Here is a 144,179-nt window from a genome sequence, read left to right as displayed (position 1 = left end):
GGAAATTACTTTTAAAAGTTGCCGCTACTCAAAATCTTTACTGGTTTTCGAGTTACGGCGAGTTAAACGAGCGTTCTCGCTTGGCAAGGAACTCAAGGCGACCTTTCGTCTGTTAAAAGGGAAGAAAAGATGGATTGTTATAGAAATTTTCGCGATGATTGCAAAACCACTTACAAAATATTTCCAGCACCTAAATTTTTCTAGTTAATCGTGAATTTTTAAAAATAATAATAAATTTGTGCTTGCGGTTGCAAATATTGTCGAAGAACTGATAGCTCTAGAGGAGGAAACAGACAGAAAAAAAAGTGTGGATGAGAAAGTAGAGTAGAAAAATAATAAATGATCGGAAAGAAGAAGTTGAAGGTATTTGAAAAGATGAATTACCTATAAAATGAATATCGTTAGAATCCTTCATAACATTATCATCCTAGCACATATAAATAATTGAAAATAGTGAAATTAAAATGAAAGAAGATCCTTTATCATTATTTTTTATTCTACTCAGAGAGATGACATTAGAAGATTCTCGGTCATTTAGCAATTTTCTAGGAATTCATGAGAATACGTTCAAGAAACTTCTAACACCATAAGCCCTATGAATCATGTTAATGCCGTAAAATCAATACATTCATATTTTGAAACAATCATTTTACTTTAATTGTCGGCATTTCTGTTATAATATAATGTAAAACGTCTAATTTCCCTCTCAGTAACATATTTTTTATGTGTAGGCTATAATTTCATCATTAGATACAAAAATAAAAACATACCGATTTTTATTAAACTTTCTAGCAAAATAATACTCCCTTGATTGTATAGTAGCTATATTCGCTTTAATGCGTTTTCAATGCAAACAGTAGTAAAATAGTATCGTAAAATTTTTACAGTAGACCTATTTGTAGTTACAAATATATGACCGTGCAAAAATAGTCCACAATACACATGTGTTAAGTGCGTAAAAGAATCTCGGAAACAGAAAATACTCTACTTCGTCTCGTCTTTTGTAACTCTTCTTCGATTTTGTTATAATGCGTTCTTCAAGAGAAGGAAAACAAGAGATGACGACGAGTCTGAAGTCGGAGAAGGTTTTGTCCCGCAAGTAGGGATATTAATGATAATCGTTCATAATAATTAACAAAATCATCTTGTTTATGTGTAAGTGTATTCTCTAACTGTGCATGGGCAAAGACAACTTGATGGAGCAGTGTCTGCTAGATGTAGATTTTTGTTAATTAATCCTATAATATTAGCTACATTTAAAATTTGAAAATTAATTGCAAGTCGATTATTTTAACAATAGCTACACAAATATCGCATAATAATATACAAATATTACGTCCAAAATATTGATTGTTAATTGAACAGTAATGACAGCACACTTGAGTACTAATGTTAGGAAGTGTTGTGCGATTTCGTTAAGGTTTAATGTAAACAATTAATAGACCTAATTATGTTTATTCGAACCACTTTTCTATACTAGCCAATATAAAAGTTCCTAGAGTATTTCATAGGAATAAAATATGAATGAGATTAGTTTTGACAAAAATTGCTTTAAATGTAGGCTTATACACTTTGTATTTACTTTTTAGAATTAAAACTTTCCTAAAAGAAGAAAATGATTAACTTTGAACTATTAAATCTTAGTAAGATGTTAAATGACACAAATTTCATATAAGGTAGATTCTCTAGTGACATTTCTGTACTAAACAGTGCTACGATATTCTGAAAGGCTGATAAAAAATACAACAAAGATGCGGATATGAAATTATTGTTTATAGACAGGCTGTATGTAGGCTAGAATTTTCTCTTAAGATACCGGTACGTTAAAGATGTGAATAACTTACCAGCTTCTTTTAATTCCAATTTGAATTGAATCCCAAATTGTCCTTTTTCCTTACGTACTTGTAATCCTTATAAAATCGTAAAAAACTGGATGTTTCCGTATATTTTAAATCAATTTCTCACAGAAAGCGGTCATCAAATTCGCGGCGGCAGCGAAAAAAACCGCGCAGGCGGCGAATCTCAATTTCAACGCTGCAGTTTCGCAGACGTCCGGCGAAAATTTCGCGCCGGTGTGGGCTTCATACAGTGAGCGGTATACACAACTGATCGGCATTATAAGCATTCGTTGCGCACGTGTTTAGCGGGAAGATCTGACCGTTCTCTCGCACGGGAGAAAAACGAATCGGCGGTGAATGGCGATGGTTTAGACCTATAGGCCTAATTCCATACAAATAATGCGCTGGTATGAGGTGTATAAGATATTTATTCATTCATTTATTGTTTTCTGCCCAAGGGCAGATCTTTCACTGCAACCTCAGCATTCTCCAATCTGCCTTCCTCTTTGTCTCCGCATACGATCCATATATCTTAATGTCGTCTTTCATCTGATATCTTCTTCTGTCCCGAACTCTTCTCCCGTTTACCATTCCTTCCAGTACATCCTTCAGTAGGCAGTTTTTTTCAGTCAGTGGCACAACCAATTCCTTTTCCTCTTCCTGATCCGTTTCGGCGTGTGCGATATATCAAGTCCTAAATCATTTCAAAAGAAAATATATTGTATCATATCGTATCATAAATACGAATGTAATATGAAGTATCAACCTTCAACATTGTCTTTAAAGATCATAATAGGCTTACTGTATTGCCAAGGAATTTAAGAACAAGAGAAACACTCAGAGAAAAACTAAATAAAATTCTATCTTCCGTTAATTTCTTTGTTTACATATGTAATTATCTTCTTCGTAGGTTCTTACACACTGCTGTAATTAACTTGAAATTAATCCTGAAATATAGTAATCGTTAGTGAAACAGGATGAAAGTCATGTAAGAATTTACAAACCACAGCGTTGTGACCACCTATTTCAGACAAGAATATGACTAAAAGTTTTATTCACAATTATAAAATCATACTGATGACAAGGACTTCGGTTTCCATACTCATCCGACTTGTATTATACTTAAGCCTAAGCTATATATCAATATCATATCATATTTACCAATGATACAAACTAATAGTTATATAAATCATTATTAATCCACCAGACGCATTAATGTATTAATACAATGCATTTCAATCAAACAAATTATAGTGACATGTTAGCTTTTATGTCTCTACAAGCATAATAAATGAGCTTTTACCAGGCTTCGAATCGTACGTAATTTATAACCTGATTGCTACTCGAGGTTAATTAAACGCTAAAGCTTTACAATTTCAAGTCGCTAGTGAAGTATTCGTTTTAAAAATTAGTTTTATTAGCATCAGATTCTAACATGAAAGGCATTATCAACGCTCCTGCCTACGACTGAGCCCCTTGCTAGCCGCGTCCATAATAACGTGGGGATTATCTATCGGTATAGTGGACATTGAAAAGATGGAGAACTTCATGGTTGTCTGGTTAGCTAATAAAGTATCTATTGAATAAAGGTAGACCTAGACATCCGTTTTCTGAAGTTAATTGTATTGTTTGTGAAGTAGGCCTAAGCTATGTCCATTACACTGAAACTGATCAGGAAGAGAAAATGGAATTGGTTGGGTCACTGGCTGCCTACTGAAGGATGCACTGGAAGGAATGGTGAATGGGAGAAGAGATCGAGACAAAGAAGGTATCAGATGATTGACGATATTAAGATTATGGATGATATGCGGAGACTAAGAGGACGGCAGAATATAGGAAAGATTGGAGAATGCTAGATTGTCAGTGAAAGATCTGCCATTTGGCAGAACTATGTATGTATGTATGTATGTATGTATGTATGTATGTATGCATGCATATATGTATGAATGAATGAATGTGTGTGTGCATGTATGTATGTATGCGTGTATGCGTGCATTTATGTATGTATGTACGTATGTAAGCATATTTTGCCATTTCGATAATAACTATTATTATTATTATTATTATTATTATTATTATTATTATTATTATTATTATTAACTTGTAGGGCTAATTAAGTCATGTTTTCTAATGAAGATGATTTCAAATATTATTTTCAATTTGTGCCCGACTATTCTACAGCTACAGATTCTGGTGCTGCTGCCATTGCCAAAGCCACCATTACAAGCACTACCATTACTGCGGCTGCTACTGCTACCACCACTACCTCCATTACTAAATACCACCACCACCACCACCGCTGTTACTGCTCATATTGCTGTCACTATTACTACTAGTACCACATCATCATAATTCTTAAATTCGAACATTCTGACTCATTGTGACCTCTGTAATAGTTTCATATCTTACTTGGTCTGCCAACATTTCGTTCCACTCTTGGTCTGTAAATTATTACTTCTTTTGGAAGTATTAAATTTGTTTTCACAATTATTTTTTTGGTAATTCTGCAAAAGAGCTAGATCAAAAGAAAGCACTATTTTTTTTTTTTTGCATGGACAGCTCTTTCGGAACTTGGCTCAATGTGTTGCGAAAGAAAGGGAAAATTAATTTTTAAGGACTTCCTCACTATACAAAAAATAAATACATAGTTGAACGGACAGAAAATCCTTTAACAGTTTAAGAAACGTTTTTTATAATAATTCCCATACATTGTTGACAACTGTTCAAAATAAACTTACTCTAACCTAACCATTAATTCAATTATATAGCCCTTAGAGTACTTAATTAGTTGAAGTGATATTTACCTCGTCGTAAGAAGACTGCATTTCGACCTTCAGTTTCGTTATTAATGCCTTCTCTCTTCGCCGATAATATGAGGGTGGGTATCAGAATGTTTAACTGCAAAGTGACTCTTAATGTTGTACGTTTTTGCCCATACATTGATATGACACATTAAACATTGAACATTGTTGTCGTCAGATTAGACAAGATACAAGCCCTCCCAAGAGCAAGCTTTGGTGGAGTACGCACGCGATTTACTGTCTGAGTAGTGAGTGTTTCAGTTTCATAAGTGACATATTGGATTTCAGTGACTTTTGTGAGAGTTATAAACTGTGATTATTTTATATATTATTTTAATGTACCGAAGTACATATGATATTTCCATGCAGATATTCTGCGTCATCATACGATGAAAGAGTAATGAAACGGAGAAAAATTCTCTCCGGCGCCGGGATTTGAACCCGGGTTTTCAGCTCTACGTGCTGAGTTGGAGCTTAATCTGAGACGATTCTAACCGGCGTCGGAGTTGTATCCGGTGTGGCTTAGTGGATAAAGCATCAGCACGTAGAGCTGAAAACCCGGGTTCAAATCCCGGCGCCGGAGAGAATTTTTCTCCGTTCCATTACTCTTTCATCGTATGTGATTATTTTTGTTAAGTGTTCCTGCACAAGTTTGCGTCTATATACGTTTGACTAAGTCTCCTGATATTTATTTGATAAGAATTATGATGATAGAAAGGAAACAAACGCTTGCGTTATCCTTCACCGAGCAAGATATTCCTCGACCAGAACCATATTTACTTCACGAATGGATTTATGAAGATCTCCGACTAATGGAAGAACAACTAGAGATGATTCAACTGAATGGAGTGACACGGCAAGTCTTCATTAAATGTACTTCCACTAACATTGTTGAAGAAATATTAGAAAGAACCAAAGGTGAGTTGTCGTTCACATTTTCTAATGGACAGAGAACCAAAGTGAAAATAGAGAAAGCAGTACCCGGCATTAAATCTGTCAAAATTTATAACCTTCCTCCGGAACTTTCTAATACTAATATAAGTACCGTTCTTGAAAAATACGGCACGGTTTATTCAGTTACTGATGATTCATGGGGACAGGCTTTTAGATATAAGATTAAGAATGGAGTGCGCACAGTTAAAATGGGTCTGAAAACGCACATCCCTTCATATATTGATGTTTGTGGATTTAAAGCCTTAGTAAGTTATGAAAATCAGCCTACTACTTGTTCATACTGTCATCAAACTGGCCATTTGCGAAATAATTGTCCTAACAAAAAAGACCTCGCGAATATGATTTCTCGTAATAAAAGTGATCAACCTTCTTGGTCTAAGTTGGTAGCTGGGACGCTGCCGGCGAGACGATCTGTGCTTCAGATGGATGTAAATAACCACGACTCTGCAGAAAGAGAGCATAATATTTCTCAACAACTGGAAGTGGATGTTAGCAAAAATAATATATCCAGCAATACGACGGAAACTAAAGCTACCGCTTCGACGTCATCAGTAAACAAAGAAGATGTATCTGAAGTTATGGATTTATCAGTTAACAGTTCAACCATAACAACAGAGACAACGTCAGACAAGATACCCGAGGATGGCACTCCCCCACATCCTAACACCGCTTCAGCGCAGAATATTCCTTCTACGCACGATGTCAATGTCAAGGTCAGTACACAAACTGCCTTACAAGACACGAAAGAAAGTATGCCTGTCGATCGTGTGAATGACCTTCCTATTTCTACGGTGAATCAAGAACACGGAACAAATGATTCTTATGATGCAATGTTTCCGGATACGCTGATGAAGAGTGAAACGACTGATTTAATAATTCGACAGTATTTAAAGAGGCAGGTTAATTCAAGAGATCCTCGTCTTGCTAAAATGAAACAAACCGTAACTTCCAAAGTCGAAGGGTAATAATATCATAATTAGTTGTATTATTATAAAATGCACTTTTGCCTGTGCATTTTATTTTTGATGGCACTCCCTTTAAATGTAGTGGCAACTCTCAATGTTAATCTTCTTCGCAGTAGATCTAAGCAACAGCAATTAACAAGATTTATTAATGACAATGATATCGATATTTTTTTGTTACAAGAAATAAATGTAGATAATATGCATTTTCTGGGTCCACTGTTTCATGCGATATGCAACCCTGGGGAAAATCAAAGAGGTACTGCTATTGTGTATCGTTCCAGTATTGAAATTAAACAATTCGAAATCCATCCAAGCGGCAGAATAACGACGCTGATAACAAATGATAATACGCTATATGTAAATGTTTACCTCCCGTCTGGTTCGAATAAAAGAGCAGAAAGAGAACACTTTATTACGTATGAATTACCTTATTATGTAAGACATAATTTTGATCATCTATTTTTTGGTGGAGATTTTAATTGTGTGCTCCATGCAAAAGACCAAACTGGAGAATATAATCCATCGTTAGCCTTAGACCGCAAGATCCTTCAACTCGGTTTATATGATGTGTGGGAAAAACTGCATGGCAACAACATTCGGTTTACGTATCATCACCTGAATGCAGCTTCTCGTATCGACAGAATTTACGTGAACGCAGATTCAACAGATAAACTTAAAACGGTCAATACGATGCCAGTTTCCTTTACTGACCATGACTGCGTAATGTTGAAAGTGGAAAAACTTCATCATGTGCCACAGATCGGGAAAAGTTATTGGAAACTGAACTCTCAGTTATTACGTGATGACAAAATTACCGAAGATTTTCAATTTCTTTGGGAGGCAGTGACTGATAGAGTGAGACGGTCTTCATCCAACATTCTTCATAAATGGACCTACATTGTTAAACCAGTTATTCAGCAGTTTTTTAAATCCCAAGGCATACAAAGGGCGCGTACTGCACGTAACAAGCTGCGCTATCATTATGAACTCCTGCAGAACATCTATCAACAACAATGTGGCGGTAAAGATGTTTTTAAACACATGCAAGCTGCTAAGAGGAGACTCAACTTACTTCAAGAGCGTGTATTGCAAGGTTCCTTAACACGAAGCACAAATAGTTCTATCATTGCTGAAGACAAAGCCGCGCTTTTTCATATTGCTACATAAAAAAATAAAGGTCAAACAAAGTTTATTCATCAGTTAAAAACACCAGATAACCAAAATATCACAGGTACCCCCTTAATATTGGAAGAAGCTTTCAAATATTTTCAGTCAATATTTCGCCATAGAGTACACTCTGAGCAAGATCAACATAACGTACTTCAATATTTGCAACGAGCCATTTCACTTGATGATCAACAGTTATTAGAACAACCCATTACTGAAGAGGAAATTAGAAGAGCGATAATTTCTGCAAGTTCCAAATCAGCTCCAGGACCAGATAGAATTACCTATACTTTTTATAAGGCTTATTGGGACTTCGTAAAAGAGCAACTCCTACAAGTGTTTAATGAAGTATTTAAGTGTCAAGTAGACTGTACGAGTTTTACGGGGGGCATTGTAATTCTTATTCCAAAAAAGCAATGTACCGGAATGATTAAAGACTATAGACCGATTACACTTATAAATACCGACTATAAAATTCTAATGAAGATTTTGGCAAATAGATTAAAAACTCTGCTTCCTCAAATTATAGATATAGGGCAAACGTGCGCAGTGCCAGGAAGAAAGATCACCAATATTCTCTCTATTATTAGGGATTTGTTATTGAAGAAAGGAGATAATGATATTGCTGGGTTACTGAACATAGATCTTGAGCAAGCCTTTGATAATATCAATCATTCCTATTTGTTTGCAGTGTTACATAAATTGAATATCCCTATAAAACTTATCAATACCTTCAAACAATTATATCGGAATGTATATTCACGTGTACAAATAAATGGGTATTTTACTAAACCAATCACCATACAAAGATCCGTTCGTCAGGGCTGTCCAATGTCAATGATATTATTTACATATGCATTAGAACCACTGCTGAGGATGCTGACCCTTTCCTTGTGCAATAACAGACAGATGGTGACTGTACCCCCGGTTTTTGCCTATGCCGACGATGTGATTATTTTATGCAAAGAAACAACCGATCCTACTCGTATTCAAGAAGTTCTACAAGTATTCGGGAATGCGTCGAACTCTGTCATTAATTTTACGAAAAGTACGTTCATGGCCCTAACTCCAAGAGGACAAACGATATCATCTCGATTTACTAATGTGAATAAAATGAAAATTTTATGAATACTATTTACACCCAATATCATGGATGTTATTGAGACAAATTGGAAAGATATTGTTAATAAAATCAGATATGGAATCCAAAGACACCTCAGTCGAAATTTGAATGTTATTCAAAAAGTGTGGCATATAAACACGTTTATTTTATCCAAAATATGGTACCTTGCCCAAGTTCTTCCGATACCCATTCATACAGCTCAACAAATTGAAAAGATTTTAGGATTCTATTTGTGGAAAGGTTTCGTATTTCGTATCGCACGACCTCAATGCAGATTGTCGACCAAGGAAGGAGGTTTACAGTTAATTAATGTAAAAACTAAATGTGATGCTCTATTTATAAAAGAGATAATACGCACTGATCACAATATAGACACTCTAGTGCGCATATCGAACTATGTTGCTTCAATGCATGCATCCAGTATGACTAGGTCTTTGACAAAACTTACCACTGACGCCAACAAATTTTTGGAAGCCACAAATATTGCAGCAGAACAAATAACAACTACACTGATCTACAGCTACTTCCAAGACCAAGTGAGGTGTTTACCGAGTGTACAATGTAAATTTCCTAATAACAACTGGAAGAAGATTTGGTCATATTTTAAAATACCACATATACCATCAAGTTGGAAATGGGAGACATATGCGCTAATTAATGGGATAATTATGACGGAAGAGAGAAAATACATGCACCACATTGTCCCAACTCCACAGTGTAATAAATATGGGACTATTGATACAATTAGCCACAGACTAACAAGATGTTCAGATCTTACAAGAGGTATTTGGCTATGGGTTCAGCAACAGCTAAATAATGTGCATAAGGCAACGAACCCGAACACAAATCTGCGGATCGTTTTTGACCTGGACGTACCACAGACTCCTCATTATTTTAGTATATTGTGGCTTGCCATGGGATTTATTTATTATATGTTGAAAAACAAAACAAAAACTTTACCTGACTTTATTAAAGAACTCAGAAGGGTATATCTACAAACTGATGTACATGTTAGGGAAAAACTTCAATCGTTAGACTTCCTTACGGAAGAATAGTTACTTCCTTTAATAATGTGAGAGTGTTCTTTGTCACGTGATAATTCTCAGTGCACCTGTGAGGTTTAGAAACCACGTGTCTTATAGCGGGCATGCAGGCATCGTGATGCCTGAGATGAGTTACAGTTATACGTTAAAGCCTGTTGGGATAACACCTTTAGTTTGTTGTAAGAATTAAATTCAGAATTTCTAATCTAATTGTTGAAAATGTTGTTTAAAATCCTAATCATTAGTGAGGTCAGTTTACTTTGAATGTTTGTTTAGTTTCACAGATTTTATGGATTAACGTTTAAATATGGGCAACTTACAAAGTATTAGCATAGTGGGGGGGGGAACCTTTAAACTGTGTTGTGTGATGATTGAAAGATATGAATTATTTTATTTATCTTTCGCGTGATGGGGACTGAAACACCTCACCACGTAATTTCTGATAGTACAGTTTAAAAAAAAAAAAAAAAGAGGGGTTAAATCCTGAACCGACTGTCGACGCACTTCTCATCATTCTTATTCAAAACAGTTAAGCACAAACGATAGTACACCATATGGATGAATGAATGACTGATGAAACGCATAATCCAGTTGCATACTACGAATACTGCAGAGTACTAAGTACGTGATTTTATTTCCGACACCAAATACTTTTCATAGAATAACCCAGAACTATTCATCTATTGAACACAGTAATGATATATCGCCGGCTTATGTCCTCATCACTGCACTAAGTACTTTCATGCTAGTGCCGTCCAGGCCCCCAAAGAGATGATATTTAAAGGTAGGCATTTATACCACAACATGACGATAGGTTAGTTGTGCTTAGACTATCGTTACGTCATGAATGACGTGAAATCTGAGGTATGGCCAGGTTGCAACTGAAATGTGTTTTGTATCGCAGAAATTGAATGGGGATATGTTTCTCGTGCGTACAACGAACACACTTTGCATACCTAACCTTATAATAATAATAATAATAATAATAATAATAATAATAATAATAATAATAATAATAATAATAATAATAATAATGATTTATTTAACCTGTCAGAGTTAAGGCCATACGGCCTTCTCTAACACTCAACCAGGAGTAAAAACTGCGTTACAAAAACACTACAAATTTACAAAGTACACTACAATTTTACACACAAAACTGAATAAGATAATAATAATAATAATAATAATAATAATAATAATAATAATAATAAAATGTAAACAATAAGTAAGAAGAAATCAGACATAATATGTAACATACAGAAAGAAAGAAAAAAGCATAATAAAATGTGAACAGCAGGTCAAAATAAATTAGGCATACAAAGTATAAAAAATAAGACACTTATTGATGATGATGATGATGATAATAATAATAATAATGATAAAAAATAAGAATAGTAATAATAATGATAATAATAATAATAATAATAATAATAATAATAATAATAATACTAATAGTAGTAATAAATTAGTGTAGTACAAAGCATACAATATTTTTCAGTACACACAGTAAGGAAAATTATGATTATATATAGCTCAACTTATCACATTAGAGATATACCATTATCGGAAAATATGAAAACAAAAATATAAAATAAGTTAAATATCACTAGAACATAAAAAATAAATGTGAATACGTGGAAACATGCAATACAACACTTGTCATAATAGTAAGTTAGTTTGGCAACTCGTCATAAGATAATTTTGTAACTTGGATTTGAAAGATTTCAATGTTCGGCAGCCCTTGACTTCAGGCGGCAGAGAGTTCCAGTGACGAGAGGTAGCAACAGTGAAAGATGAGGAATGCAGAGATGATGTGTGAAGTGGAATTTCTAGCGTGTTATCGCGTTGTGATCGAGTATTAATATTATAATAGCGAGAGAGAGAGAGAGAGAGAGAGAGTATGAAAACGAGCGAATAAATAATAGGGGGATGAAGTGTGCATAATTCGATGTAAGAGAGAAGGTGAGTGCAGATTTCTCCTCTCATGTAACCTAAGCCATGATAACTTCTCGAAAGAACTTGAGATATGATCATAGTATCGAACATTACAAATGAAGCGGACGCACGCGTTATGAACACGCTGTATTTTCTGAGCAGAATCAATCCTGAGATCACTGAACAAAACGTCGCAATAATCGAAGTGAGGTAGAATGAGTGTCTGTACCAGCGTCTGTTTTAATTTAGATGGATAATGATACAACCTTTTTAGTGAATGGAGAATAGAGAATGGCTTCTTACATGTATATTTAATATGTGTATCCCAATTGAGATTAGATTCGAAATGCACTCCGAGATTTTTTACGGTAGAGCTAAACGGGATGATTGTATTATTCAGTTTCACAGGTGGAATATTCAGGTCGTTGACTTCCGGAATTAATCTACGTAGTCTCTGTGTAAATTTCTAACTTTAGTAATATTATATCACACACCCATATTTCACCTCTGTTATGTCATTAATAAAGTAATTCATCTGCACCTATTGAGCAAACTTAAATGCCCACATTACATGTCTCATAGGTATAGGCCTACTGTATGCTTTGTTAGCTGAATGGCTAACGTTGCGGCACTAGTTCCAGACGACGCAAGATGCAGACTACCTCAGATAGGTAAATAATAAATATTTGACATTAAAATGTAGGTCTACTTTGTGATTTCAGGAATATTGCTGAGACACGCAGAAGATCAAAACAAACGGCAGAGAATTGGAGAAAAGACAGAAACAGAAGAAAGAAGTACAGAAGACACAGCCATCCAGTAATGAAATTTACATACACAGAACTTTTTTTACGTCTGGTGTGGACAATATGGCAGTGATACATCCTTTCAGTACTATTTACAAGAGATGAATATTTCTACGTAGTTCTGTGAAAATTATTGGGTGGCGCAAAGCAAAACCATAGGCCTATGTTTAGTATACTATAGTATTCGTAGTACGCAATTGTAAAAGAAAAATATGGTGCTTCTATGGTTTAATTCTTCTGTGGAATTACCATTTTTACTTTATGGAATATTGTCAACTACTGATTTAATTACGTAAGGCCAACATTTCTGTTCTTGCATATTTATTTTCAATTTTACTTGATTCTTTAAAAAAAAATACAAGAATTCCATCATTTTAATATTCTATGCCCAAAAGCATTATCAGTTTGAAAGCTGACAAATTTATGGGAAGACCAGTGTATATTTATGGCAATGAGGCATGGTGAATTAGGAAATTAGATGAACAACGTTTCACTTCAGTCGATATGAATTTTCTCGGAAAAAGCGCTAGTTACACATTGGTAAATCGGTATAGAAATTAAAATATTATTTACGCTGATAACAGACTGCATTAATTAGAACAATTCTAACTGGCATAGCAAATCAACATAACTGACACTGTCAGAATACCTAAAAGAATTCTGCGTTACGCACTCCTCTGGAAGACATCCAAAAATGAGGAAGGCCGCAACATTCTAATAAGTGGAATGAATAATATGAAGATTTGTTTAATTTGTTTAATTATAGTAGTGGAATTATAGGCTTATGTCGTATAATAATATTTATTTCATCTAATGTTCAGACATTTTGAAACACTGTCAGCAGCAGAGAGCGGATTTTTGGTCCCGACGCTCAACGTTAGGTGTACGTCAGTTGCAGGGAGAACATTGTTCTCAATGCTACGATCCCTCCATAAGCCAAAGTACGTGACGTCTTGTCTCTGTGTGGGTCCCGAAAATCCGCTGTCTGGTCATCAGGCTTAGAGCTTCCCAAACAGCAGTTCTTTAGGTCTGTTGCGGTGACTGAAGAGCTGTGCAGTCCCTGATGTGTTCCCAATTCATTATCACATTCATGTTGCGCAGCATGCCGTTTGGAGATGGGATGATGATGAAGCGAGCTAGATTTGCTGCCAAACAATCATGCTTCGTTATTATTATGCAGAATACAGGCACATTTTCACTTCTAGGAAGGTCTATCACATCCTTGTCGTTGATTAGGCTAGCCCACGATTTATCTTGACTTAACAGCCATTCCAGGCAAACTGGGAATTCCAATAAAAAGATTTTTTTTTTCAGAAATATTTGTAGCCTATATTCTTAGCGTAAGATATAGATAAGATTCTAAATTTAAATATTCTAGTGTTTTGTTTTCAAAAATAACTTTTTTACAAGTTTTATGGGCATTGAGTCTAAGTGGTCTTCACTAACAATGGGTTCTTTTTGGTTCCCTAAAGTCTGCAGCACTAACTCATAGAAAGATCAGGTGTTAATGTCTGTTTTTCAAGGAGCCAATGTTGAAGAAATATTTTGAGAGTTGGCAATGTTAATTCCTGAGCTCCAGGATGAAGGAACATTTTACTCTGCACTATATTCTTTCTGACAATTATTTTAAGTAGATTTGGTTAATAACAATTAGCAGTCTTACAGTTCAAGTGAATATTTTGACTTAGTAATGTCACAGTTGTTCTGCAACTGGAAAAATGAAGGACATTAACTCATCTGTAACATCCGTGACATGGAAGAAACAGCTGTAAAATATTTTCCTATTATGCTTTTGTGCCATGAGATTTGCATAGCTTTCACATGGACACTATGAGAATGAATCTCTTTTTGCTTGAGGCAGAGATTTGTGTTTTACACTTTTTGCTGATAAGCTGTAAAAGGAGTCCACAAATCTTGTAACATCCGTGACGGAAACTTTCCTTTATTTTCAGCAATAATAATAAAGTATAATATAATATAGGCCTAATGTCTATTTTGGTAATCATTCTAAATGACTTATCATAGTTTAAAAAAAAACATCAACATTTACAAATGTAAATATTCATTGAATGTTAATGACAAATTAATGTGCTAACGTTTTCGCCAGTGGGCATCTTCAGGCACGTGATCAAACAATATCGTATACATAAATTTACAATGTGATGGCTATAGAATATGTATATTAAACAATTTATATCTAACATACTTAAACATCATATGTACAAATCAAATCACTGAATAACGGTTTGAAATGATTATCATTATCTCTCAATCATTTGATTTGCACACATGATTTTAAATAGGCTATGTTAGATTTAAATTGTTATATATATATATATATATATATTCTATAGCCATCACATTGTAAATTTATGTATACGATATTGTTTGATCAAGTGCCTAAATATGCCCAATGGCTAAAACGTTAGCACATTAGTTTGTCATTAACAGTCAATGAATATTTTCATTTGTAAGTGTTGTTGATGTTTTTTAAACTATGATAAGTCGTTTAGACTGAATACCAAAATAAACATTATATTATATTACATTGTATATTGACTATCGGAAAATTGCTATTACCACAAATTAAATCCTGTCCAAATTCAACGTCGCAAATTTCCAGCGCAATAATTAATAATAGATCCCTTTTAGAAACAACAACCACCAAATTTCTTGGATTAAAAATCGATAATGTGTTAAATTGGAAAAATCATATTAAAGAAATTACCCCAAACTAAATTCAGCTTGTTTTGCTATTAGATCTATGCAAAAGATAGTAAAAGATGGTAAATATCAATACCTTAAAAACAATATACTTTGCATACTTCCACTCGGTAATGAGTTTTGGAATAATATTCTACGGAAATTCCACAGATAGTAACAATATATTTCTATTACAAAAAAAGAGTAATTAGAATAATAGTAGGTGCCAAATCTAGGGAATCGTGTAGGACTATTTTCAAAAAACTACAAATAATGCCCATGGCTTGTTAGTATATCCTTTCATTAATAATCTTCCTCGTATGTAATCGTGAAAACTGTGTAAGTAATTCAACAGTTCATAGCATAAATACACGTCAAAAACGACTTTCATACTCCATCGGCAAGTCTATCGTGCTATCAAAAAGGAGTGCGTTATATGGCAGCAAAAAAATTTAATAGCCTCCCTATCGATATAAAGAATGAAACTCAAAACATAAAATTATTTAGGGCCAAAAATTAAAGAAGTACCTAATTTCTCACGCCTTCTATTCTGTAGGTGAATTCATGATATTCAATAACACTTCATGATACTAAAACTTTGTGTTGTACTAGTAGACTTTATTGTAAATCTCGTCTGCATATATTTCATCTAGACTGTGACTATAAATTAAGATTTTATAATAGTATTAAGTTTTTTGACTTGTTCCATATTCTAGCTGTAAGCAATGTATGAATACCATGGAATATTAATAAATACAATACAATACTAAAATAACAATAAATTTTATTCAAACAACTCTTTTCTGTAAAATGATCCTGATCTTCATTTACGTAATCTAATAATAAAAGTTGACAAAAGACATTTCATTTTCAATATATAGAGTTTCAAAATAGTAAAAATGTAACATCCATGACAACTGGAATGGCTGTTAACTGTTGCAGGGTGTCGTATCTTTCAGTCTAGAAGTTTTATATATATATATATATATATATATATATATATATAATTTGAACTGGTAATAGAAATTACGGGAAAACGGCTGAACGGATTTAATGAGTGACCCCTCATTTTCATACCTGACATTCAAAGTTTTTCGGAAAAATAGTAGTTTTCAGTGAAATGTCAATTTTACTACATAATTTTCCTATTTTCCAAAATCCATCTGTTGTCAGTTTTGAGAACTAATTTTGTTGAATCACGGCCGACTTGATTGAATTTCACAACAAAACAAAACAACCACTACAATAAACAATAGGCTATTACACGAAGGCCATGACCTGCAGGATTGCCGACATATTTAGAGCTCAAATTCATTTTGTTATTAAAAATAATTTACAGGTCTAATTCTGCAGTGTATAATTTTGTGAGTACAGCTGTGTATTGGATATTCAAATGTACGAAACTTGAGGTGGTTTGATGACATTATTACCTCTTAGAAATTACATATTATTAAAAAAACATATTATTATGGTTAATGTCATGATGCGTCTATTTTTCATTAATTATATAATATTAATGCTATATTGATGACATGAAACTGAAACGTTTTGAGGTTATGTAAGTAAATGTAGAGAATATCTTAATTTAGATTTTCATTTCTATAATTTACTGAGTGGCGGCTATATATAACTACAAAACTTACGTAAGATAATAATATTGTTTTTAAAAATCAAATATTTTTATAGTTCTTAATCAAGTGGGGTTGGGTCTTTTTCATATACTTAATAGCGGTGTAGTGTAGATATTGATATGTGTCATTGTCTTCAGTATTGGCTCTAGAGAGCGCAAAAAATACAGTTCTAAGGAAAGACCAAAAGGTATTACTTGCTGATAAAATAAGAGGCCTAGAAAATTTTATAGTCTCCAGATCATTTCAGCATTATCTCTTAGTAGGATAAAATGATTTTACGCTCTACATTTCAAGTTCTACATGCAGAAAAATGCTATTGTTCGACAACTTAGCAAACCTGACATTTTTTGTAACTTTCGCCTACAATCCACAATGACCTGAAACAGCTATTGCTATCGTCCTGACATTGATACTTGCGTTTTCGCGTTGAAACTCAAAAACTGAAGGTGAATAGGTTCAAAAAGAGTATGTGGCCTAAAAAACCCATTAAGAGGGAGTATGTTTCATTATTACCGAAGCAAATAACTATCAAAATGTATTCTTCATTGAAAATAAATCTGAAAAATTTTTATTTGAACGTCTAACGAACTTAGTTTGCAGCAGCATTTGCTGCACAAGCCACTAGTTTAATTATAATTTCAGCTGAATGGAAAGATAGGAGCGTAGTCTTCAGACTTTATCTGGGAGTTCTTCTTTAGTCAGGAAGTCGGCCTTCTCATTTCCTCTAACTACAACATATGATGGAATCCATTGGAACACTGTTTCTTTACCTGCTGCATTTAGTTAAGTACTCAGTGCCCTAATTTAGAGCACTTTCGAAACCATTGGATAGTTTGATGTAACCAGAGTCTGGATAGCTGAGATGGAGTCACAAAAGATCACTCACTGCCTTCTGAAATGAATCTAGTCTGTAACTTAACTGTGAAAAAGCAATGTACAGTGCAATGCTTCTATCTCCCCGTTAAAGTTAGTTTTATATTTTCCAACAGAAGGATAGAACTTGCATCGTTTACAGCTAACTCCGGTATTAGAATTTCCTCCTTTTTCCAACACCGAACCATCTGGGGAAATGTGTAACTATTCCTCTTCTTGGTAGACGGTGTTCGTTATTCTAATGACTCGAGTCTTAAGATATCTATGTTAGTTTCTCCTTTCTTTACTGTTCTCTTCAGATCTATTTGATAATTTAGGTTTGTTAAGTCCTAGTGGGTATTCTAGAGACAGTATTTCTTCTAATTGAGTTTCTTGGATGTGATTAGGTGAGAGTCGGGTAGTATCGGACATCGGGTAATATCGGACAGTGAGTTTCTTTCATCTACCACTAGATGATAGTATCTGAATGACATGGTTACGTTTCTGTGTTGTCGCATACAGAAACGTAAACATGTTCCTACTACCATCTGGTGGTAGATGAAAGAAACGCACTGTCCGATATTACCTGATGTCCGATACTACCCAACTCTCCCCTACTTCCTATTTCACCTATGCATTTCAAGAAAAGCTTTCAGCATGTAGCCTGATTAATTTTCATGTTGAATAAGAGATATGTTTTTGATTTCAGAATTCAGAATCTGTGGTTAGATTATCTGTTGTCATTTCTACTGCTGCAATGGGAGCAGTCTTCACTGCTCCTGTAATAATCATCATCACCTAGTTTTGAACTACTCCTTTGTATTGGCAACTATTAAGGACTCTCATCCATATAGAATTACAGATTTAATATCAGATTTATAACCATTACTTAGCAAATAGTAACATTTCCAGCTACAAATTCAGCAGACGCCAGCTTCAATTATTATTATTATTATTATTATTATTATCATCATTATTATATATTATAGGATATGCCATTAGGAAAGTTCAGGATAACAGTGAGGGTTTGGAATTGAACGGGTTACATCAGCTTCTTGTCTATGCGGATGACGTGAATATGTTAGCAGAAAATCCACAAACGATTAGGGAAAGCGTGGAAATTCTACTTGAAGCAAGCGATAGTGTTGGAAGTAAATCCCGAAAAGACTAAGTATATGATTATGTCTCGTGACCAGAATATTGTACGAAATGGAACTATAAAAATAGGAGATTTATCCTTCGAAGAGGTGGAAAAATTCAAATACCTGGGAGCAACCGTAACAAATATAAATGACACTCGGGAAGAAATTAAATGCTGAATAAATATGGGAAATGCCTGTTATTATTCGGTTGAGAAGCTTTTGTCATCTAGTCTGCTGTCAAAAAATCTGAAAGTTAGAATTTATGAAACAGTTATATTACAGGTTGTTCTGTATGGTTGTGAAACTTGGACTCTCACTTTGAGAGAGGAACAGAGATTAAGGGTGTTTGAGAATAAGGTTCTTAGGAAAATATTTTGGGGCTAAGAGGGATGAAGTTACAGGAGAATGGAGAAAGTTACACAACGCAGAGCTGCACGCATTGTATTCTTCACCTGACATAATTAGGAACATTAAATCCAGACGTTTGAGATGGGCAGGGCATGTAGCACGTATGGGCGAATCCAGAAATGCATATAAAGTGTTAGTTGGGAGGCCGGCGGGAGAAAGACCTTTGGGGAGGCCGAGACGTATTAGGTGGGAAGATAATATTAAAAGGGATTTGAGGGAGGTGGGATATGATGGTAGAGACTGGATTAATCTTGCTCAGGATAGGGATCAATGGCGGGCATATGTGAGGGCGGCAATGAATCTCCGGGTTCCTTAAAAGCAAGCAAGTAAGTAAGTAAGTATTATTATTACTAGACATACCCATGCGCTTCGCTGCACTTGTTAGAAATAAATATAAAGTAATTAGGCCTACACAATTAAAAAAGGCCATTTGGCTCAGGGAACATCCGTATTTGGTAGGATAAATCGTTTAATATGTTACTTAATTGAAATTTTATTTAAATGATTAAAATACGATAATATTGGTCCAGTGAGCACTCATCTGGTGCAAGGATAATTCCTTTAACGTGTTTTTAATTGATATTATAAGAAAATAATTAAAATAAGGTCATTTGGTTCAGGGAACATCCGTTTTTGGTGCAAAGATAATTCGTTTAACATTTTTCTACATTGGTGTTGAATGCATACTAAATCACTCCAAATTAATGTCAATATAGAATGGATTGTGTACGAAGATAATTTTTTGGCCTCACTGTGCATCTCTTTTTCTCTTTGTTAAGTTTATTTATACATGCTTTAACATCTGTGGTCATGTAGCGTGTTTAGAATGTGTGGGCATACCAATAGGCCGTTTTTACTTTTGTTGAGTTCCTGTTTCTTTTGTGTGTTGTAGATGGCTTGTGTTCATGTAACTGATTATAGATTTTGATTTATGTTTATCGTATTGGTAATTGAGGCGGTGATGAATCATGGCATGTAAATTTCCAATATGGCATTTGCCTTTATGTCTAAGGGAAACCATGACAAACCCCAATCAGATTGATCGGCCACAGAGTTTGAATCCATGACCTCCAGAATGCGAGTCTTAAACGCTACCGCCTGAGCCAACTCGCTCGGTTGTACATCATTGTTTATGTAAATAAAAAATGAAAATCAAAGTGGTACATATAAATATTATTTTAAGAAGCACAGGAAACGAATATGGGTAAATTATGAGTACAGGAACGCTATTTTGTGACAATTTGTAAAATAACTCAACTCCAATGAGCTCAACGGTAAAATATTAACTTTTACTCCGTATGTGCTGCATTTTTGGTCCAGTGAAAATTCTCATCTTTACAACAAAACTCTTAAAAATACTGTTATGTTTCCATGGACAAAAAGAAACTGAAATGTATAAAGTTAGAGTATTTTATGTGGTCCAAATGAAGTTTAAAGTAATTAAAAAGATTTTATTTATAATTCCATAATTTCCATTTCTAGGCTTACATTTTTTGCCAACAGGGAGAATTTGATGCACTTTTTTATGTTTAACTATAGCATTCACTATGATTAGGCATATAATCAAACAAATTTTCAACAATATTGGTTGGTAGGCAACATAATAAAACGATATATCGATAATTTAATTGATCAAAAAGCTACTTGGATTGCTCTTTTTTTTGCGGCTTTGCATATTTTTATATTTAGTGTGGGCTCTATAATGCATCTGTTCCTAATAAATATTTTTTATACATTTATATATTCCCATCATAGAATATAATTATATCCGTATAAAAACAGTCTTAAATGAATAATATTCTTCGTTTGTTGTGTGCAAGGCTGTCTTAAATAGAGTCGTTTGTTTTTATTTCAATATAGCCTATTAGGCTGAGGCGGTGCTGATAAAAAGTATTATTTTAAAACTCGTGCTTATCTTGTTAAATATCAGTCCTATCAAAATTTTGCACAGAACAAAACTTATCGCAAACCGTTTTTAAAAGAAACGTTTGTTATGTAACTTTTTCAATAAAAATCAATAATAAGCCAGATATTTCGATTTATTTAATACAGGGCCCCTTACAACTCCCCTTTTAAATAAAGTATTTTCAATGCCATATAGCCTAAAATATAAGTTAGAGCGAACTTGATTTATATTCCAATTTTCACAGAAATCGGTTAAGCCATTGTCGCGTGAAAAGGTAACAAACAACCAGACAGACAGACAGACAGAGACAGACAGACAGACATACAAACTGAAATTTAAAAAATGTGATTTTTTGTTTCAGGATTGTTAATTATACATGTTAACACTAATTATTTTTGGAAACGCGAAAATTACCAAAAAATTTTGGTTACAGATTTATTATTAGTATGGATTATTATTCGCTGCGCTGTAACTGACAATTTAAGTTCAGATATCATACCGTATCGCTTTTAAAGTTTTCAGACGTGTGTGCTCATGAATGCCGTCACTTCTAGGTTATCTTATTTTCTTATTCCTATTGCTCGGCTTAATCCGTCCATTTCATTCAATCACAGCATTCACCGCAGGAGGGTAATGAAATACACATAGTCTGCCGTCCCTTCTTTTTTCATTAGGGGTGATATCCATTTATCAAAAACATAGAATAGTTAACCACCCTTTTAACCACTTTAAATTCGAGAGTAAAGGCCATCAACGCCGCTAGGCATCTCGCAACCAGCTCTGTTAACTTCATTTCGTGGGACGTTGGCCCTATTTTTAAGCACACATCCCATCACACAATATTGGCCGTAGGAGACTGAATTGCTCGTGCTGTCTGGGGCATTGTTCCGAGTAGAAAAGCTAAAGTATGCTTTCATTGTTAAAACTACCCGCCATCAACTCTTAATGTCAGCTCAACCCTAGGCTCCTTCGATCCAGAAAACCGACCTCAGTCTTTAAATAGGTTCGGGGAGACAAGCGTTTGGGCGTCCCGACGCCAGATCGCTCCTCCTTTCTGCAAATCTCTCCAGAATGTGTGTGAGGGACACGAGATAGAGAGATGGGAGCTCCAGGCCTTTCCAACTCGCGTGGAAAAGTAATTAAGGCTGCGGAGGGAGAACACTGGACCTATTCCCTCTTACTTTATCGCAGTGGGTTCGTTTATACCGAATTCCCCCGGCAGCATAATTTCATGAAAAGAGAAATGCGATATCCATGAGCATTAAACATAAGAAGAAATTCTTGAAACTCTCTTTGCACATTCCTCAAACCTTCTCGTGGTGATTTTAATTCAGTGTGAGATTTCCTATAAAGAAAGCAAGACATTCTCTTGTATAAAACTAAATACTTCATACTTATTTCATTTTCTATTAAAAACAGCACCATAAAGTTCTTTTCTAACTTTTTAGGTGAAAGTGTAAGAAATAGACATTGGAATTTTACCTTTGAAGAATTTCTTGGTATAGAAACTTTCTTATTGCTGTATAAAAATATTAGTTATAGCACTAGTTTTAAACTACAAATTTAGAAAACTCAGTTTCTACGTCTGCAGGAAAGAGATGTGTAAAATTGTGTTTGTTCTTTGATGTTTTAGGCACTGGTCAACGTCGTGCATACCACTTTGCAGAGAATTCCGCTAGTTTTATAGTTTACTCAGGAAAATGAAGACGAGCGGATCAAAGGTCTAATAAATTCCTTTAGCTAGGTTATTACAGGCTTAAGTTTATTATTACTATTATTATGTTAGCATATTAGTCATCTTGGCTGCTATTCATAGACATTTCGCTAGCCCGCGCTACGAGCGTGCTAAACTTGCCCCGACTATCAACTGATTACTTGTACAAGATTCATATCGTATCATATCGCTAACACTAGTTTATGAATACGGAAAACGTTAGTTCGCTGATCATCCTCCGGAAGCCCGCGCTAAGAATGTCTATGAATACGGCCCTAAATTTCCAATAGCCGTACTATTACTCGACCAAGGCGAGTGGAGACGCGGGCGTAATGTGAACTATCGCGATGCAGTATTACGAACGCAGGAGCAGTAGCGCCACTGCTCCGGGCTGCAGGACTCCACTGGCCTTGGTCGAGTAATACAATCAGACTTTGTTCAATACATTATTAGCCCATTATTATTATTATTATTATTATTATTATTATTATTATTATTATTATTATTATTATTATTATTATTACCATCATCGTCGGAATATTCTATTTTTTGTCACATCGGATCCGAGATTCGAGGGTTGAAACTACGTTCAGAACAACAAAATTTTTATTATGATCTCCTTTGGAAGGAAAATGTAACTGGGACCCTATGTAATATATTTACAACATATAAAAGAACTCTGTCCCCGACAGGAGACTCCGAGCACAATATATAGTCATTTATCGCCCATGTCGAAATTTGCAAAGAAAATGTTACAAAGCAAACAATATTATTGGAATTAAACCAATAACTTTTAAGATTTAAAGAAAGGCCGTCTTCGACGATGAGTGGGTACCGACTGCGCGAAAGGTTTAATTTTTTACCTGTAATGTAAATAGTTCAACTCCGCGCACACCTTTTCCAAGTAAACAAGCGAACTGCTCGCAAGGACACGAGAAATTTAATGTTAAGTCTATGTATGTGGCAACATAAAAATAAATAACTACCAATGCGTGTGGGACATTCCATTGGGCTTATGGACTGAATTCTAATGGTACACGTCCACATATATTGCTTTACTGACACTACCATTCAAAGGCAAACAAGTACCTAGTCCTGTATAGGCCTACATTAAAATTATTGATAGAAAAATATTTTCTAAATCAAATTTGAAGGGTTCAGAGCCATAGTGGGCCAAGCGCCATTTATTAAAAACGAAGAAAGCAAGGGTTAATGTTAAGTGAATACCATAGTTTAATGAAGATTAACATAAGTAATCATTTAGTTTTACTATGTGTGTACTTCATATTACTTGCTACATGTTACCAATGAATAATGGTAATAACTTCATTTTAACCCTTGTTTTCTACGGTTTTAGTAAATGGCGCTTCGCCCACTTTGGTTCTGAACCCTTCATTTAGTGAATGAATAGCGGTAGGCAATATATTCATTCATAGTCTTCTGCCCAAGGGAGGTATTTCACTGCAAACCCAGCATTTTCCAATTTTTTCTATTTTCCGCTGTCTCCGCATATGATCATGTAGCTTATCTCAATGTATGTCATCTGATATCTTCTTTCTACGTCTTTTCTTCCGTTCACCATTCCTTTCAGTATATCGTTCAGGAGGCAGTTTCTTCTTAGCCAGTGGCCCAGCCAATTTCTTCTTCTCTTCCTGAAAAGTTTCAGCATTATTCTTTCTTAATCCACTCTTTCTAGCTCAGCTTCATTTCTTATTCTGTCTGTCCATTTCACACGGTCTACTCTTCTCCATATTCAAGTGCTTCCAGTAGTTTCTCTTCACTTCATAGTTAATGTCCATGTTTCTGCCCCAAACAATGCGACACTCCTCACAAAACACATCACTAATCTAAGACGATTACGCTTATATGAGAAACAGTCGAGATAATTAAGGTAAGTGTACCAAAGGCTGACACTTTAAGGAACAAATTATGAATTTTCCTTCATTACAGGTAAATTAGTTATTTATATGAGTTGGTACAGGTATCAGAGGCAAGGTATTTATTTCTGTAAATTAAACAATCACACAAACAAAGGCTATATGAAGAGCAAATACATTTTTTTTTTTGTGTTTTTCAAATAAGCATGTTACTTGCACCAATAGCTGACACGTCAAAAATCGCTTTGTCCCAAAGCTGACACATATTATATGAGTAGTCTATATGATAACGTTTTGCAAATTGTGTTCTTTTGTTTTGTGTGTTTTTGGAAAATATAATTTCAATTAATGCTCCGCCATAAATGTTGTAACTAAAACCTTGTGCATCCCTCTGTTTATCGTACGGCTCGTCCTCCCCCCCCCCACACGTTACCTGCACTTTGTTTACGTTTTACTGTGCCTAAACGAGACGCTCTACTGTAGATACTATCTTCTGAATGGCTACACTTAGAGTAATGAAACTTTGCACAGATAGGCCTACTCACAATACGCCGGTGCATTAAATACTGCATCCATTTATGTACATACTGTATATGATTATCAGTAAGAAAGTTGTGATTCTTTTATGTCGGACAGTGCAGCTGAAAAGCCAAAAAGAATCAAATATTGAAAGTAATATTTTTACTAATGAAGTACATTGACCAGGGAAACACCATGCATCATTTTAGTAAAGGGATACTTAGTTTCATTTTAAACTTTTATGAAATTGGTTAGCTTCATGTAAGGCTCAGATAAATGTTTACTAAAAGTATAAATTATTTTCCAGTAAAAAAAAAAAGATATATATGAGCATAATTTTCAACATAAAAATTTTAGAAGAAAAATCAATATCTAACTGGTATAACTACAATTTTCAAAAAGATGATTATGAATCAACGTGTTTACACTTTTCATCAGACATATCGCCACTCAAGTGATTTCTTTTGCGAAAAGTTAAAGCAGGAGTATTAGTGAGCCTGGATATCGATTTTTTTACTGATTCATCTTTATTATGAACATCTGGATGTTTGTATGCCATAACTCTATTACAATGGGCCATGAATATTCTTGTTCAGTCGTCAGAAGCAGCATTTTGAGTTGTTGTTGTTGTTGTTGTTGAGTCAGCTGTTTAAAGACATGTATGAACCTCACAAGTGATACCAACAAGGCACCACTTATGAGGCAACTAGGCCAAGAGATAATGGGTAAGGATGGCCAATTCCTTTCCCCCTCCATAGCATACATCGCCGATTAACTACATATTTTTGTCCAAAAATTCCATTTTTCTCCGCCAGTATCGAATTCCAGTGTCTTGGGCTAAAAGACAAGCACTAATTGTGATTGTGCTCAAGCTAAAATTATACCTGATTTAAGTGGTCAACTGCGCTCAGTGGTCTGTTTGGTGATCATACAAATCGCGCGCAGAGATTAGCTTTTGTTTATTACTACTTGTTCGTTTTATTTTCAGAGACTTTGAAGGGTCATATGCCATTTACAGGTATGGTTAAAATGCAGAGGATTAAAATATTCATATTGGAAATCAGATACACGTTAATAAGTTAAAATGTTCATTCTCATAATGGGACAGTACACCCATTACAAAAAGAAATTCTATCCATGGCATGGAATCAGAAATATTATAAGGTAACTGCACCGAAAGCTGACACTGACCCAAAGCCTGACACTTTCAGTTTCAATGTGTCGTAATAAGATTACATGTAGTCAGAAACAGAATTTCTGAAGTTGTTCTAACTTCCTGTTATCTTGGCAACATCGCACAGTATTCTCCTGGAAATACACCCGAATTAAATATGATGGATGGTGCATAGAGTAGACTGCTGTATCATTTTGCATGGAATGGCCATTATTGTTAAGCAAAACGGTAAGCGTGCACATAAGTTACATATTTTAACAAACAAGCAATTGTAACGTTGAAATAATTCAATATAACAAATCAAATTTTGCTACCTTATATGACGTTGCTTTCAACCAAATTTTATGATCATGAATTTCATTCTCTGTATGACTAACCTAATATCACCCCGTCTTCTGTGGCCGAATTAACAAAACTACAGTATATCAATCTGAAGTGACAACACTACTTCCTAAACATAATTACAGTGTTAATTCGGCCACAGAAGACGGTGATATTATGTTAGTCATATAGAGAATGAAATTCATGACCGTAAAAAATGCTCTTGAAAACAACATCATATAAGTAGCAAAATTTGATTTGTTATATTGAATCATTTCAAAATTACAATGACTTGTTTGTTAAAATGTGTATATGATAAAGTTATGCAATTTGTGTCCTTTTGTTTTATGTGTTTTTGGAAAATATAATTCCAATTAGTGCTCCGCCATAAATGTTGTAACTAAAACCTTGTGCATCCCTCGTGTTTATCGTACGGCTCGTCCTCCCCCACACGTTACCTGCACTTTGCTTACGTTTTCACTGTGCCTAAACGAGACGCTCTACTGTATTTGGTAACGTGTACAAGTACAATGTCGAAACACCAGTCGTATTATTTGCATTCACTATTGACATCCTGTGCTGTTGAACGGTCGTTCTCAAAATATAAAAACTGTTTGAGTGATCGCCGCAGGACGTTTCAGTTCCCTAATCTGCGGATGTATTTTGTTGTTCATTGTAATGCCGGCAACGAAACCGAAGAAGACGGAACCTTGCATGTACAGGGACATCATTTTATTTTTACTAACATTTTTAATATTAACCTGTCTATACCTTTAGAGAACCGGAAACACCGCTTGCTCCCACCTCCAAGACTGGAGTTCGATGATACTGGCGTAAAACACACATCACTCTACTAGGCATAGGAAGGAAGAAAAATAGTTCACCCATTTACGTAAACAAGGAAATATCGCGATTTTGAGTTTGATAATTTTCATTAGGTTTTTCTTTAATCAAAGTACAGTACTGTATTAAGAATAAGTGTTTTTACTCACGAAGTGAGTTATCCATGCGAACGTATTCATTATGCAGTGTATATTATACTGTCTACAGCACATTAGCGTGCAATATAGAGAAAGAAGTTGAATTGAAAAATAATCATAATATGAATATTTAAACACAATTTTGAAAATGGTGGCCGTTCATTTCGATACAGGCTTCAGTTCTATTGTGCATATTATCGCACTATAGACTATTGCATCTAATTCCAATTGCCAGTTTCGTCCTTCGTACTAGTAACTCATGTTGAAATAATTCTGTACCTACTCTAAGTACTGTACATTCAATCTTCACTTCTGCCCGACCCGAAAATATAAAATTACTCAGACATGCTATCTACTGTCCGTCCAAGTGGTTATGCCGCAGGATTGTTGAAAGGGAGGAAATCACGTGACAGTTAATTACTTAACGAGGCCCTTTTATTTAAGTTAAATTAAACAGCTGTATAATATTACGTAAACGTCCAATTCCTAACAGAAATTAATGTTTTCAGAAAAGAGCTAAGACAGCCCAGCTTTTACAGAGGAGCGAGCAGAAGCAGGTGGGGGAAATCGGGATGCGACGTAGGCAAACGGACAGTACCTGTGCGAAAATATGATTCAACATTGAAAGCTCTTTCGTCACTGGAAAACGCGAACATATTTCTGGAACGTACTATACTCAGTAACTCAGTAGTGCTTACTATCTGCGGTCTTGGTTCTGTGTGGAGTTGGAACTTCATTAGTAGAAGGGGTGGGAGTGAAGTACATTAAAAAACTCAGGTACAATAAAAATTGAAGTAAAATAAAATGATGTCCCTGTATAAGGTATGTATTCATTTACTTTATTTTCAATCATAACCAGACTGTGCTATCTTTGTTTATGTCTGCAGTGTGCGCCCAGTACCGAGTGTGTAAAAGCTATAGTCAATGCTTGCGTACGTTGATTGCTAAAGTATCCTGGTTCAACCCTCTACTGATAATCATATACAGTATGTATATAAATGGATGCAGTATTTAATACACCGGTCTAATGTGAGTAGGCCTATACGTATGTGCAAAGTTTCATTACTCTAAGAGTAGCCATTCATGAGATAGTACCTATCTCATTTCTATTAAGTTAACATTTAAATACAGTACTCTGATTTGCGGTAAAATCACTGTAGCCTAAAGTTTTTAATATGCATTCTGAATATAGAATTTGTTTATGTGGAATAAATTTAATTTAGACTAAAGATATCGATATGAAATCTTCACTATAGTAATCCTGAAGAAAACGTAGATTTTAGCATCATATTTAAATATTGACGAAAATAACAAAAATTCAGTTCCGCGTCTCCTTAAAATTTGAACTGTGGTGCGAGGACTTCGACGCGAGTCGATTCATAGCTCTCGAACTACTCTATTATCTGAATGATGGAATCTAGTTAAAAAAGAGCTCAAGGGTTCAGAATGACAAGGTCCTATCTAGTGTTCAGTAAATTTTACAGGAGAGCATTTTAAAAGGTTGGTTGTTAATAAAATCAATGCAAACTAACTTTATCATGAACAATAATTATCAACATATAATTTATATGGTAGATAGCTATGAAGTAGCAGAATTCAATGCAACAAAAATCTCAATTTTGCTAAGAATGTCAGATAGAACCTTGTCATTCTGAGCCCGCGATGCTATCTAATAGTTTTCGTACTCTAGTTATGCACCTCAACTGCATTAATTTGAGAAACTGTCGCATAGTTAAGTTAACAATACGAAGGAGAGTAATTGAATTGTAGTTCACAAACAATGAAACGTTCCGCCAGGGATCATTGCAAGGATTGCTTATTTGCTCTTGCTGCAAGCCAGCTCCGTTGCTGCGGCGAAGTTGGGACGGATCAGCGTTTTTGTCGAGGCAATAAGTAATTGGAATGAACCGTGTGGACAAGGCGCAGGTAGTCGTGGAATAGAATGGGGCTGGGACCGGGTCTCAATTAACTCTATTCAAAGTAACGCCAATAGAGACGTCGTCGCGCCGATGCTTTGTGAAGGGACATGTGCTATAATGAGAACTCATTGACTGACTCGAGTTAGAAGTTAATTGCTTTAGTACTTTATTTCCTTTCTCTCCCCCCTACAGCCTTTTTTTTTTTGTTTACTTTAATTTCATGCAAAAGAGAACTCAGAAAAGGGATGAAAAGAAGTGATTTGCTAGCTATTAATCCTGATGAAAGAAGCTCAAAGAGGAATAATTATCCTTTAATGTAGTTTCAGTGCAAACAAAATAATACAGCTGGAGTAAAACGACCGGAAAAGCGTAAAATCTCTCCATTCCCCAGGTCTTTTCTTGACAAACAAATGTCACAATATGACTGTACCACATCCTAAGTACGAGGATGAAATTAAATTCAAGTTCTCTTGCAAATTATTTAACAAAGCGAAAGAATACAACTTCCAAAGCGTTTCCACCTCGTGGGATATAAATATCCATAGTTAACATAGGTTTATCTCAAGTTCAAATCTTCATTTTCTACAGAGACATCACTTTATTTTTACTTCAATTTTTATTGTACCTGAGTTTTTGAATGTACTTCACTCCCACCCCTTCTACTAACGAAGTTCAACCATCCTCCACACAGATCCAAGACCGCATATACAGTCATAGTAGCCTTACCGTCACAGTACGTTCCAAAAATATGTTCGCGTTTTCCAATGACGGAAGAGACAGCTCAGTTCGTGAGTAAAAACACTCATTGTTAATACTGTACTGTATTCTGATTAAACAAAAACCTAATGAAAATTATCAAACTCAAAAGCGTGATATTTCCTAGTTTAAGTAAATGGATGAACTACTTTTCTTCCCTTCTATACCTAGTAAAGTGATTTATTTATATATTACGTCATCGAACTCCAGTCGTGGAAGGGGGCAGCAACCGTTGATCCAAAGGTATAGCCAGGTTAATATCAGAAATGTTAGTAAAAACAAAATTATGTCCCTGTACTTTTTCGCAATGTTTACCATTTTGATTTTGGTATGACGTAATCACCGTAATAACGGGTGTACAATACACCTGGAAAATAACAGTCCGCTTAACAGTAATTCAGCCCGTCAGCTTCCGGCAATAAAATATAGCGACTTATGCATTACGATTCAATCTTGTCAAGGACACCGGCCTCTACGAGAGGGTTGTGGCGAGTGTGGCAATCATAGCAACTGTCTTCTGATGACGTTGTCTACGGTTCGGGTTCGATGTAGGCACAATCCTACCTATAAAAATAAACTGCTACGAAGTACGTCCTTGGAATACTTGCACATGATACGACATACGTACATTCAATGTATGATACCAGCCTATACATAAAGATCAGAACTACGTGTACAATATGTTCGTTCATATTTAAAATATAGATTCAAACAAACTGTTTAGTCGAAAATTAATATTAAACAAACTTATTGTAAAAAAAATATTTAAGTATTTAACTGCATTGTGTAAGATGATTTCTCCCCTCATATAATGAATAATGCATTCAAAATTATTAATAATTCCATTATAAATTTGAAGTATGAAAAATATGTTAATAAATATTTGCATTTTGAAATCACTGAAATACACTGATCTTGCAATTCAAATACTGAAATATACATGTTCATAAATATTGTACAGTACGAAATCGTACTTGAAAATTGCAAAAAAGACAAAAAAAAATCGGTATTAAAAATTACCAAAGTTTTACTTTTTGTTTCCACTGGATAAACTATACTATAATATTATAACAGCATAGTTTTATAAACTTTCAAATAAATAAATTTAAGCAATAGTAAAAATAAAACTTTGTCTCTTCTAAAACATAATAAAATGCAATGCAATTAAAAACACTAAATCATAAATGCATGTTCATTTCATCGCGGTTATGCTCTGTAAACGTTTGATCAATTTTTCTTGTTCGTCTTCACCAATATTTCCATAAGTTATTCTCCCTTACGCTTATTTTTGTAGCATTTCTGAATATTATTTTTTTCTATAATCACTTTTCTTATTTGAGCCTCTATGAAAACTCGTTCAGTGATTTTAGATTCACTCATCTGGGGGAATTGTTGCTATGCGTAGGAAAAAGTTCTTCCAGTCTTTGACTAGAGCTTTCACGAATGCTTTCATCAAACCAAGTTTGAGGAGAAGTGGGTGCAATAATAAAGGCCTAGGCCTATTCTTAGATTCAAATATGGGTGGGTGTGTAATATTAATTTTGTCTGGCATTTCGGCCATTCCCACTTCATGTAATGGTTAGCAGTATCGCAGCAGTCCCAGACAGAGAAACCAATAATAATATTTTGCGTAACCTCCCTGCTGACCAAGAAGTATAGTTACAATCTTAAGACCACTGCAGATATTCCATCTATGGTTCATGAAATTAATTCCTGTGAGAAGAATAGTCATTATGTCTCCTTCACTCCTACAGGTCTGCTCCAATTGAATATACGGCCATTTATTACCATTTATGTATAGCTTTCGAGCTGAATTTCAAAATGAATCCACAAAAGACGCCATTCTTTCGGTTTTGTAGGTGAATCCGATTTCATATGAAAGCCGTACGAGTTCTTAATAGGAGAGCATAATTTTCCATTGTAAAGGATTCCTCCAGAACCCTGCCGCGAATCCTGTGTATTGAAATTTTGGTGTCGGATGCAAATAAATTCCACTGCTGTAAATGGGACCCTAGGAATCGGACTGTATTTGGAATAATTTCAAGTCACGTATTCAATCATTAAGTTCATCCAGCTTAATGATAGATTGACTTTCCATTGTCAGGAATGTATTCGTTTGAGATATCGGATGAACGTTCCTCATTATTACATATATAGACCTACACGTCCACTATAGGAGCTAGTGCTCGCTAGGAACTGGAAGCTCCTCACTATGTATTGGCTTCAATGCGGAAGGCACATCAGCATATGAAAAGTCTAAAGTAAAAATCTCTAAAGTCCAAAATTATTGATTTTCTGTTTTCGATGTTATTTAATAGCTAACTAATTTTGAACAGAGGTGCATTAACTTTCGAGACGAGTAAATCCCCTTGAAATAGCATGATCATGTGACATGATGCAATATAATTAATTTTTAAGAAGAATTTCTCAAGGTTGTTGCCACATTAAACGGATGGGGAAGTCCTATGTCATACAAAACTAGTGTGTGTAGGAAAGAATGGTGATTTCGAATTATGTGCGAACCGTGTGATCAGCTGGGTTTTGAAAAGGCATATTCTGCAAGCGAAACAGAGTTCTTGGTGTTATGTTGTATTAATTTTGGTGTTATATGTCAAACACACAATTTAAATTTCAATGTCTGGAGTTCTGTTCAAATTTCTTTCAATTAATCAGTAAATCAATAGGCTTTTTGAAAATGCAAGACATATAGGCCCACTGAAAAATCAATAGGATTGCCAACACTGAATTGCAAGGCAGTCTACACTCTCAGTCTATAAATAAATGACGTCATACTCACTTTTATTCCCTCTTATCGTCAGCAAATGGAGCTGCATTCGCAAACAATAAATATACCAACTTCTGCTACTTAACGTCTATATTATTTTACGAGAAACAAGGTTTTTGTGTTTCGGTCTCCTTAAATAAGACAGGTGGGTCAACATTTCGAGCAATTGGCCGTAACTGTACAGTAGAAAATCAATAAACTAAAACATTAATATATATAACAATTAATTGTAAAATAGCAGATAACGAAACAAAATAAAAGCACCAACCTGACAATACACATAGCTGAGCCAGTATTTTGAGTCAACCCATGAAACAGGAGAGTCAGTGATGTATATAACTGGTAATGTTAGACCTGTGTCAAACAAACGAAGAGGATAAGATTCTTTCTCCCTCGCCGAACGCTACAGAGGAGATGATGATGTCATGGTCTAATGCGCATACCAATGTTTGGCTCAAGTCTTACCAAACACACGCTGTGGGGAAGTATTTTCTCCTTTCCTCCGGCCGCTACAGAGTTGATAATCATCATGGTCTATTGCGCATTTCAATGTTTGGCTGAAGTCTTACCTACCTAGCTGTAGGCATAATTACTGTGCTTCAGTTTTTCGAACACTTGCTTCATAACAATGTCTATCACAGACCATATTTTTCATGACACAGTGTTAACTGATAGGAATATTGCTTCAAGATGCTTAGGAACTGGTTGTCCCAAGACTGAAGAAACAATGTCCTTCGCTGCTCGCATAACTAATTCTTTCCCAATGGTTTGCGACTTTTCTGCCTGAAATATTTTGAGCTATCTTTAAATAATGCTTTTGCTGCCCTTTATTTAAACACGATAAGACCTTATTTTTCCCTTATTAAACGTTTAGTCACTTTCTTTCCACTGAAAACATTCCACTCTTGTTTTGTAAACTGTAGTGTTTTGTTTTGAAATGACGTTGAAGAGATTGGATAATGCTTAAAATAAATTACACACTGCGCAATAGGTTTATTTTCCTCACCCATGTTACTTACTTATTTACTGGCTTTTAAGGAACCCGCATGTTCATTGCCGCCCTCACATAAGCCCGCCATTGGTCCCTATCCTGAGCAAGATTAATCCAGTCTCTACCGTCATATCCCACCTCCTTCAAATCCATTTTAATATTATCCTCCCATCTACGTCTCGGCCTCCCAAAAGGTCTTTTCCCTCCGGCCTCCCACCTAACACTCTATATGCATTTCTGGATTCGCCCATACTTGCTACATGCCCTGCCCATTTCAAACGTCTGGATTTAATGTTCCTAATTACGTCAGGTGAAGAATACAATGCGTGCAGCCCTGCGTTGTGTAACTTTCTCCATTCTCCTGTAACTTCATCCCTCTTAGCCCCAAATATTTTCCTAAGAACCTTATTCTCAAACACCCTTACCCTCTGCTCCTCTCTCAAAGTGAGAGTCCAAGTTTCACAGCCATACAGAACTACCGGTAATATAACTGTTTTATAAACTCTAACTTTCAGATTTTTTGACAGCAGACTAGATGACAAAAGCTTCTCAACCGAATAATAACACGCATTTTCCATATTTATTCTGCATTTAATTTCCTTCCGAGTGTCATTTATATTTGTTACTGTTGCTCCAAGATATTTGAATTTTTCCACCTCTTCGAAGGATAAATCTCCAATTTTTATAGTTCCATTTCGTACAATATTCTGGTCACGAGACATAATCATATACTTAGTCTCTTCGGGATTTATTTCCAACCCTATCGCTTTACTTGCTTCAAGTAGAATTTCCGCGTTTTCCCTAATCGTTTGTGGATTTTCTCCTAACATGTTCACGTCATCCGCATAGACAAGAAGCTGATGTAACCCGTTCAATTCCAAACCCTCTGTGTTATCCTGAACTTTCCTAATGGCATATTCTAGAGCGAACCTCACCCATGTTAAGTAAATCCAAATGATAAATATGAGAAATCATATTCCCTTTATTTGATCCTGAGGTTGATCCACGTGTCTGAAGAATTGAACTCGTTTGGTCTTATAACTGGCATAGAATTGCATTTTTATGTTTCATTAGTATTGTCTATTCTTTGCCTTTCGGTAAGGGTACATAATGAATGATTAATGTAGGGCTATACATTACAAAACACAAATTCAGCACTTAAGCTCTCGTTATCCTGAGGAAGGACAGAAAACTGACTGGGAGAGAGGAGCTTGCTCAAATATTACAAGAGAAGGATTAAACAATCAGCTAAATGTTCCAGGTTTTTCTAAATGTGTCGAGGTTCTCATAGCACACAAAGCCGCCATAAGAAGGCGGACGCATAATAGGCCTACTCTATAATTTCCTAGAGCGTCTCACAGTTCAGAGAGCTATCGGAAGATGGCAAGGGTATGAACAATTTGGTGTAAGAAAACATGGAACAGATTCCGATTTCAGCATCATAGGGCTATTTCATTGATGGTACGCGTAGTACTGATTGAAAAACGCTTGTATAGCATATTAAAGATTTAATGAACACACAAGAAAAAACTACAGGGACATCATTTTATTTTTACTTCAATTTTTATTGTACCTGAGTTTTTGAATATACTTCACTCCCACCCCTTCTACTAATGAAGTTCAACCGTCCTCCACACAGATCCAAGACCGCATATACAGTCATAGTAGCCTTACGGTCATAGTAAACAGTACGTTCCAAAAATATGTTCGCTTTTTCCAGTGACGAAAGAGCTTTCAATATTGCATCGTTTTCCATTTGCCTACGTCGCATCCCGGTTTCCCCCACCTGCTTCTATTCGTCTCTCTGTAAATGCTAGTGGCTGGGCTGTCTTAGATCTTTTCTGAGAGCATTAATTTCTGTTAGGAATTGGACGTCTACGTAATATTATACTCATACAATTGTTTAAAATAACTTAAATAAAAGGGCCTCGTTAAGTAATTAAATGTCACGTGATTTCCTCTCTTTCTACGACGCTGCGACGTAACCACTTGGACGGACAGTAGATAGCATGCCTGAGTAATGTTATCTTTTCGGATCGGGCAGAGGTGAAGATTGAATTTACAGTACGTAAGGTACTCTTTTATAGAGTAAGTACAGAATTATTTCAACATGAGTTAGTGATACGAAGTACGAACCTGGTAATTGGAATTACGTACAATAGTCTATAGTGCGATAATATGTACATTAGAACTGAAGGCTGTATCGAAATGAACGGCCACCACTTAAAAAAATGTGTTTAAATATAAATATTATGATTATTTTTCAATTTAACTTCATTCTCTATAGTGTACGCTAATGTGTTGTAGACAGTATAATATACACTGCATAATGAATACGTCCACATGGACAGCTCAGTTCGTGAGTAAAAACACTTATTGTTAATACTATACTGTATTTTGATTAAACAAATCCTAATGAAAGTTATCAAACTCAATATCGCGATATTTGCTAGTTTACGTAAATGGATGAACGTCTTTTCTTTCCTCCTATACCTAGTAAAGTGATTTGTTTGTATATTACGCCAGTATCATCGAACTCCAGTCGTGGAAGGGGGTAAAAACCGGTGTTTCCGGTTCTTAATCGTTGATCCAAAGGTATAGTTAGGTTAATATTAGAAATGTTAGTAAAAATAAAATGATGTCCCTGTATAAGAAAATAGAAGAAAATGTCTATATAGAAGAACAAAACAAAAGCAGAAGTAATGAAAACAAAAGTGAAGAGATTTGCAATGCAACCGTAAGTCCAGACGCTCGCTGTTTAAAAGTTCCAGGAGCCAGCTATGTTGCTATCTTGGAAGAGATACGACTTTTAATAAGTTTGTCATTATGAATGAATGTACTCCTGGCTCGAGGAGTAGCTATATATAATTATCATACCAAAGAACTAAACCCGATAAGTTTAAATTTCTGAATTATAGCTTATTCGGAAGCAGTATTTCCCTGCCAGTTAATCTAATATAGCTTCAACGTGCAAATGAAAGAAAAACGTTCGCGAGACGAATCCCTCATAGCGCTCTGCCGGCTGCATGTAGAATATCCATTGGAGCTGATTAAAGGAACGAAGCCTGCTTTATCGTTCGCACTAACTCCTTGTCTTAATTCCGTCGCTTTTCTCTAACTTAATGATAATTTACTGTTTTAATTTGTCGATGTAAAATTCAGAAAAGAGATAACAAGGCCAAAGTAGAGAAAATTATTGCACAATATGTTGCTTTTTAAGGGAAGTTGAATTTTAATTTACAGTTAATTTTTATTTACGATGATCCCTTTATAGGCCTACATGCTGTAATATTTTAGCAGTAAGATATATTAGCAAGTTACCGGAAATATAATAATAAACTCCCAAGAAATACTAATTTATAAAACGTGCAAAAACATTACAGTATGCTGTTATTGTTGTATGTTATTGTTGTAATACTCATAATTTCGTTCTATTGTCCTATTGTTTATTCTCCCTTCCTCTTCTTTCTCATCATCATTTTCTCCACAACCATCACCAAAACTGCCAACTTCTATATATATAATTTGAACTGGTAATGGAAATTACGGGAAAATGGCTGAACGGATTTCAATGAGTGACCCCTCATTTTCATGCCTGGCATCCAAAGTTTTTCGGAAAAGTAGTAGTTTTCAGTGAAATGTTAATTTTCCTACATAATTTTCCTATTTTCCAAAATCCATCTTTTGTCAGTTTTGAGAACTAATTTTATTGAATCACGGCCGACTTGATTAAATTTCAGAACAAAACACACACTACAATAAGCAATATGCCATTACACGAAGGCCATGATCTGCAGGATTGCCGACATATTTAGAGCTCAATTCAATTTGTTATTAAAAACTGATTCTGCAGTGTATAATTTTCTGAGTACAGCTGTGTATTGGATATTCAAATCTACGAAACTTGAGGTGGTTTGATGACATTATTACCATTAGAAATTAAATATTATTATAGTTAATATCACGATGCATCTATTTTTCATTAATTGTACATAATATTGATGCTATATTGATGACATGAAAGTGAAACGTTTTGTGGTTATGTAAGTAAATGTAGAGAATATCTTAATTTAGATCTTCATTCCTATAATTTACAGAGTGGCTGCTATATATAACTACAAAACTTAAGTAAGATAATAATATTATTATTAAAAATCAAATATTTTTATATTTATTAAAGCAGTAGGGTTGGGTCTTTTTCATATACTTAATGGCGGTGTAGTGTAGACATTGATATGTGTCATTGTCTTCAGTATTGGCTCGAGAGAGCGCAAAAATTACAGTTCCTAAGGAAAGATCAAAAGGTATTATTTACTGATAAAATAAGAGGCCTAGAAAATCTTGTAGTCTTCAGATCATTTCAGCAAGATCTCTTAGTAGGATAAAATGATTTTACGCTCTACATTTCAAGTTCTACGTGCAGCAGCTACACGAAAATGCTATTGTTCGAAAGCTTAGCAAACCTGACATTTTTTTAACTTTTGCCTACAATCCACAATGACCTGAAATAGCTACTGCTATCGTCCTGACATTGATACTTGCGTTTTCACGTTGAAACTCAAAAACTGAATATGGATAGGTTCAAGAAAAAGTATTTGGCCTAAAAAAATCCATTCAGAGGGAGTATGTTTCATTATTATGGAAGCAAATAACTATCAAAATGTCAAGTATTCTTCATTGAAAATAAATCTGAAAAATTTTTAATTCAACGTCTAACGAACTTAGTTTGCAGCAGTATTTTCTGCACAAGCCACTAGTCATTATTATTTTTAAGAAACGGACTGTACAATTCCAATACCGTCTAAACCATCATTCCATCTCCACAGAGCAAACATTTTATTTTTCCACGCTCGCATGTGTGCAGCTGCGTACTGCTGCGTCCGTTCAACATCCGCGAGTGTGGAAAAATAAAATGTATGCACTATAGGCCTGTATAACAAAATTATTTGGCTTTCAGAAGTAGCTCATATTTGAGAAATAAAATAGAAATAAAAGGGAGAGTAATATAACAAGTTTCCTATTTAAACTATTTTGGTTTATGACTCGTAGCCTATCTAGATATTAATAATATGGGCAACAAAATGCAGAAACGCAATAATCAGGTACAATTAAAAGGACATTTCTGGTACAGAAGTACAATATTTAAATCTTACATGGCGATTTCAGTGCTAACCCATGGTTTAGAAATTTTGCCACTCACTAATATTGAAACTACCAGTACCACAAATATAGACAGAAGATGTGAGGTTATAGCCTACTGGCTGATTATATTCTTCAAGACAATCAAGGAAGAGGATATATCAGCCACAAACTGAAACACATAAATCATTCGAAAATTAATGGCAACATTTCAATTAATATCAAACATTTATTAACATCGACAACTCTAGAAGGGGAAGGATGCCAACTACAGCGTCACTTTACTCTAAGCTTCTAATTGACTGCTCCACAGCTGTCTTTTTCTAAAGCGTGCCCGTCTCAGTGGTTCTATCATTTTAGAGAGAAGGTTGTAGCTGCAGGAGCTCATATTCGGAGAATATGAAGGATGCTCTAGAATTTCTCTGTTCCAGCTGTTAAGTAAATTACCCATTTGGGCAGCCACGTGACAACCAGCACCAAATGCTCGTTCTATAAATCAGTATTTCTTGGGAGGTTATTATTATATTTCCGGTAATTGTTAATATATCTTACTGTTAAATATTACAGCATGTATAAAGGGATCATCGTAAATAAAAATTAACTGTAAATTAAAATTCAACTTCCTTTAAAAAAGCGCCAAAATCTCTTGGGAATACCCATCCCATTATGCTTTGCAACATTACGACAAGTGAAGAGAAGCAACTAGAAGCACTTGAAATGTGGATATGGAGAAGAATGGAACGTGTGAAGTGAACAGACAGAATAAGAAATGAAGCTATGTTGGAAAGAATGGGTGAAGAAAGAATAATGCTGAAACTAATCAGGAAGAGAAAAAGGAATTGGCTAGGTTACTGGCTGAGAAGAAACTGCCTACTGAAGGATGCACTGGAAGGAATGGTGAACGGAAGAAGACTTCGGGACAAAAGAAAATATCAAATAATAGATGATATTGAGATATATGGATTATATGCGGAGACTAGTAAAAGGAAGGTAGAAAATAGGAAACACGGAGAATGCTGGATTTGCAGTGCAAGACTTCCCCTTGGGTAGAACACAATCAATGAATGAATGTGGTTTAAAACTACTGTATATACGAGCAAAATAGTATTACGTGTCTAAAAACTTGTCTTTGAGGCCTAAAGCAGATAAAGAGGTAGAATCTTTGATAGTAAGATACCATCGCACCTGGACTGAACTCGAAAAAGTCCGATTCGAAGTTCGTCGCTCTACCGGCAGATATAACTTGCCTCCGTTACACATAGGCCTACCTACTAACAAACATGTAATTCATCGTAGGCCTACTCTTAATAAGTCACGTTTGAATTAAACTACATAACATTAATTTTCAAATACCGTACTTTCCTATGCATAGCAAAACAGTCACATAATGAACCTGATAAATCCAATTGTCGATTAAAATAATTGCTTGAGCGTTATTAATGACTCTATTATTCGTCATTCTTACTTTTTGATATTGAGAAAAATGATCCCGAATGCAAATATTTTCATGCTTAAAATGGGGTTGTGCTGGAGATCGGTTTACTCTCCACGTAAAGTACTACTGCACATAAGATTCTGAGGAGCAGGAATCAGAAAAGGGAACACCTAATCCGTGATAATCTAATTTAAGACAGCAATTACTAGACTAATTACTAATGGTACCGGTAATGTAGATAATAGCTGTGATGATTATTATTCTGATGGTGATGGTGATGATACTGATGAATTAAGGAGAAGAAGGAAATAGAAAGAGATCGAATAAGAAGAAGAAGACGAAAAAGAAAGGAGTAAAAGAAACGACGAAGGCGAAGATATTAAAGAATATAAAACGAAATAATAATAATAACATAATAATAATAGTAATAATAATAATAATTATTATTATTAATATTATTATTATTATTATTATTATTATTATTATTATTATTATTATTATTATTATTATTATCATCAATGAGACAGAAGAAGATATCAGATGATAGACGACATTAAGATATATGGATTATATGCGGGGACTAAAAGGAAGACATAAAATAGAAAAATACTAGAGAATGCTAGGTTTGCAGTGAAAGACCTGCCCTTGGTAGAACACTATAAATGAATGAATCATTATCATTACTACTGGAGCTAAATTACAGCTGTGAGCAGTATGGGATGAAGATAAATGCAAACAAGACTAAAGCCATGATCATAGAAAGAAAAAAGAAATAAGGTAAACTTGAGAATTCTATATGAGGCAGTAGAATAAGTGGACAGCTTCAAATACTTCGAGTATACTATAAGCAGTAACATGAGCTGCTGCCAAGAAGTCAAAAGAATTAAAGCAATGGCCAAGGAAGCTTTTAATAGAAAAAGGAGCATCTTCTGCGGATCTCTGAAAAAAGGAAGAGACTATTGAAATACTTTGTATGGAGTGTGGCATTGTATGGGGCAGAAACGTGGACATTATGACGAGGTGAAGAGAAGCGAATAGAAGCATTTGAAATGTGCATATGGAGAAGAATGGAACGTGTGAAGTAGACAGACAAAATAAGAAATTAAGCTGTGTTGCAAAGAGTGGGTGAATAAAGAATGATGCTGAAACTGTTCAGAAAGAGGAAAAGGAATTGGTTGGGTTACTGGCTGAGAATAAACTGTCTACTGAAGGATGCACCGGAAGGAATGGTGAACGGGAGAAAGGTTCGGGACAGAAGAAATCAGATGATGGACAACTATAAAATATATGGATCATATAAACTGACAAAGAGGAAAGCAGAAAATAGGAAAGATTAAATACAGCCGGTATACCGGTATATGTATACCGGTATGTATTTTTCTGTATCTGATTTGATCCTGGTTGAGTGGAAGAGAAGGCCTGATGGCCTTAACTCTACCAGGGAAAAAAATGATTATTACTATTATTACAGCTGGATTTTCAGTGGGCAGAACACTATGAATGTATTATTATTATTATTATTATTATTATTATTATTATTATCATTACTATTAACACAACAACTACTTATCAGACCACAGCTCTGGGAAGAGAGAAGCCTCCTGGAACAAATCTCACTGATCACCTCTCTAATCGGGTTTTACCACTTACTATTCACTAAATGGTTCGAACAAAACCATCCAAAAAGGAACCCGTGATGCTCATATTAACTGGGCTTACATTCACACTCGAAATACTAATATGATATACATGGTAAGAGAAAACTTTGTCTCAATCATTTCTCTGCCACCACACTCGTCCCACAAAACGCAGCCCCTGAACCATACTTTCATGATTCCTCTTAAAGTTTTACAGCGAAGTGGTTAAAATTTGATCAGAGAAAACCAGAGATCTGTTAGCACATACGATGTCATGGAATCAAGAAGTTGTTCTTGTGGCAGAGAGTTACGCTGTATTAGTTTGCAATGAGTGGTGACAATGTGAATTATGAAGAAATTGTGATTTGGCAGTGAAGAAAGTTATTCCAAGAAAATCTCCTTAAATGCAGTATTTTTTCTTCACCATATCTTTTACTTGCATTCCCTGACGAGATTTGAAACAAGGTCTCCGGAATGCGAATGCAATGAGTTATTCTAAGGGAATCTCAATATAATCACTTGCGTACTTACGAACAAACCACTGCATCAATAAGCATAAAATGGTGAAATATTAATTTCAATTTTCCTCGTGCACTGACGTGGAACTTCTAATTTTCCGATAATTAAAAGAAATTAAATAAAAACTTGAGAAAATAGCTAAAAAGTAACCTACACGCCTTCCTTGCAATGGCTCGCACAGCGAGCTAGAAGAAAGGAACCGGAAATAGTAGAAAGGAATCGTTAGTGTTCGATATCTGAGGTGTACTTTTGCAGTCACAACACGAACCTTTAACATCGCTGTCCATATATAGTTTGCCCAACTTTAAAATCGTATTTTAAGGGGTCGTTAAATCTAGTTGGAAATGTTTGGATGGATTGCCAATTAATTCTTGAAAAGGTTCGAGGGATGCACTTCAGATCACCACATTACAGCGATCGATTTTATACGCCAAATCCGTGACGTGCAAGTTTTAATGGCATGGGCTGCGAGTGGTAGAGAGTTAAAAGAAAGTTTCTCAAATTCAAGAGAAATCCCTCTTTCTAACACATTGTGATCTTTGTAATCTTAAAGAAACAGAAGAGAAACAACCGCTTGCAATAGAACATACTGTATATTTTATTGAAAAAAGAACTGCATACAGATGTATAAACTATAAGTAAAACGAGACAAAGAATAGTGTTATTTATAAAATAACACATTTTAATTACATTATATGGGTCTACTTATTTGTTAGTCGTCTTGCTCATATCGTTCCGAAAGTGTGTCTATAAGCATCCAAGTATGTAGGCCTATGCGTGTATGAATAATAAAATTAGTTTTGTTTCGTTGTATGTTTGATCTTGAGTAATGCCTCCTTTCTGAGATTTACACGAAATATCTGTGCGACAAAACTTTTTTTCTAAGACAGTACGGGCCGTATTCATAGACATTCTTAGAGCTGGCTAAATAGCTACTTCCGGTGGATGATCAGCGAACTATTCATAAACCAGTGTTAACGATAGTACGCGTGCTAGGCAGGGTTTGGCCGGCTAAATTTTAGCTTCCACCAGTAGGGCAGTTTAAAAGATGGGCTAACTCTGCAACATGGGTCACTATGAAGTTTACATATAATGTGGCTTTTCTTCGTCGAATTCGTGAAATGAGACGAAGGAGGAAAATATACCTTACAAAATTAATGTATTTAGAACGTCTCATGATATTAATTTTAGAAACTTACCTGATTCACTACGGAAAAAGTGAGATTGATAGTGTTGCTGCGTCCTAACCTATATGAAAACGAAGATGATCGCAATTACGAATTTCAATTGAGACGCAATTTCTAACTACAATCCGTTATTACGCTAGATGTAATGATAAAAATTTAATATCGGAAGATTCTTCTTAATATTTCCCTCTTATTGAGCATTTTTTAGCGTACTGTTTTGTTTGAGTTCTGTAATTGTTCTGATACTAATTAGGCCTGTCGTGATGAAAATTTAATATCGAAAGGTTCTCCTCAATATTTTCCTTTTATTAAGCATTATTTTAACCTACTGTTTTCTCTCAGTTTCGCAATTGTTCTGATATATTTAGGCCTATATATTATGTTGTTGCCTGCGTCATCAATTTCTGGAGTAGGGCATCCCCCACCAGTTGTTTTTAGTTATTTCTTCAACTAAAAGTAAATAAATATATACTGAATTACAATAATTCATTCTTTCAAATCCAATATTTCATAATAGTTACGTCTAGGCCTAACCTAAAAATATTAGCCTACGTATAATATTATAACATTTCTCCTTACATTTTGGACATTTTTTTTTCTTGTGTAGTCGAATTACCCGCACGCTTCCATGTATATTTCTTGCTTTTATTACCACAGAAGAAAAAACAAATAGTTTATTGTGGTTTAATATCGCCAATAACCGCACAAATAAACAGAAACGATCCAGAATCGCTTGCGTCTGAGCATGAAAACTCCAGTCTACACATGCGCAGTAACATTTCCAGCATCGTGTAAAATTTTCTAGTCTAGCGTAGCCACTGAATAATTTGCGTCTATGAATCCCGTAAAAGTAACCTGGCTATAACCGGGGCTAGTCTAGCACGCTTGTAGGGTGGGCTAGCGTTATGTCTATGAATACGGCCCTACATGTATGTATATGCAATGTAACTATTCATGTTCGTGTACATATCTGCGCAAGTACACTTTTACGTCTGTATAAATATGTGTATTAATTATGCGCGTTCGTGTAATAATGCAAATGCATTATGTACTTCCGCATAATGTGCAGTGTGTGGAATACACAACTGGCATTATAACCGGTCGTAACGCGCCTGTTTAGTGGCGATATCCGACTCCTCTCTCGCACGAGAAGGCAACTAATAAACGGTGAAGAGCGGTGATTTAGGCCTATAGTCCCGTAAAAATAATGCGCCGGTAGGAGGTAATAATAATTAGGCCTATATATTATGTTGTTGCCTGCATCATCAATTTCGGGAGCAGATCTTATCGTTTAAAAATTATATTGACTATTACACTCTTACTACGTCATACTACTTTTGACCAATAAAACGGTAAGAAAGGACGTATTTCAACCAATCATGGCTGCTTATCGCACAATTTTATCGCGTCCCTTGCATTTGTTTAATTTTATCGCGTCCCTAGCATTTGTTTAATTTTATCGCGTCCCTAGCATTTGTTTCTTTTTTTGCCAACATTTGAAACTGCGCTGGTCTGGACGTCAAATATATATATATATATATATATATATATATATAAAATTACAAACCACTCCAGTCGATGCACAGCAGTTTCAAATATGACTCGCATTGGCATTCAAAAACAAGAATTAATAAAAATCACTGATCATACCTATGCATCTTCTGAAATCCGATTTACAAATAAATGAAGAGCACCATTCGGAAATCCTGAATAAGTTGAATACACCATGTAGGCCTAAATCAACGAGTTCCACTTCTATTATGCACACGTCCAATATAACATCAATTGAACCACCAACCACATTCAAATTTGAAAATTGTACATTCAATAATTATTCCTTTTAAAATTATTCATTCGGAAATTCTGAATAAGTTGAATACACCACGTAGGCCTAAATCAACGAGTTCCACTTCTATTACGCACACGTCCAATATAACATCAATTGAACCACCAACCACATTCAAATTTGAAAATTGTACATTCAATAATTATTCCTTTTAAAATTATTCAGGTTTATTTTTTATGTCATCGTCGTTAATTAAAACTTTTCTAACACTTGTGTATATTAGTTAGGTTATGTTGTAGCTTCTGCTCTGAGAGGATAAAAAGAACTTCTGCTATATGATATTATGGATAGTCACGTATCAGAGATTGTTTAATATTAAGATTTATTGAATACTAATCATTACAGTATCTGTATAAAGACACTACTGCCATCTAGCATGCATCTAGCGTAATATTTGTAATGTTGAGATGGTACAATAATACATTTGAAGGCAGTTGTATTTTCGTAAGTCAATTAAAATTTTATTGTATTGGAGTACTTCGTTACTTCTAATCTTTATATACTTTCTTCTAATCGTGTAATAGTCAATTAAATCCCACTCGAGTTTTGATTTTCTCTAGATAAATCAAAACGTCTAGTGAGATTACTGTTGAAAAAGATGTCCTGTCCACCTCTCTGGATGCAAGAATCTCATCGCTGTAGAAAATTCTTAAACACCTTCTGGAAGTCTCTAGTTGTAATTTCACTCAGCACTCGAATCATTTATTTTCCAACTCTTCAAGAGTGTGTTGATTGTTCACGTACACTGTTTTGAATTTCCCCACAGGTCAGAAAGCATGGGTAGACATAACGGCTCGGTTAGAAAAGCCAACGTACTATGGTAGGAACGATCATGATTTTAAAATCAAATGTAGGAAACAGAAAACGGATGTAGGCAAATTCTCATTTTTAAATAGAACTATAAATGATTGGAATGACCTACCTGCAGCGGTCTTTGAGGGCTGTCCTTCCTTAAGGAGATTCAAGAATAATTTAAAGAGTTGTGTATAAAGTGAAAATTAAAATTAAGGTGACATTCAATATTTAATTTTTAAGGTGACATGTATTTATCTAGCCTGACGAGTTTACTTCCATGGTTTGAATTGTAAATTATTTAAAAATAGCGTGTAAGAGGGCCTTAGACTAGAAATGTTTAGTTATATGTAGTTATGTTTATAAGTATGCATAAGAATGCAATTATTTGACTTATTTGAACTGTTGTATCAGTGAAGCGAGGTGAGTCAGTGAAGTTATGGTTTTACAGTGCAGTGAACAGTTCCGATCAGTGATAATTTATAGCGTCAATGAAATGTGTTCTATAGTGTCAGTGAAATGTGTTACAGAGTGTCAGTGAAATGTGCTAAAGTGTCAGTGAAATGCGTCATAGTGCCACTACAGGGAATGAGATGAGAGTAAAGTGAAAGACTATTGAAACTTATGTAGGACCTATACATAATTATGTAGGTTGTGTTGTAAAATTATGTGTTTTATTTTATGTTTTATTATTATTGTGTTAAATTGTATTGTATATTCTTATTGCATTGTGTATAAAATTGTATATGTGTTGTAAATTGTATTATGTATTGTAAATTTTATTGTGTATTGCTGATCATTTTAACTGTGTATTGTTAATATTGTATATACCACTGCCACCGGGTGCTTGCCCACTTGCAGTGTAAATAAATAAATACATACATACATACAGCTAAAAATCACACAGATTTAAATCCGTGGAACGAACTGGCGAACATTCGCGACTATTACGTGAACGTCAAACATTTTTTTTTTTTTTTTTTTGTAATTCTGACGATATACCGGCTGTATGTGCAATGGCGTTATCCTCCAGGAAGTAAGCATCATACTGTTTTTCATTTTTAGTCAATATTGTAAAGAAAGAAAAAAGTCACAGTATGTATCGCACATAATATCGTGAAAGAAAATGGGGCCAATTACCCTTACGTGCAGCAATACCACAACACACATCCACTTTCTGATTGTGAAAAGAAACTGCATAACTTACACTGAAAAAGGATTTTCAGTGTCACTCTATAAAAAGTGCAACATTTACAGTCCTCTTAATAGGCCTACTGATGTTTTTAACATGTCTCAATTTTGTGCTAATCGGCGTGGAGATTTCTTAGGACTTAGTTGAATTCTTGCCTGAATATGTGCAAGTTTCTCCGTTGTGATTCTTGCATCCAGAAATGTGGACTTAATTTTTAACATGTGCTTTGGTCAAAGGTAAAAACAATATAAAATTTTCTTATTAACTCTTACTTGCGCACTATTTGTACGGATCTATAGGACTAAATTAGAGATGAACAAAACTAACTGCCGCTCTCGCTCGCTGTGTTCGTTGCATTTGTCTTTCGAATTTCGTCTCGTCATTCTCGTGCGCTTCGAGTTTCGGTTATCATTCTCGAAATAGCATTTTGTCGGCATGGAAAGATTTCGTAACTTTGAATAACATACATAATTGAAATATGTAACATTATAAATGTTTAAATGAGACAAAAAGACAAAACAAACAGTATCTTAGTTATCAAAATGTTCTGGTTCTATTATATGGTATTACCTTGGTTATATAGGCTAAATAGAAAAAAAAAATTCTGAAATAAATTTGCTTTTCTAAGAAACATAGAACATACCGTTAATATCCTTCTAATTCAGATTGCACACTTGACCTCAAGCATATGAAAAGAAAATTCCTAGCCTTTTAATAAGGGCCTAGTAATTAAATAAAGACTGGGGAACGGATTATTATACACTGTAAGGTAGAGATGATGTTTCAAATAGGCTACTTGATTGTTTATACATATATAATAGTTGCTAAAGTAGATAAAAGTTCAGTCAGGTACAAACAACTGTGGCGATTCAAGGCTGCTTGACGTTCGGGACTTCGGGAGTGATCAATCTCGACGTCTCGCAACACCCACAAGCAGACTTTACGTTAACTACGCGACGTATACAACACTGTCGTGCGGTTTTTCGGCTTTTCGGGCGCTGTTGGTCTTGCTTTCTTGATCGTTGTTAATCTCTAGAGTAAATCACCGCATTCACCGCCGATTTGTTTCCCTCTCGAACTTTCCCGAATTCAGTCCCGTCTCAAAAGAAAAAAAAAATGAAAATGCGGAGGGATATTTGTTAATTAGTAAGTACAACTAAATTTACAAAACGAGTCCCCTCATTATCACGAACAATATCCAAACGATACTCAATTTCAGTCCAAGTTCTCTGCAGCATATCTGGTATGACAGTTGCTAATATTTCCATAAAGTGATTACGTAAGTTGTTGAGGTCATTCATCTTGGTGTCCACACCTGTGGAGTAACGGTCAGCGCGTCTGGCTGCGAAACCAGGTGGCCCGGGTTCGAATCCCGGTCGGGGCAAGTTACCTGGTTGTTTTTTTCCGGGGCTTTCCCTCAACCCAATACGAGCAAATGCTGGGTAACTTTCGGTGCTGGACCCCGGACTCATTTCACCGGCATTATCACCTTCATATCATTCAGACGCTAAATAACCTAGATGTTGATACAGCGTCGTAAAATAACCCAATAAAATAAAAATTCATCTTGGTGGAATGCACAATGTCCTTGGCATAGCCCTTGGGTAGAACACTATGAATGAGTGAGTTTTAGTTTATCTATTATACCCTACATAATAGGCCACCGGCTTGGCTCAGTCGGCCAAGGCGCTTGCCTGCCGATCCGGACTCGGGTTCGATTCCCGCTTGGGCTGATTACCTGGTTGGGTTTTTTCCGAGGTTTTCCCCAACCGTAAGGCGCATGTCAGGTAATAAATGGCGAATCCTGGACCTCATCTCGCCAAATACCATCTCGCTGTCACCAATCCCATCGAAGCTAAATAACCGAATAGTTTATACAGCGTCGTTAAATAAGCAACTAAAAAAATACATAATAAAACCGGGTCTACCATTTTTCTTGATAGAATTCTATATGCACATGTAAAACATATAGACTGCACTGAAATTCTTGATTTGTTGTGATGTATGCAGTGTATAAAACCACATGTATGACAATGAAGGGTGAGTGTAGGGCACAAATACAGGCATTTATCATTAACGAATGCATAAGGCCTATTCGTTTATGAACCGTTTGGATGCTATGTACCACAACCTTAGAGGTGCTTGCAGGTCAACAAGTGTCTGTACACTCTTATAGGCCCACAGTTATGTTTAAGATCGTGTGATACTAAAAGTGAAGACACTGGAAATTGCTGAAACTTCCTTAAAATTACATTTACATAAAAACTTAAATGTAAATTTATTGTCGACAAAATGGATAATACTGTATTCATAGTTTTTCCACACTATAGGCTCCATATCTAAAAATATTTTGTGTTCTAAATATTCTCAAAGAGTTGAAGAATGCCTGCATTATACAACAATGCCAAATTAAATAATTTTTTGTTTGTAAAAACAAAATCATTATATCGGAAATAAATTTGCGAAAACATGTCAAATAACCTGCTATCTTAACAGTAGGTAGCTTGAATAGCTTACATTTGTTATGTTTCGAAATAACTCTGTCAACAAAACCGAAATTATACAATAATTATAAATACGTAACCTGGCGTTAAACTCCATTATTTTGTAAATAGAATTGTATTTTTTGTCTTTATATAAGCTTTTTTAAAGTTTCAGCGATTTAAAATATCTTCATAACTTTGAATAAAATTACATATTATTAAATTTTCACTTAATCACACACATTAACTTCCAAAATGTCATTTATTTAAAAGTTTATAATTATGTGTTTCAATACAATCCAGTAGTATTCAGGTACTTCGTTAGGAATAGCAAACTACAGTATTTCATTAAAAAATCAATGCTGCTTACATAATATATTAAATAATCTGAATTTACTGTATCTTTCGATTATTGATCTTGATATTAAGATCACATATTCAATGCTCCTGTGTTAATTTCCATCAAAATAAACATAAATCCTTCCTGGGCATTTTTTAAATTCAAAATGCCAGTATTTTCTACTATAAGCGACAGGATTTATGCTCTAATTTAGTTTCTGAATTTCAGATAAATTTCGCAAAGTTAATATTTAAAAAATTATAGAAGCACGAATGATTACTACGAAGTGGAAGCTTAAAAATGATGCACATAATATCTTCATTGCAAATAATTCACAACTGCAGGGTTCATAATTCTCATGTCACTGTTACTACTTAAAATTTTAAATGGATAACTTTTTTTCAAATTAAAACCAACCCGAAACTTAAAATAAATCAGTTAACTTCATTCTTCTGCATTCATTCTAAATACCAAATTAGTATTTTTCATAATATTATGCTCATGAATAATAAAGGAATTTGATATGAGAAGAAATTGTGAATTAGGTAAGAAGAAAATTGAAGGGTTCAGAGCTATAGTGAGCCAAGCGCCATTTATTAAAAACGGAGAAAACAAGGGTTAAAGTTAAAATAAATATCATAGTTTAATGAAGACTGACATATCAATTAGTTTTAATGTGCATACTTTATATTACTTACTATATGTTTCATTGAATTATGGTAAGCACTTAATTTTAAGCCTTGTTTTCTCCGTTTTTAATAAATGATGCTTGGCCCACTATGGCTCTGAACCCTTAGCGAGAGGAGCGACTGACAGGTTGACCATACTAGATCATAAAGAATCATTTATAATGTATGTCCTGAACCTCGTGTTTCATTTGTCTCATGAACCTATTAACACTATGTGAGAAACTGACAATTAGAAAATACAGAATAATTTAAAAGAAAGTATTTAGCGTTACAGATACTCAAAACTTCTAATTAAACAAGATACTTAAGAGGCCACATTTCTTAGAGATACTTTGAGAAATGAGAATAAGCGATCTCTTTCAATCCCAGACTGAAAACATAGAAAAACAGATTAACCTTTGCTAAAAAAAATTCTAGACTCTTCGGGGATTTGAGGAGGAAATGTAGTGTAAATTACAAGTCTCTGCACAAATTTGGTTAATGATGACTCTTCTAATTTAATTTAATTTAATAGTCTACTATTTTAAACAGTGAACAATGATTTTGTAATATTTATTGAGACTGAATTAACAGCATTTTGTCTCTGTCTCAGTAAAGGCTGTTTCACAATAAACCGGGAACGAGAATCAGAATGAAAACGAGAAGCAGAAGACGTGAATATGAAATTTTTTTATTCACAATAAACCGAGAACGTAGACGACTATGCATATCGATATGTAAAGTCAATATTACGCATTCTTATGTTATTTGTGTATAATTGATCAATGACGTTCTCTCATGAGTACAAGGCAGCCAACATAAACACAGGTTAACCAACTTCGAAATTTCAACTCAAACGTTTCATTAGGTACGGTACTATAAATATGCCCATGCATCTTTATTATCACAACCTATTTTAAGTCTACCATAACGTAATATAATTAGAGAAGAAACATTTGTAATAGAACAAAAATGAACACAACAGTAGTTATTGAATTGAAGAATGAATATGTAGTGTGTAATACAACCAATACAGTAATAAAATATGATTCGCTTCCGATCGGTGTTCAAAGATGCAGCTATTGAAAGACACATATTCTCCTTCATTTTCTCATCTTTATACGAGGCGCGCCGCTTATCGTAAACGTGAGGATTTTCCTCAACACTCAATATTAGAATCTCATCAAATAAAACTTGTTCCATCATGCACAGCACAGAACAAAATAATGAATAGGTTATGTCACGGTCTTCTTGCTACAAAATATAAGACGGCAAAATAACTTTTAGATGGCAATAGAATGAATCTAGTGGGCTGTGATCGGAAACGTGAACGCCAAAGTTAAAACTTGGGCAACTCTCCGTTCCCGATCCCGGGCTCCGGCAAGCTTTTCGTTAATTGTGAATGCTCATATTTAAATGTACACATTTTAACAATTTTACCGTTTTTGTTTCGTTCCGATTCTCGTTTCCGGTTTATTGTGAACCAGTCTAATATGTAGCTTGGTTTCTCTAATTCCTTGTGAGTGTCAAAGTTCTAAAATAAATATTAAAACTTACTTGTCATCAGTAAACCAACTATTTTCCGCTGAAACGGTATAACACTTTCTTTTGATTCACTAGAATATTTGGCAGTATTTGAATTTTGTAAATAAATGTAACTATCTCGTTCACGTATTAGTCGGGTCCACAATAGTTCCCCAGAACAGAGGTGTACCTGTGACTTCATGTCGTATGAAGAACAGAAACGGTCTATCCATTACAAAGTTCGTGTAGTCACCAAAATAATCCACGATAGTGCCACCGACAGCAGCAGCGATCGTTCCTAACTCACTGACTTCAACATAAACGTGCTGAATGATGTCATCAATCCGGAATTGGTAGTCAGGTGAAGCTCCACTCATGTCAAATGACAATTTATCATCTTCAGCTGTAACATTACTTGTGACATTGAGTATACCGCCATCACTTTGTGTATGGAGACTAGAATTGCAGTGAGGCTGGTTAAATTGAGTACAGTTCCAACCATGGCACCTTAGAGAATGAGTACTTCCTCCATTTTGATGCGTCATCCTGTGTCTGTGAACCGCATCCCTCAAAGATGCACCGATATCCTTTCTAAAGTGAGATAATACTTTCCTAAGACTGAATACGTGAGAAAGTTTCATTTTTGGCATAACCAAAGACACTGAAGCCATTTTCGTCGTTGAAATCAGCTCCAAAATATCTTCTACGGACAGACTCGCTGCGAATGCTTGTATAGAGTAGATGTTACCCTTGTCCGGCAATATCACGTACATGGCAGCTTTGGCGTGCTTGTAGGGAATGGCTACCATGCGGCACCCGGTGCGCTTACTCTCCACATACATCAGATCAAATTGTCCTCTCATGTATTGCACGGCCACCGCGTGAGTCTCATTTGACTTGAATGTGCCCGCTATTGTGTGTCTTGGATTGAATGGAGTTTCCCAGTCACCTTTGAAATAGATGGCATTGGTCAAGACAGCTGCTGTAGTTGCAGGTAAGGGATGACTATACAGTTTGTTAATGACTCCATTTGTATGCGAGGCTGCCCATTGGTTGATCGTCTGCAGGACACTTTCAGGGTCCCCGCTGAAAAAAAGGAAGGCAATTAATAAAATAAGCTAACGATAATATCTTACAACTTCCATTTATATAAGTTTACAAGCATGTCACAATGCCCAACCAGTTTCAACTGTCGGAAAAAAAAAGGTCTTGAAAATAAATAATAAAACTGCCGGGGAAAGAATATGCCTACCTGAAGTAGTCCCTTAATTATTTTCTTCATTATTACTATAATACTATATAAATATCGTCACATATACAGATATATGTATACCAATATATTTGCATTTATATAATTAACATATGCAATGTAAAGAGCCTACGTATACTTTCAATGTGTGTGTGTGTGTGTGTGTGTGTGTGTGTGTGTGTGTGTGTGTGTGTGTGTGTGTGTGTGTGTGTGTGTGTATGTATGTATGTATGTGTATGTGTGTATGTATGTATGTATCTATGTATGTATGTATGTACGCATGCATGTGTACGAGTGTGCGTATGTGTCTGTATATGGATACCTACGCATGTTTCGCTTTTATGCTCCAGATTTTAAACATATCAATATCCAAATTCCTTTGCAATTCTACAGAGACCGATATGCCACTCTTGTCCCATAAAGTATTACAAAATAATAATAATAACAATAATAATAATAATAATAATAATAATAATAACTATAATAAAGTTATTTGTGGTTACACACAAGTTTTCAATTACTATGATATCCACTTTACACACAATTTTCAATTACTGTGATATCTGGACTACATAGTTTCAATTACTATGCTATTTAACCCACACATTTCCCAATTACTATGATATCTGGTCCACACATGTCCCAATTACTATGATTACTGGTCCACACACAGTTCTTATTACTGTGATATCTTGTCTACATACAGTTTTCAATAACTATATCTGGTCTACACACAGTTCCCAATGATTGTGATATCTGGTCTACAAACATGATAGCAGGTCTACATAAATTTTTCAATTAATGTGATATCTCGTCTAAATGTAACTTTCAATTTCCATGGTATCTGGACTACACGCAGTTTTCAATTACTGCAATATCTAGTATACCCACAGTTTTCAATTATTACTATGATATCTGGTCTACGTACCTTTTTAAATTATTACTGTGATATTTGGTCTACACACAATTTTCAATAATTACTGCGATATCTGGTGTACACACAGTTTTCAATAATTGCCAATGAACGTGAACTAGAATCAATGAATTACTATGATATCTGGTATTCACACAGTTTTCAATAATTATTACTATGATACCTGGTCTACACACAGTTTACAATAATTACTGTGCTATCTGGTCTACGTACCTTTTTCAATTTTTACTACGATATTTTCAATAATTATTATGATATCTGGTCTAGACAGTTTTCAATAATTACTGTGTTATCTGGTCTATACACAGTTTTCAATTATTACTGTTATATCTTGTCTACGTAGGCTACCTGTTTTAATTATCACTATGATATTTGGTCTATACACAGTTTTCAATCATTACTGTTATATCTGATCTACACACAGTTTTAAATAATTACTGCGATATCTCGTTTACACACAGCTTTCAATTATTACTTCTATATCTGGTCTATACACAGTTTTCAATAATTACTGTGATGTCTAGTGTACAAACAGTTTTCAATAATTACTGTGATGTCTGGTGTACACAGAGTTTTCAATTTTATTATTACTGTGATATCTGGTGTACATACAGCTTTCAATAATTACTTACATATTTGGTGTACACACAGTTTTCAATTTTTGCTGTGATTTCTGGTGTACACACAGCTTTCAGTAATTACTATAATATCTGGTGTACACAGTTTCTCAATAATTACTGTGATATCTGGTGTACACACAGCTTTCAATAATTACTATGCTATCTGGTGTACACAGTTTTTCAATAATTACTGTGATATATGGTGTACACACAGCTATCAATAATTGCTATGATATCTGGAGTACACAATTTTCAGTAATTACTTTGATATCTAGTCTACACATAGCTTTCAATAAATACTATGATATCTGGTGTACACAGTTTCCAATAATTACTCTGATATCTGGTGTATACACAGCTTTCAGTAATTACTCTGATATCTGGTGTATACACAGCTTTCAGTAATTACTCTGATATCTGGTGTATACACAGCTTTCAATAATTACTATGATATCTGGTGTATACAGTTTTCAATAATTACTGTGATATGTGGTGTGCACACAGTTTTCAATTACCGTGTTATCTGGTCTACGCATTTGTCGTATTTTGCAACTAGACTTATAAAAATGCAACAAACTTTCAATGTAAATGTGCAAAAATGCGACAACAACATTGGACTTCAGAAACGAAGATGGAAATGGAGAAAACAAAATCAGAGATGTGTATGAACTAATCAGTTCTGGAGAATCTAAATTTAAATGAAATGCTAATAGCATGGGCAATGTTCAAAAAGATATTGAGCAATAGATGTTCAGGAATGAATTTCAAAGAGTTGGTACAATTCATATAAGTTAACAAGTTAAGGAAATAATTTCTTCTAATTGATTTATACAATTCCATCGCTAGGATTTAGTTGCATGAATCTTGTAAAAACTATAATTAGAAACCACCTTTCAGTAAAAAGAGTTAGCACTCTGCTAACAAATTTTGTAACGGCCTACTCGTAAAGAATTTCAATGTTTAGAGTGCAAATAAAAATAACGTATTTTAATGTGTGTAAATCAGCAGTATGATTCTAAACATGCCTAATGATTTACTTACATAAGTATATCTAGAGTTTGGTAAGATGGATTGAAAGCACTGAAACTGCAAGAAACAAATTACCTAGCTTTTTGTTCTGCAAACCTTACTAATTTTATCTTTTTCTACAATTATTTATAATATTGCACAGGTTTTTCGTAATTTTCACAAATATATTTTTTTATTTGTGCATTTTTGCGACAATTATTTATCTTCTAGCTTAAACCCTGGTCTAAACACAGTATTCAATTACTATGGTATCTGCCCCATAAAACATTTTTCAATTAGGCTACTATAATAGCTGATCTACAAACAGCTTTCAATTAATATGATATCTGGTCTACACATATTTCCAATTACTATCATATAATATGATCTACATAATTTTCAATTACTACTATGACATCTTATCTACAACAGGTTTCAATAACTAGGCCTGTGATATCTGGTCTGCACATAGTTTTCAATAATTACTGATATATCTGGTATATATTACTGATTTCAATTGCCATGATATTTGGTCTACATAAAGTTTTAAATTACTGTGAAATCTGGTCTACACGCAACTTTTAAATACTGTGATATCTGGTCTACACGCAGTTTTCAATTACTGCGATATTTTGTCCATACACAATTTTTTCAATTATTACTATGATATCTGGTCTACGTACCTTTTCCAATTATTATTATTATTATTATTATTATTATTATTATTATTATTATTATTATTATTATTATATAAAATTTGGTTTACATAGTTTTCAATAATTACTGTTATATCTAGTCTACACATAGTTTTCAATAATTATTGTGATATTTGCTGTACATACAGTTTTGAATTACCGTGATATCTGGTCTACAAACAGTTTTCAATAATTACTGTGATATCTGGTCTAAACACAAATACAATTACTATGTTATCTGATCTACAAACACCTTTCAATTATTATATCTGGTCTACACACAGTTTTCAATTACTATATCTGAACTACAACAGTTTTCAAATACTATGATATCTGGTCTACACACAGTTTTCAGTCACTTACTGAGGTTTTTTTATCTACACAAGTTTTCAATCTACTACTTTCCAGCTTGATATACATTTATGATTTGCGTACTTACATTTTTGTTACCCCTGCTATCGCCTTGAATATAGAACTTCCATGTTTATGGATAACTGATAAATTGAGTCTCATCTGCAGTTTTCCGTCATCGGATGTTCAAGGATTCAAAGCAGAATATGATGATCAATATTTGAGAGCGATATAAGTCCTTTACTATAGTTTCCTTAAGAAAATGAAAAGAACAAAGCTATGCATGAAATAACCCAGTTTCTGAATGAGATGGATCCAGGCAAAATTTTGCCGACTATTTCTCTTTCATACAAAATAAATCTTCTGATCATACCCATTTTCAAGTTGCACACCACTACGGCGGGCCATGCTATGCATGATGTGTATATATAGAGGGTTATGTCGTATACTAGGGCAAATGTATGTGTAGGTGTTGGAGTAAATGAAGTGTACGGAATGGGTAAGAATGACGACGAAGATGAGGAAGGGAGAAGGGTAAACCCTATGCTGGCACGGAGCTTAATCCTGTCGAATAGTATCAAGGGGACCGCCAGTCTTAACGTCCCCTTCCGAAGGACGAATCACTATCAACAGTGACATATTTCTTCTCTTCATATGTACTGGCGTGAGATTTGGGATTTAACCCAGGCATATTGGTGCACAATCTAGTGATCAGAAATTGTATACCGACATCTCTCCTAGTAGAAATTTTACATGAACCCAGGCCAGCTAGCCTAATGCAGATGGGCTACCACAAAGTTAACTCGTCGAGGAGGAGGAGGAAGAGGAGGAGGAGGACGCGATATATTGACTCTGTTTTTGAAACGACAGATTACAGAAAGTAAAACAATGGCGAAGAAGAAATTTTTATCTAGAGTAACTCAAAACAACGTCCATGAAATTCACTCCTTCTCCTATAAAACTGAGCATTTTATCTTTCCCACGGAAAGGCGAATGGATCGTGGTGCTAACCACATCACTTCTAATGCCGAATTCGACAAGTATGGCAGCTCTACCTCTCTGCCTACATGTGCCTTTATCCTATCTTAGATTAAAATATACACATAGTAGTGGCTTATGCAGCAATTGTTGCAAACAAAGTTCATTAGAAGTTCAAATTAAATTATTTTAAATTTATTTCCAATGAAGAATACCAGACATTTTGGAAGTTATTTTCTTCCATAATAATGAAACATACTCCCTCGGAATGGTTTTCTTTATGCCAAATACTTTTTATTGAACCTATACATCTTCAGTTCTTGCGTTTCAACGCGAAAACGCAAGTAACAATGCCAGGACGATCAGTCGGTTTTGCATGTGGAAGTGAATCAGTAACTATTTCAGGTCATTGCGGATTGTAGGTGAAAGTTAAGAAAATATTAGGTTTGCCATGCTTTCCAACAAGAGACATAGCATCTTGATATAGCTTCTGCATGTTTCGTGAACTACTTTGAAATGTAGAGGGTAGAATCATTTTATCTTGATAAGAGATCTTGCTAAAGTGATCGGGACACTACAATATTTTGTAGGTCTCTTACCTTATTAGTAAGTAATACCTTTTGCTCTTTCTTAGGTACTAGAATTTTTGCGCATCCTCCAGACAATACTGAAGACAATGACACATCAATCGCAAATTGTTTTAAGGAACCCGGAGGTTCATTGCCGCCCTCACATAAGCCAGCCATCGGTCCGTATTCTGAGTAAGATTAATTCAGTTTCTACCATCATATCCCACCTCCCTCAAATACATTTTTATATTATTCTCCCATACGTCTCGGCCTCAATAAAGGTCTTTTCCCTTCAGATCTTCCAACTAGCACTCTATATGCATTTCTAGATTAACCCATACTTACTACATGCGTTGCCATCTCAAACGTCTGGATTTAATGCTCCTAATTATGTTAGGTGAAGAATACAACGTGTGTAGTTCCGCGTTGTGTAATTTTCTCCATTCTCCTGTAACTTCATCCCTCTTAGCACCAAATATTTTCCTAAGCATCTTATTTTCGAACACACTCAATCTCTCTTTCTCTCTCAAAGTGAGTGTCCAAGTTTCACAACCATAAAGAACAACCGGTAGCATAACTGTTTTATAAATTCTAACTTTAAGCTTTAAATATCTACACCACACCGCCATTAAATATATGGAAAAGACCCATACCATATGATTAATAACTTTAAAACTATTTGATTTTTAATAATAATATTGTTATCATACGTAAGTTTTATACAGACTACTATATAGCCTCACTCAGTAAATAGGCCTATTATAGAAATGAAGATCTAACTTCAGATATTCTCTACGCTTACTTATATAACCCCTAAAGGTTTCACTTTCATATCAATAAAGCATTAATCTACAATATATAATTAGTGACAAATACTCAAATCTTGGCATTCACTATAATAATATTTCATTTTTAATGGTAATAATCTCATCAAACATTCTTAGTTTTGTAGTTTTTAATATCAAATACAAAGACAGCTGCACTCAGAAAATTAAACACCATAGAATCTGACCTGTAAATTCTTTTTAGTAAGTCTTGAAGTTTTTAATAACCAATATTACAGAAACGTTCTGAAAAAATTACACAAATGAAGATCGACATAAAGGCATTATGATGTCAGAGAATCTGAGCCATCTGAACTCTAAATATGTCAGCAATCCTGCAGGTCGTAACCTTCGTGTGATATTGTTTATTGTAGTGTGTTTGTGCATTAAATCCAGACGTTTGAGATGGGCAGGACATGTAGCACGTATGGGCGAATCCAGAAATGCATATAGAGTGTTAGTTGGGAGACCGGAGGGAAAAAGACCTTTGGGGAGGCCGAGACGTAGATGGGAGGATAATATTAAAATGGATTTGAGGGAGGTGGGATATGATGATAGAGACTGGACTAATCTTGCACAGGATAGGGACCGATGGCGGGCTTATGTGAGGGCGGCAATGAACCTTCGGGTTCCTTAAAAGCCAATTGTAAGTAAGTAAGTAAGTAAGTGTGTTTGTGTTTTGTTTTATTCTGAAAAGCCATTATTTTTCGAAAATGACGACAGATCGATTTTGGAAAATAGCAAAATGATACAGGAAAATTGATATTTCACTGAAAACTACTATTTCTCTGCAAAACGTTGGGTTCCAAGATTCAAAATGAGGAGTCATTTATTAAAATCCGTTCAGCCGTTTTCCCGTAATTTCCAATAGGCCTACCAGTTAAAATTATATTATATTATATATATATATACACATAGTCTATATATATATATATATATATATATATATATATATATATATACACACACACACACACACACACACACACACACACACACACACACACACACACACACACACACACAGATTAGCATACTCTCTATGCAGCTGTTACATTGAAACAGAATTTGCAGTCTCTAGTCTCTTCTGTGTAAACAAGGGGTGTCTCAGATAAGGAAATCTGTTTTACTCTTCCTACTCTAACTGAATCGCCCTGGGAACTAACGAGCGTTCAGATGCAATTACAGTTTTTCTTAATCGAGAGACTGCCCTTGTAGAAACAAGGCTACATCGCGTCCAGAGCACTCACGGGCGAGCAGTAATTTTGAAATGTTTCTGTTTCTTGAAAAAACCAATTAGCTACAGTGAAACAAGATTAACTGACCAATAGCAGTATTCCAACGCTATTTAAACCACTGTTGTAACATTTCCTAAATTGAGTGCGATAGAGAGGTAAAAGATAAAATAATTATTTTGAGTTATAAATCAAATTGTAAGGCTACTCATTCATCGAAGGACACTGATAATGACACTACACCAGTGTCGAAACGGTACCGTCTGTCAATAAGAATTACAATTAGAGCCTGCCTGGGCGGAAGTGAAGGCCTAGTGACCGTAGCTCTGCCAGATTAAATAAGTAAAGTATTATTTAAAAATACATTAAAATATTATTATAAAATACATTAAAATAAAGTGCAATTAGCTTTTTTAATATTCAATACTTTTAAAGTTTCGATTTTCAAGAAAGTTTTATATTTACAATAAAATGTATTTGTAATATAATATTCTGCAGTGACTAGTACATGGATCTTGAAGCTCGAAACACTATTTGTGGTTACGTGTAGTAACAGCAGTAGTAGCAGTGGTATTGTTTGTGTTAATGACACGTACGTTTCACATCAAAATCAACCCTTCTTATGTAATATATTTGTGTAAATACGATTATTTTCTGATAAGAAAAAAACATGTTTAGAGATATTTAATGAATTCAGGCTACATACATAGTTTCTAGTTTAATTTAACGTGGGGTAATGACAATCTGAATGCGCGCTGGTTCGAGTCCTCATGGGGAAAGTAATTTTCTCATGAAATTCCCGCCAGTGTATGGGACCGGTGTCCACCCAGCATCGTGATGCACTTGGGGATCTACGATAGGTAGTGAAATCCGGTTGCGAAAGTCAGCTATAACTGCTTGGGAGATCATTATGTTAACCAAACGATATCTCTATTCTGGTTGGATGATCGTCCACCTCTGTTGCGGCATGTGGTCATGAGGCCAACAGCCAGCTGGTCGGTCTAGGCCCTTCATGAGCTGTAGCGCCACGGATTATTATTATTATTATTATTATTATTATTATTATCATTATTATTAACGACTATCTAGTCTACAATTGATCCAGAGCATGACACAAGCCAATGGAAGACGATTGATCGATCAATCTAGATTCTACTGGTATAATTGAATCGCCCTTGGCATAAAGATTGAAGTTTCGACTATGAGGAAGTAATAAATTGTTTTTACTTGGTCTACGGAATAAATTTACCAATTTATACTGACACTACACTTGTAAAGAAGTAATGTACCAGTACTTGTTAAATTTTATAGAAGATCACTAGTTCCTTTAATGCGTTTTTAACGTTTTAATGTAACGTCATTATTTGTGACTCCATTCTTTTGGCGATTATGCGGTGACATCGTTTCATATTGAAATCCCTAAATCGTTTTTCCTTCTACGCGAGTTACATAGTTCATTTACCACTTTACTTTACTCAATACAAAACATCGCAGTGAAAATAATTGGTTTTTATTTAGATAAAATCACTATTGTGAGTCCTTGATTTCAAATAGATTTAAAATCGCTTTATTTAACGACGCTCGCAACTGCCGAGGTTATATCAACGTCGCTGGGGTGCCGGAATTGCGTCCCGCAGAAGTTTTTACATGCCAATAAGTCTATACACATGAGCCTGTCGCATTTAAGCGCGCTCAAATGTCATCGATCCTGGACCGCAATCGAACCCTTTTCCTCGTGCACAGAAGACCAGCACTATGCAGAGTGTCACATTTATCTTGTGCACTTATTATAACTTTTTTTGTTTGGAAAAGTATTGGAATTTTTGTTTTTGAGAGTTATGTTAGAACGAGAGGCTAATATGAGTGTAGAGATTTGGTGCATGTAACTACATTAGGGTACAAGATACACGTGAGTCATCAATTATTCAAATAGCACTACATATTTTAATCATGTTACATTGATTACACATTATTAAGACGAGTTCAAAAATGTATCACAATGTCACCTTCCCAATCAATAACAACAAAATTCAAAATGAATGTCATCAGAATGTGCCGTTTATGTTGTCCCATTCATCTTGTGCATTAACTTACACAAAACGAAAGACGACTGACGTTCGTACACGTCGTGTGTTGTGTGTCTGCTGTCTTAACATGTAAACAAACAACAACAACTGTCGACGCCACAATCCACGTACAGTGGCCTGCACGTTCTCCGGACCTGTCCCCACTCGACTTCTTCCTGTGGGAAACTGTGAAGGACAGTGTGTACCAGAACATTCTGACAATACCTGACGGCATGCAGCAACGCATTCGACAGGCTTGTGTGTCCATTCAGCCAGCAACATCCCGGGCAATCATACGGTCTTTCGGGGAACGCCTTCGAATGTGCATTAATGTGAATGATCACCATTTGGAACATCTTCTGTGACTCTCAAAGCATAACATTATCACATTGGAAGTACGTTTTTGTTTCGTTTTGTTGTTGATTAGGAAGGTGACATTGTGATACATTTTTTAACTCGTCTTAATGTGTGTAATCAATGTAACATGATTAAAGTATGTAGTGCTATTTAAATAATTGATGACGTCACGTGTATCTTGTACCATAATGTAGTTACATGCACCAGATCTCCACACTCATGTTAGCCCCTCGTTCTAACATAACGCTCAAAAACAAAAATTCTGATACCTATCCAAACAAAAAAGTTATAAGTGCACAAGATAAATAATACACCCTGTATTGACTGCGCCACCGAGGCCGACGATTTCAAATATAAATCCATTAATTATGTATGTACTGATGTTAAATTAATGTGCATTGTTCTTGCAGATGGTGAAAGTAACAAAATCCGTCTAATACTGTACGAGAAATGATGTAAATAGAGGAAGATACATGACATGTCCAAAAATCGATTGATTCTTGGTATCAGGTGCTTTAAAGATGTGCTTTCCCGTGAAAATCTCGATATATTTATTTTGTAGCACAATAATATTTTCTCTTAACACTCGCTATAATGAAAAGGAAAGAACAAAACGGACGTCAAGCTCACCTGAAATTTAAAGGAATAAGATCTGTTCCATACAGATCGGCAATGGCATGCTGAAAGTTCGAGAGAAGTCTCAGTTCCGGGTGCAGGAACAATGCGTTGGCCAAATGGAGCTGATACGAGTCACCGTGATCCGTACCCGTCTGCAGCAACTTAAGGAGTCCTCCCAGCTCCTGATGGAACTCCACGGCTGTGGCTTCTGTAGTGTTGCTAGTCCTGTTGACAGTCGACATGATTTCCAGTAGATGGCGCCTAGACGGACCTCTAGCACCAAGCAGAATCTGACCCAGAGCTGTCGTGCTGCTTAGGGGAGACACCAAGAGGTTCCTACGAGAGTTGAGACCCAGAAGGACCTTCAAACGAGTGGTGACGGCGAACAGGCCATCCACCGCATGCTGGTATCGCGACTGAAGGTCCACACTCTCGTCAAAGAGGTGGACTCGATTTGCTGTGGCGAAAGGAGAGCTGAGACTGCTTGGAAACACCACTGAGCTGGGATCCACGTTGTAATGCTGAGACGGGAATTCTGCGTAATGCATCCAGACCGGCACCATCATGCAGCATATCAGCAAACCTGACCTCAGTGCTGACAACATATCTGTAACAAGTGCAATCATATTCAGATGATTTAGTGACCGAGCTAAATAATGCCGTATTGCAAAATATGTATGAAATTTAAGTCTTCCAAAGTGAGTAGGTTATGAAGACAACTTCAACCATGTGTTAAGATTTAATTCCCATCACGCTTCAGAATTACTTACGGATTCCATGATCAATAAAGTATCGCTTCGCTAGCCAAAAATAAATTATTCAGCTTTCGATTGGTTAAACTTAATGGAGAGTCCACCGCTGTGGCGGACATCCTTGATGTATGGTCCATACAATTTTGTAACATAGTATAAGTTTTATTTAGTATTCAGTCTAAATGACATATCGTGGTTTAAAAAACATCAACAATATTCATTGAATGTTATAGACAACTAATGTGCTAACGTTTTCGCCCTCTGGCATCTTCAGACATTTGACTCAACAATATCTTATACAAAATTTTTACCCTAGGATGGCTGTGAATTATATATAAAACAATTTACATCTAACATATTTACAAATCATGTGTACATCATTAAATAACAGTTTAAATGGTTATCTCTATGGTAAGCAAACAACCTAAAATTCGAATAAAGGTACAGATATTAAAATAAAATTACATTTGTAATAAAATTAATTGTGACTAAAATGTTGTTACCTATTAATAATATATTTCTTAATTCATAATAGTGTGATTATTAAAATAACGTAGTAAACTCATATGGTTTTTATTAAACTTCATAATAGACCAATAACAATAATTTTCTGTTAGTTGTGTACTTGGAGTGCGAACACAGATCTCACTGAATTTAGACTGAATACTAAATAAAAAATTATACTATATTACATTGTGTATTGACTATCGGAAAATCACTATTATCATGCTTACTAAGACCATCCAATTTTGTTTATTCTGTTGTATTTTACTGTTTAAATTAATAATACTGAGTTTTTCGCTTATATTCTCACTTCTAATGTGATCTTTAAGTGTATAACTAGCTACATACCGTAAAAAAGTTTTATTTGTAGTTTCAATAGATCTAACACAAGTCGTATATGCTAAAATATTGTTTTAAGTTTTCTTCGTATAATTATCTAAAGTAATTTCCTATGAATACTGAAAAATGCAAAATGCAGAAGCTTTGGACTTACAGCGACAAACTCACAGCAGATTCAAATTCTTTGGCTGCCTGTTCTAAAAGTCGGCCTTGAATTCGCCATATATACATGCGGTTCTTTTCATTATTGGACCATCCGGATTCTTCTTTTTCATTTTACTACTATTGTCGCTGAATAACAAAACTTCATTGAATATTTTAGAAACACACAATTCCTCAGAACTGCTGAATGAAGGCTTTTCGGTCAGCATAACATTGCATTTTAAAGTCCACCAATTAGCCTTTGGCTTTAAGAGGGGATGGAATAATTTTTATTACACCCTGTACCGAAAGTCATTCAGCTACAATAAATGGTCAGGATCAAGTAGGTCCCCAAGCAAAAATTAACCATGGATTGTATTCTATGCAAAAACCTAACCATATGATAGCTACCCATGGTCATAAGACGCCAGAAGGCATTGTTTCGTTGTAAAGAAGAGTTACAGGTGGTAAAAACGACTTGCGAATAACATGAGCATCTGAACATCATTTCGATTTATAGCTATGCCTCTAGCGCTTCGTCATTTTATTGACAGTATAAAAGAAATAGCTTGTTATTTCGAAGTCGGAAAAGTACGCCAAATGCATTCTTATCACTTTATCCCTGAATAAGTTTGTGAAATCCAATATAAGCTTATATCATGACAATATATTAAATTCCTAAAAATACAAAAATTGTGTCATTTTATTTTAACATAAAACATGTATAATCATATTAAAACGGTAAAATATGTATATAAATTACTACTGAGTCGTTTTATAGAAATGTTGTGTAGCGATGGTTTTATACGAATGTGTAATTATGAAACTGAAGTGATGTAAGAATTTTCAATACTACCATTATATGCTCAGTTTATTCTAAAATAAACTAAATAATGAAAACAATATTCCCTTAAAATATATTTTACATTTCCTTAAAATATATAGTAATCGATTAAAACACATGAATATATAGTTACGTAGAGAATTTGAAGCTGCGTCTGTTTGCCTTAATGAAACATGTCTTACGAAGTAATTACGGGTTAAAATGTCAATATTATGAAAATTCACCCCAAATGCAAATGACATGAAACATATCACATCATAATTCCTATATTACATCCGTTAAAAACTTTTCCTTTTTACTGCTGGTAAAGAAACACTCACTCTCCACGTACGTAAGTTTAAATCTACATTTGAATGATAATAAAATGCAGAATGTCATCTTCTTTTCAGTCATAGTCAGAAATTTTTACACGAAAACACTAAAAAGTGAGCCAGCAGAAAACTTTCTTCGGTGTTGTCTATACATGGGGTCGAAGCGGGAGAAATGTCCTTCGAAGATGGAAGTTATTTTTAAAACAAACCTCAAGTCTGTAGCTCATTTAGTTCCAGATTTATGATTTAGGAAATTGTGGATATCTGTTCTGTTTCGTTTTGACGTGCCGAGTAGCTCTTGCAGCATCGTAAACATACACATATTCGAATTTTTCCTCATGGAGATCACGGAGTTATATGCATGTCTATCTTGAGACGGTCACATGCATTAACGATCGTAAGTAGTTCTGTAGTTTTATATATCTAATTATATACATGAAGGATGGTTATTTTGTGTGTGTATGTTAGTGCTTGTGCGAAGAGTTTTTTTTTTTTAAATAAAACTTGTGCAAGATAAAATAAGATATCGGCCTATAAGATATCAGAGTGTAAAATGAATTCTCAAATTAAGAAGAAACGTTTCATAGATAAGCTTATGGAGTTGTGACATTTCGCTTAAGCCACTCTTGCGCGCATTCTTCTGCAGTTGACTTCGCAACAACGCACTCCATAAGCGCTATACTGCAATTTAAGGCCAGAATACTATATAGTTAAAGAAACAGTTCTTTATTTATTTATTTTTTTTTTAGCAATTTGCTGTGTGTAAAATGTTTCTTGCGAAACAGCTCTTATCCGGATTAGTAGAAAATATGATTGAGAACTAATAAAATCCACACTTCAAACTTGGTACAACATGTAGATACCTAACACAGAAACGGGAGAACCGCGAGAAAGACCCTAAGTGTTATCTTGCCCACCGCAAGTATCGCTAAGGATTTATCTAACGAGACTCGAATCTGGCTCACCTACATGAAAGGCCAGTAGCAAAGTTCATATCGCTTACTTACTTACAAATGACTTTTAGATTAGAGAACCCGGAGGTTCATTGCCGCCCTCACATAAACCCGCCATTGGTCTCCATCCTGAGCAAGATTAATTCAGTCCCTAGCATCATATCCCACCTCCCTCAAATATATTTTAATATTATCCTTCCATCTATGTCTCGGCTTCCTCAAAGGTCTTTTCCCCCTCAGATCTCCCAACTAACACTCTACGGTATAATTATGCTTTCTGGATTCGCCCATACGTGCTACATGCCCTGCTCATCTCAAACGTCTGGATTTAATGCTCCTAATTATGTTAGATGAAGAATACAATGCGTGCAGTACTGCGTTGTGTAACTTTCTCCATTCTCCTGTAAAGTTCATATCACAAATTATATTAGTGTAAAATAGATCAGTGTATTCGCTTATTAGAATAAAATACGGACAGTGAAAAATTTAAAAAGGTTACATTAGTGCGAAGCATAGGCTACTTACAGTACCTACGTAAGCCTATATTGGGCATTAATATATAAATATAGGACAGTAGATTTATGAAGAAAACGTGCAGTAAAGAAAATAACATGACATGGTCGAATAAAGTAAATATAAGGCTATACTTTAGCGGTCTTACTAATAAAAACTCTATATACAGACGTTTAACTGTCTTATACTTATACAATAAGTAGCTCGTTTATAAGTCGTGTGTAAATTCTTACTAATAATCACTACATACGCCGTGTATAACAGTATGACTGTTACACAGCTACATCATAGTTTCGTCATTACTTCGTTACGAAAGGTAATAGAATATCTGAGGTTCTCTATTGCATCCGGTGGAGCGCTCTAGTGTGGCGTGTTAAATATCGATAGTACAACTGGCTCTAATCGATTACCACACTACATTTTGGTCAAAGAGTACAAGCTACAGAAATATTATTCTAATAATTCTATGGTCTTTGGTTTGTTCTTCATCATCATAAAATGACAGTCGATACGAACAGCTGTCAGAGGGGCGGCCATTTTTTCGCTATATACAACGCTTAAGCAAGGGGTTTCGTGTATATAACTACTGCAAAGCAATTCCCATTGTATAGTTACAGGCTGTTTATGAGTCCATCGCTTCTGCATGGTTTATTAGTAAAGTTTTCTGTCTCAACTCTGCATAAGTCTCGTATAAAAACTATACGGTTTATTAGTAAGACTGTAGATGGCTTAATGTAATATAAAATAGGCCCTGTACCATTACATTAAAGTAAAAATATCACCGACAAAACAAATTGCAACTAATCAAGCCCGAGTAGAATAGAGCCATTTCTATATTTAAGGGGTAGAATTCTTGAAATATATTTTAGTAACTAAATCTATATGAATGAATAAGAAATAACTCATACGAATTTTAGCTTTCTATATGAATTAATGACACAATTGAAGTTACAGCTTTGTTTGAAACGGCCAAAGATATGAAATTGATGATTTAGAAATGCATTGCATAGACTCAACATTGCGAATTGCCCAGTGAATAAAGCTTCCAATATTAATGTATGATTAATTCTGATTCGGATAACAAAAAGTCATTTCAAAAATAAAAATACGTGTCTATTTATTTGGTTACAATTTATTTTGTTTCAAGGCATTGCGGTATTCCTTGAATACTGAAAATCAGATAACCACATACCGAAAATACCACGGATTGTTTCCATGTTTGATAAGGAGCGAATGAATTTTGCGAATATCCAGATTCTCCCAAACATATCTGCAGAGCTAATCCGTAACGGGAGGGAGGAACGAAATGGTGAAATTTGATGCATTGCAATGTTTTATTTTTGACCACTGATGCTCAAACTTATTTTGCATTCTGAATAATTAAACGAATGGGATGATGTTTGGTGTCTACAACAGTTTGCTGTGTTGCCCCAGATTTTGAATTCTAAATTGGATAGTAATGTGACTGCACTTTTATTTATGAATATAATGTACATTTTATCCTCACGAGAATACTGCAAACGATAGTAGCAGCACGAATGGGATTTTATTAAGACCGCTGCTGTTAGGAATGACAAAAAGATACCACATTCAAAATAAAGTAATCCGGCAACAATTTGGAGCTGGAAACGTAACAACCGGCATAAATTGTACCTGGAAGACTGATAATCGATAGCTAAAGTGTGGCTGTGGGCATAATAATTGTACATTTTGTTACGTTATTTCCAAGGATTGTGATAATATGTCAAAATCATTAAGTTTAAGATGAATCAGAAAACTTTATGCTCTGTAGCTATTCGTCTGCGGTATTGAAGTTCTCCATGCTGTCGGGGAAACTGTCACTGATTCCTTTCTCTACAGTCGAATTCCATAGGCAATTGAAAATCGCGGTGCTGGGAATGCTGTCGAGGGTTAAACATAGTAGATTATTCATGTATTACTGCTTCGTAAATCGCTTTTGTGCGAGATCGTGCGTATTTGCTTGCTTTCCGCACAAAACCAATACGCGGTAAGTGTGAAATACCACATTCAGTATTCCCAACGTAACACATTAACAATTTCCCTCTTCTTACCGCTTAAGTGCCATAGTCATTTTACTGCTTTAGGCTTTTAACATATTATTTTTAGAGACGTTTAACATAGTAATAATTATAAATTGGAAACTTACCACTGCAATTTCACCTAAATTGCAATGTTAATTATTGTTTTTAAATATTTGCAAAAATTAAGTAAAGTCTACTACTCCACGAAACTTATTGCATTCCTGATACAAGTAACATTAAGGAAGCCGTGAAAAAAATCAACAAGATTCCAGATGTCGATGTTATTACTGCAATATGTTATATAAGTAATATTGTTAAAATATTAAAATGAAAAATAAATCATTACATAAACTTAACGTTTGTTTTCAGTTCGCATTTATAGACTGGGGGGGGGGGGAAGACGGACGTATATCACGGCCTGCTGGAGTATAGTAAACACAGAACAATTTAAAGCAACAATGTTGAAGATAGATATTTTTGTTTTGCAAATTTGCCGTCATTGAACAGAAACCAAGATGGAGATTTCATTGCAACTAATTAGAAATTCCTCTTTCAGGTATGTAATAAACGATCTTCACACAAAATAATGTACGATACACGAGCGGAATGTTTGTTTTCATGTTCTCGGAAATTAAAAAAGCTCAACTACGTTTCGCTTTTTCAATCTTTTCCTCGACCATGAAAACGTCAACATACCGCTCTTGTAACGCATATTACTATTTTGTCCAAGTTCTAAAGGTTTTCGTTAGATTTATTTTATTAGTACATTATTATTTGTCAAGCCATAAATGAAGTTTTCCCACAGTTGATACCTAGCAAACTCGCTTTCTCGCCCCAAAAAATGGCAGATTTAACCCATTTCATCAAAATCCGTATTTTATTTAGCATTTAATTCTATACACGAAAATGGAAAGCTCATTGCCATTATGCAGAGAATGACACTGGACCGTTTTCCTAAGTTAGTACCTCACTCACAGTATAGGGCAACGGGAAATAAAGAGTAGAGAGCAGGACGATACAGGAAGAGGTGAACAGAATAGAACCGAACTAAGTCTTTGCTTCGGAACGGGGAGTGTAAATACCCAAATATTGAAAAGAACAAGAAGATATAACAAAATGTGTTTAATATACACGCCTATAAATTGTACGTATTTGAGTTTTGTACATAATGTAATGGAATATTTTTAAAAACAATATGAAGACACGACACCCTTCACGAATCCGTGCATTAAAAGGCAACTAATTTTTTACGAGTTGAAATTTTTTAAGATTTTAAAAACATATAAAAGGATTACTTTACTTTGTTGCAAACGTATATATCTATGTCATCGATTTCTTGGTAAAAGTGACCAAGTACAAAATGCAAAATTGTTGGGAAAAGGCATTTAAAGGTTTAATGATTCATCCAAAGATAACTGTTCTTCTCTAGATGCTAGTAATTAGATAGTTTGAAGGTAAATGTGCTATATTATTAATTTTTGATATAAAATTATGTCTTAAATTTTCATAATGCTTGGAAGCTATCAATGTGACGGTCACTTTTATCAAGAAACCGATTATATATGTGTAACTCGTAATGTATTATACTGACTCCTTGTACGATGTATGATTAATTTTTAACTGTTTCCTTCTGATATCAACATTAAAACTCTTTGGTTCTGTTGGTGAAGCATAACAGCAGTATGACTGACAAGAACAGACGATAGAGTGTTGCCAAGTTGAGCCTTTCGACCTTCTACTAGAGCCGACCGTGCTCAGGCACAATGGACACAACAGAGTAGAGACAATCCTTCCAGACTTTAAGCCAGCGGTCATCAGCACAGTGCACACTCGGGCTAGCGTCTCTTACCGACGGATGAGACATTACACTAGTGTGCATCCGTTGTTACTGGCGGGAGTGCTTCCTCCCTCTCTCTTCTGCACGACGACGGTGAATATTCAGATACATTTCTTACCAGTTACCCAATTCAGCGAGTGCTGACGACCACTGTCTTAAGCGACACAATAAAATTGTGTCAATATTGGTACTTCAGAAACGTTGGAGAAATTAAATTGTAACATTATGTTGGAAATGCAAAACTTTCTTCACATAATACCACCTCGAAAGCCGGAAATCCCTTAGCTCAAGGTTTTATGCCATACATGAAAATCACATAGATGCGTCGTACAATACTTTACATGTGAAGGATAAAAAATGAGCGCCATACACTTTTTCATCATTCGTTTCGCAACATTTAAGTTCATTTATCAGATTGCCAATGATATTATCGTTTACAATTTGACACATCTAAAAAAAAAAAGTGCAGAAATTTATTTTAACTTCAGATGTTCTCTTAACAATGTCATTAGTAGGAATGGAAATTTTAAAATGATTCACTTTTCATAACAAAAATGTTATATTTTAATTTCACATGTTCTCCTCGTTTTTAAAGGGAGAAGTCGTATTAAATATGGATCCGTAACTCTACGGAAGTCAGTTCAATTCCGATAAATACTAGATGAAAAATCATGTTTGGTAATGAACATATAATCATATCACTGCGTTCATATTGTACAGAGTATCTTCTGCATAATCTAGCGTCAGAAGTGATTACTTCACAATCAATACATAGCAATTATAACACCAATCTATTTCACATCTAAATTGCAACGTAGGCTATAGCCAATGATGTTTTAGTAAGTGAACTTTTTTGTCAGAACTTTTTTTTAGTTCAGTAATACTGACAACGAATCTAAACATTATTTAGTGCATAATTTAAGGTTTCAATCAAATTTCCTTTGATCCAAAAAAGAGCTTTAGGTCTATGTTCATTACAACTAGAAAGTAAATACAAAAATGTGTAGTTCACTGTATAAACTCGTTCACCATAAACCAGTATGAAATCTAATCCTACTTACTTAATCATTTTTAGGAAATATGAAGAAAGTATGACGACAGTAAATAAGCTACTGTAAAACACAACGAAAAAATGTTTACAAAAATACGTGTCCTCAGCATCTTTAAGAAGGATGAAGTGATTTTTGGTATTCCTTCCATCTGTTTATCCCTATATATCTGTCTATCAGTTTATCCTTATACAAATCTTTCTTATAAATTAACAAGAGCAGAGCCACCGGGGTAAATCAGTCGGCTAAGGCGATTGCCTGCCTGTGTTCGGGCGTGGGTTCGATTCTCGCTTGGGTTGATTACCTGGTTGGGCTTTTTCCGAGTTTTTCCCCAATCATAAGGCGAATGTGAAGTAACCTATGGCGAATCTTCGCCAAATACTATTTCGCTATCACAAATTCCATCAACGTTAAATAACCGAGTAGCTGATACAGAGTCGTTAAATAAATGTAAAAAAGTAGAACTGTTATACTCAAGAGTATGTAAATGAATTCAGAAATGATGCCCATAAAACGCACTAGTTTAATAGTACATTATGCAACGAGCCTATAATGGTAGTAATTAAGACGCGAGTATGTTTATGAAACGAGCGCAAGCGAGTTTCATAATTTTCATACGAGCGTCTTAATTACCTTTATAGTCAAGTTTCATACGACTTTTTATGCTCGACCATATTTCTAACTTGAAATTATTCAGAAGAATTCATGTTATTCTTATCTGACTGAGGCGCGGAACCGGCCTTGTGCAATACCTCGTAAATTGTGAGATGTGCGCAGACGCGAAAGTAATGATTTTTTCCTAGAAAAAAATGTCCACACTGACCTTGATATAATCTAGAGAGTAAAATAAACATTAATTTTGATATAACATTGAAATTAAATTATACATTGAAAAACGAGATGACAAATTGAATTTATTTGAATATTATTTACAATTAACGCTAATTATTATAGTAACAGAACTGACATTATTTCAAATGTAGGTGATTTATTGTGCAATTGGTGAAATAAATTTGCGGGAATATGCTTTGTGAAAGGCTGGAAGATGACGGTGAATTGATGTTAATCTGTGTGTTGTTTTTTTCGACTGAGTTTAATATTGTATTTGAGATTTCAATTTTATTTAGGATCGATTTTTCAACATACCCTTCTGCGACAGCATTGGATTTCCAGCCTCCGTGACGTTTCGCTAGTTGTCTTTCGATTGCATAACCGAGAATAATCTATACTTGCGCTTTCATATCGCTAAAATGCTATTTTCTGATTGGTGGAACACCGGAACTTTAATGAATAGGTGTACTTTAATGACGTCCATTAAAGGGCTACTACCAGGTGTATAATTACTACATTTCGGCATGGTCGAGCATAAAAAATATTTAAAGTATTGTCTTATGTATACCGAAGACATGGAGCCAAATTAACAGTTTGTAGTCAATCAGGATGTGTAAGGAGCAGAAGTAAATAGTCGTTTAGTCGTATGTCAATGTAACCTGTGTTTTCATTGGTGTAGCACACCAGTTGCTGCGATTAATCAATGAAAAGAGAGGTTACACTGATGCATGGCTAGTCAGTTGTTTACTTCTGCTCCGTACACATCCTGAATTGTACACAGAATACATGCTTCCAAAACATTTTTTTCAATCTTTTTTCTATAAAAATTATGTCCTGATTGTCTGACAACAAACAGATGGAACGAAACCATTAACAGGTTGCATAGCCTAAAACTTGTTTATAAAATGAAGAAGATGAAGAAGAAGAATATGATGATGATAATGATGATAATAAGAGGTAAAAGAAGAAACTTTTAGCATTTGCAAGTGTAATCTTACTGATGGTTAGACATTAAATTCACCTAGTTTTAATTTTTTTTTACTTTATTACTTAACGAAGCTTTATCAAATACTGGGTTATTTAGCTTCGATGGAATTGGTGATAGCGAGATAGTATTTGGTGAGATGAGACCATAGATTACCTGCATTCGTCTTACGATGGGAGAACCTAGGAAAATCCGAACCTTGTAATCAGCCCAAGCGGGAAGAGAGTCCAGCCCGAACGGAAACCCGGATCAGTAGGCAAACGCGCTATCGCCTGAGCTACGCCGATGGCTGAGTTTTGTTAGTAAGAGTTTGTCATCCAATAAGAATAATAGAATTCAATTCTAAATTATTCTTTGAACATATCCGTCACATACGCTATTGTAATATTATTATTGTACAAACTTTAAATCCATTTTGTTCTATAATTTTTAATTGGTTTATTTTACGACGCTTTATCAACTTCTACGCTTATCTAGCGTCCGAATGAGATGAAGGTGATAATTATAGCGAAATGAGTCCAGGGTCCAACCGTAATATCAAGGACTGGAATGCTTTACCTGCAGACTTACTAAAGGCTTTATCAATAACCAGAAATGTATTTAAAAATAGGCTTAAGGACTTTACTAATAGACGGTAGTATATTATACACACTATTTAAAGGGTGTAATTTATATTTGTTATTGGACTGTTGTATCAGTGAAGAAGTGTGTTGTGTCAGGAAGTGTGAAGTGTGTTGTGTCAGTGAAGTGTGTTTGTATCAGTGAAGCTTTATAGTTTATAGTGGCAGTGCAAAGTGTTTGAAGAGTGAAATGTTTTTGAAGTGTTAGTGAAATCAGGATAAAATCAGTGAAATGTGTCGTAGTTCCAGTGCAGTGAGTGAGTTGTCAGCGAAATGAGTGTAGTGCTGAGAGGTAGACTACTTGTGCATGTATGAACATATCATATTCGTGGGTTTTAGTTCGAACTTAGGGTTAAGATACAAATTAGATTTACTTTAAATGTTATTTTAAGTGATCGTGACTCATTTAATTTAGGATGCTCCTTGTTGTTGTTGTTGTTGTTGTTGTTATTATTATTATTATCATTATTATTATTATTATCATCATTATTATTACTAGTATTATTACTATTAATTATTATTAGTATTACTATTAATTTATCATTAATTGTATTTTTTATTAATTGTGTTTATTATTGTCATTATTGATTGTAATTATTTACCACTGTCACCGGGTAAATACCAATTTTCAGTGTGAATAAATACATAAAGTTATCCAGAATTTTCTCTTAGTAGGTTGAGGGAAAGTCTCGGAAAAATCATCAACCAAGTAACTTGTTCCAACCAGGAATTGAATCGAAGTCCGCTCATTTCACATTCAGACATGCTAACCGTTACTCCACAGCGGTGGACATTTTGTACTAAAGTGTGTAGAAACCACAGCCGGAGGTTGTATTTCAATCATCAGACGTCAATAAACTTTAAGTGAAGTGTAAAGAATATTATTAGCCATAAGTAATAATATCAGAACGCAACAGCATTTTATGACAGGTTTCTTTTCTATGGAAATGGTCAAGTATAACACTTTCCTTATATGACAGTGTTCACACAATATCTTACGAATTCAGGTAATGGATTCGAAAATGTTAAGCTGTGAAATTTGTTCCATTATAATTTATATTTGAAAAACAATTCAGACTTCCCAACCGTCTTTCGAATTCCATTATCTATAGTATGCTGTTTCGAGTTTTTTAGAACTTTCATCATAAAAGCGTCATCAATGTTATCAACCAAGTCTTCTGAAGTCGTTTGTGTGTTATACTGGGTAGTCTAATTAGTTGAACAGAAATAAAAAAAAATATTTTTCTAATTGTATCAGATTTTGGGCCCTACTTCTTAAATGTAAGGAATTGGTTTTGAGCCCGTAACTGCATTCTTGACATGTAGGGTTATTATACGCGCCTGAAGAGTTTTATCGACATTGACTTACGAAAACTGAACTTCAGGAAGCCAAAAAATTCAAAAGGCGCATAAACCTTACAATTTTATGGATGTGCATGATCTCGTGAAGACTTTTTCTTTCTGAAAAGAAGCAAATCTTTCTTTTTGAATTTCATTAAATAATGCATACTTTATAATTATTTAGATTAAGCGCAAATTAAAATAATAGCTATTTCAAGCGAACGATTTTCAAATGGTCCGCGATAACATTAGTACACTAACAATGTCAGAATTTTCTAATTTATATCACTAGGATCTATAATTAGGCAATAATTATCATTACCCCCAACAGCTGAAATTATTTCAGCTCAACTCCAACATTCAATCATAAGCTTACGAAGTGAATCAGTCAATTTTTATGAATTCAACAATTTTGGAGCCACAAAAATGATAAACTTGCGAATTCTAAATGAGGCAATAAAGCAAGTGGACAGCTTCAAATACTTGGGGTGTACAGTAAACAGTACATTACCTGCTGCCAGGAAGTCAAAAGGAGGATAGCAATGGACAAGGAAGCTTTTAATACAGAAAGAAGCATCTTCTGTGGATCTCTGGGAAAAGAACTAAGGAAGAGACTAGTGAAGTGCTTTGTGTGGAGTGTGGCATTGTATGGGGCAGAAACTTGGACATTAAGACGAAGTAAAGAGAAGTGAATAGAAACATTTGAAATGTGGATATGGAGAAGAATGGAACTTGTGAAGTGGACAGACAATAAGAAAGAGTAGGTGAAGAAAGAATGATGCTGAAACTGATCAGGAAGAGGAAAAGGAATTGGTTGGGTCACTGGCTGAGAAGAAACTACCTACTGATGGATGAACTGGAAGGAATGGTGAACGGGAGAACAGCTTGGGGTAGAAGAAGATATCAGACGATAGACGACATTAAGATATATGGATCACATGAGGAAACAAAGAGGAAGGCAGAAAATAGGATAGACTGGAGAAAGCTGGGTTTGCAGTGAAAGACATGCCCTTGGGCAGAACAATGAATGAATGAATGAATGAATGAATGAATGAATGAAAGATAAGGGTTTTTGTATCTTTACAGAACATTCATTTCAAAACTTCCCAGTCTAAATACCTAAATAGGATTTAATTAAACCAAAAACACGTCAATTTAGATATTGAGGGGGGACGTGACTGGGGGTAAGGAGATGAAAACTGATATGCAATTAAGACTGGTTTTAAACTTTCCCTCAACGTGTTTTCTGTTTAATTAAATCTTATTTAAATTATATAGTTATTTAGACTGGGAAGTTTTGATATGAACGCTCTATATATTGTGCAATAAAAATCAACAATAAAATTGCTAGCGGATACTTGAAGTAGTTTGTACATTTTTCTCATAGAACTTCATAAACATCTCATTTCTTAACGGATTAAAGACAACTGACTCGGTTATTTGCGAAACCATAGAAGTGCATTTTTAGCCAAAAACGAGTTTATTGTGTTTCTGACATTAACACACATCTGCAGGAGGAAGTAGGCATATCCGACTTATTTTAAGTGATGATGTCATGACAGTATATCCCTAAAGAGGATGAACTCAAAAGATTTTATGAAGATACATTTTTCTGGTTTAATCGTAACAGAGATGACGCACCTGAGGAGCTGTAGTGTGGGACTTCAATAAGATATCAGTGTTTTTACTTTAAAACGTTTTAGAATTTTCTTTTCAATTTGGAATATGAAGGATAAAATAAATGTATACTCAAATAGCTTTTCTTCTCATTAACTTACATACAAAATCAATACAAACTATTATAATTTTTTACTGAAAACTTTTGGGTATTTGAAGAACAATACATGTCCACGAACTTTAGAGCATCCTGGCGCTATCAAGTATAATTACACGTTTCTTTGAAATATTCATAAATATTACAACTAATATAAAAATTTTAACCTAAAAAGGTAAGAACGTATATCTAATATACAGGGACATCATTTTATTTTTACTTCAATTTTTATTGTACCTGAGTTTTTGAATGTACTTCACTCCCACCCCTTCTACTAATGAAGTTCAACCGTCTTCCACACAGATCCAAGACTGCATATACAGTCGTGGTAGCCTTACGGTACAGTACGTTCCAAAAATATGTTCGCGTTTTCCAGTGACGAAAGAGCTTCCAATATTGAATCATTTTCGCACAGGTAATGTCGTCCATTTGCTTACGTCGTATCCCGGGTTCCCCCACCAGCTTTTATTCGCCAGCTAGTGGCTGGGCTGTCTTAGCTCCTTTCTCAGAATATTAATTTCTGTTAAGAATTGGACGTCTACGTAATATTATACAACTGTTTAAAATAACTTGAATAAAAGGGCCTTGTTAAGTAATTAACTGTCACGTGATTTCCTCCCTTTCTACGACCCTACGACATAACCACTTGGACGGAGAGTAGATAGTATGTCTGAGTAATTTTATCTTTTCGGATCGGGCAGAAGTGAAGATTGTATCTACAGTACCTAAAGTACCCTTTTATAGAGTAGGTACGGAATTATTTCAACAAGATTTACTAGTACGAAGAACGAAACTAGTAATTGGGATTAGGTACAATAGTTTATAGTGCGATAATATGCACAATAGAACTGAAGCCTGTATCGAAATGAACGGCCACCATTTTAAAAAATGTGTTTAAATATCCATATTATGATTATTTTTCAATTGAACTTCATTCTGTATATTGTACGCTAATGTGCTGTAGACAGTATAATATACACTACATAATGAATACGTCCACATGGACAGCTCAGTTCGTGAGTAAAATCATTTATTGTTAATACTGTACTGTATTTTGATTAAACAAAAACCTAATGAAAATTATCAAACTAAAAAGCGCAATATTTCCTAGTTTACGTAAATGGATGAACTACTTTTCTACCCTCCTATATCTAGTAAAGTGATTTGTTTGTATATTACGCCAGTATCATCGAAGTTCATTTGTGGAACGGGGTAGCAAACGTCGTTGATCCAGAGGTATAGGCAAGTTAATATTGAAAATGTTAGTAAAAATAAAATGATGTCCCTGTATATCAGCTGCACACAGTTTTTTTCTTTTTCTTTGTAGTTTTCTCAAAACTTATAACCAGGGAACGGATTTATATGGACTAAAAATATATGAAATATGTAAATATATATGTAGTTATTTTTACCAAAATATGGAATTAAATATGGATTTTTACCAAAATATGGAATTAAATATGGACTTAAAATTATAAAAAAATGACTATGTACGTTAAATATTGGTACATTTTAATCAAACTAAACAAAAAATATAATGGACGTACCTTATCTTCCAATGTAGTTTCAACAAAACACAATTTTTATTGTCTGTTACCATAACAATAGGTTACAAACATTTCTTTCAAGTGCTGAAAAGTGAATCTTCTTCTATTGTCTCTGAGGATAGATTTATACTGACTAAAAGAGCGTTCGACGTCACAAGAAGTAACTGGTACATAATTCAATTTCACAATGTCTGCTGGGGATAAGTCCAAGTTAATCTTCACTGTTGATTCACCACTCATCACAGCAACAACCTTTTGTAGTTCTTCATATCCAGGGTTTTTTGAAAGTACAGTGTCCACCTTAGCTCTTACTGCATCTGCAACTTTACCTCTACCACGATTCAGTTGTTCCACAGTACTATTTATAATTTCAAAACTTTCAGATAGTGAAAGGTGCCTATTTTGGAGACTTTTGAGCGTTTTTATGATGCATGAAAATGTATGCTGAATGTGAGCTAAGTCATTCTTCACACTTATGTCACAGGTAACTGTTTTCGCAGTATCAATTGAGACTGCATCTTCAGAGTCCAATGCAAGGAGAACATTGTTAATAGAGTCTATATGTTCGGCATAATATTCAACTGCTTCTAGCCATGTACCCCATCTAGTTAAAATTGGCTTTGGTGGCAATGGAATTTCAGGGTACATTTCTTTCAACACGTTAACTCTACTGGGAGCTTTGAGAAATACTTTTTTCACTGATGAAATCAACAAATCTACTTTAGGGAAATTGTCTCTGACCACTTCTGCCACACGATGAAATGCATGCGCCACACAAGTAAAATGAGTCAATTTAGGATATACAACAGATAATGCTTGTCCAGCTTTGACCATATAAGGGGCAGCATCGCTAATAAAGAATAACACATTATCGTACATAATACCCTTTGGCCACAGGATACCCATAGCTTCGTTGAACAGTTTAACTATAGTTTTGTTATTGCACTTTTCTAGAACATCACAATGTAAAAGAATTCGTTCAGAATATTGTTCACTTAACAAACCGATAACTACATTACCAACAAGTCTACCTTCTTTGTCGGGAGTCTCATCAATGGAAACCCAAATTGAACTATCTTTAATTTCATCTCTTATCTTCTGTATTGTCTCATCGTAGATGGATGGAGCATACGTCTTCCCAAGTGTTGACTCATCCGGGATTGTATGTTGAGTATATTTTTCAAGGAATTCCCTGAAGACCTTATTCTTTAGTTTGTAGAGAGGAATATCAGCAGAGATGAGAGAACGGCACAGGTCGATGTTAAACTCAGATCTTACATTCGATGTTGTTGGTTGTGTTAAAAACAATTGTCTCTGCTTGGAATTTAGTTGTTTGTTGGCCTGATGTTTACTAGTTGTAATGTGTTGTTGCACCAGGAACTTTTGTGTAGATGATACTGCACACTGACACAAATTACAAAATAATATTTTATTGTCAGTTGATAAACCATCTTCTTTAAATTCTGAAATGTAACTTGTTAGTTTTGATTTTAAATTGACTGAATGACGTACTTTTGGCATATTTACCGTCTTTATAGTATGATTTACAAAACTGAACCTATGTGTACTCTGACTGGCATTTAACTGTTGAGCTGCACAACTGAAGTCTGTTAAAAATTTTAAATTAAATTAATACAGTTTTGTAACTTACTTTCCCATTGTTGATAGGACTGCTAATTTTCAAATAACTCTGATGTTAAAGGGATTACTGAACATGTGTTTAAATCTCTATTGTTGAAATGTATTTTTAAAAGTTAATGGAATTTTGTTTTGTTTTATTGTTAAACCTAATATAATATGGACTGTTTTATATGAAATATGGAAAATATATGGAAATTAACGAAAATATGTACTAAACTCTAAAATATGGAAAAATATGGAAAATAAAAGTAGGATTTTTCAACCCTACACATTGTGAAACATAAAGATAATGCAAAATATAAATTATATTAGCTTTATAAGTAAATATGTATTTACATATAAATCCTTTCCCTGCTTATAACTAAGGACATGTGTGGTTTTTCAAATAACCGATTCAATTACATTCCGTGTGCATACTTTTAACATAAACTTGGCGCTAAAATTTTAATCTGGGAGTAGATCAATTAAAAATACTATATATAAACGTAAACACGAACAAAAGAGAGATCAAATGGCAAGCCAAAACTACGTAGTAACAATAACAGACGAGCAGATATAATTGTTCTTAATAGACAGACGAAAAAGGCAGTAATATTGGACCCAACTGTAAGGTTCGAAAAGGATGTAACTTATCTCAAGCCTTAGCGGTTGATCAAGAAAAACAAGCCATTTACCACCCATGTGTTCCTCACTTGAGTGAGAGGTATAATGCAATTGATTACACATGGGAGGTGAGGGATTTGCTTTTTGGTGTCCGGATCGGCGTATAAGTATAACTACTGACATTTTGAAGCAATATGATATCCAAAGATGTTAAAAATGTTTGTTTCAATATCTTAAAGAAATTCGTAGGCATTTTACATAATCATTTATATAATATTTAAATTTATAAATTTCTAAATTGCATATTGCACTTGATTACTGCCTATTACATTGATATATTTCTTATTTATCTCAATTTCATATATGTATTTTTCTGAAATTGTTTTCCAGACCTATATGATCATTTGCTATGGCAGGCGAATGTTAAAATTAATTCAGCATCATAGACGCTGACTCGTGAATGTAGACTTTTCGAAGTCGACTTGTACAGCATCACTTCGTATAAAAAATAATACTAAGATACTTTAGGCCTATATTCTAGCAGTTACTCTTGAAACAGATATATAAATAGGCCTACAGAATTCTTATGATGCTCGTTAGTGATATATTACATTGATTACAGAAAGTTCAGTAACATACAGTAGAATATTGCCACCATTTTTACCTGCCTAAATATTTAATTTACTCCGTCGACACTGATTTATGACAGAAGGGGAAGAGAATGCAACTCATTTTGTTGATGCAAGTCTGAATTATAAAAATTGAAAAATCACCCTCCTTTACACCTCAGGGAAATGAAAACCAGATTAGAGGAATATTGCAAATCTACCCTCTTCTCAAATAACGAAAAGTTGACAGCAGTACCAAAAAAACATTTCTGAGTAGATTGTGTGCAGACATCGCACCTTTTATATTATGTTCCGCTCTCTAGCAGTTTGAGTAACTTCGCAGTAAGAGAAACTACAAACCTATCTACCTACAAGGGTAGTGTAGCGCCATACATTAAAAAAATAGGGGAATATGGGGCAGGACGTTGAAGGGGGTAGGACGGGGTATAGCCTCTATCTTCCTAACAAGTAGTGAAATCTACCGAATTTTTTTTTAGAACTTCTTCAACTCATGTAAATATATCATCACACAACACTTACTGGCATTCTTTGCATTTGTTGTATATTATTCGGTTGCTGCATCATATTGTATCATTCATTTGCAACTTTAAAATGTTCTCTTGTCACACGTAAGTAGAAATGAGATTTATTTAGATAATCTATTTTAATGTCATATTATAGAGTGCTTACATGGCTTTTAATTCCGAAACTTTCTTAAATTTCGTGCGTTATTTTTCCTGCCAATACCTCATAACTTAGAAATTGTGACTATGGGGCAAAACGGGGTGGGGCATAACAGGGCAGTACGTCCTGCCCCACGTCATATTTAATTAAATTTCACCTCCTGTAATGGGTTGTTCGTTCTGTTGTTTGTCAGAGAAAGGTTGGATTAGATGCGTATCATGTCTGAAATGGCTCACAATTGTTGCGCAGGAGTAGACAGTGAAGACGAGGATGCCACGCACATTTGCGTATTTTGCGAATGACTTTTTCTCAAGTAAACTTGTAAAATGTTGTAGTATTCACACTTTCAGTATATAATTTTTATCACTTTTGCCATTTAATTATTACAAAAAATAGATACCCCATTTTGCCCCATACGTGGGGCAGAACGGGGCAAAACACACATTTCGAAAAACTAATTTATTTTAAGGTTATAATGATCGGATTTCACTCGAAGTGCATATTTTTTACATGTTTACAGTGTAATAAAAGTATATATGTCATAAAACCCATACATTTACATTATTTGATACAAAATAAAAGCATTCAAACATTAACTACCCCGTCCTGCCCCATGTTCCCCTACACTATTTGCGCTGTAATTCACAAGGTTCGAATAAATATTCTTGTGTATAAATAAAGTTGATACTCAATAATTACTGTGTTAACAATTTTATTAAAAGATATGATTAAAGTAATTTCGTTACATAGGAAACAGAAAATAATACACTAATAGTGCAATTTCATTAGCTCACAAGTGTTTGCTTACATTAGAGGACACTTGAAGCATTTTCCTTGACGTTGTTCAACACGTTTTATTGTTTTAATCCGGAAGAAAGAATTTATACAGTTATTTTATTTCAAATAACACAAAAATCATTTCATATTTCTAAGTTATTTGTCTCTATAGGTATGTGTAGGGTGACCAGATTCACATCGATAAAACAGAGGACACAAAGCTTCAAAAAGGAGGACACTGTTCTAAAAAAGAGGACAGAAAATTTCTACTTAGATTTAGGCTTGGCCTATATTATACTTTAAATTACGTCAATATCTATTTTATTACAAAATATTTATAATACATACTAAAGCTTATATCATGCTTAGAAGTATGTTAATATCTATTGTATTACAAAATAATTACGAAAAAACCTAATAATAATGATTTCAAAGTTAGCTACATACGGAAGTCAAGGGAACTATAATTATTAAAGAGAACAGAAAATATCTATTTAGAGTTACATTCGCACCTCGATTTACTAGCTACCTGTGAGCAACGACCATAACAAGAGGGAGCAAAGAGAGTTATGATCGTCAGAAAACAGTACATTCCATCGATGCTGCTGCCACCTACAGATAAATTACTTGAAAAAAGCGTCAAATCAGATAATTTCAAAACATCAGGCATACAAGTTACGAAAAGGAGGACATTTCTAGGTTTTTTAAAAATCCACCCGGACCCCAGACAAAGTTCTAAAAAGGAGGGCATGTCCGGACATAAGAGGACGTCTGGTCACCCTACGTATATGTTATCCGCACGTAAACGTTCATACCAGATTTTCAAGAATTTATTTTCGCTTTAATACATCTGGCTTCCCACGCGTGAATTTAACAGACTTCAGAAAGCTTATGTTTGAAGACAAGTGAAGTTCCGCACTATGTCTGGATAGTGTCGCCAGCATATAGGGAATTATAAGTATGGACACTGCGGTCGGTACCTTTGATGTAGCAGTGACTTATTTCAATGACCTTCAAACCAGTTATACCGTCATGAGCGTGAGGTTGTACCTTTTTTCCTAGAGTTGGCGCTGATATCGCACCAGCAATCGATAGCAGAAATGCTTTTAGCAGACTTGTCAGCAAATAGGGATTGCTGTTCCACCATTCACGGGTTCTGGATTATACGACCTCTAACGCTTGAAAATGGAATTCAACTCTAACCTAGCGTATGCGTACAAAAAACAGAGCCAGGAATTTCGCTCAATGTCCATTCTTATTAATCCCTACTCGCTCATGTCGCTGTAAGCATATTGATAATTTTTATACGACGCAGTATGACTGTTTCTTGCTTCAATTTTTTTAATTTACTACAATAAAAACATAAACTTTGTTTCTTCCATCGATTACAGAATATTGGCCGATCTATGCAGAGCTGCCATTCAAAGTGATGTAAACTACTTGTCAAAGTCAGAAATAATTTCGGAACTGTTCGGAATTTATAACATTTTTTCATTTGAAGGTGAGATCTTGTCCCGCAGGGCTGACACAGAATGGCCCGTCTGTCTGTTTCCCATTCACAGCTACCCCTAGGAACATGAAATATTGTCGCATAGGGCCCATTATGGGCCAGTGTGAGCGTAAGTACTTCAATCCGCCCCGGATCCGGTCCTCTATTAGAAAAGGTAAGTACCGGTACCCTAAATTGTGGAGAGCCACAGTAGACTTGCACGCAGAACATGCCAGGATCAATTTACGTTTAAACGTAAAATCATTTCCTTCAACAGCAACTTTAAGCCGTTTTCGTAATTTATAAATTTATATGCCAGATGAAAATTCATAAACTTACAAATAATAACTATAATAGTAGCAATAACAATAATTACTGCTACCACTACTATTGCTGCTGCTGCTCCTGCCTCTACCACTTATACTTATACCACCACCACCACTACTAAGGCCTATTGGTCTTAACTCCGCCAGAATAAAATAAATAAAGAACTATCACTACTACTGTACTTCCACTACTCCTCCATTGCTACTTCTATCATAAATTAGAAATTACTTTTCGTAGGCCTATGTTGAGATTATCCTAAAATGACTACTTCATACAGAATATTAGGATATAGTGTGTGTGTGTGTGTGTGTGTGTGTGTGTGTGTGTGTGTGTGTGTGTGTGTGTGTGTGTACACAGAGAGAGACAGAGAGAAGATATAATTCAGTTTAACTTTGTCATATCCAAATAATTTTTATGTATATATTTTAGGATGCGTCTCAACATACAGCATTGTCAGGTATTATTATTATTATTATTATTATTATTATTATTATTATTTTATCTACTTACATACTTACAAATGGCTTTTAGAGAAACGGAAGGTTCATTGCCGCCTTCGCATTACCCCGTCATGGGTCCCTATCCTCAGGAAGATTAATCCAGTCCCTAGCATCATATACCAACTCTCTCAAATCCATTTTAATATTTTCCTCTCATCTTTTACGAATAAATAAACCTGCTCCTAATTGATGATTACTGTTTCTTTCCCCATGGTACAACAAGTAATTTCTTATTAGCGATAGGCCTATACTATCCCCATTTAACTTAACCACCTGTATTCCCACAAAGTCTAAGTCTATTCTTTTGCTACCTCTCCTGTTCTGTAAAGACTCGTGACATTCCGAGATTTATGTTGGGTTTTCGTAACAAGCTCTTTTTTATGGTGATGGATTGTTAGTCCTTCGCCCAGTCCCCAAGATGGAGGACCAGATGATAATAATAATGATAATGATCAAAGCTCGGAACTTGGGGACTTGTGTCTTTGCACGTGGCTAAGCGACGGACTTCAATGTCAACAAACTCCCGCTTCCAGTACGGAGGTACTGTCAGGTCTGCTATAAAAGTGGTTTCTGGCTGAAGCAACATATTGATAGTATTGTGATAGGTTGAAACACGTAATTTTATAGCATATATATAATAAAAATAAACATCAGCAATATATCAAATTTACTGTAGCCTACTGCTCTGTACATTATATTACAGTGTATGACTAGTTACATTCGAAGATTTTGGAATCCATAACTTCGTCAGTGAGTTAAACATGATTTGAAACGAGAAAAACTTATTTCCACGTCACATGAAATGACGGGAGCAAACTTAAAATAAATGTTTTAACTGTCACTGTTTTGTTCGATTTTCAGCAGTTGCCAGCTGCTCTCTTATCTGAGAAAGATAAGTATATCCTAAATTTTTCTCGAAAATAGTTTTCAATTTGTGTGTCACTACTAGGGCAGATCCCTCTACGACTTGATCCACGGCTATGGACAAATTTTCCACCAATTTAAGGGACTACAATGTCTTTCAATGAATGCCGTTTCCAGCCTTTAGTTTGTGTGTGGCACAACTTACAAAATATAAACTCTCCATTCGTAGAAAATAATGTATCTCCTCCGAATTTCTCCACGAAATTCTGTACCTAAAATTTAAAAAAAGTATTTTCAAACTTCTATAATACCCATTCGAATAACACGTATTTTCTAATTCCTCTAACAGACCGTTTATTTGTAATTCTCTGATTGTCATTGGCTTTAACATGACACAGTTTCCTCGTGCGTAAATGTGACCACTTTCTTCGTACATACGACTGTCCTTGAGCGCTTACAGCTTACGTTGTACCTGCAACCTTACTCATGCACACGACACAGAAGTCCCCAAGTTCCGAGCTTTGATAATGATAATAATAATAATAATTATTATTATTATTATTATTATTATTATTATTATTTAGTCAACTTCCGAAGATACTAAACTAATAACCAGGGAACGGATTTATATGGACTAAAAATATATGAAATATGTAAATATATATGTAGTTATTTTTACCAAAATATGGAATTAAATATGGATTTTTACCAAAATATGGAATTAAATATGGACTTAAAATTATAAAAAAATGACTATGTACGTTAAATATTGGTACATTTTAATCAAACTAAACAAAAAATATAATGGACGTACCTTATCTTCCAATGTAGTTTCAACAAAACACAATTTTTATTGTCTGTTACCATAACAATAGGTTACAAACATTTCTTTCAAGTGCTGAAAAGTGAATCTTCTTCTATTGTCTCTGAGGATAGATTTATACTGACTAAAAGAGCGTTCGACGTCACAAGAAGTAACTGGTACATAATTCAATTTCACAATGTCTGCTGGGGATAAGTCCAAGTTAATCTTCACTGTTGATTCACCACTCATCACAGCAACAACCTTTTGTAGTTCTTCATATCCAGGGTTTTTTGAAAGTACAGTGTCCACCTTAGCTCTTACTGCATCTGCAACTTTACCTCTACCACGATTCAGTTGTTCCACAGTACTATTTATAATTTCAAAACTTTCAGATAGTGAAAGGTGCCTATTTTGGAGACTTTTGAGCGTTTTTATGATGCATGAAAATGTATGCTGAATGTGAGCTAAGTCATTCTTCACACTTATGTCACAGGTAACTGTTTTCGCAGTATCAATTGAGACTGCATCTTCAGAGTCCAATGCAAGGAGAACATTGTTAATAGAGTCTATATGTTCGGCATAATATTCAACTGCTTCTAGCCATGTACCCCATCTAGTTAAAATTGGCTTTGGTGGCAATGGAATTTCAGGGTACATTTCTTTCAACACGTTAACTCTACTGGGAGCTTTGAGAAATACTTTTTTCACTGATGAAATCAACAAATCTACTTTAGGGAAATTGTCTCTGACCACTTCTGCCACACGATGAAATGCATGCGCCACACAAGTAAAATGAGTCAATTTAGGATATACAACAGATAATGCTTGTCCAGCTTTGACCATATAAGGGGCAGCATCGCTAATAAAGAATAACACATTATCGTACATAATACCCTTTGGCCACAGGATACCCATAGCTTCGTTGAACAGTTTAACTATAGTTTTGTTATTGCACTTTTCTAGAACATCACAATGTAAAAGAATTCGTTCAGAATATTGTTCACTTAACAAACCGATAACTACATTACCAACAAGTCTACCTTCTTTGTCGGGAGTCTCATCAATGGAAACCCAAATTGAACTATCTTTAATTTCATCTCTTATCTTCTGTATTGTCTCATCGTAGATGGATGGAGCATACGTCTTCCTAAGTGTTGACTCATCCGGGATTGTATGTTGAGTATATTTTTCAAGGAATTCCCTGAAGACCTTATTCTTTAGTTTGTAGAGAGGAATATCAGCAGAGATGAGAGAACGGCACAGGTCGATGTTAAACTCAGATCTTACATTCGATGTTGTTGGTTGTGTTAAAAACAATTGTCTCTGCTTGGAATTTAGTTGTTTGTTGGCCTGATGTTTACTAGTTGTAATGTGTTGTTGCACCAGGAACTTTTGTGTAGATGATACTGCACACTGACACAAATTACAAAATAATATTTTATTGTCAGTTGATAAACCATCTTCTTTAAATTCTGAAATGTAACTTGTTAGTTTTGATTTTAAATTGACTGAATGACGTACTTTTGGCATATTTACCGTCTTTATAGTATGATTTACAAAACTGAACCTATGTGTACTCTGACTGGCATTTAACTGTTGAGCTGCACAACTGAAGTCTGTTAAAAATTTTAAATTAAATTAATACAGTTTTGTAACTTACTTTCCCATTGTTGATAGGACTGCTAATTTTCAAATAACTCTGATGTTAAAGGGATTACTGAACATGTGTTTAAATCTCTATTGTTGAAATGTATTTTTAAAAGTTAATGGAATTTTGTTTTGTTTTATTGTTAAACCTAATATAATATGGACTGTTTTATATGAAATATGGAAAATATATGGAAATTAACGAAAATATGTATTAAACTCTAAAATATGGAAAAATATGGAATATAAAAGTAGGATTTTTCAACCCTACACATTGTGAAACATAAAGATAATGCAAAATATAAATTATATTAGCTTTATAAGTAAATATGTATTTACATATAAATCCTTTCCCTGCTAATAACCCATAACGCATGAGACAACTAAGTAAGGAAATAATGGCGTAGGGTGGCCAGTTCCTTTCTCCCTTGCTGACTAAATACATATTACGCTAATCATACTTCAGATGTATATAACCAATTACTCTTAGTCTGACACATATCGTCAAGTGAGATGTACTGCCTGATAATAGATGTAGTCTACATGTCAGTCAGTTTTAGTCAGTTATTATTTAACGATGCTGTATCAACTACTAGGTTATTTAGAGTTGATGGAATTGGTGATAACGAGATAGTATTTGGAGAGATGAAGCCGAGGATTCGCCATAGATTACCTGACATTTGCCTGAGAATTGGGGAAAACCTAATGTAAGTACTTCACATGTCAGCCAGAACCTCAAGCAGAGGTAAATTATTATTATTATTATTATTATTATTATTATTATTATTATTATTATTATTATTATTATTATTATTATTAACTGGTTACGGGCCTTAAACGCCCAGGATTCAATCTCAGGAGGTGACGGGATTTTCTCGTTGACAAAACTTTCAGGAATACCCTTAAGGCTCACTCATCCTTCCATCAAATTGAGTACCGGATATTTCCCGGGGGTAAAAAAACAATTGCAGCGTGGTGCCAACTACATCTCATTCTAACACAGAAATCATGAAAGCATGGAGTTCTTCATGCCCATGAAGCTCCTTCATAGCATCTATAATGGATAAGTTAAATTTAAATTTTGTGTTTTATTTAAAGACGCTCGCAACTGCCGAGGTTATATCAGCATCGCCAGTCTGCCGGAATATTGTCCCGCAGGAGTTCTTTTACATGCCACTAAATCTAGTGACATAAGCCTGTCGCATTTAAGCACACTTAAATGCCATCGACTTGCGCTGGGATCGAACCCGCAACCTCGGGCACAGAAGGCCAGCGCCATATCGCCTGTGCCACGCAGGGCAACTATATAAGGGATATGTTTATTATTATTATTATTATTATTATTATTATTATTATTATTATTATATCACTAGCGTTTTGCCATCAGAAAGATAAAGATGAATGCACGTAGGCCTACCTTCTCAATATTCACATAAATTAAACATCGTACAAGTTTCTTACTGTCTCTTAATATGAAAGCAGGCTTGTTGGAAAATAACCAACAGAAATCTTAGGGAAAACCAAGGGATTAAATTTGAAGGAAGAATGCTATGTTACTATGCATGCTCACAATCAGACAAAAGGAGAAAGGAAGATTCGCTGGCCATGGCTTGCACGTGTTTTCGCAACCACGTGTTCAACAAATGTCTGACATCAGCTGTAGGCGACCCCACTTCAGATTATAATTATCCTTTAGAAGACAAGCAAACGAAACATATGGATTAACAAAGTCTAAAATGTATCTACATGACATCACCTTGCCTGTATGCACGTTCCTACGTGTTTCCCTAACTCGTTAATGAAACTCTGTACGAATATTATAGCCCTGTAGGAAATCTCCTCTATATAGACTATTCACAATTACATCCGACCAACTTAAAATACATAATGGAAAGTTTTAGAGTAATAATAAAGATGCGAAAAATGTTGCATAATCCTGTAAGTTGCAGACCCTCTTCGCTATATACAGTTTAATTCCTAACTGCACAGCCACAGCGTCCTGGATGTGGCAACGTTTCCCGACAAACTGGTGATCTATTTTCCAAACAAAAACTGTAACATACTTTTACTTAAGCCAAGGTATAGCATCGAAGTAATGATTCACGTTTCTCCTATACTTGCACAGCATCTTGTGAAAAGATCAAGTGTTTTCAGTTACTCGACCCAGTTTTCTGGTAAAATTGGAAATTTATGTGAAAATTCATTTTTTAATTTCTGAAAAGCAATTAAAATGCGTGGACAGAGATCGCCAACAATCATCGAATATCTTCCTATCTTCATTCATAAATATGAAATGTGCACAATGAAGCCATTATATCACTAACGTAACACTTAGATTTCATTGTCTTCTCGTCAAATACCAACTGATTTTTCTTCTTTCACTATTTCACTTAAAATTCTCATTGTCACTTCTCGACGATTAATAAATAGTCAAATTTTACTCTATAAGACTGTTAACGGTATATTGAATAACTGTGATTTTCTTAAATTCCTTCAGTTCAATGTAAAGAAAAAAGAATTACGTCATAGGCAACCTTTTGTTATTCCCATTCCTAGAACTGTTTTCTTCAAGAACTCTCCATTGTTTGTTATGTGTAATACAACTCTCTGTCTTTAAACTGTGATTCTCAATTGAATCGGTCATTGCAGAAAGGGGAAAAATCATAAAATCTTACTTTTGAGATAATCAATAAAAACTGTTTTCTTCTTCCGATACTTGAGTAATCATTATAAATATTTTTTCTTACTTTGTTTATGAATAGTGAAGTCTAATACATCATGTTAGACATCTCAAACACTTTTGTTTAAAGTTGTTTAATCGAACCATGACTTATCCCCTTTCTGCAAGGAATTGTTAAATATAAAATAAAAAATATATAATTTACAATTTTGGGCTAATGTAATATTTGAAATAAAACTAAATGTTAATAATTACAACGATAACGATGTTTTTGTGTGTAATTACTACATTACTGTCACCATTTACATAATCATTTTTGCATTTTAATCATTATTCCTACTACAGAAATGTACCAATATGTGATTTTATATTACAGTTTTAAATGAAAACTCTACTATTAAACTAATACTTAAAAACTGCATATAGGAGAGCACAATAACACTAAAGTACTACACATAATTACTTGTTTCAATTTGTTATAGAGTGTATTGTTAGACGGAAACTACGTCATTTGTAGATTCCTTGTCACAAGGTGACCAGTTCAGGATCTCTTCGTAAAAGAAAGTGTGTTCCAATGGAATGTATTGCCTAACTTTCGATACGTCTCCAAGTTTTTTTCGTATTAATGGGAATTTTTCCATTGTATGCTTTTGTGTAGGCATTACTATGCGTCCAGAACCTGGTTTTTTCATACAGAATCTGTTTCCTCATTTCACTACCAATGAACAAACTGGCAGTCACACATCCTGGATCATCTTTAGAGTAAACAAATTCACTGAATTGTGCTGAAGAAAACATAAGTTATTCTTATCTTTCCCTTTTTTCCTCAGTGTTTCTAATGAGCACGTGGTTTTTTTGTAATACTCTGGCACCAGTATTTAAAATTCAAAATATCATCAGTAGTAACTAATTCTACAGAAAATCTGTTGTGTTTGCCTGGTGGATCAAGGTACTGTATTGGTCTGGCACATACAGTGGCTCCCATAAATATTCGGTTCGTGATTGATTTTACAGTATTTTGCTATTGTTGTTTTGTTCTGTGTTCAAGCGAACCTGCATTTCCTTGCAAATACATTATTTAAACACTTTGTACACAACGTTAAATAATTTACATCGAAAGTTTAATATTCACGATGTAATAACAAATAATCGGCAAGTACCATCAAAGTTCACTCTCTTTAATATTCGGTTTTGATTTCTTTGCTTTCAATCTAATGCACGTTTTCCATTGACATCATTGTAGGGTTCAGTAGCGAACGTGCAATCATTCTGTCTACACGTTGTGCACAACCCTGCCGAGGTTGGATTAGTCTACAGGTCGTCAAATCGGTCGCAAAGGAAACAACACAACTTTTGTGATCTATCATGACGAAGAGGGGCTAAAATACACAAAAATAGCCAAAATATTAGTGTGAATAAGAATACAGTTGGGGATATAGTGGGAAGAGACTGAAACGAAGGCAGAATCGAGTCCATCCCACAGAAAGGGCAGCCAAAAAAATTAACTGAACGAGAAGACCATTCCATCCTGAAGAAAATAAAAGAAAATCTTCGACTAAATGCAACGAAACTTGCAGCATGTGTTCTTGAGGAGTTTAGCAAGCAGGTAGGTGCCGAAATAATTCGAAGAGATTTGAGGAAAGAGTGGTTTAATGGGAGAGTATGTAGGACAAAACCTTACATAAATGAAATAAATAAAAGGATGCGGCTTCAGTTCGCAAGGGAACATGTCCACAAAGAGGAAAACTGGTGGGACGTTGTGATGTTTGCTGATGAAAGCAAATTTAACGTCTTCGGGTCGGATGGACAACAGTACGTGTGGTATAAGAAAAATGAAGATCTCGGAAAAAAAGAATCTGTTGCGAACAATGAAACACGGTGTGGGCAACGTCATGGTATGGAATTGTATGGCTGCAGGTGGAGTTGGTGAACTTGTTTTCGTAGAAAAAGAATGGATCAGCATGTGTATTTGGACATTATTAGAAATAATTTAAAATGAAATGGAGAGAGCTAGGGATTAAAGACAGTTTCAAGTACTATCAGGACAATGATCCTAAACACACAGTTGTAAAAGTGCATTTATGGCTTCTATACAACTGTCCGAACCCCAGCACAATCACCGGATTTAAATCCGATTGAGATTCTGTGGAAGAACCTTAATCGCAATATCAGACAAATTTCTATCACTTCCAAGACAGAACTGAAACGGAGATTAACGGAAGAATGGAGGAAAATTAGTCCCCAATTTACTACGAAGTTATCCAGGAGCATGTCAAGGCGTTTAAGGGCTGTTTTGAGGCAAAAGGGGTGTTCAACAAAATACTGAATTGAACAAACCGAATATTAATGAGACACTATGTTCTATCAGAAATAATGTAATAATTTTTATAATTTTTTATTATGCAACAGAGAAGATGTTTTTCATTTTGTTGTAATTCTATATAATTTTACGGAGAGAATAATTTTAAGTTTATTATAGTGCACATTTTTACTTTCACTAATTTTTTTGAAAATAACCAGTGTATTTATTTTAATCTTACATGCCAGTCAAACCGAATATTAATGGGAGCCACTGTATACCCTGTCTGTATTCCTTAGTTTGCGCTTCACTACACCAAAGTTGCGGTCACAGGGAAGAAATGAATGGCCTCATTGTGGAAAATAATTAATGAATGAATTTGTTAAACCTCCCCATTTGCGTCAGTGCAAGCAACAATCGAATTAAGGTATGATTTTTATTTTTCCCTCCACAGTTATCAGAGAAAACATACAATTCCTTGACTGAAGAAGGGATATTATTTTCAATGTAGTTCAGAAGGAACACACTTCATTTGAAGATTTGTGGCCTATAAGTTAACTTCATGATAGGAATAGAAGTGCGCCGTATGATCTTTGAAATTGTGAATGTTGAAAATTGATGACCCAAAGTTGCGTCTAAACAAAAAATGAGTAGTTTCTTACCCACATTGTTCTCCTGTTGTACGGGCAGCTACAGAGTTCCCAATGGAATTGACGTTTCAGTGCCTTCAGTTTATTTGTCTTATTTACATTTCTGCGGTAGTTAATTTCATTGCGTTTACGTTTACCACTAATAACACAGTTTGTTCCCCTGGGTCACTTACTACTTCTAGCTTATCTGTCATTTTCCTTATCAGCTGATGGGAACGTAACTTATTAGATCCGCGGCACTCAGTTGCGTCACGTCGTCAGTCAGTGCAGAAAGAAGGTAAGTCGCTGACTTGTCCCCTTTTTGCAATGACTGCGCTGCTTATGGTACTCTGCTTTGCGTTGAGAATGAGCAAATTTGTCCCATTTCTGTACGGAAATGTGTGTCTAGGTCTAGAGAAAGCAATGGCACTCTTAACTCATTTTCGCGTTTTTCGTGACTTATCTCCTTTCTGCAATGACAGATTCAATTAGGTTTCAGTTTAACAGTTGAAAAATTTCATACAATATTAAAAATAATTGTATTTCCTCAGATATTTAAATTATGAAGAAATGCATTATAATGTTTTACTCTAGTTTTAAAATAATTTTGCATCATTATATTAACTGCAATATTATATTCTAGCATCTATTATCGTTATGTATTTTCTTTCTTTCGTCTGTGTTGTTTGTTTTGTTTTTTTTTTTTCTTATTATGTATTTTGTGTATGTATCTGTGTAAGCCACCTTTAATTGGAAGCCTGCTTCTGTTGGTGGTAGATTTAAATAAATAAAGGAAGAAAGAAACAAACAAACAAATATACAAACAAACAAACAAATAAATGATACACATCACAGATTCACTTCTCTACGTTATTTTCATAACAAATTTTGTTTGACCTCTTTCCGAAGGCGAACTCTTCACTGAAGTAACATAGAAAAGAAATTCTTTGTTTTAGAGCAGCATATGCATTTGTCTTCTCACTAGAAACTGCTGACACTGCTTTATTAGTTTTTTATACTTTTAGTAGAGCCATCGATGTTGCTCAGTCGACAGACTCGCTGGGCTGCTGATCCGGAGCTGCGTTCGGGCTTGGGTTGGATCCCCCTTTGGACTTTGGTTTCTTCGGAGGTTTTCCCCAGCCGTGGGACTGAAGCCGGATGGTCTATGGCGAGTCCTTGGCATCAACCCCTTTGATTTGATTACCTGGTTGGGTTTTTCCGAGGTTTCCCCCACCGAAAAGGCAAATGCCGGGTAATATTTTGGCGAATCCTCGGACCTCATCTCATCTCACTACATCTCGCCAAAATGTAAAAAAAATGTAAAAAAATTGTACAAAATTGTAAAAATTGTAGAAAATTACTAAATTGTAAAACTATAAAAATTTGTAAAAATTGTAATTGTAATATTGTAAAATGTTGACATGTTCCACATCTTAAAGCTTCATTGCTCATGTAAGATCTATGGAATAAAATGAATGAATGAATGAATTTACTTCTTTCCAAGGTCTTATTACATACACAGGATCTTGACTTCCGTCCTCCATTTAATAATAGAGCAGGCTACTTCTCTCTTCTTCCAGCCTTTCTTACTTCCTTTTCACAATCGACTTCTCTACTAGCTTCTCTCACGTTCTTCTTTAGTTTCTTCTTCCTTCTTTTTTCAGTTTTTTTCCTTTCCTTCTCTATCTTCTTGTCCACGTCTCCTTTTCTTCATCTGCGCATACTCTTTCTCCTTCCCGTCTCCATTTCTTTTTTATTTTCCTTCCATATTCCCTCACCTGTTCCTCCTTCCTTTCTATGTATACTTCATTTCCTTTTTAATCTCATCACTCCTTTCTCCCTTTTTTTTCCAAAGGTTTCTTTTTATTTCTTTTCGTTTTAATCGTCATATTTACTTATATTTTACCATCTGCTTCTTCTCTTTCTCTTCTTTATCTCCTTGTTCTCTTCTTGCCTACTTCATCTCATTTTCTACATTTGCTTCTTAATTATTTACTTTCTTTCCCTACATTTGCATCTTCACTTTTCCTCCTTTCTCAAATAAAACTACGGCTCTTTTTTCTGTTTCTCTACAACTATTTATTCTTAATTGCTGCATCTAATGCTTTTGTTTTGTTATTATTTTCCCTTAACTTATCTTTTATCTTCTAGGTCTTCTCTCCTTTCTTTCATGTACTACTTCTGCTTGCCATTCTTCTATGTAAACCACGGATTAGCGACATAAGGTTTTTCAGCTGATAAAAGCAGAAGTAGGCCCTACCTATTATGTTTCAAACCTTTCCAGGTCAAAATATCGTAGGTTTAAGCTCTCGAAATAACGCGGAATTTTGTGTATACCCATTTTTTTTCTTTTAGTACGATTTTTTTAAAGAGAAATTTTATTTTTTTACGAAATTATAATTTGAAGCACCTGAAGATTGATATTTATGTATAAAATTTTGAATTCAATATTCAGGACCTATTTCAATACATTTCAAATATACGATGTACTTCGGTACATTAAGATAATATATATTTCAAATATAATTTTTAAACTTAATTTACTTGGTTATTTAACGACGCTGTACCAACTACGAGTTATTTAGCGTCGATGGAATTGGTGATAGTGAGATGATATTTGGCAAGATGAGGCCGAGAATTCGCCACAGATTACCTGACATTTGTCTTACGATTGGGGAAAACCTCGGAAAAAACCCAACTAGGTAATCAGCCCAAGCGGGAATCAAACCCGCGCCCGAGCGCAACTCCGGATCGGCAGGCAAGCGCCTTAGCTGACAGAGCTGTCGGTGGCCAAAATATATATATTAATATAATACAAGGATTATACAACTCTGGCTTTCAGGTAGTAGCTCCCTGTAAAGCAGGTTTGAATAATTCCAAGGAAAAATTGTTCCGGGGCCGGGTATCGGTCCCGGGACCCTTCCCTTAACGCACGAAGGCTCTCCCGACTGAGCTACCCAGGAACTATAGCCTACACGACACCGTCACAATTCTTCTTTTTATATCCACACAACTCAAATGGGCGGACAAGACGCCGGAACCCAACTGTGAGTGCACACAAGTTCTGTCGCGAGAGCATTCGTGCGTCAAGCGAAGGGTCCCGGGATCGATACCCGGCCCCAGAACAATTTTTCCTTGAAATTATTCAAACCTGCTTTAGAGGGAGCTACTACCTGAAAGCCAGATTTGCATGATACAAGGATTATTTTTAATCATATGACTTATCTATTTCGATTACTTTAACACGTAATATTTTACATGTTAAGTATTAATATAGCCTAATATTTTGTATTAACGTTTTCGCCTGCTATGTATCTTCGGAAACAGTTTTGACAACATTTATTTTACATTATCTGAAACTAAAGACATTAATTTATTGTAAATTATCAGTTTCAAATCGAATTTCGAGTGACTTTATTTTTTAATATAAAGTAGAAATAGCCTGAATATTTTGTGTTGCCTATTATTTTCTGTCTGTCACACTGGATGGGAGACTGTTACACACATTTCTTTAACAACATGTAAGTGTCGATAGAAAACTAAGTATTTTCAAAATGTACAAAGAACCTTAAGATTCCCTTGATGATACAGACTTCTAGTCTTTGTAGAAATGTAATTACAGCAGAGACAGGCAAACTGTCGTTCAGGCTTCCCCATGACTGTTTACGTCCATGAGCGGACTTACGCTTCGTATCGTTCGCCCGCCTGCAACCTTCCCTCTCAAGCAGGCAGACAGTGTGGTTGCACATGACTCCCAAACAGTCCTACGAGTGACCCGAAAGGACTGTTGGGTTCCGCCGACCTGCGCCAGACTGCTGCTTTTAGATGCATGATAAATATGAACGAAGTCATTCAAACCTGAAAGGAAGCCTATAGATATAGACAAACTAATGAAAACTTAATTTGTTGTCTTCTGAAACGTACCGTTAATAAAGACAAAGAAAACTATTTCTCGTCAACATAATATCCATTAAATGCCAAGAGTTATTATAAATTACTTGCACTATCATTTTCATCGTAGTAATATAAATTTAATGCAAACCATGCAAACTTTCAGCTTCATAAATAAAAAGAAATCTGTCCCTCAGAATTTAAATAGCAAATCAATATTCTGAAGAACGAAAAACTTTTATATATTTTACAGTTATTCATGAGGCTTTTAATTGTTGATAAGGAAAAAGTTAAAATGAAATATTTTTCTATAATAGTTGTTGATATTCTTAATAATTTTTACCAATATCTTTTCATCATATCTCCTCTCCCCACCCCTCTCCTCTCCTCTCCTCTCCTCTCCTCTCCTCTCCTCTCCTCTCCTCTTTCCAGTCAAAATAATAACCATTAAATGCCAACAGTTGTTATAAATTACTTGCACTTTCCTTTTCATCGTAGTAATATAAATTTAATGCAAACCATTCAAACTTTCAGCTTCATAAATAAAAAGAAATCTGTCCCTCAGAAGTTAAATAGTAAATCAATATTCTGAAGAACGAAAAACTTTTATACATTTTATAGGTATTCATGAGGTTTTTATTTGTTGATAAGGAAAAAGTTAAAATGAAATATTTTTCTATAATCTCCTCTCCTCTCCTCTCCTCTCCTCTCCTCTCCTCTCCTCTCCTCTCCTCTCCTCTCCTCTCCTCTCCTCTCCTCTCCTCTCCTCTCCTCTCCTCAACTAGTCACAAGTTACGAAATGTTATTATTTTGTTGAGTCAGATGCACTTTGCAGGAATATGAAATGTATAATATTGTCTTATTACTTTATGAATTCTGTAGCGCAATAAATCGTAAAACTGTGTTTCTTCTTTAATCAAGAAATATCTGCCGTGTTGGACCATAAGATAAAGATTTTTTGAAGTGACTAAATAGGCAACGAACTTAGGTTTCAAACTAGTACTGTTTCATCTTAACCAGCGCAGACTGGCTTCCGTGAATGCAAGTCACTTTACCTTATAATACGAGCAAACAGGCAGGCTTTCTTGGGTCCCGCCTGGACTGAACCTATAAAACCCGGGCTTAATGGGTTCAGGCTAAAAGTTAACTTGCTTTGTAGCGTCACCGGAACCCAAGCCTGACGGCAAGCAGATACGGGCGTGAGTCTTGTTGATTTGCCGGTCTCTAATGTATAGTACCGTCATGCGGATTAGCTCACCGCATGATCTCTAAAGAGCTCCCCTTTTTAGGAGGCCATAGCCCTTCACGGGAAATCCAAAGGCTATTTCATTCATTCATTCATTCATTCATTCATTCATTCATTCATTCATTCATTCATTCATTCAATGTATAGTAATATATTTTACATGATGAGAGTCAAAAAGTTACGTCTTAAATTTTGTGAAGTAAAACCGAATTTAATTTTTGTGCGAACACCTAAATGAAACAAATTTTTATACTGAAATTTAAGATTTTTATTCATCGTAAAATATAATTCCTAATGAATACGTTAATTATTCAATACTAATGGCTCTTTTACAAATATTACAACTCACAAATTAATAACATTTAACAAACCCATGTTATAGGACAGTGGAATTCTACTAGGGAATATTTATTTCGTCAACTGTATTGCAGAGAACTGAATTTATTCTGCAGCGTCATTAACTGAACAGTCCGGTGTAACTTCAAGTAGTTGACCTGACTAAATCTCCGTTTTGCTGTAGCTCGTTATCCCGTGCCTCGCACACATCCTCAATACATACTTTCAGGTCACTTTGCACGGAAAAACCCAAGAGATTTGTGTCGTCATCGTCCAAGGAAACCTCTTGATGTACAATCTCATCTTAAACTTTGTAAACTTGTAACTATGTACTGACTTCAGCAACGTTGCATAATATGCGTTTAAGTGGTCAATATGAAAACTTGAAACGCTTCAATGTTTTGTAGAACTCTAATATAGTCTTGGAAAATAAATTTAGAGATATGTGTTAAATACAATATGTACTGCGTAATCGCATCAAGACCACCGGCGTATATCAGGTAGTAACTACTTCCTTAATCCCAGGCTGCGCTAGGGCGTGGGTTCGAATCCCGCTTCGGCTCATTATATAGTTGGATTTTTTCGAGATTATTCCCAAATCTAACACGAATGTCAGATAATCCCGTACGAATCTCAGGATTCATCTCTCCAGATACCATCCCGTTATCATCAATTTCATCGACGCTAAACTACTTTGAAGTTGATACAACGACGTTAAATAACCGATGTAAGAAATATGTGTGTGTCTGTGTGTGTGTCTAATGCCTACCCACTTCACTTACGTAATTCATGTTCCGCATACTGCGGATAGATGGCATGACTCTGACCCATTTTCAAGTTGTACACCACTTCGGCGGGCTACGTTATGCATGATGTGTATCTGTGAAGAGTTATGTCGTGTACTAGCCGATTTAAGAAATCATAATAAAAATCGCAGTCATCCTCTGGATGGATTGTATGTATGTATTTATTTACACTGCAAGTGGGCAAGCACCCGGTGGCAGTGGTATATACAATATTAACAACACACAATAAAATGATAACCAATACACAATAAAATTTACAATACACAAAACAATTTTACAACACATATACAATTTTATACACAATACAATAAGAATACACAATACAATTTAACACAATAATAATAAAACATAAAATAAAATACCTAATTTTACAATACAACCTACATAATTAACAATGCAACGGATCCTTCGAAACCGATTAACCTATGTTTATGCTGCTATCATTCACAATTTACAAGAGATTCTGAACAAAATGACAATTCATGCCTTTCTTCGCATCAGTTCAAACTCCATAGTATGTGCCCACCAAAATTGTTCAGAAATATGTGGATTGCAGTAGATTATGATTGCTAATATGCAGGTCTACAACTTGTAGTAGGCTACTAATGCCATATTTTCCCATATTCACTAATTGGTGTGTTATATTCCAATTTAAACATAATTTAATAAACGTAGGCCTAATAGTAATATGCGTTACAAGAGCGGTATGTTGAAGTTTTCATGTTCGAGGAAAAGTTTGAAAAAGCGAAATGTAGTTGAGCTTTTTTAATTTCCGAGAATTGAAAGAGAACATACCGCTCGTGTATCGTACATTATTTTGTGCGAAGATCGTTTATTACATAACCTGAAAGAGGAATTTCTAATTAGTTGCAATGAAATCTCCATCTTGGTTTCTGTTCAATGACGGCAAATTTGCAAAACAAAAATATCTATCTTCAACATGGTTGCTTTAAAATGTTTTCTGTGTTTACTATAATTACTCCAGCAGGCCATGATATACGTCTGTCTTTTTTTCCCCCCAGTCTATGATGAGTCTGGAATCTTGTTGATTTTTTCACGGCTTCCTTAATGTTAATTGCATCACGAATGCAGTAACTTGAGTGGAGTTGTAGAGTTTACTTAATTGTTGCAAATATTTAAAAACAATAATTAACAGTGCAATTTAGGTGAAATTGCAGTGGTAAGTTTCCAATTTATAATTATTACTATAGTGAACGTCTCTAAAAATAATATATTAAAAGCCTAAAGAAGTAAAATCAATATGTCACTTAAGCGGTAAGAAGAGGGAAATTGTTATGGTGTTAGGTTGGGAATACTGAATGTGGAATTTTAGACTTCCGCGGATTGTTTTTTTTTTTTTTTGCGGAAACCAAGCAAATACGCACGATCTCGCACAAACATAATTTTGGAGCTACGAGAGTTGAAGTTACAGGAGAATTGAGAAAGTCGCAGAACGTGTCCCATTGTATTCTTCACTCGACATAATTAGGAACATTAAATTCAGAAGTTTGAGATGGGCAGGGCATGTAGCACGTTGGGAAAATCTTGAAATGCATGTAGAGCGTTAGTTGGGAGACCGAAGGGGAAAAGACCTTTTGGGAGGCCGATACGTAGATGGTAGGATAATAATATTAAAATGGATTTGAGGAATATGAGTTATGATTGTAGAGACTGGATTAATCTTGCCCAGGATAGGGACCAATGGCGGACTTGTGTGAGGGCGGCAATGAACCTCCGGGTTCCTGTAAAGCCATAGGTAAGTAAACATAAGTTAGATTGATTCTGAAGAAGCACTAATAATTTATTCAGTAGATAATACTGGTTTTCTTATAAATAAATTTTACAACTAGGCTGACTATCTATATAGTTTTTTTTTTTTAAGTTTATTTCGTGCAAGAAAATATTAAGGAGAAAATCAATGACTCGTCGTTTTAACATATTACATTAGTTTTTAAATAAAAAAAAAGTATATTACTTTTTTAGAAAATAAGCACACTATATGCCTATCTCATGAGTACAGTACATTACCAGATGAACTGACTCAGACTGTAGATAGTCATTACGAACATACCTTAGTGCATCTACTACCTATTATTGGAGAAAAATTCGTTCCGACACTGGAAATCGCACCCAGGACCTCTCAGCTTGCGCGCTGAGCGCTCTTCCCATCTGAGCTATGCCGGGACCCGATTAAACGACACCGGCCGAACTTTGATGATACAAAGTAGGATTCTTGGGTTCGATTAACGGTGCCAGAACGAATTTTTCTCCAATAATAGGTGTCTGCATGTTCATTACGTAATATATATCTTGATTATTCAATTACGGCGGCGAAACCTCATATATGAACATATAATCCATCTAGTTCAGCAGAAATTTACGTAGGCTACACAGGCAGAAGACATGCCAGAATATTTCGCAATGAGGAATAAAGAAAATCTCGAAATCGAATTTTGCAGCATCAAGAAACTTTTCTTCTATATTTTGTAATATGAGAAATTAAACAAATGAGTGTCCCTAAATGAGAAAGTACGTATAAAGTAAAAATATTACTGGACAATGATAGGGGTATTAAGTAAAAGTTTAGTAATCATATTATTCTGTCCATCTCCGTCATTTTTAGTCACCACATATTCAACTACTGAATTTCTCTATCATCTCGAATTCTTATTCTAGGAATTTAAAACATATCTGCTGCTTGCGAACATATATTGGTTTAGAATGCATCCTCTGATTGACGTTCTGGCTGATATGTAGGCTAGAAGAAAAGTAAAGAAGGTAAACTTGCGAATTCTAAATGAAGCAGTAGAATAAGTGGACAATTCAAATACTTTAGGTGTATTATAAGCAGTGTAACACGAGATGCTGCCAAGAGTAAAAAGGAGAATAGCAATGGCAAAGAAAGCTTTTAACAGAAAAAGGAGCATTTTCTGCGGACCTCTGGAGAAAGAAGTAAGGAAGAGACTAGTGAAGTGCTTTGTGTGGAGTGTAGCACGGTGTGGGGAAGAAAAATGGACGTTACGACAAAGTGAAGAGAAACGACTAGGAGCATTTTAAATGTGGACAAGGATGGAAAGTGTAAAATGGACAGACAGAATAAAAAATGAAGTTGTGTTGGAAAGAGTGGGTGAAGGAAGAATGATACTGAAACTGATCAGAAAGAGAAAAAGGAACTGGCTGAGTCACTGGTTGAGAAGAAACTGCCTTCTGAAGGATACATTGGAAGGGATGGTGAACGGGAGAAGAAGATATCAGATGAAAGACGTCATTAGGATATAGCTATAGATTATATGAGGAGACGTTACGAATCCCTACAATAAGCCTCGGAGTGTGTAACACGTTTATTTTTTTATGCTCGATCATGCCGAAATGTAGTAATTATACACCTGGTAGCAGTCCTTTAACGCATGTCACTAAAGTACATCTATTCATTAAAGTTCAGGTTTTCGATTATTCTCGGATATGCAATCGAATAACAACTAGCGAAATGTCACGGAGGCTGGAAATCCAATACTATCGCAGAAGGTTATGTTCTGTTACTATAATAATTAGCGTTAATTGTAAATAATATTCAAATAAATTCAATTTGTCATCTCGTTTTTCAATATCGAATTCAATTTCAAGGTTACATTAAGATTAATGTGTATCTTACTCTCTAGATTATATCAAGGTCGTCGACATTCGTTTCCCGGAAAAAATCAATACTTTCGTGTCTGCGTACATCTCACAATTTATGAGGTAGGCTATTGCACTCACTCACATAACAATAACATGAATACTTATGAATCATTTCAAGTTAGAAATATGGTCGAGCATAAAAAGTCGTATGAAACTTGCCTACAATGGTAATTAAGACGCTCGTATGAAAATTATGAAACTCGCTTGCGCTCGTTTCATAAACATCCTCGCATCTTAATTACTACCATTATAGGCTCGTTGCATAATGTACTATTTTCCCGATTATTTTTCATTAAGTGTTGACGTCTCATGCTGCTATGCATTCAGTTGCGTTACGGTTCAAGTTCAACATCGGAATTACTATACGAACTTCCTACCTGCCATTAAAATAGAAACTAAAAAATTTCTTGAAAACAATATTATGGGTTTAATATTATGTGTCTCATACCAGATACACTATTAGCTTCACAAAGTAGTTGTTCACCTGATGATAGTAATAAATACTGTAAATTTCAGATTTGCTCCAGTAACGTCTTGTGCTGTAGAACTAATATTTTCAGAGTACAAATATTGTTTTTTCTCAACCTAAAAGGATTTCTTTTGATAAAATGAAAATATTCATTGTTAATTTGTTACAATGAGGCTAGAATCATAATTGCATACTTAGTATGTTATTTTATATGTAACTTATAGGTAAGTGAATTTAGATTGGGAGTTACGAACTTTATAATACAAATGATTTTTTTTTTTTATTATTTTCTTGTTCCAAGACTGTGGACGATTGGAGCACATGTTTTCGTTACCACCCGGCTCTACATATTAGTCTTTCTGCTTCACTGACACCGAGAGACGCTCTATTACTTTTCACACGGTAGAGATACAGTCCAAGCTCACATAACTTAACAGTTTAGTACCAACTTCTTAGTTCTAATTATTATCATTATCATTATTATTATTATTATTATTATTATTGTAGTAGTCCGTGAGTTAGTTCTGAAGTAGCGCGTCTGCCTCCAGTTTAACCGGTCCGAGTTCGATTGCAGGTGGGGCCAGAGATTTTCGTGTAAAATTTCTACCTCGGGACTAGGAGAGGTGGCGGTGTACAACTTCTAATCACTACATTGTGCATCAGTATACTAGGGTTAAATCCCAAATCTATCTGCAATGCATATGAAGAGAAGGCATATATCACTGATAGTAATTCGCCCGGATGTTAAGGCTCTTGCTTCTTTATCATTATCCTCATCCATTCCCTATAGTAAACGTACACATACACTCACCCTTGGACACGACATAACTCTCCACAGATACACATCATGCAAAGCGTGGCCTGCTGAAGTGGTCTGCAACTTGAAAATGGGTCACAGTCCTGCCATGTATCGGCAATATTCACCCGAATCACGCAACAAGTGAAGTGAATAGGCATTGGATACACGCACTATAATAATAATAATAATAATAATAATAATAATAATAATAATAATAATAATAATAATACAGGTGTAAGAAAAGAATGTGGATTATCACCCATTCTCTTTATTATTTATATGAACCGAATAATTAAAAAGTGGAAGCAAACTCGCCATGGATATATACAAATTAACGGACACCTTAAATTGGATTCAGTTCTCTTTGCAGATGATTTGGTATTATTAGCACTTTCAGAAGACGGCCTCCAAAGGTCAATATATAATTTGCAGCAAGTAGCAGCCACATACAATATGGAAATTTCAACAGATAAAACAAAAATTATGGCATTCTGTGGGAAATACCCATTACATAGTAAAATTTGTCTCGATAACAAAACATTAGAAAGATGTAATAGTTTCCCATATTTAGGTTACAATCTTTCCATTTTTGAAGAATTGGACATATCGCAGAAAATTAATAAATACACAAGAGCTATGGGCATTATAAATAGTGTGATGAAACCATCCTTGGTTCAGAAACACACCCGCATACGTCTCTACAACACATTGGCACGACCGATGCTCAGCTATGGCAGCGAAGCATGGACACTGAGGAAAGCAGATAAAAGCAGAATAACGGCTTGTGAAATGCGATTCATGCGAAGAACAGCGGGCTATACCAAATGGGATCTGAAAAGAAACTGTGAAATATTAAAGGAACTAAAAACTCAACCAGTTTTAGATTACATTGTTCAATATCAGTCTAATTGGAAACATCATTTGGAAAGAATGAGTAATAGTAGACTCCCAAAGGCAATTTATAATTATGTACCACATGGCCAAAGATCTGTGGGTCGTCTTGCTAGGAGATGGCGTGAAAATTTTATGCGAGACTGTAACAGGCCTTGTGGCCTAACACTTGTCAGGCAGAAGAAGAAAATAATAATATGATAGTAATATTAGCTATTATTATTATTATTATTATTATTATTATTATTATTATTATTGAGTAATACAATAAAATCTATGAACTATCAATGGTATATCCGATGAGTGTCTATAATCTCAGTTGTTAAGTTCTTTATATGTTGATCAATAACCATCAGTTACAGGTCAATGCCTCCATCACAGTAGGCATATTACAAATTGAGAATACTTCTAATCAAAACATAAGGTAGGCTATTTCATTTTATTGTCCCTTTATGTCTTTAAAGCCATTATCTAGAGATAGAGAGGTAGAAATATTTAGGGATATAGCGGAATATAGAACATCCCTAAACACTTAAGCTTCAGTAAGTTTTTTGTGCACCAGAGATGGAATGAGCTGAGTGCAGATTATGCTGCCCGGCTAAGTCGACTCCACTATCCGTCTCAACAACGAATCCTCTCTAGCTAACAAATCCGTATACCGTACTTTTGAAGTTTGTCTATCTACATGAGTCGTCATGTCCTCTTCAATAAAGAACGTGAACGGTGCGTATTATGCAGATCATGCATCGTAAAAATCGATCAGCATTACCATCTACCAATCTTTGGACAAACTATGAGCAAGTTCCACTACGATGGGCTTTCGATTCGACCTCATGCAAACACAAATGTTGCCCTATTTTTTCACATGAATAAAGATAATGAAAGGGGAAATATGAAAAGTTTCAGTGGAAGGACGAGGGAGAAATCCCTAAAACCTTGGATTTTTCCACCACAAATGTGTCTCCGCTATAGCCGAGATTTGAATGGGATCCTCGGTCATCCTAAGCCAGAGGTCTGTCAATTGATCTACCGAGGCGTAAAGCCACGGCATGTCTAGATTTCCTATTGAACTACCCGAATTTGTTTTGCGTTCCAGTCATATGAGATAAGCATAATGCTAGACGTTCCCATAGTACAAGATAGTACATCACATACTGTAAGTAAACTGGCATGTAACTTAGTTGTATGTCTTAAATAGGATTAAAATCCACGATCGTAGCTTCTAAGGAAGCAATACAGTATTTATCAACAACTTACTGTACATGTCGTGTTTTTCTATCGGACACGCTCAGGAAATTTAATATACACTTTCGTAAGGTAATTTAACGCAAATCTAGTATAAAAAAAACCTTTCGGTGTTTCACTACTTTACTGGTAATCCCCACACTGCTGTGAATTGCCTTTGGCCTCATTCAGATGTGAAGGACTTGATTTAAACCGGTTAACCATGACCTTGGATGAGTCGAACTTTTTGTCGTAACATTAATGTTCTTACAATCATATTTCGAATGTGCTCTTTTCATGTTATGCTTGTAAAAGATGAATTTTAAGTTTCAGCGAACTGGCTCTTATTCATTTCCCCAGAAGGAAGCAACTGCAGCCACGTGCTTGGGTAGTCACTCTCATTCAGTCAGAACAATACTACCTTTCTAAAGTTTACTTGGTAAAATTATAACTTATAACTTATAGTGATTGCCTCTAAAAGATGTTACTAAAATATCGTCTGAAAATAATACGTGATAGAGAACATCAAGTTATGTAAATTGAATATATGTAGTAACCTATCCTTTCTCACTTTTATCCCCTATTCAAATGTGGTACATTTTTTATATTGCTTAATATACTCATATTAAAAAAAAGTTATGGTTTACTTAACGACGCTCACAACTGCCGAGGTTATATCAGCGTTGCCTGCATGCCGGAATTTTGTCCCGCAGTAATTCTTTTACATGCCACTAAATCTAGTGACATGAGCCTGTCGCATTTAAGCACACTTAAATGCCATCGATCTGGGCCGGGATCGAGCCCGCAACCTTGGACACAGAAGGCCAGCGCTATACCAACTGCGCCACTCAGGGTGACCTCATATTCAAAATTGCATGATTCACTCCAATTATCTTGAATGGAGCCATGTGTAATTCATAATAGAATGCAGTGCTTTAATTTATCACAATATACCTGTTTAAACGTGTTGTATCCCTAAGACTAGAAGGATAAAATTATAAGTAGAGTTCTGCGTTCGGTTACTTTGAGTACAAGTTAGGTGTACATGGTTTATGCGAGCTTTGCTCTGTGAGTCAGACCTGTTCAAGGCTCGAATGGAGCCACTCCACGCACAGTTTTGTGTGTTTACATCTGCTCATTCGTATAGGCACTGAAAAATGAAAATAGTTCCACAATAATATAAGTAACAGATTTACGAAAAGTGAGAAAAGTGCACCGGCGTATACCTAAATGTTGTAATATCTACTGAGGGACAGAGTGATATACATGATCTCCATCACCTACTTTCATTTTTTTGGGCAAAATGTTTACTACGTGAACTGATGATATGCTATTTCTCAACTTTAAAAGTTAAATATCTCAGAATATCTCCCATGCTTCATAGATCACTATGGTTCTGATGGCCTCAATTTGGCAGCATGAAGTAATTTTGTGTAGTGATTTTAATTGTTTTTAAACAATTTATTTAAATAGTGCGAACATACATAGCATTATAATAGAATTTATCTGCATATAATCCGAACAGACTCTATGTAAAAATAACTTATATTGCGAGAAAAACGTACATGAGTCTCAAATTATGGAAGACGTATTTTAAGATAAGAATACGGGAAAAACGTACAATCTAGTAATCCTAGTTTCAATCCGATTACATTCATGTCTGAGACAGTACCTCAACAGTCACTATGGAGGGGAGATTAATGTGCTAAAGATAGACCTATATTTTAAGGTAATAACACAGTCTAGTACATACAGTCACGAAGCTCAATATGTAGCAAATATGCATCCATAGATAGTTGCTAACCACCAGGATCGCTACTATCGCCTCATTACAGACAATGCGAAATAGTACATACCTGCACAGTCTATTGTTCCTAGTACCCTCACAAACTCAAGCTTCGTGACTGTATATACTAGACTGTGGTAATAACCTCTCGTCTCAGATTAGAATCGAACGCATACCTTGGCGACTGGCTTCAGGAGGGCCAATCCATGATTCATGGATTTTGTCTCATTGCGTGTCCTACATGAGATGATTGTTCTAGTCAGACAGGTGGTCTGGGCGACATTTGTAAATCTGATGCTGACAGGTGGGCCATCCTGTCTCAACCCTGCCAGTGCGAAGTTCCATCTCCAGAAAGCACCTGATAAACCCCAGGAAACGGAGTCCCAAGCTCTTCCCATATCAGCATCGGAAAATCTCACTATTCCCAAGACTTCATCCCAGCATAATTTTAAATACTACAGATGATAGATAAAAATGTGGGGAAAGTGGAGAGTGTTGGTTGAATTAAAGAGGGAATGAGAGTATCCCGAGAAAAATCTCTGCAACGTCTGCTTTGTCAGTCACAAATTTCATCACGACCAGGTAGGAGATCGAATCCGGACCTCCTACAGGAAAGATCAGCGCGCTACCACTGAGGATCAGACGCCGAATGGGTATTGGTATACAGTGATAGCTAATTTTTTTTTTTTTTACGAACTCAGTTCTCCTCAATAAAGGAATAAAAATTATCATTTTCTATGAAACTTAAGACCGAATCTTGTAATTTAGTGTCTGCTTCATGCGGTACATAGGCTCAGGTTTAGTGGCTCATATCTCAAGACAGGCACGATATGAAAACGAATATGATGAAACAATTATGATGATGTGATGATTATGATTAGAGACGAGAATTCCATGCAAATGCATGTTTTTATAGGAACATAGGACATAGCTCAAACTTAGTTCCGGTTCCAAATATGTGTACTTTTTTTTCGTGCATATTTGCATGTGTGCCTTTTTGGGGATAAAAACAAGCAATTTTTAGCTTAATCATGCATATAATATACGAGTACAGTAGCGGAAAAAAAAACCGGACCGACCCTTGTAGCTGATTTCAGAGCCTTATTCACTCCAGAGCACGACAGACTGGTAACTAAGACTTTCGTAGTTCGAATCCTGCCTGGGAAGGGAACTTTTTTTTTTTTTTTCCTTATTCAAATTTATTCCCAATACTTTTCGATTGCAGGTAAAATTCATGTTCTGGGAATAATAAGTTAATTAAGTAGTAAAATATCGCTGCAATCGAAAAGTATTGGGAATAAATTTGAATAAGGAACAAAAAAAAAAGTTTCCTTCCCAGGCAGGATTTACCAGTCTATCGTGCTCTGGAGTGAACAAGGCTCTGAAATCAGCTACAAGGGTCAGTCCGTTTTTTTTTGCCACTCCTGTACATTATATTCAGTTTAAATGCATGCTTTAATGATTTTGAGTGGACACCTCAGTTTCTCGATTTTTATATTCCTTATTTTAGCTCCAGGAATCAGGAGTGAAGAAGAAAAAGAAAGAAAGAACTAAATAACAGAAAAAGGTTTATTCAAGATTGCACCCATAACTTCTCGCTGTGTAGAGAGGTCATTCTCTGCCTGCAAAAAAATTTATTCACTGTCAAATGCAGAAACCTCACAGAAACCAATTTAGAAATGTTGTTGGTTGTTAACTATGCAAAAAAAGTGAAGTTAAATAAGAAATTTGGAACAAAAATGAAAGTGCATATTTTAATGTATTTTCCTCTTGTTCGTGCATGTTTCATAGTTTGATAGTGCATGAATGCAGGCATATTTTGGGATTTTCTAGTGCATGAAATTTTCGTCTCTAATTATGATAATGGAATATACTCTACTTATAAAATAGGCTAAATCTAGAGACGGACAGAAAAGGGGGAGAAATAATGCGTAATTATAATAAGAGAATTATAGTCCACACCTGTGGAGTAACGGTCAGCGCGTCTGGCTGCGAAAACAGGTGGCCCGGGTTCGAATCCCGGTCGAGGCAAGTTACCTGGTTGAGGTTTTTTCCGGGGTTTTCCCTCAACCCAATACGAGCAAATGCTGGGCAACTTTCGGATGTTGATACAGCGTCGTAAAATAACCCAATAAAAAATAAGAGAATTATACGGATAAAATACAACGTCGTAAAATAACCCAATAAAAAAAATAAGAGAATTATACGGACTATTACACTTTTACTACGTCACACTACTTTCGACCAATAAAACGGCACGAAAGGACGTCTTTCAGCCAATCATGGCTGCTTATCGCACAATTTTATCGCGTCCCTAGCATTTGTTTCTTTGTTTGCCAACATTTCACACTGCGCTGGTCTGGATGTCAAAAAAAATATATATATATAAAATTACAAACCACTCCAGTCGATGCACAGCAGTTTCAAATATGACTCGCATTGGTATTCAAGAACAAGAATTAATAAAAATCACTGATCATATCTATGCATCTTCTGAAATCCGATTTACAAATAAATGAAGAGCACCATTCGGAAATCCTGAATAAGTTGAATACACCATGTAGGCCTAAATCAACGAGTTCCACTTCTATTACGCACACTTCCAATATAACATCAATTGAACCACCAACCACATTCAAATTTGAAAATTGTACATTCAATAATTATTCCTTTTAAAATTATTCATGTTCATTTTTTATGTCATCGTCGTTAACCTAAATAATATACACAAGTGTTAGAAAAGTTTTAATTATGTTATAGCTTCTGCTATATGATATTATGGATAGTCACGTATAAGAGATTGTTTAATATTAAGATTTATTGAAAATCATCTGTCAAGTGACGTTGATTACTGGGATTCGGATAATTGAAGTGGAATGCAACTGTTTTAATAAAAATGAAACTGAATCAACAAAGCCTTCTTGACTAGTAACACTACTATCGTGATATAGATCGATAACTTCTAGACGAGAAGGCATTGCTAGTAATCATAACTCACTACTGCCATCTAGCATGCATCTAGCGTAATATTTGTAATGTTGAGATGGTACAATAATACATTTGAAGATAGTTGTATTATCGTAAGTCAATTAATATTTTATTGTATTGGAGTACTTCGTTACTTCTAATCTTTATATACTTTCTTCCAATCGTGTAATAGTCAATTAAATCCCACTCGAGTTTTGATTTTTTCTAGATAAATCAAAACCTCTAGTGAGATTACTGTTGATAAAATATAATAATACATAGTTAACAAGAAAAATAGAATGATGGTGGTGGTGGTATACTTGTAATTAATACCTTTTTAAATGCTTTCCTAAGAAACTTCGATTCAGTTTTTCATTATAACTACATACGTACTCAACTGGAAATAAGAGTTCAATTCAAAGGTTGTTATGTGAACGGATAACTACCAAAGGCGAGCGAAGTCAGAAAGGCTGCATGCCACCTGTGATGCTTGTGCAGATTAGTATGGGGAAATCCCGAGGACAAAGTAGGTTTGACTCTTTAACGAGGTACAAAGTGTCCAGTCAAATACGTAGTGAAGCGTGTAGGTTGGGTGGGTTTTTCTGGATAATTACTCATTTGTTTGTGTGCGTCGTGGGTCATTTAACGGCATTACAACAAATGCAAGAGAGCGATTAGGGTAATAGAATGAGCAGGAGCGGGTGGACCGTTAGGAAAAGGCTACCGCGTTAACCTCCCATGTCAAAAACTCGTTATCAGATTTCGGCAAGAGTAAAAGATGGGAATTGGGATAGAATAAAATATGCTGTCAGATTTTATCGAGTTGCTCCAATTCGCTTAGCTAGACGGTACTGCAAATATTTCTCCAGTACCATCGTGTCATTATAATGAAGGTAATCGGCTTTGTCAATCAACATTCCAGCACACAATGAGACGTCGTTTCTTAGTATAGTATGTTCTGAGTTTAGGAAATACCATTTGGTATAAAGGCGTCTTCTTAGCGGACAAACCCCCTCCCCTCTTTGTAGTATAACTAAAAGAAGTTATTTACATATTTTCGAACGCAAATGAAATAACATAAGCAAATCTAAATACTGTAGCCTAACTATGCATTGCTTCAAATATAAACGCTTTATATTGCTTATAACAAAATTACAAAAGCTATTAGATTTATATGTTTTTGACTAAATCGAATAGCTAGAATTGAATGAAAAACAAAATACATAAATAAATAAATAGGTGAAAAAATAATGAGAATAATGATTATTAAACAAACAAGTTTAACGCTTGTTTTTTGTGTTATACATTTAAAATTATGCATAGAAGAAAGTAGCAAGTAACAACATACTAAAATGAGTTGAGTCTTGCACAAAACTAAACGCAAGTGCAAGGAAAAACATTTTTTTTTTTTTGTATATTAAATATTTAAATTGTAGAAACTGTATTTAAATAATAGTGTGTGTGTTTGTTTGTTTGCGCGTGTGTGCGTGTGTGTGTGTGTGTAAAATTATGAAGTGTGTAATGTAAGGGTTTAAATGATTACTTGTATGTACTTTGTCTGTGAATTATCTATACTAATAATAAATCCGTAGCCGAAATTTTTCTGGTAATTTTCGATTTTCCAAAAATAATTGGTCCTAACATATATAATTAACCGCCCTGAAACCGAAAATCACTTTTTTTAAATTTCTGTTTGTATGTCTGTCTGTCTGTCTGTCTGTCTGTCTGTCTGAATGTATGTTACCTTTTCACGCGATGATGGCTGAACGGATTTCGATGAAAATTGGGATATAAATTAAGTTCGTTGTCACTTAGATTTTAGGCTATATGGCATTCAAAATACATTATTTAAAAAGGGGGTTATAAGGGGGCCTGAATTAAATAAATCGAAATATCTCGCTTATTATTGATTTTTGTGAAAAATCTTACATCTCAAAAGTTTCTTTAAAAATAATTTGCGATAAGTTTCATTCTTTGAAAAATTTTGATAGGACTGATATTTAATGAGATAAATGAGTTTTAAAATTAAAATAACTGCCATCTAAGGCCGTGTAATGAATTAAAAAACAAATGACTTCGTCTATAAGGGGCCTTGGACAGCAACAATCGAAAGCTATGAAAGATAGCCTACAGATAATGTTTCTGCGTTTCTACGAAGTAATATCGGAAGCTAAATTAACCGATTTGTATAATTAATTATTAATTCACCATTGGAAAGTGTAGTTTCTCTAGATGGACATAATGCTATAATGTTATCACAGTAACTTCTGAGTGAATCGAGGACAGGTAAGATTAAAATAGATTCTTATGCACAGAAAACTTGATAGGCTATTCTGTATATTCGTTTCCTGTATTTCCTTAACTAATTTTTATGACCAAATGAGTGGTCTCTGGACCAAAATAATCGCATTTTAATTTTTTAATTCAATTTAAATTAAGTAACATAATAAACGATTTATCCTTCTATCAAACACGAATGTTTTCTGGATCAAATGTCCTATTTTAATTATATAATTACTTTATATTTATTTCTAACGGGTGCAGCGGAGCGCACGGGTACGGCTAGTAAATAAATAAATAAATAAATAGGTAAAAAAAATAATAAGAATAATGATTATTAAACAAATAAGTTTAACGCTTGTTTTTTTGTGTTATAGATGTAAAATTATGCATAGAAGAAAGTAGCAAGTAACAACATACTAAAATGAGTTAGTCTTGCACAAAACTAAACGCAAGTGCAAGGTAAAACATTTTTTTTTTTTTGTATATTAAATATTTAAATTGTAGAAGCTGTATTTAAATAATAGTGTGTGTGTGTGTGTGTGTGTGTGTGTAAAATTATAAAGTGTGTAATGTAAGGGTTTAAATGATTACTTGTATGTACTTTGTCTGTGAACTATAATATAATAAATATCAATGTATTGCTTATAAATATACATATGTATTAATTTGTATATTCAATGGAACTGATTTACTTCTGTCATTTTATCCTACATTATAAAATACGTAAATAATAATTAAGTTATATTAAAAAGAGGGAAAACGTCAGCTAAGAAGAACGCCTGATACCCAATGGTATTTTCTGAACTCCGAACTCCCTATAGTAACTTGAGGTCGATAAAAGTTAAAAAATAAAAATGAAGTAGAACCTCACTAATTCGGATGCATTGGGGGAAAAATCCAGTCCTAATTGTGAAAGTCCCTAGGCCTATTACGGAGAATTTACTGGAATAATATTATTTCGAAGATAAAAAACATAATGCTATTATATACAGTAGTTAATTATTAGCTTAGTGTTTATTCATTCTATTTCACAAATATAATAGAATCTATAGAACACAATACATTAACATAAAAAAGAATAAGTGTGAAGTTCCCTAGTCCAAACCTATTACTGCACAGGAAGTACAGTGCATATTTAAGTAGCTTTTACTACCATATGGAGCACAAAACAAATTGAAAAAGGAAGAGTTCGTAGTTATTTACAGTAGTTCAAGTCAAGTAAAGCACAGAAAGAATTAGTTATGGAATTTTCAGACTGTGATGATTTGAAAAAGAGGTAAGTGTTGTCTGCGTCTATTTGCGCTGCTGTTGTTTATATTCAGTACATCACGACGACGAATTTCTTTAAGGCAAAATACAATTTTTGAAATAGTTCGGATTTATTTACTTGATTACTGAACGACGCTGTATCAGCTACTAGGTTATTTAGCGTCGATGAGATTAGTGATAGTGAGATGGTATTTGGCGAGATGAGACGGAGGATTCACCATAGATTACCTGACATTCGCCTTACGGTTAGGAAAAACCTCGGGGGGGGGGGAAAAACAACCAGGTAATCAGCCCAAGTGGGGATCGAACACGCGCCCGAGAGCAACTCCGAATCGACAGACAAGCGCCTTAGCCGACTTAGCTACACCGGTGGCTAACAGTTCTGATTATAGCCTCCATATTCAATCAATTTATTTAAATGAATATTGTATTGGATAATCTGAATTTATCACCATATTTTTCACTTTTGCATTCAATTCTACAATTCAATTTGTGTGATATTAATCTCCAAGTGTCACGTATAAAAAAATGCTGTCTGAATTATCGCGAATTCCGAATTAGTGAAGTGCGATTTGGAGAGGTTTCATTGTAAATGCAAATAATATGTTTCAAGTAATTAGCTACGGTACTTTTTATTTGGCAGGAGTGTCCAGATGAAATTGTAATGCTTCGTTTATCAAACAACACAAAAACAGCAACAATAATATACAACTAAAAACATGAATTTGACATCTACAAATTTAAAGCTTGGAGATTTTTATAAGAGAAATGAACAAATTCTGAGGGAATGTTGGAACACAGAAAGTTGCATATTGAAACCAGTAGAATATAGTTAAGACTACGAAAGTTTAGAATTTGTATAAAAAAAACAGAGAAATAAAATCATACAGAACTAAATAAAAATATTATCTTATGAACTGGCTCAATTACCGCACAAACTATTGAAACCAAATCAATGAAGAAATTAGGTGAAGACTACAGAAGTTATGCCTATATTATAATTATTCGATAGAAGCAATCTGAGAGAGAAAATTGGAAACAATTCGTTTCCGCTGAGTTTGTAGCTTGAACATGAGTAGCAGCAGCAGTAGTAGTAGGCCTAGGCATATTATCTGTGCATTTCGAACTGGCGGCTCAAGGTCACGTACAAACGTAAGAAAAATACAAACCACGCACGACTCACTGAACTGAAAACTGTGAACTGAAGCACTGGTAATTCCGACTGTCCCAGCTGCCCATTGCTTGACCTTGAGCAGCCAGTTCGAAATTCACAGATAATAGTGGGCGTAGTAGTAGTAGTAGTAGTAGTAGTAGTAGTAGTAGTAGTAGTAGTAGTAGTAGTAGTAGTAATAATAATAATAATAATAATAATAAAATTATTTTCATTATATGTCAATGGATCATTCTCTATATCTGCTCTACTTCAAGACTCTTTCTTAACACACAATATAACAAATTCCAGTGCTTTATTTTAATATTTTTTCAGACAAGTTTTATTGTTCTGTAGAAAAATAAAAGCAAAACGAAAAGACGGTAGTAATAATAATAATGCCACTATACGTAATAACATAACCTCAACTTTTTCTCATTATAGTACGGTCGCCCAGACCTCATTTTATGCATGGCTTGAAACAAAGTTCTAGAAAAGTAATGATATTCCACAGAACACTCTTTGAAATTCAATTCTCACACAAAGCTATTATGTATGCCATATCCAAATGAATTCTACGATGACAGAAATAATTAAATCAAATGAAAGACAACACTCCAAAGAAAAGCCGATGTATTTGCGCAATATACTAATTGGCTAATTCCTACTGTGTTCATAATGATAAAGCATTCCTATTGTCTGAATGTAATTAGTGTCAAAGTTTCTACTCACCTGCCGTAGCTGGTTGTTTCCTGTAGAAGTATTGTTTTAGCTTTCCACGGTCACATGCAGACGTATGACTGTTGAACACACGACGAGGTGTGTCTTGTCTACTGGTCTTGCAAGCTAGTTCGCAAACCGGTCAGCTCCCTGATTCCAACTCCTCAAACAGATGTGACGGCTACCGCTCCTCACTGCGGTCGAGGTAAACCGCACATCGCTTCCGTGTACGCGCACTTGTTCCTCAGTTCATTCAACGATTATCAAACTCATAATAATACGTACTTTGTGGTGCAATAAAACAAACATTATATAGTACTATAAATTAAGAACAAAACGTTATGAAGTCTTTGCAATAGTTTCGTTATTGTACAAGTAGGAAAAAGAGAAAAATCGGCGTTAGATGATGACATACAGTATACTCGGCGTAGCAGCCACGTTCGGGCGTGGGTTCGATTTCCGCTTGGGATGATTAGCTGATAGATTTTTTCGCAGAGATTTAGGCGAATGTCAGATAATCTGTGACGAAACCTTGGCCTCATCTTGCCAAATATTACCTCACCATCACCAATTCCATCGACGCTAAATAACCTGGTAGTTGATACGGCGTCGTTAAATAACCAACTAAAAAGATGATCCATTTCTTTTCAGCATAGACACGTTTTATCAGTCTCCCGACAATTATATTCATCAAGTTACGAACTTCTACTGTAGTTCATTTTGTGGACTTACATTTTACGTACATTTAGCTATTATTCATTGCATAGTCTACAAGAATATGTCTTGTAACGTCAAAAAGTAACGTATATTTTAAATAAAACTGTAGCCTACAGTAAGAATATATAATTTTTTCACAAATTCCCATAATACAACTATTAATATACTATAATCGTAGTATAATCGTTTGTATAATTATATGCGTCAGTAATATCATTAAAATACAAAAAATACACTCATTAGATATGTAAAATAAGACTAGAATATAATCACAGTTTGAAACCATCTTAAGCATGCTCACATCGACATCGATGTATAAAGCAGGTAAGCGCATGCTCGTGACGGTGGGAAAGCGTTGGAAATTGCTGCAGAAACAAACCTACATAGTATATTAGGCATACTTGTCAATCAACTAACAGCACTATGAAAAGAAATAATTCAATAGAATATAATTTATAGATTGTCTTTTCGAATACTTAGTGTTCTCTACAACCGACTGCGAAAAGCAGGTAATCATTTATTGCTAATAGCGACCTACTCTGTTGAACCGCTTTTCCGTCATTATATTATTTGTAGCGAGGAATAAATTATTCGGATTGTATATTTTAGGTTCCATAATAGGCCCTTCACACCGAAAATCGAAAAATCGAAGGAGAATTGGGAGGAAAATTTAAAAGGTACGCAAAACGCGTCCTTGCAAGGGGTTGGGGGCTGTACAAAACTAAATATGTGAGCTCCAAGCCTGTTGGCCACTAGTCTCACTCCGGGTTACGCTGCTCCCCTGAAGGAGCTCTAGAAAATTTTGAAACCCAGTTCTCTCCAGTTTTTAAATAAAATTGTTCCCCTCTTCGGTGTATTTCTATAACGTCTATGATTATGTTACTTATCACATTAATTATACAGGAAGAACCGTAAGTAATGTCATTAATTTCAAGGGGTTATTCTTTGACATATTTCGAACAAAAAGTTTAACATAATTTTTGCTTTTTGCTTCTTTTTGCTTTCTTATTCAGAGAAAAAAAAATTGTTTTATGTGAAACATTCCATAGCGTATTTTGCGAAAGTCATTAATTTAATTCCTATATGCTCAGTAAGTTTAAGAGAGCAGCGTATGATGATAATATATGACAGAAAGAATAGTTAGTTTTTCCAACAGTGTAACATTTTAAATTCCTTTGCAGAATGAAAAGTTACATTTGAATAATTTCGAGGGAAAAATTGTTCCGGAGCCGGGTATAGAACCCGGGACCTTTGGTTTAACGTACCAACCCCGGCCCCGGAACAATTTTTCCTCGAAATTATTCAAATCAACTTTACAGGGAGTTATACCTGAAATCTTGATTTGCAAAAGTTACATTTGTTCGGATAAAATTGCTGCTTATTTAAAGGACAAAACTAAAATTATTTCAAACAATTATTATAACAATACACTGTTCTCTTAAATTGACTTATCAGCAGGCTTCGAGACTTTGGACCCGATACAGTAAGTTTACTGTGCTTGTACTATAGGTTGTTGACTCGCTGCAGGTAGTGAAAGGTAGAGATGTGTTGAGGTAACAACGTTGCTATTTAGAATAGAGTACGGTAGTATGGGGAAACGCACACATATGGACATTCTGAAAGTAAATATACATTACTCTATGACAATGTCAAAATAATGTGAAAAGCATTTATTCTCCTGTATTTTATAAGCATCTGTGTTTAATTATACGCAGTGTTTTTCATTTACCCTATTGGTCGTCTTTAGGAAGTGCAGTTACAGTACAGAACTGCAATGTACTGCAAGATACATTTTCAGTGTCTCAAACGTAAATCTTCTTCGGTTATCTGCCAAAGTTTGTACTGTAGAAAGCTGCGCTCTACGTCCCATGACGTGATAGGAGCAAAACGAAGAAACCTAACATCATTGCAGTCTCTAAGAGACAGTCTTTTATTATTGGGTGACTCTATGTCCACTAATATGCTGTTTATATTACACAATGTTCCATATCCGTTGTTTTACATAAAATTGATTTCCACTTCTGTTTTACACGTTCAGTAACCGGTGTACTTGTATCTCGTCAATTCTCTGCGTCATTTCCTCCACTAATTTGAGGGCTTCCGGCATCTCTTGCTCTGACTTTTCTAACCGTGTAATAGTTTCAGACACAGTTTGAAAATAGGTTTGTATGAACATCAAATTATTCATCAGAACCTTCAAATCCAGAGCGTTTTCCTTTGCGTATTTGTTGTCATCCATTTTACAGTACCCCCACCCACTGTACGCTTTACCACTATACTCAGTACGTCGTTATGCGGATTTCCCACTGAACTGCTCTATCGTGTCCGAAGTCTCGAAGCCTGCTTATCAGATTTGGAATTAAATCAATTACTTTCCCAAAACATGCATTGAAATGTTTTGTATTAAACAATTATTTTTATCTCGGAAAGGAAGCAGAGACTGGAAAAATGGTATTAAATTTTCTGGTTTGAAATATCTCAAGGAATAATCCCCTAAAATTAATGATATTACTTACGGTTCATTCTGCATATTATCTTCAAGCTCAAAACCGATCATCTAAATAGATTTGCCATTGAGTTAACAGTACCGTGGATATTAATATGTTTATCGAAAAGTAAGTATATTTTTTCCTGATGACTAGATTTAAGTTAATTCTCTAAAGCAATTCATACAGTTAGCGGGTACGGTTTCCAACCAAGCGGTCAGAAGCTCGATTCTCGTTGCGGGAAATGACAGACATTTAACTTCAGTCCACAGGACTGTGTGTATGTCCGTTATCTTGCGACTGTCCTGTGATGTCTCAGCGGTTGCTATGTGTCATGCTGATCTCATAACCAAGGAGTCTACATTTGTGAAGTAGCTAATGTACGAGCTAATGAATCTTCCATAACCACCCAGAATGGTCTGTAACCTTAAGTTGGATAAAAGGGGAGCTTTTTAAAAGACTAGTGGCAGGATGCAAAGTGTAGACTATAAGAGAGGAACACAAAATATCATGAGATTAATCTATGGTAAAAAAACAATAAAAAATATATTTATAACCACACTGAATGAATTACCGAAAATACTATTGAACACCATATTCTGCAAGGAAGAATAAAACCTGCAATAATGTGTATACAGCAGCTCAACATTGTGTCGGAACAGACCAACAGGGCCTATTCCGCGAAGGCGATGGTAACTGTTACGATACCTTCTACAGGGACATCATTTTATTTTTACTTCAATTTTTATTGTAGCTGAGTTTTTGAATGTACTTCACTCCCACCCTTTCTACTAACGAAGTTCAACCGTCCTCCACACAGATCCAAGACCGCATATACATTCATAGTAGCCTTACGGTTATAGTGAATAGTACGTTCCAGAAATATGTTCACGTTTTCCAGTTACGAAAGAGCTTTCAATATTGAATCATTTTCGCACAAGTAAGTTACTGTCGTCCATTTGCCTACGTCGCATCCCGGTTTCCCCCACCAGCTTATATTCGCCCCTTTGTAAACACTAGTGGCTGGGCTGTCTTAGCTCTTTTCTGAGAAGATTAATTTCTGTTAGGAAGTGGACGTCTACGTAATATTATACAACTGTTTAAAATAACTTAAATAAAAGGGCCTCGCTAAGCAATTAACTGTCACGTGATTTCGTCCTTTCTATGACCCTATGACATAACCACTTGGACGGACAGTAGATAGCATGTCTGAGTAATTTTATCTTTTCGGATCGGGCAGAAGTGAAGATTGAATTTACAGTACACATAAGGTACTACTTTATAGAGTAGGTACAGAATTATTTCAACATGACTTAGTAGTACGAAGGACGAAACTGGTAATTCGAATTAGGTACAAGAGTCTATAGTGCGATAATCTGCACAATAGAACTGAAGCCTGTATCGAAATGAACGGCTATCATTTTCAGAAATTTGTTTAAATGTCCATATCATATTTTTCAATTTAACTTCATTCTCTATACACAGCATAATAAATATGTCCGCATGGATAGCTCAGTTTGTGAGTAAAAACTCTCACTGTTAATAATGTACTGTATTTTGATTAAACAAAAACCTAATGAAAATTATCAAACTCAAAAGCGTGATATTTCCTAGTTTACGTAAATGGATGAACTACTTTTCTTCCCTCCTATACCTAGTGAAATGATTTGTTTGTATATTACGCCAGTATCATTGAACTCCAGTCATGGAAGGGGGTAGCAAACGGTGTTTTTTGTTCTCAACCATTGATCCAAAGGTATAGCCAGGTTAATATTAGAAATGTTAGTAAAAATAAAATGATGTCCCTGTATATGGAAGTTTTCAGTTTCTTCTGCTGTCGAGTCAGTAATTTAAAATTATTTTCGAATATCTTATGACATTTTACTCTATTCAGATGTAGCCACTATAGTTCACCATTAAATTTCCTTATATTACACCTGTCATTCCTAACATTCATTTAGACTTAAGTTATTATCTTCTGTGATTCATTATACAGGTTGTAAACGATATAAACTGCCAAAATCATGCAGAGTGGACATCTCGATCTACTAAACATGTGTAATGAAATTTTGTTTGTTCTTCTATTTTGTTCTTAAATCCTAAAATATCATGTTTTTAGAATATTAGTCTAATATTTATCGTTCGAATAAATGTGAACGTCATTGCCAATGAACTTCCAACACACGCTAACATCACCATAACAGAGAGACAACAGAGTACCCTGATTTGTAAACAAGGATACCATCACAGTTGCAATGTATGTGTCTGACCGAAGTAAATAATGACGGTCTACTATCATTTCCAAAACCATTAAACTCACAGATAACATTTTTTTTTGTAGGGAAACCACAAAAGTTACAGAAAAATATTATTACATTTTTTGTTTCAATAATTTATGCTCTATCACCAGTATATGTTTTGACAGTTTATATCGTTTACACTCTGTAATGTACCTATTTTCAAACTTAGAAGTACATTTCAGCAATTCCTCTTTTTTCTTCGGACGTTGCGTTATTGTTGATCATTCCTATCAATCTATATACTAATAATAAATCTGTAACCGAAATTTTTATGGTAATTTCCGATTTTCCAAAAATAATTGGTTCTAACATATATAATTAATCACCCTGAAACCGAAAATCGCTTTTTTGAAATTTTTGTTTGTATTTCTGTCTGTCTGTATGTTTGTTACCTTTTCACGCGATAATGGCTGAACGGATTTCGATGAAAATTGGAATATAAATTAAGTTCGTTGTCACTTAGATTTTAGGCTATATGGCATTCAAAATACATTATTTAAAAAGGGGGTTATAAGGGGGTCTGAATTAAATAAATCGAAATATCTCGCTTATTATTGATTTTTGTGAAAAATGTTACGTAACAAAAGTTTCTTTGAAAATAATTTGCGATAAGTTTTATTCTTTAAAACATTTTGATAGGACTGATATTTAATGAGATAAATGAGTTTTAAAATTAAAATAACTGCCATCTAAGGCCGTGTAATGAATTAAAAAACAAATGACTTCGTCTATAAGGGGCCTTGGACAGCAACAATCGAAAGCTATGAAAGATAGCCTACAGATAATGTTTCTGCGTTTCTATGAAGTAATATCGGAAGCTAAATTAACCGATTTGTATAATTAATTATTAATTCACCATTGGAAAGTGTAGTTTCTCTAGAAGGACATAATGCTATAATGTTATTACAGTAACTTCTGAGAGAATCGAGGACAGGTAAGATTAAAATAGCTTCTTATGCACAGAAAACTTGATAGGCTATTCTGTACATTCGTTTCCTGTATTTCCTAAAATAATTTTTATGACCAAATGAGTGGTCTCTGGTTCAAAATGATCGCATTTTAATTATGCAAATACAATTTAAATTAAGTAACATAATAAACGATTTATCCTTATATCAAACACGAATGTTCCCTGGATCAAATGTCCTATTTTAATTATGCAATTACTTTATATTTATTTCTAACGGGTGCAGCGGAGCGCACAGGTACGGCTAGTACAGAATATAATTTGTACTGTTATAGCCTACATTTTATATGTTGCAATAGCGACACTTTTGATCTTTGTATGTAAATTAAGTAAAATGTTCTTTCTTTCTTGGTTACAATCCAACGCGGTGTAGGAGAGGATATAATATTTACCACCACTAGACGGACACATACTGCTGGCCACCCTGGTCGTGCGGTAAGCACGGCACAAGGCCACCACTGAGACAACACAGGACAGCAAATTACAAGGGGAAAACACACAATCACGTGTATATAAGATGAATTTCTCCCACTGACCACGCCGGAAATCGAATTGTTTGGATGGAAAGTTCATATGCTGTCCACAGAACAAAGGAGGTGGACTGCCTATAGAGTACACACTTATAAACAGACACTATGTACAGGCCTAGATGTTTGATGATTTCATTAACGATTTATTCATTCATTCGTACTTTTCTACCCAAGGGGAGATCCTTCACTGCAAACCCATCATTCTCCAAGTCTTTCTTTTTTCCGTCTTCGTTTCCCCATATGATTAACATACGAGTATCTTAATGTTGGCCATCATCTGATATCTTCTTCTGCCCCGAACTTTTTTCCTTTCACTATTCGTTCCAGTTGCCTACATCTTTCAGTAAACAGTTTCATTTTAGCCAGTGACCCAGACAGTTTCTTCTTCTCTTCCTGAGCGTTATTCTTTCTTCATCCACGCTTTATAACAGTTTCATTTCGTATTCTCTCTCTCTATTTCACGCGCTCCTTTCTTCTCCATATTCACATTTCAAATACATACTCATTCCTCTTCACTTCGTCGTAATGTCCACGTTTCTGTCCCATACAGTATCACATTCCACACACAGCACTTCATTATAGTCTCTTCCTTGGTTATTTTTCCAAAACTCGGCAGAAAGTAGGCCTACTCCATTTCCTATTAAAAGCTTCCTTTTTCATTGCTATCCTCATATGACTTCCTGTCAGCAGCTCATGTTACACCCCAATTATTTGAAGCTGCCCACTTGTTCTACTGTCTCATTTCGAATCCTCAGCTTTACCTTCTTTATTTTTCTTCCAATTACCATGGTCTTCGTCTTGTTTGCATTTATTTTCACCCATCAGAAGTTTTAAGTAGAAATTTACTACTTCTACAAACTTTCAGTTATCGTATTTCTTTCATTGTTTTCTGTCCAAGGGCAGATCTTTCACTGCTAACCCAATATCTTCCTTCTTTTCTGCCTTCCTCCTTTTTTTTTTTTAGTTGGTTGTTTAACGACGCTGTATGAACTAGTAGGTTATTTAGCGCCGATGGAATTGGTGTTAAGCTGGATGGTGTTTGGTGAAATGAGGCAGAGTGCTTGTCATAGATTATCCAACGTTCGTCTTAAGTTTGGGAAAAAAAAAACAACCAGGTAATCAACCAAGCAGAAATCGAACCCACACCTGAACGCAACTCTGGATCAGCACGCGAAAGCGTTATGTCTGAGCTACTCCGATGTCTGCCTTCCTGTCAGCCTCCGCCTACGATCAACATAACTTAATGTTATCGTCTAATATCATCTTCTGCCGGAACGTTCTTCCCGTTCACTATTCCTTGCAGTATATCCTTCAGTAGGCAGTTTCTTGTTAGCCAGTGACCTAATCAATTTCTTTTTATCTTCCTGATCAGTTTCAGTATTACTATTTATTCACACTCTTTTTAGTACATCTTAGTTTTTTTATTTTGTCTGTCCATTTCATATGCTCTATTCTTCCCCATACCTACATTTCAAATTCTTTCAGTCGTTTCCCTTTATTTCGTCCTAATGTTCAAATTTCTGCTACATACAATGTCACACTCCACACAAAGCATTTCACTAGTCTCCCTTAGTTATTTCTCCAGAGGTCCGCAGAAGATGGTCCTTTTTCTATTAAAAGCTTCCTTTACCACTGCTATCCTCCTTTTGACTTTCTTACAGCAGCTCATGTTACTGCTCATAGTACAGCCCAAGTATTTGAAGCTATCCACTTGTTCTACTGCCTCATTTCGATTTACCTTATTTATTTTTCTTCCGATAACCATGGTCGTCTTGTTTTCATTTATCTCCATCTCATACTGTTCACAGCTGTCATTTTGCTCCAGTATCATCTCCTCTTGTGCATTGCCGCCAGTTAGAATGTTGCGAATATTGACTGGTTATGTAACAAAATACATAATTCCACCTTTTGAAGATGCATACACGTCCTTGCCCATGTAGTGTAACATAGCTATATGATAATTATTATGTCCACAGTAAAAATGCCGTAACGTCACAGAACGTAGTTTGTCATCCGATGCGCATGCATACACACACACATACGCACACACACATACACACCAATTTATAAGTCACGGTCTCGCTCAGAGAAAAAAAAAATTACAGACCAATCAGCCTCACCTCTGTGCTTTGCAAACAGATGGAACACTTGATTTCAACTTATCTAAGTTAGTATTGGGTTGATTCAAATTGGTTACATATTGTCAGCATGGATTTCGGGGGGGGGGGGGCAACTCATGGGAGAGTCAATTAGTAACTGTATGTCAGGATTTAGCAGACGGAATTGATTCAAAGAGCCAAGTAGATGCAGCGATTATTGACTTTTCACGTGCATTCGATGTAGTCCCACACGACAGATTGTTGGTTAAACTACAATCAACGGGGGTTGACTTCAGAGTACTTCAGTGAATAAAGGAATTTTTAACTTGTCGCATTTAGAGAGTACGGGTGGGAGAGGAATTATTGAACCCAATAGAAATTACTTACGGAGTCCCACAGAGGAGTGCCTTGGGGCCCCTTCTATTCCTGGCTTTTGTAAATAATCTGCCAGTTAACATCTTGTCCAGGGTTCACTTATTTGCGGATAACTGTATCGTATACAGGGAAATAAAAAGTCATGAAGATACTACTCTTCTTCAGAATGACCTCAAAAGAATAAACGGTTGAGCAATGGCCAACAAAATGAAAATAAATTACCTAAAGAACAAAGCCATCAGTTTTGCAAGAAAAAGAAATAAAATAATCGCATCGTATATGTTAGGGGGTAAAACCATTCCGGAAGTTAACAAATTTAAATACCTAGAAATAATTTTTAGCAGCGATCTCGGCTGGGGTAACACGTTACTGACACAGAGGGAAAAGCATGGAGAGCGTTATACTTTGTGATGAGGTTACTAAGAAAAGGCCCTGATAAATCCAAAGAGATTGCATATAAGTCACTAGTTCGTCCAGTAATGAAATATGGTGCTGCATGTTGGGATCCTTACAGATTAGAACATATTAAGACATTGGAAGAGATTAAAAAACAGGCTCTCAAGCGTTGTCGCAATAATTCAATATTAAAATGACACATTCACGGACAGAAGAACGCGAATTCGATTATGCTCAATGTTCAAAACATACAGAGGTGAGCCTGTCTCGAGATAAATAAAAAATAGGTTGCAGCCGCCAAATTATTCTTCAAGCAATGATCACATAAATTGAGGGAAAGAAGACAGAGGACGGATACTGGAAAGTTTTCGTTTCTCAACAGTACTATCAGGGACTGGAATGCTCTACCTCCAGACTTACTAAAGGCTTTACCAATAACCAAAAGTGTATTTAAAAATAGGCTTAAGGAATTTACCAATAGGCGGTAGTATATTATGCACATTATTTTGTTGTTTTACAAGTATAGTACGTGAGCAGAGAAACATAGTGAATCTCCAGTGATTTATGTTGAGTATGCAGTGTGCTGTATTGAAAGTGCAGTGAGCTTCAACCAAGTTCTGAGAGTTATAGTGACAGAGAAAAGATTGAATTGTAGTGAAAGGGTGTGAGTTATAGTGAACGTGCTCTAATAGCTTGCAACAGGGTTTAGGCTAGCGATTTTGAGGTTAATAATAGTAAGTATGCTCACCCATAAATTGAGAAATCTGCATTTGTCAGAGACTGCTGTGAGTTGGTTCGAATCCTACTTACGGAAAAGACAACAATGTGTTGTATCCGGGAATCGAAGCTCTTCCTGGCTTAACATAACATCAGGTATACCACAGGGTTCGGTACTCGGACCATTGTTGTTCACAATATATGTCAATGATATTACATCTCATGTAAGGCATTGTAACTATCACTTGTATGCTGACGACCTTCAATGCTACATCTCTTCCCGCTTAGATCGAATAAATGACGCTATGGATAAATTGAACGAAGACATTGACTCGATTGTGACATGGACAAAGAAATTCCATCTTAATATCAATCCTGGAAAGACACAAGCAATCATATTAGGACACAAACGGCAAACCGACGCTGTAAAGCACCTCGACATTTCCCCCGTTAAAGTACAGTGCATATCCCTTTCAGTTCTTCGGTAAAAAATCTTGGCATTCACATGGATAATAATCTCAACTGGGACATGCAAATCACAGAAACCTGCAGAAAAGTATATTCTATTATTCATGTGCTAAAAAAGGATAAATGTTCATCTTCCCTCTTGCTTAAAAAAGTCCCTTGTGCAGACCCTTATATTTCCCTATTTTGACTATGCTGACATTTTACTGACTGACCTCTCCAGCGACAACAAAATGAAACTTCAACGTGCTCATAATTTGTGTGTACGTTTTGTAAGCAATGTTCGTAAATATGATCATATTACCCCATCCCTGGAAGCAATAGGTTGGCTTAAACTAGATAAGAAAAGAAATTTACATTCACTTCTCTTTCTCTTCAAAATCTTGAACTCTTCTATTCCTTCGTACCTGTCGTCTCGCTTCACTTACCTTTCTTCCCACCACAATCTGAACACACGCTCTCGCCATGAAACAATACTAACAATACCATCCCATCGCACCTCCTCATACTCATCCTCTTTCACAATAGCCCTGCCAAGACTCTGGAATTCGTTACCTGCTAGCATCAGGGACTGTCGAAATAAAATTCAATTCAAACGCAAACTTACTAGGCACTTGGTCAGTAATTGAGACTCGTTCAGACATGGTTTCTTGTAAATAGTTCTTTTAATCTACCACAAATATCTCAATATCCGGTAATTTCATCACTATAGAATTTTGTTATTGTAGGTTTAATTTGTAATTTAGTAAATACAAAAATATTCTTTGTTCTTAACTTCTATGATAAAATGTCTAGCTTTCATTAATCAGGTATTCTTGTCGTACTTTAATTTTGATTGTAATTGTAATTGTAAATTTAATATTAATTGTAATCTTATTGTTCATGTTATAGTTGCAATCCCCTGGTAGAGGGGCAGAGAAGGCCTGACGGCCTTATCTCTACCAGGTTAAATAAATAAATCTATATATAAATAGGATTCTACGGAATAATAAGGATATAATTGATATTTTGTTATTTGAAGTGTTGTATCAGTGAAGAAGTGTGTTGTGTCGGTGAAGTATGTTGTGTCAGTGAAATGTTATACTTTATAGTGGTAGTGCAAAGTATTTGAACAGTGAAATATTTTTGAAATGTTAGTGAAATCAGGATAGTGCCAGTGAAATATGTCGTAGTTCCAGTGTAGTGAGTGAGTTGAGAGCGAAATGAGTGTAGTGCTGAAAGATACTTGTGCATGTATGAACATATCATATATACTCGTGGGTTTAAGTTCGAACTTAGGGTTGTTACAAATTAGATTTACTTTAAATGTTATTTTAAGTGATCGTTCTTCATTTAATTTAGGATGCTCCTTGTTAATTTTATTATACTAAATATTATAATAATTATTATTATTATTATTATCATTATTATTATTATTATAAATATTATTATTAATTGTCATTATTGAGTGTAATTAGTTACCACTGTCACCGGATGTGAATAAATATATACACACACAAAAGCTAAAATTATGACGTCACTTGTCATGTAATGCAAACTACGTGCGTTTGGACTATATAAACGCAGGGAAAAAGAGAGATGCAGACAGAGTGGGAAAGTGACGGAATAGTAACCTTTTTATATGAATATCCGCAGTAGGACAACTGCAAAACTGGATGAATGAAAATGAATTCTAAAGTCATGATACGTAAATATGTATGAATAAACTAGATATCGATTATGATGTTGGAATTCGATGCGCTTTTGTTGCATCGTCCAGTTTCGCTTCATACAGTGAAGCAGATGTCAACATTGATAGTATAGATTGCTATTTTTTGTCTTACCGGTACTAAGTTGGGCAAAGGAATCGTATACTTTTCTGACATACATTTTCATGTTTGTATTTATAAATGTAAGAGATTAAAAATGGACAATAATTATGTGAATGTGGGCTTTCCCATTACAGCTCAAGCAACATAATTTATCATTATCATCATCGTCATCGTCATCGTCATCGTCATCATCACCATTATTTACACTAAATTCCACGAGAGAGAAAACAAAGCAACTTAGCTGCCATCGGAAGTTTTCTTTATTATTTATTTTATTTTATTTATTTATTTCTTTATTTATTTTTTTTTGCAGAAAGTAGCACGATCCTAGCAGTGAAATGTCCCAAAGGCTACCGGTTTCAAAAATTAGCCAGAAAATCTCACTGAAACCACTTTCCTCTACGCAAGCAGACTGTAAGATTGATTTTCTTCTCTAAGAATTGCCTGTACTTGACGATTTACATCTGTTGGCATATTTCCAAATTCGAGAGAATTTTTCTTCCTCAGTTTCCTAAAGGACAGGGCCTTGTAAGAGAATCTCCGAAGCACATAGACAAATAAAAAACAGCTCCCACACTAACTGTAAAGGTGTGAAAACTTACTTGGAATGTTGCATTAAGATACAGCGACGCGTACGTGGAGTATTTGGATTGCGGTTCTCCATGAATCACTACTCTGTCACGTGATATGTTAGATGTGATCATCCAATCTGAATCGGTAACATCAATAGATGTTAAAACTTGTCATATAATAATAATAGTAATAATAATAATAATACTATTATTAATTTATTTATTTAATCTGGCAGAGCTAAGGTCAGTAAGCCTTCTCTTATGACACTGATTTAACAATACATTTAACATAATAGTACATTATGCAACGAGCCTATAATAAAGGTAATTAAGAAGTGAGTATGGATATTTATGAAACGAGTGCAAGCGAGTTTCATAATTTTCATACGAGCTTCTTAATTACCATTATAGGCGAGTTTCATACGACTTTTTATGCTCGACCATATTTCTAACTTGATATTATTAATTTTAATTGTATCTGACCTTCAGCAATGTTCCGTTATGTTGTGAGATGTGCGCAGACGCGAAAGTATTGATTTTTTCCGAGAAACAGATATCCACATTGACCTTACTAGGCCATAAGAACCTACAGAGATAACATTGAAATAAAATTAGACATTGAAAAACGAGATGACAAATTTAATTTATTTGAATATTATTTACAATTAATGCTAATTATTATAATACATATATATAACATAACCTTCTGCGACAGTATTGGATTTCCAGCCTCCGTGACTTTTCGCTAATTCTCTTTCGATTGCATATCCGAGAACAATCGATACTTGCGGTTTTATAACGGTGGAAAGCTGACCTGTCATAGGTGTACTTTAATGACATGCATTAAAGGTCTGCTACCAGGTGTATAATTACTATGTTTCGGCATGGTCGAGCATAAAAACTCTTTCATGAACAGTTGCTAACTTTAAAAATCTGTTGAACTATTGAAGCTTTCAATGTTAAAAATTTAACAAAATTGTTGCAATCTGAATTATAGCTGGTATAAATTATGCTCTAGATGCAGAATTATTGTATTTAAACCTTTTAAAATACTGTACATCGTCGGGACATAGGTGTAAGTACTCGTATTAATGATTTCGAAAATATACAACAGAACGAATTTTTACCACTACAATTTCCTTTTAAAAAAATCTTATTCTCTTTCATTCGTAAAACCGAGAATATACAGGGTGCTCTAAAATTCCCCTTACAAACTTCTAGGACTTGTTAAGGGGACTGAGTAGATAATGTTTTGAATTGGAACCCATGTCCGGAAACGTACCATTTCCGTGCTACAGCCGTTTGAAAACATGTTTTAACGCGACCACTTTTACAAGTAATTTATTTTATTATGAGGCGTGACCCAGCACATCACTTGTTTTACAATTCAACTCATTAATAACCAAAGAAACAAAATGGAAACTGAATCATTTGTCACAAACACTTTTGTTTACAGTTCAACTTAAACTGTTTTTGTCCTTTTCAAATGATGGTTAACATTCAAATCCACTACAAATGCGGTTCGATGTGGCGACCACCAACTTCGTTGCACACATTGTACCTACGAATGATGTTTTGGTAAACGCGCTCTATCACACCTGATGTATCTGCAATCTCTCCTGCAGCGACCACAACTCGTGCCACCAGATTTTCTGCTGTCTCTACAGGAGTCTCATAAACCAAACTCTTCATACGACCCCAGAGGAAAAAGTCCGATGGAGTCCAATCCGGTGATCGTGGAGGCCATGGAGGATCTGACGTAAGCACCCCTCATCATGTAACGCTGCAGGCGGACGAATCGCGAAGCTATTACTTGTTGAGACACGTGACGTACGTTCAGGCAGTGCTTGCTTTCAAACGGCTGTAGCACGGAAACAGTAACATGGATTCCAATTCAAAATATTATCTACTCAGTCCCCTTAACAAGTCCTAGAAGTTTGTAAGGGGAATTTTAGAGCACCCTGTATGTTTCAGCGTTACTTTGCATACCAATTTTTTTTTTTCAGTTCTCCTTATATCGATGCACAGCTAAAAGTAGGATTGAAAACCCTATCGAATGGTTTCAGTGAGATAACGGGAGGGATTGAGGAGATGTTATATGGCTGTTAGACACAGTGAAGTCACTACAACGTACTTGGAGCGACAGAGGCAGGAATGACAGTTCCTACTGGACCACAGGAGGGCGACTGCTACCACCCCTCGCACTCTCCGTCTCTTTCTATCCAACTCCTGTCTCTCTTCCACCCTTTTAGCTATGGATGTGATTTTGTGATGACTATTTTACCTTATTTCGATGCTTATTTTATAACGATTTCCGTGAATATTTCGTGGAAATATGAAGGTTCGGGTTAATATTTCGTGAAAATATGAGTTAAGATACAGCATAAAAAATATGATATACAACAACATGCATAAATCCAGGTATTAACTTTAATTATTGCAAATATGCTTTCAATATTATAAATATTAAATTACATAAATACTTTTTCTTGACAATTAGCCCTACTTAACATCAATTACACATATTTATTCATTTATTTATTTATTTATTTAACCTGGTAGAGATAAGGCCATCAGGCCTTCTCTTCCCCTCTACCAGGGGATTACAACTACAATATTAAGAATACAATTACAATTAATATTGAATTTACAAATACAATAAAAATAAAAGTACTAAAAGATTAACAGACTAATAAAAGCTAGACAGTTCATTCTAAAAATTAAGAAGAGAGAAAAAAAATTTGTTATTAACTAAGTAAAAATTAAACCTACTCTACGCAGTAAGAAAATGCTTAATAAGTTTGCTTTTGAACGCTACTAAATTCCGACAGTCTCTGGTGTCACTGGGTAGGGTATTCCACAAGCGCGAAAGCGAGATTGTGTATGATGATGAATACGAGGATGTCTTATGTGTTGGTATGGCTAGTATGAGGCTATATTGGGGGCGTGTGAGGAGATTATGATATGATGACAGGTAACTGAAACGGGAGGCAAGGTAGGTAGGTGTAGATGTGTGAAGGACTTGGAAAAGGAGAACAAGAGAATGAAAATTTCTATGTTCGTTAAGTCGTAGCCAGTTTAGAGTTTGGAAGGATGGGTAATGTGGTCCGCGACGGATATCGCAGACGAAGCGAACACAAGAATTAGAGAATATTTAGAGAAAGTAATGAAAAGTACTCTGACCAAACCACAAACCGGGGCGAGTTCAAACTGATCCCAAGCAGCAAATCTTACACTGATTTACAGTACTTAACTACCCCGCTCTTAAATTAAAGACTGAGAAAAGTTTCAACATTTGAACATGAGGAACGAACTCGTTGATCAGATAAAATATCTTTATTTGTCGAAAATCCTCTCACAGTATCAGTGTTTGAAATAAAACACCTCAGCACTCGAAGACAAGTTGGAGCAAAACTGTTTTGGTCCTCGTCTGATTCAAAGCGCTTGCAAATTAGAACTAGTATGCAAACTCTTCGGTCTCTGCAAAAAATGTTATAGCATCGTTGTTTACAGCTAACTGAAAGCTTAACACCACAGCAGAATTAAATTTTTTATTTTATTTGAAAAAAATAAGCTTATATATAAGTTATAGAGCCTATATATTTGTTTTCGCCAGCATTTCGTGAAAATAAATGTTTAAATTACTAACTTCGTGACTGATGCTTTTTTTTTAATTTCGCGACATTTCGCTGTTAGATTTTTTTTTTTTTGTGAATATAATGAAGTTTTCAAACATTTCGCGTATTTCGTTAATTACAAAAAAATACACCCTTACCTATGGCCTATATATTCTGCATTCCAAAACTGCAGTTGTGCAATGTATTTAAGGTAGGCCTAAGTTTAATAATGCAAAAAAAAAACACACATTCTTCCGAATTATTTGAACCCCGAAGAAAATTAGTCACTAGCCGCACAGTAGTACAGCAATTCAAAAACAGTTCTTAGGAACATAGTAGCCTAGATGAAATTCGCGAGAGATTAGAATACACAACGAAAATATGCCTCTCTCTCCCATGCTACTGGTATTAGTTACATTAAACTTTTATGCTACTTGTTTTTTTCAATCACGAATATGAGATAATGTTGGAATATCGAAAGCAACCATGAGCAGAACCATCCAGAAAGTTTCTAATGCTATAGCGAGAATGAGGCAAGTATGAAGGGTTCAAAACCATAGTGGGCCAAGCGCCTTTTATTAAAAAGGGAGAAAATAAGGGTTAAAGTTAAGTGAATACCATAGTTTAATGAAGATTGACATATAATTTAGTTTTAATGTGCATACTTTATATTACTTGCTGTATGTTTCCATTGAATTATGGTATTCACTTAATTTTAACTCTTGCTTTCTCCGTTCTTAATATATAGCGCTTGGCCCACTATGGCTCTGAACCCTTCATAGGCCTATATGTAACATTGTCATAAATTGAAGCTTGCCCACAAGATGTTACTTTATTTAGAAGTTCTTGCGGTAACTTTCCCATGGCAATTGAGGTAATTAGTAATCCATACCCACGTGTCATCCCTAGCTTTATTTTCACACCGTCTGTGATGTATCTTTATATTTGATTACCAATTCCACTAACAAAGACTTTTATATATCAGTAAAATTGGATCCTCTATTTTCTTTTCACATCATAGCCTTTTGCAGTTCGTTTTCAATAATAAATAATAATTGCCATGGAGATCGTAATATTGCACTACTTTTCTCTTTGTGAAGCGGGTGAAACGCTTTCAGAAAAACTTTGGATTCAACACGGTCTCCTTGATTCATATTAATCCCAATTATCGCGAGAGTTACCAAAATTTTACCTAACATTCATATGGAAAATTTGTATTGCACCCACATTGAAGAAGAAATGTTAACATAATTGTTAAAATTTTAGCATTTGTTAGCAAACAACATGTCAGTGCATTTTTAACATTTGTTGAAACAGGCCCTCAATCCTCTATGCCAGCTGAGTGAGCACTAACCACTCAAGGACGGGGCCACTCAATGATTCGATGATGTTTTATTGTTGCTTCAATTTCACAACTTTGCAATTGGTGCAGTCGGATATTTTTATATTTTACATTTTTTCTACTTTCTGTGAAGATCTAATTATGTATGCATTTTCAGAGCAGGTTTGCAGATGCACTCATTAATAGTTGCTTTTTTAGTTTCATTTAAAGGAATATTTTGTACACGAGTCTTATATCTATGGGTTTCATACTGTCGTGGTGGAAGGGCTTACTTTTAATAACGTAATGGTTAATATTTCCACGTTACGAAACATACGTTGTACTAGCTTGCTGATAAATAGAAGAAGTTCAGGGTAATCAAAAACGGATAATCGTAATTCGAGATTCGTTGTGAAGACAGTACGTCGGCTTATAAATTTACTAAATTACTTAAATTTTGAGACAGATAAGTAGCATCTCCACTACCACATTCTCCACAGAGAGGCCAGAAAAAATTTACTAAAACACTTAAATTTGCAGACAGAAAAGTATCGATGCTAAATAACCTCGTAGTTGAAACAACGTCGTTAAATAACCAACAAAAAAAAACAGAAAAGTAGCATCTCCACTACCACATTTTCCGCGAGAGGTCAGAGAAAATTCTTGTTACAGACAGCCAGCAAGAGAAATTTTAAAACGGACAATACAGAAACGAAGCCAGGTATCGTTTCCAGCTATAAATTCAATGGATTCCAGTCAGGGAAGAAAATATTTACTCATTCCTCTTGGAACTTGTGTTGGTACTTGTGTTTGTCTTATTTTTGTTGTCTTATGGGATGCTCTGTCCACCCGCGAGTGGGAGTGAGGGATGATGCTGAAAGTTGTTGACACCAAGACAACTTGTTAAAATACATTCCCTTAGTTTTGAAGTACATAACCATTATTACTTATTTATTTTAAAATAAAAAACCTTGAACGGGGAAGTAAAACCACTGCCTTAATTAATGATTATTAATAAAGTTATTAATTATCTTTTTTATGTTAAAAAGGTTCCAATACTAATATTCCAGAAATTGACAAAAACTTAACAGTGGGTGACTGTCGCTAATGGAACGGCAAATGATTTAGTTGTAAGGAATGAAATATCCCGAAAGAATCCTATTACCAAGGAATTTAAAAAGACAAAGAAACCCATCGCACGTCATGGTTTGGGCTAGAATGAGCGCAACACGCGTTTTTGGCCCTTTTTAGTCCAAAGTTACCGTTACTGAACCTTTCTACCAGGACATGCTTACTGAATGGTTGGTGCCACAATTTCAACAAGTTGATGTTAAAGACATTTTGTTTTGCAGCAGGCTGGAGCATCATGACACTTCGCGTAACAAGTCCGTCACTACAGCATAACACCTTTCCCGGGTGGTGGATTGGAAAAGGTTCTGAAGATAGCACAGCTCCCTTTGCCTGACCTCCAAGAAGTCCCGATCTCACAACACCTGACAATGCTCTCTGAGGTTAATCAAAGAGAGAGTGCGAAATAACCGATATCGCACAACGGAAAAGTTATGAACAGCTGTGATAGATGCCTCCACGCACGTGAACCCAAATTATCTCAGCAAATCTCTGACAACATGGCACAGAATTCAACTGTGATACGATAATGACGGTCTCCGTGCCGATGTTCAGGACCCATAAACCATCGGATGTCCATATGAAGCATTCAGTGATAATCAGTCTAGTGTCTAAATACAAGAGGAATACACCCACTTCTTGGCCACCCTGGTACTTTGTTTATATTGAATATTTTGACATTATGGAGGCAGAGACGTGGGGAAGAAGTTCGCAGGTACAGTTACGAAATAGAAACATGTAGACATGCGACTCACAGGCATAGTTAGCTTAGCTGTAGTACTGATCTCAATGTGTGTATCTTGTTCATCTTGCATGCACGGAATTCGAATACGTCAAAGGAGTGACTCGCTTGCCGCCCGCTCTCAAAAAGTAGTGGAGTAAATATTTCTATTTAATTAGTGGAGCATAATATTCGCTATAACTCGAAAACAAAGCGAAATCGGACGAATGTAACACATTTTAAGTATTTAAATCCATCCTTAAAGAGGGTTCCACATACTAACTGTGATGTATATAAAATTTACGACGCTCAATTTTAGTTTTATATGCGAGGGTCGTTCCGAAAGTAATGTCTCCTATTTTTTGTGTTAACCTGTAACGTTTGAGTCGGATGGTAGTAGCGTTGTACTAAAGGTTGAACCTTCATGCTAATATCACAGTCTACTATATACAGTCACGAAGCTTGAGTTTTGAGGGTGCTAGAAACAATAGACTGTAACGGTACTATTTTGCATTGCCTGTAATGAGGCGATATTAGCAATCCTAGTGTAGAGCAACTATCTAATGTTTGCATATTTACTACGTATTGAGCTTCGCGACTGTATATACTAGACTGTGCTAATATCCTGTGGCTTGGTTGTCGTGCAGGAGGGCAGTCTACCAAAATGGCATCTGACATAAAGGTGCGTAAGGAACAGTGATCTGTTATTGAATTCTTCACTGCCGAACAAATTACATCCATCGACGATTGTTGAAGGTGTATGCAGACGATACAATGGATGCGAGCACAGTGAGGCGGTGAGCAGTGTGCTTCAACAGTGACGAAAATGATAATTCTTTCGTACAGGCGGATGTGATCTTTTGGATGTCCTCGAGCCTGGAGGAACTGTCAATTCTGAACGCTGCAACCCGATGCTGGCTAAGCTGAAAGCCTGAATTTTCAGAGTCAGACCAGAGAAGAAAACCATTCGCTTGCAAGACGATAAGGCCAGGCCCCATAACACTTTCGCGACCACAGAGCACGTTGCAAATTTTGGCTGGACTGTCTTACCACATCCACTGTAAAGTCCAGATTTAGAAGCGTTAGACTTCCACTTCTTTGAGCCTATGAAAGACGAACTACGTGAATCAATTTTGGTAGTCCTGTATCGTGGAAGTCCGCCGCCTAGTTTCGGAATCAGTGTGTGACTGCTGTGTGTACTTCTCTGTTGATCACGGTATGACAAATTCTCAATTCCGGTGGGGAAATGTGTTGAAAAATAGCTAAAAATTGCTCTGTCTGTTTCAATAAATCTTTAGATGAAATTGTGTTTTCTTTCTGTAAACGGCCATACGGAAACGTATTTTCTGGACAACCCTTGCAATTGCGATCAAGTAGACATAATTTGTATAAGCAAATGTTTTGACATTATTAACATGGTGGAAAGAAACAATTAACTTTTTTTTTTATCTTTCCCCATGATAATGTTTGCTTGTCAGTTGTCCTGATAATCTTGTGTAACGAGCCTAACAGAGTAGAAGACCTCTCTGATCTTACCTTGATGATGGAACCTGTATGTAGTTCCGAAACATTGGAAATGTTAAGTTCCAGGACACGGTGGATTACTCAAAAGCCTAATGCCAATATTTAGCCTACATTACTTCAGAACGGACTCTAAAATGAATAGGTCTAATAGCCCTATTACGATTGCACATTGATTTAAAGATTAGTATTTGTGTACTATACTTGTGCAAGTTACAATCTTCATTTAAAAAAATCCATGTATTGATACCAATTAACTCGAGGTATTTACCCTGTAAATTCATTAAACGAATTTTTAAAATTTGATTGTGATATTCAACAGAACCCACGGGGTACAGGCATGGGTTTAATTCATGCGAGTATAACTGAATTAACACGCTAACGACTTTTCTCGGCCAGTATGCTACTTTTTTGTGGTTCTTGGCGCCATAATATTTTCGAATCCCATTGGTTAATTCCTTCAAGTAATTGTCAAGTCTCCTAACAATTAGACAGTGGCGGTACGTCAATAAGAGCACACGAGCACGTGAACACCTTGCATCTCTTAACACACTATTTTTATTATTTAATGTATTGACGTACTGGGAATGTATAATATCCGAATCGAATAATTTAAGCTTCCCGCAACTTTCACAGACTATTTGTATAGGCCTAAATTTGGCAACGTACGTTCACATGAAAGCCATGCTCTTTTCAGGAGATTACACGATTTGTTACGCATGCGCAGTACCAAATCGCCTATAGCGGCCGCTTATGACTCGTCTAGAGCACAAGGCGTCACGTGAACATTAAATCTATCCTGCAGATGTCAGGTGAGACGATGTAGGAAATAACCTATATTTTAGTCTATAGGTGTCAGCATTTCTCAATGTCAGAGTAATTTTGTATGAGTGTGTGTGTGTACAGTGCTGCTACTGGAGTGCAGTTTATGAATTATTATACTTCAGAGTAATTTAGTTATGTGCAATGCTGTAATGACATAAGTATCTCACAAGACGAACGTGGTGAGCAACCAGAAATAAAAACATTGCGGTTTCATTATTATTATTATTATTATTATTATTATTATTATTATTATTATATATTTTGAACTTATACACTGTCTTTTTTCTATAGTGATATGTAAGAATAATAGCATTTTCTGCATATTAAACCTATTAATTTTGTATACATCTTTATTACACAACTTTTAACACTATATCACTTTTAGGAATACATAATTTATTTCTTTCACGTGTTAAAACTGGGTTACCCGTGACTTCTGAAGATAGACTACAACAGGCTGAAACTAGTCAACAAGGTAACCTAGTTTTAACACGTGAAAGAAAGAAATTATATATTCCGAAAATATTAATTTTGACTAATGATTTCAAGTTCTCTTCATATTTTTAAACACAAAATTATGAACACACAATATTTTATCACGAGCGGCCACTGCAATTAAAGCATGTTCTTATTTACTTTCAAGACAATCAAAGGTCTTTAAAATATTGTAAGTGATTTGACAAAACTTGTGACATATTAGCAAGTCTTGCAAATTCTTGTGAAGTACTGAATTTCACGAAAATTTGATAGAGTACAGTTAGGCCTACAAGCAACTTACAATAAATGTGAGCAAAAAAAGTGACGCCTGATAAGAGTCCATCTTCAGGACCGGCGTCTAATTTACCTTTGTCTTAGCTCCAAAAATAAGAGCTGTCTCCTGTTATAGTTGTCGCACAGAAAGCTATCTTCTTCGGTAAGTTTTAATATTTTGAAAAATAGAATAGGCCTACGAATTATCAACTCATTTTTGTACAGTCGCTTAATTTTTTTTCTAAATCATTCTGCCATTTACCTATAATAAAATAATTTATTTACATGAAATTCCCCTAAAGAGATTTTTTTACTGAAGCCTTTCATTAATATAGCAATAAATTTTAAACATATAAAATATTCATTCTTCCGCTAGAGAGGATTTGTGACGGATGCTGCAATATGACGCGGCCTGGAGTTTCACATTTTCATATTTGCACCGACCGCTTATTCTGGCATATATAAAAAGTGATATACGTAGAGGAAATGAGTTTTTTTTAATCCCCCCCCTCGCCTCGCAAATTCCCGACAAGTATCATCCTTGTGTGCCAAAATGTCCGAGTGATGGGAACAAACGGAGCGAGAGGCCGGGTACTATGTCGCAATAAATAAAACATGTGATTCAGAATTGGCAATCATGTAGTCTGTGTGACGCATGATTTGTTATGCAACGTGGCTCATGTATATTTCAGCGATTTAATTTTCGACCTCTCCGTGATTAGAGATCACACATGGTTTGATCTCCTGGACCGGAGGGCGGGCACGTAGAGAGGGACGTGCGTGTAGCCAATGGCATGCTGATTATTTGCCGCGGTATTACAGTCCCTCCGAGCT

The 144,179-nt window shown here is 35.1% G+C and overlaps 1 protein-coding gene across 1 annotated transcript; it reads right to left on the bottom strand.

The window, feature by feature from the left end:
- Positions 1–50,783: 50,783 nt before the first annotated feature.
- Positions 50,784–120,233, bottom strand: LOC138705828 (serpin B4-like). Its single transcript, XM_069834497.1, has 3 exons — positions 120,040–120,233; positions 64,589–65,183; positions 50,784–54,158 (listed from the first exon to the last, which is right to left on the bottom strand). Exons 2-3 carry the CDS (start codon positions 65,179–65,181, stop codon positions 53,216–53,218), a joined length of 1,536 nt encoding a protein of 511 aa, XP_069690598.1. The 5' UTR covers positions 65,182–65,183; positions 120,040–120,233; the 3' UTR covers positions 50,784–53,215.
- Between the last annotated feature and the right edge of the window lie 23,946 nt (positions 120,234–144,179).

Source organism: Periplaneta americana, chromosome 9 (assembly GCF_040183065.1).
Source record: "Periplaneta americana isolate PAMFEO1 chromosome 9, P.americana_PAMFEO1_priV1, whole genome shotgun sequence".
Taxonomy (NCBI): Eukaryota; Metazoa; Arthropoda; class Insecta; order Blattodea; family Blattidae; genus Periplaneta; species Periplaneta americana.
This window is presented reverse-complemented; position numbering and strand designations above follow the sequence as displayed.

What these genes read in the sequence shown, in the direction of transcription:
- LOC138705828 (XM_069834497.1), bottom strand. Translation starts at nt 65,181, where the DNA reads ATGTTGTCAGCACTGAGGTCAGGTTTGCTGATATGCTGCATGATGGTG. An exon ending in CTTATTCCTTTAAATTTCAG is followed by an intron (nt 54,159 to 64,588) that starts GTGAGCTTGACG and finishes CCTTTTTTTCAG; the next exon opens with CGGGGACCCTGAAAGTGTCC.